Source organism: Mustela lutreola, chromosome 7 (assembly GCF_030435805.1).
Source record: "Mustela lutreola isolate mMusLut2 chromosome 7, mMusLut2.pri, whole genome shotgun sequence".
Classification (NCBI taxonomy): domain Eukaryota; kingdom Metazoa; phylum Chordata; class Mammalia; order Carnivora; family Mustelidae; genus Mustela; species Mustela lutreola.
In genome coordinates, this window is record NC_081296.1 from 121717662 (window position 1) to 121839557 (window position 121896).

Sequence of the window (121896 nt, forward strand, 5' to 3'; positions counted from 1 at the left end):
CCTTTGCTATCCAGACTCTCAGAACAGGCGTCATGTTGAGCTCCAACAGCAGCTCACTGCTGGGTGGTCCATTCAAAGGGTAATACACAGTCCTTTATACCAGCTGCACAACCCCGGTATCTAGGTTGGTCAATTGCAGGGATTACCGGGCAATATTCCAGTGACTATTCACCTATGGGCACATAGGCCTCAAATATTCTATTAAGTAGAGCTCATTAGCCTCTTACATGAAGGAAAGGTATAATTTTTCAATCCAACTACTTGAACAGATCCAGAGAGGACCTGGCTCAGAGATGCCACCAAATGCTGGAGATTCAAGACTTCCTACCTTGAGAGATCCTTGAGAGCTGCATCACAGCTTCATATTAATGAGCACTGGCCCTCAGTTGCCTTTCGGTACCTGTACCTTCAGATCCTTTCATAACACTCCTCTGAAGGGAGTTTGAGGCTAATTGCCCTCCCTCATAACTGCAGCCTCCTATGGGGGCTTGTTTAAAAACTGGAAGGGCCTTACGGTAATCCTTCCTGGAATTGCATTACAGGTGGAAGGAAGTGGAGACCATGCTTCCAACAAGCATCTGGGCCCACTGTCAGTGTCAAGGACAAAGCAATCTCTGGAACGTCCAGGGCCATTGGGGAGAAGGGGCCCAGCACTGTTAGATGCTCCTCAAATTGTTCACCCTACAGCAGGTACTAAGACTCAAACATACTCTTTTTTCTCAAAGACTAGAGGGGCAATATCATTGGCCAAGCCTGGGGGACCCTAGAACAGAGTAGGTAATCTACAACAAATGCCAGTAAGTAAGTAGAGTTAGCATCACCATGGCAACCCATCCAACCTCGGGCTTCCAAGGAAAAAAACCATGATCTATCCCATTTCTCTTATAGTCCAAAGACCTTAAATTCAAACTTCTGTGGACAAAGACATAGGGCCTGTCTCAGTTAAGTGATATAATCAGTCCTCATTAGCCTTCTCCCCACTCTCTTGAAAAGCATAAAGAAAATTACCTTTGGCACAAAGAGGCTTTTAAGCCAAGTTCTTCACAGCATGTCTCAAATTGAATAGCTAGTTAAAGCATGTAATTGTAAAAAAAGAAAGAAGTGTGCTAGGTAAGTTGACACAGGATCTCTAAATGTAGCTGAAAGGACTACCACTGTCTTCAAAGGTAAGATATCTTTTCTTAGATCAGGCTTCCAGGTAGAGAACTATGTAGTGTGGGAGACAGGAAAGTGAATCACTAAGAAATTATCTCCTCAGATTTCTATCACTGAAATTCCCCTCAGACCATCATCTAGCCTCTCCTAACTTCTCTCCCGAATGTCTTTGTGATTTCAGTCTCTCAGCCCCTTCTGTCTTAGCCCCTCACTCACTTGCCTATGTGTGCCCCCTGGAGCTTGGCAGGTGGTTTTTGAAGTATAATGGCCATCCAATGTTACATTACTTTCAAAGTAAGCCTTTCCACATCATGCTCGTACCTATGATTATGTACATTTTATAATAAACTTTTAAAATCTTAGATCCTTCCTCTACTCACATTACTTACATACATGGACAAATTGCTTTTGCACATTAAAAAAAAAAAATCTGTCCTTCCAACTCATCATTCCATAACACCACTTCCTTCTTTCAAGTTCTCAGTTAACTCTGCCTTCCCTGCCTGTTCCTCACTATTTCCTGGGCTCTTCACGGCACATTGGTTTTTGTCTTCATGTTACACTCCTGAAAAAACTGCCTAAATTCCAAATCCAAATCCTTTACACGATTCCTCATCTTACCGGTCTCACTGAAAAATTCTCGACTTGGCTTCTGGGACATCCAGTTTTCCAATCTCGTCTACAGAGCAGTGAATTTCATCGTCCTAATGCAGATTTGACAGGTTTGCTTTAAAAATCTTGAAAGATTATTCACAGCCTACAAAGTTACGCTGTGTGTTCCAGGCGTTCCCCTACCAGCTTTCCTGGCCTTTACACCACCGCTCACCTAAATACTCACTTTACTCTGGCCAGGATGGCTTCCTTGCTGTTCCTCAAACATTACAGTGTTTACTGCCTCGTTATTTCTCCTGTCCTATTTTCCTATTTTCCAAGTTTAGCCATTTTTCAAGGTCCAGCTCGAATGTTATCTCCTGTGTGAAATTAAGCTAGATGTGCCCTCTCACACTTCTCAAATACCTTTGGATGAAGGCTTACCAAAACTTCTGCCCCATGGCCAAGTTTGACCTTGGGTTAAATTTCTAGTTCTGTTCCTAAGAAAAAAATATGGTGGACTATATTACTAGACAAGATCGCCGATGGTAAAATGACCTGTGATCATTTATACTGAGTGGATGAAAACTACAAATTCCTGGTGGGAAGGTAAAACTTTGTGCTTCCCTGAATGCAGTGACTTGTAACTGGGGCAGGTCTCTTGGTGACCTAGAAGTTAAGTCTATGGTGTTATGACAAGGGACAGTGGCTCCTGTTGTACACGAGGCTTCTAGGCCGGCTTCTAAGCTCTTGCACCTGAACTATCATTTGTGTGTGTGTGCGTTGAACACTTCTTGGATTACTGTGTGAACTGCCATGGGGACTGCACCAATGGAAGAGAAACACTCCATAATGCTGGGCTGGCAAGCTGTTTTATATCTTGTATGCTTTTGATTAAACAGGTGACAAATGAGATCTACTCAGGTCTTAGGAATCTAAAAAGCTGCCTTTGACAGGCAGGGATCCATTATTTAGCTCACAGCTATTCGTTCTGGGGAGCCCTACTCACCTCAAGATCTGAGGTTAAGACCATGTCTTTCTCAGCTAGCGAAATCTCTATGGTTATGCTGTGTGATCTGGGTGAGGGACTTGAACAATCTGAACCTATTTTCTCACCATTAATAGAGGAACAATTATTTCCAACTTCAAAGGGCTGCTGTGCGGATTAAAGATGTATGTCAATGTTTCGTAAATAGGAAATGCTATGTGTAAGGGGTAATGTTAGGAGCTTTACACCAACACACAAGTTAATCATCTTTCTTCTAAATGTATCTGTACAAACGTAATGAAATTTAACAGTTCATTTATTTTTGCCGATTCTCATTCTGATCTTTGAAAAATTAGTAAAAACAAGTTTGATAAAGGAAGGGCCAAACTGTTATGAGGCTGATGTCATACTAAAAACCGCCCCATGCTCCTTCTAACAGTCTAGTCTGCTGCTGGAAGGAAAAGAGGCCCCAGCACTCCCAATGCAAATGACAGGAGTAAGATGCATAACCTGTCCAAGCAATGCCCAAGGCATTTAGTAAGATGCTGCAAATATTTTAACTCAAGAACTGCCAGTGAAGTGAGACAGTTAAAAATCTCCCTTTTACACTCCTAAACCTTTTAGATCAAATGCTGAGAGAGGGAGCGTTGTCAAGAAGTATCTTAGAAATGCTCAGGTATATAAAATAAGATGGAGAAGAGAATCAAGGATTTTGTAATTTGTCTGTAGGTTTCACTTGTAGGTGGTAGTGTGAAATATTATTGTATGAACAGTAATCAGACCTGTATTCCTTGTGGTTAGGAAAAGGCCAATCAATACACCAACTCTTAACAAGATGGGAAGGGTGGCTAGAGCTTGGCTAAACCACTGAAGGTTTTATCAGACTTTACCTCCATGGTGAAAGTCCCCTTCTGTTCCTTTTCTGTGTGATTCTGGACATAAATGTCTACTTCCACATTTATTCCAGTCCTATTCTTCCTTAAGCCTTATAAAATATGATCTGAAATACTGCTTCCCTCCCTTTTGCTCTCATCACCCAAAATCTAGGACCCAGATGTTTTTCACTTTCCTTAGAAAATAGTATTTTCCTCTGCAAGCCCAATATTAGAAACTGTATTGTATCTGAGTATCAAGGGGTCCCATTCCCTCCAGGCATGCTCTAGAGTTTTTGTTTTTTTGTTTTTTTTCAAAAACTGAAGCCAAGATCACATCTGTTACAGAAATAAAAAACTATATTGGCAGGACAGACCAAATGAAAAGCAGGACAATCTGACTTACTGTTGGATCTATTCCTTTTTTACTGAGAGCATTTAAGCTTTAAAATCTGGCTGATTCACAGTGAAATATTAACCACAGCTATATGTAACTTAGTAAGTTATGCCCCTTAATTCAATTTTATTTTTTAGAAGACTTTGAGAGAGAGAGAGCACAAGCAGGGAGGAGGAGCAGAGGGAGAGGGAGAAGCAGACTCCCTGCTGAACAGAGAGCCCGATGTGGGGCTTGATCCCCAGACTTCAGTATCAGTGATGAAGCAAAGACAGACACAACTGACTGAACCACCCAGGCATGCCAAGCACCCTAATTTTTTTAAAAAAGATTTTATTTATTTATTTGACAGAGACTAGCAAGAGAGGGAGCACAGGCAGGGAAAGTAGGAGAGGGAGTAGCAGGGAGGCTCCTGCTCAGCAGGGAAGCTGATGCAGGGCTCGATCCCAGGACCCCTGGGATCATGACCTGAGTTGGGGGCAGATGCCTAATGACTGAGCCACCCAACTGCCCCCAAGCGCCCTAATTTTAATGATACTTTGGTACAGTGATGACATTTTTAAAAATAAGATTTTATTTATTTATTTGATAGAGAGCACAAGTAGGCAGAGCAGCAGGCAGAAGATGAGGGAGAAGCAGACTCCCTGCCAAGCAGGAGCCCAACAGGAGGTTCGATCCCAGGACCCTGGGATCACGACCTGAGTCAAAGGCAGCCGCTTAACTTACTGAGCTGCCCAGGTGCCCCAGTGATGACATTTCTTAATAGAAAAACTAATCTACAGATAAATTGAGCACATAAGACTATGAACTCAGAATTTCATTCTGCATAAAATAAGAAAAATAAAGGCTCTAACGTGGAAGTAGGGCTAGGGACATGGGGAAGGCCAATCACAAAGCCTCCAAAGAAAATGCCCATCTTAGGGAGTGTGTAAAGATACTGGCTGTTGGTGAAGTGTGAGAACAGCAGAATTGGGGAATGTTTGCACATTTGGGATGACTGGAGGTACAGTGCAGTGTATGTTCGAGTCACAATGAGAGCAACACTCTTTCCATTAAAAAAGCAAGATTATCTTGTCCTTTTCTTTGGTCTTTCCGTCACCCTCACACTTTCATACAGAAGTGGTAAACAGTGTTCAACTGCTGAAGACTAAGAGAAGGACACAAGAAGCTCCCAGAAAGAGTACATTACCAAAATGAAGAACTAACTTGGCTGCTGCTGCAGACCCACTACGTCACCAGAAAAACCCTGCATAACATTTGCATCAACAGCAAGTACAAACCTTGGAGCTACAACCAAGACTTACTTATTAGCCTGGAAAAAGGAGGGGAAAGCTTGTTAGCCTCACATAAACCACAATGAAATGTACTCAATACATACATAAAAGGTTTCTCCAAATTCTTTGTGTGGCAGCCTAATGGTTTTGAAACTAATGCTAAGGAAATTCAATGTTCAGAGACCAAGAAAAAAAAAAAAACACTCAAGGGGAAAATATAACTAAAGAACATTTATTCATTTTTTCACTAAGACTTTATCTTGAGGACATAACTAAACTGTCACCACCACCCCCACCCCAACCTGAAGAAGGGTTAGTACAGTGAATGTTATAAAGCAGATATGAACAGTTTGAAGGATTGGAACCAACATTAACTGACAAACAACCTCCATCTAAATTATCATAAAAATGTTTAAGTAAAAAAAAAAAAGGTGGGAGGGAAGGGGGCAAAGGGGGTTTCAGATTGAACAAGATTCTCACATTTCATCTAATACATTCAATCCTGGCTGGAGTATACCAAAATGGAAACAGGATTACTATAATACAAAACTTCCACTACAGCACGCTGTACACACCTGTGTTCCAAGCCCACCCCCATCCCCCTACTGCTTCCAACTCAACTATTTCCCGGCCTGCTGAGCCTGCCGACGAAGGAGCACATAGATCTTCTCTTTAATCCAGTCTTTGTTATAGGGCTGGTATGTCTGGGTATCAGCTCGGTAACTGAGGAACAGAAAGGTAGAAATAATTATAATGGTCAATTACTGTTGTGTTTTTATTTATTTATTTATTTTAAAAAGTTTATTTATTTATATATTTGACAGAGAGAGAGAGAGAGAGAGAGAGAGAACACAAGTAGGCAGAGCAGCAGACAGAGGGGGGGGGGGGGAAGCAGGCTCCCCGCTGAGCAGAGCCCGACATGGGGCTTGATCCCAGGACCCTGAGATCATGACCTGAGCCAAAGGCTGAGGCTTAACCCACTGAGCCACCCAAGCACCCTACTGTTGTTTTTAAAACCCTAAATTATAACTGCCCCATGATGGTACAGGTGGGCGTGTTTATACATGAATTTAATGAAAACATAGAAAGAGCCGCTCACATCACTGCTGAATTATAAGTGATAGGAACTTTAGACCACCAAATACAATTTTACAGCAGAAAACGAAACCAAGGTCTAGAAACCTTAAGTTAAATGCTCAATGTGTTACACATCTACTTCTTGACATAGTACGACCAGAAACTGTGAGTTCTTTCTCCTGTCTAGTTACAACTTTTATGGTTTATTATTAAAATACAAAAACTAAACACTGGTACAAACTTGAGATTTGCTAAATTTCTTTAAAATTAGCTAAAACATCTTAAAAAAACATGTTACTACTATGAAGACTTCTTCCCTAAAAAGTGTTAAGGAAATCTTTTAACCTCTATCTCAGGATTTCCCCTTTTAAAAAAGCAAGGGAAGGAGCAGAGAGGGAGAAGCAGACTCTCTCCCCTGAGCAGGGAGCCCAACTCAGGGCTCAATGCCAGGACGCCAGGATCATGACCTGAGCCGAACACAGAAGCGTAACTGACAGCCACCCAGGTGCCCCAGGATTTGCTTTTTATTTATTTATTTTTAAAAGATTTTATTTATTTATTTCACAGAGAGATCACAAGTAGACAGAAAGGCAGGCAGAGAGAGAGGAGGAAGCAGGCTCCCCACCAAGCAGAGAGCCCGATGTGGGGCTCGATCCCAAGACCCTGAGATCATGACCCGAGCTGAAGGCAGAGGCTTAACCCACTGAGCCACCCAGGTGCCCCCAGGATTTGCTTTTTAAGGTAAATCATACTACAGGCTCGTACAGAATTACTGGAAGACGTAACAAGCTTCAAAATAGTTCTAATCAGAAGAGGAGGGTCAGGAGAGCCAGGACTGGCGGCATTAGCAATGAGACTCCAGTGGACTCCAGGCATCCTGAGGCCAACGTATCAATGAATAGCCAACCACTCAGGGTATCTGTACAAGACTAAGTACAAACATTCCAGTGACCTACCACTGAAATCTCATTGGTTAAGCATTAAAATCATTTTTGGGCTAAAAAACTAAGGCTAGAGTATAAAAAAGCAGAACATAAGTAACCAGAGATCGCACAAATACAAATCACTTCAGTGTCTCAAAGGCATGTGCATCATGTGGTAGAAACACTACATGGCATCCAAGAGACAGAGATGCACTTTGCCTTTAAAAAAAAAATTAAAAACCCACCAACCTTAGGGATACTTTAGAAAAACAGAATATCTAATTTATCATTATATATAAAGTTATATATATATATATTTTTATTTTAGAAACACTAATTCAAACTCAAAGAGACATAAACCACTAAATATCCCACATAATATATTTAAAAATAAATAGAAATACAACCAGAAGTCTACAAATCATCCCAGTAGACAGACTGGTGAAGCCCTAGTTATCATGGCAGTGAAGGGCTCTGGCTAGATTTTGATAGAAATTGCTTCATTCTACACCAAAAGCAAAAATATAATAAAATAACATGATATATACTTTCTGATGTTCTTTTTCGTAGCAGCAAAGCATGCTTCACATGCACTGCCTGTGAAGGATCTTACAAGGCCCCTTCCTGCTCAAATAGAAGGTCTGCCTGGCAAGAATGCAGTACCACCAAGTGTCAGAGAATGCTGAAAATACAGGCAGCTAGCCAGTCACGGTGAGGAAAGAGCAGTGCAATTTTCAGTAAGTAAGAATGACTACCCACAGTCACCAACGTTTCACTGTAATTCCACATTGTGCGTGTGATAATTTATAACTTTATAAGTTATATATAAAGTTATAAGATAACGTATCTGAATCAACTCACTTAATCCTTATTACATCCCTATGAGTGGATACTATTTTTTAAAATTTATCTGAAAAGCAGACTCCCTGCTGAGCTTAGAGCTTGATGCAGGGCTTGATCCCAGGACCTTGGGGTCATGACTTGAGCCAAACCAGATGCTTAACCAACTGAGCGACCTAGGTGCTCTGCGAGTAGATACCATTACCTCCTCTTTCTTTTTACAAAGGAGGAAACCAAAGAACAAGCAACCAGCTCAGTGATTTGGGCAGGCAGCAGAAGCTTAAAACACTCCTTGACAGAGTCCTCATTCTTAACTACTGAGCTAGGAATCTATGCTCCAACTACTGGCATGACAGACAAACTCAAAAGAAGGAATATTTTATACCACTATCATATTCTTCCCCTGAATAATAAGGTCAGAATCTGGTTTATTAAAAATGCATACATCTTCTACTTTTACAAAATGCTTAACAAAAAAAATAAAATAAAATAAGGGCTTACTAATCTCCTTTTGTTATAATGAGAAATATTCAAAAAAGTTAAATAATTTTCTCTGAATATTCTTTTTTTGTGCTTCCTAATTAAATAAGGGTTAACTTAGTCTACTTCAGATATGGTACAAAAGACTACAATATTTATATCAATACTGGAGAACAACTAAAACAAGAACACAATTTTTTCAGAACTGTATCAGGGCGGGACAGACTTAAGATTTAATTATTTGGGGTGGAGGAAGTGCACAGTGGCGGGGGAGGAGCAGAGGGAGAGGGAGAATCAGACACCACACTAAGCACGGAGCCCAATGCAGGGCTCAATCCTGAGTCCCTGAGATCATGACCTGAGACAAAAATCAAGAGTCAGATGTTTAACTGACTAAGCCAACGAGGTGCCCCAATAAACTTTCACACTGGGGCGCCTGGGCGGTGGTTATGCATCTGACTTCAGTTCAGGTCATGTTCTCAGGGTCCTGGGACTGAGTCCTGCGTAGGACTCTGTGTTCAGCGGGGAGTCTGCTTGACCCTTTTCCTTTGCCCCTTGCCCTCAGTTGTGCTGTCACTCATGCTCTCTCTAAATAAAATCTTTAAAAACAATAAACAATAAATAAAAACCCCTTTAATAATATATTTCATTAGAGACCAGACCTGAATCACTGGAATGTTTTGAGTTAGCTAAGTAAAACTCAAATATTCCAACCAAATACAAGTTTTCAACAGGAGTCACTGGTGAAACAGCAAGTCCTGGTCTGGCCCCAGCTATAATCCAGGAGTCACATGAAGTGCCTGTGAGTAAGACATATATATTTCAAAAACATATTTGCTTCTAGGAAGTATTTGGCATGTAATATTTAAGCACCTGATGACTAAAGATCATCTCATTATAAGGTATTCTCATTTTTCCTTTGTCATGAAAACAGAGTCATCTTAGTTTTAACCTAAAGTCAACTTCTTTAGGACAAAGACTTTGAGGGAGAAAAAAATAAAAAACAAAAAACTAAAACCAAACCAAACCCAAAACAATACAAAAAACCCCAAAAACCCCACCCCCCAAAACAAATGACTTTGGTTTAAGAAACCAAGATCAGGACTTTGAACTTCTCAGCATTACCTCTGCATACCAATTGCCATCAATTAGCAAAATTCTCAAGCGCCTATAGGTTTATGTTGCCAAATTATCAGCCATATGTAGATGAAATATCACTACATAGTAGTCAAAATGCAAAGACCAGTTTCAGGCATAGAGTGACCTCACAATACCATAAATCACCTCAAACGGCTGGATGAATAACAGAAAAACACACCTTAAGAGATATGGTGGCTAATACTTACACAAGGCAGCTGAGGTCTGCCAGATCGTCAATAAAATCAAACAACTGACTGATATCATATGTGATAGAGGGGCTGTTGGGATTCATTCTCTTCAGATGTTCTTCATACATTTTACAAACACCTATGAGAGGAGAAAAAACAAGATCTTACAACTGTATAAACTTTAGATATGAACAGCATATATATAACATATATATAGCAATGCCATAGTATTTTTTTAAGGATTTAACTTTCTAAAGTAATCTCTACACCCAATGTGGGGCTTGAGCCTACAACCCTGAGATCAAGAGTCGCGTGCTCCATTGACTGAACCAATCAGGGACCTCCATAATACTTAATTTTATAAAGTTAGGCTGGGAGTGGGACGCCTGGGTGGCTCAGTTGGTTAAGCCACTGCCTTTGGCTCAGGTCATGATCCCAGGTCCCAGGATCGAGCTTCACATCGGGCTCCTTGCTTACTGCTTCTCTCTCCGCCTCCGCCTGCCTCTCTGCCTGCTAGTGCACAAGCTTGCTCTCTCTCTCTCTCTGACAAATAAGTAAGTCAATAAATAAATGAAATCTTAAAAAAGAAAAACAAAGGTAGGCTGGGAAAAGAACAGTAAGTTGGTCACTTTCATTTTAGTTTGGCACTAGCAAATTTCTTTTAATTTTATCTATTTGCCAGAATGTTCAGTATTTTATGCCTTAATAATAAAATAAAATGATTACTTCAAGCCACTAGGTCTAAAAGAACTTTAAAGGCTTGTCATATGAGAGTCAAACAAGTGATGACAGTGTGGGTCTCACCAGGTTTTTCAATAAACAAATATTCCTAAAGACTCAGAATAAATAAAGAAAAACAGCACATTTGGGAATGAAGGATGACAAAACAGCCTTTCTATCCTGCTTCTAAATTTTGATACAATGCAAAAACAAATGAACAAAAAACTGGCACCCAGGAAGAGATTATGTTAAGAGTACTTAAGAGACGGGTCTCTGGATTCAGAGACTTGAATTCTAGCTCTGTCTTTTACTAACGACTCCGTCCCCAGAACCCTACTTGTCAAATGGTGAGGATAACAATATTCTTTTTTTTTTTTTTTTTTTTTTTATTTGTCAGAGAGAGAGCAAGCAAGAGGGAGCACAGGCAGACAGAATGGCAGGCAGAGTCAGAGGGAGAAGCAGGCTCCCTGCGGAGCAAGGAGCCCGATGTGGGACTCGATCCCAGGACGCTGGGATCATGACCTGAGCCGAAGGCAGCTGCTTAACCAACTGAGCCACCCAGGCGTCCCGGATAACAATATTCTTGATGGAGCTATGGTGAAGGTTTTGCAAAATGGTGCATATAAAAGCATTATTAGCACATGTAAGTGCATGTAAGTACTCAAATATAAATCATAAAAACACAATAAAATGAATCAAGTCACTGATAGCAAACACACATTAATTATCTAAAGAGGACATTATTTAAATTTTATTCAGTGACATACTCTTGTTTCCACACAATGGAAAAATAACCTTTTCTGTCAATTCCCACTAACAAATGCTTTTAATACCCTATGATGAATGAACAAGCGAATAAATGTCATCTGGGAAAACATGTCTTATCCTTTACACTCAGGTCCTTCATGTACCTATAAACAGACTTAGTAAATTTCCCAACAGAAAGTAATATTATAAAAAAAGGTATGGTGTGCCTGGGTGGCTCAGTGCGTTGAGCCTCTGCCTTCGGCTCGGGTCATGATCCCAGGGTCCTGGGACTGAGCCCCACATCGGGCCCTCTGCTCAGCAGGGAGCCTGCTTCCCCCTCCCCCTCTGCCTACCTCTCTGCCTTCTTGTACTCTCTGTGTCAAAATAAATAAATAAAATCTTAAAAAAAAAAAGAAGTAATATTCAACTCAAGATCTATGAAGAGCTCTCGAATTAGGGTTTTTGACTAGTACTGGCACACCACACTGTGATCAGAGAGATTACTCATGAGTTACTGAACAGAAAGGTCGAAGTAGAAAGGAAATAAAAATCAGCAAAATGGGTGTCCGCCAGTGGTACGCCTCGGCCCCGAGGAGAAATTGAGGGGTCAGGGCTGAGGCCCGTTCACGTGGGAGCCGTCGCTGCTGCTGTCCTCCTGCCCTCCCAGCAGCCATCAGGTTGGCGCTCAACTCCCGCCTGCTGGACTGGTTTTGCTCACTCTTCTGGAAAGAGGAAATGGAGCTGATGATGGTGGGGCTGCAGTACTCGGGCAAGACCACCTTCGTGTGTCAATGTCATGGCGTCAGGTCAGTTCAGAGAAGATATGGTACCCACAGTGGGCTTTAATGTAAGGAAAGTAACTAAAGGTAACATCACAATAAAGATTTGGGACATAGGAGGACAACCCCGATTCTGGGGCATGTGGGAATGGTAATGCAGAGGTGTCAATGCCACTGTTTATATGACAGATGCTGACAGATGCTGCTGATCGTGAAAAGACAGAAGCCTCTAGAAATGAACTTCATAATCTTGGAAAAAACCACAGTTACAAGGAATTCCAGTGCTAGTACTTGGAAAACAAGAGAGAGCTTCCTAATGCCTTGGATGAGAAACAGCTAACTGAAAAAATGAACCTGTCTGCTAATCAGGACAGAGAAATTTGCTGCTATTCAATTTCTTGCAAAGAAAAGGACAATACAGATTCATACTTCAGTGGCTTATTCAACATTCAAAATCTAGAAGAAGCTGAAGCATCTCCTGAAGTCTTCCGGTCCTTCCTGGCTATAATCCTGGAATTGCTGTCCGTTCCTCTGAAGTACTTCCCAGAATATGGTCCTTCGAAACCCAAGAAATTGCCTTTTCCAAAGTTTATTTCTTTTGTGCATTGCTGAAGGTGTGCATCCCTAATCCCTCATAAAGAATCAGCTAAAGTTGTCATGATAAAGTCAGCACACACAGAAAAGCTGCTTATACATACTTGTCTCAAACAGTGTGTAGAGCCTTTTTAAAAACAAAAACGAAACAAAAGAACACATACAAAAAAACACTTGACCATCTTAAATCAAGAAAATGGCATATTTCTGCTCTGGTATTCCTGGGCCAGACTTTCATATTGGTTTTCAGTAAATGTCTATGGTATTTCATTGTAGAATCCATTCGCTTAATACTAATACTGACTTGATAACAACATGAAATTTCTAGTGCCACACAGTATTTAAGAAACCTTAAGCTTGACTCATGTGGGATATAAACAGAATGTTTACATATCTCACAAATGCATGTGAAATGTATAACTACACCTTGGGAATTTTAAAAAATGGTCTGCAAGGAGTGAGCTGAGGCCCCAGATCAGTGTTGTTATGGTTTTTTACACTGGTGAGATTGTGTATGAATTTTTAAAACATCTGCTTTCTGAGAATTCTTCATCAGAGATAGCAGTTGGGGATATGAGAGGAACTAAGGCATGCTGTTATGTATCTGTCCAGATCATTACTTCTCTATTTTTTCTACTTTTTCTTTTTCTCTTTTTTGGGGTTGGGAGCGGGGCGCGGAGCTCAACACACTTTTATAAAGGGTTGGGAACTGAAGATTTTCTCAAAGGCTTTCATGGATTTAAAGCATTCCAACCAATGTAATAAAATGTGTTAAGAATGTCAAACTTTGTTCAAACACCTGTTTGTTCTTTTTATCTCTAGTCATTAAATCAGTGCTGCCGCATGACACTCTAACTCTCCACTTTTTATATCCAGACTGCTTCCCTTTCTCTGCCTGCTTGTGATCTCTGTCAAATAAACAAAATCTTAAAAAAAAAAAAAAAAAAAAAAAAGGAGGAAAACAACTCCATGTACAACAGCATCAAAAAATAAAATTCTTTCGGGGGGCACCTGGGTGGCTCAGTGGGTTAAGCCTCTGCCTTCAGCCTAGGTCATGATCTCAGGATCCCAGGATCGATCCTGCATCAGGCTCCCTGCTCAGCAGGAAGCCTGCTTCTCCCCTCTCTGCCTTCTGTTCTGCCTACTTATAATCTGTCTCTCTGTGTGTCAAATAAATAAATAAAATCTTAAAATACAATTCTTTGGAATAAATTTAATTAAAAAAGCATAGAGGGGCGCCTGGGTGGCTTAGTGGGTTAAAGCCTCTGCCTTCGGCTCAGGTCATGATCCCAGGGTCCTGGGATCGAGCCCTGCATCGGGCTCTCTGCTCAGCAGGGAGCCTGCTTCCTCCTCTCTCTCTGCCTGCCTCTCTGCCTACTTGTGATCTCTGTCTGTCAAATAAACAAATAAAGTCTTAAAAAAAAAAAAAAGAAAAAGAAAAAAGCATAGAATATACAATGAAAACTACAAAATGTCACTGAAAGTAAAGATTTCAAGTATTTGAAGATCTAGTATTCATGGATCATGAGACTTAACATTAAGTCGGTAATGCTCCACAGGGACACCTGGGTGGGTCATCCAACTCTTGATTTCAGCTCAGGACACAATCTCAGGGTTGAGATCTGAGCCCCTCATCAGTCTCCTGGTTCAGCAGGGAATCTGCTCCCCACCCCCACTCATGCTCTCTAATAAATAAATAAATCTCAAAAAAAAAAAAAAAGAAGAAGAAGAAGAAGATGGTAATTCCTTCAAAATGATCTATAAATTCAATGTAATCTCTATCAAAATCCAACCTAGTTTTGCAGAAATTGACAAGCTGATCTTAAATTTGATATGAAAATACAAGAAGCCCAGGATAACCCAAAGGATCTTGAAAAAGAACAAAGCTGAAGACTCACAATTACCAATTCCAAAACTTACTATGAAACTACACTAACAGAGTGTGGTACCGCTTCCACATTAAGTACCGCTTCCACAGATCAATAGAAAAGAAAAGAGGGTCTGCAAATAAACCCTCACATTTATAGTCAATTGCCCTTTAAAAAAAAAAAGATTTTATTTATTTATTTATTTGACAGACAGAGATCACAAGTAGGCAGAGAGGCAGGCAGAGAGAGAGACAGGGGAAAGTAGGCTCCCTGCTGAGCAGAGCGCCTGATGTGGGGCTCGACCCCAGGACTCTGGGATCATGACCTGAGCAGAAGGCAGAGGCTTTAACCCACTGAACCACCCAGGTGCCCCAGTCAATTGCTTTTTGATAGGATACAAAGACAAAACTTGAAAAGAAAGAACAGTCTTTTCAACAAATGGTGCTATGACAGCTGGAGAGTCACATGCAAAAGAATAAAGTAGGGCCCACACTTCACATCATAAATGGCCCAGAGACTTAACTGTAAAAGCCCAAACTATAACACTCCTGAAAGAAAATACAGGCACAGATTTTCATGACTTTGAACATCGCAATGGATTCTCAGATATGGCACCAAAACCATCAGAAGAAAAAAAAAAATAAAATAAAAAAAAAAAAATAAAATAAAATTTAAACCTTTAAACCTTTTGTGCTTCAAAGGACACTACTGAGAAAGTGAAAAGACAAGCCACAGACTGAGAGAAAATCTCTGCAAAACATACATCTGATATAGGACTAGCATCCAAAATATACAAAGAACTCATAAAACTCAACAATCAAAAAAAAAAAAAAAACCACAAAAAAAAACCAAACACCAAAAATCAAAAAACCAAACAACCAAAAAGTGGACAAGGGATCTGAACAGACAGCTCACCAAGGAAGATAAACAGATGACAAATAAGCATGATGAAAAGATACTCAACATCATGTCATTAGAAAACTAAAAATTAAAACAAGGTATCACTATCTACCTATTAGAATGACAGAAATCTGAAACAATGACAGCACCAAATGCTGCGAAGGATGTGGAACAATGGGGATTCTCATTCATTGCTTGTGAGGATGCAACATGGTACAGCCACATCTGAAGACAGTTTGTCAGCTTTCTACCAAGTTAAATACAATCTTACCATATGTTGCAATAATCACATTCCTCAGTATTTACCCAAAGGGGTTGAAAATAGGTCCACAAAGAAACCTGCACTCAAATGTTTGTAGCAGTTTTAACTGCCAATACCAGAAGCAATTACTATGTCCTTCAGTAGGCAAATAGATAACCAAACTGTGGTATTTTCAAATGATGGATCGCTCAGCAATAAAAAGAAAAGAGCTTTAAGGCCATCAAAAGATACTGAAGATTCTTAAAAGTACACTCTCTTGGGGGCACCTGGGTGGCTCCACTGGTTAAATGTCTGACTTTGACTCAGATCATGGTCTCAGGGCCCTGGGAAGCCCTGCTCAGTGGGGAGTCTGCTTGTCTCTCTTCCTCTGCCCCTCCCCTGGCTTGTGCTCAAATAAATAAATAAATAAATAAAATCTTTAAAATCAAACAAAAAACCCCACTATTTTGAGAAAAAGCCAACTTGAAAAAGCTATACCCTGTAGAACTTCAACTACATGACATTTTGGAAAGGTGATGATGCTATGGAGACATTAAAAAGATCAGTGGCTGCCGGAAGTTTAGGGGAAGGAATAGGTGAAGCACTAGAGACTTTTAGATCAGTAAATGGTAGATACCTGTAATTATATAAGCCAAAACCCATAAAATGTCTGAAGCAAAGGCTGGACACTAATGTAAACTATGGCCTTTTAGTCAATAATAATGTATCAGTACTGCTTCTACAATTGTAATTAATGTACCACAGTGAAACAGGATGTCAGTGGTAGGGGAAACTGGAAGGACAAGGTAGAGAAGAAAGGGTGTGATGGAATTCTCTGTACTTTTCAATGTTCCTATAAACTTACAACTACTAGAAAGAAACTAAAGCTATTAATTTAAAAAGACATGGAAGAACCTCAAATGCATACTGCTGAGTGAAATAAGCCAGTCTGAAAGGGCTACATACGGTAATGATTCCAATTCTATGACATTCTGGAAAAGGCAAAACTAAGGAGGTGATAGTAAGACCAACAGTTGTCGGGGGCAAAGGGTGAACTGGGGAGGAGGGATGAACAGGTTGCGCACAGGGATTTTTAGGGTAACTGAAAATTGTTCTGTATGATACTATACCAATGGGTATAAGTTATGCATTTGGTCAAACCCAAAGAACTGTACAACATTAAGAATGAGCTTTAGTTAATAATAACAGACTTTAGGGGGCGCCTGGGTGGCTCAGTGGGTTAAGGCCTCTGCCTTCGGCTCAGGTCATGGTTCCCGGGTCCTGGGATCGAGCCCCACATCGGGCTCTCTGCTCGGCAGGGAACCTGCCTCCTTCTCTCTCTCTCTCTGCCTACCCGTGATCTCTATCTGTCAAACAAATAAATAAAAAAATCTTAAAAAAAAAAAAAATAATAACAGACTTTAGTTAATAGTAGACTTTAGTTAGTAATAATAACAGACTTTAGTTAGTCACTGTATCCATACTGGGTTCATGCGGCACCTGGGTGACTTGGTTAAGCATCTGTCTTTGGCTCAGGTCATGATCTCAGGGTCCTGGGATCAAGCCCCATGTCCGGCTCCCTGCTCAGCAGGTAATCTGCTTCTCCCTCTGCCCCACCCTCTGCTTGTGCTTGCACGCTCTCTCTCAAATAAATAATCCTTAAAAAAAAAATTTGGGTTTATCAACTGTAACAAACATCACACCAAGGTCTTATTAATGGGGGAAATTGTGGAGGTGGGGAAAGGAAGTACATGGGAACTTTATATTTTCTATTTTCTTCTGTAAATCTTAAACTGCTCTAGAAATAAAGTGCATTAATTAGAAAGAAAAAAAACAGGCTTCACTAAAATCAGCAGAGGTTGGCAGGGTACTGCAGAAGCGAAGACATGGTAATACAGTTAAGGCCCTAATGTGCCAAGGTAGCACGTGCACAAAGTCCACCATAATGGTCAGCAGAGAAAGGGTCCTGAAATGGAAGGAAGAACAAGAGCTGCTATTCTTTTAACATTAAGAGAATCTGCAATCAGGAAGGCATGGTGCCAACTACTTAGAAGATGTCTCTAATTATTATTAGTTTTTTTTTTCCCACAGATCTACCCATTGTTGGCTTTATAAGGACAGATTTTAAGGCTAACCCAGTTAGTTTTAGATAATCAACAAATTCAGAGACATGCCCAGCAGCAAAAACAGAGAATATAAAAGCTTTATAGGAAGAAATAAAGAATGGACAACTGCTAAAAAGGGTGCAGAATGTGCACAACTGGTTTACTTGATATGATGATTAAATGTAAGGATGAATCCAATTTGTGATGATCCAATCTATACCCTCTCATCTAATGGTTTACTGAGTAAAGAAACATTAAGGGCTAATAGTTCCCTTCAGGGTGGTGTCAGCTTATCAAATGCACAATAAATTATACTTATTTGTTTCCATTTGCTTTTATTCTGAGCTAATTTTTAGTTTCTAACACTCTGATGGAGTATAACAGGTTTACCTCAACAGCTTTTAAGGTTTATTTGTTCAATGACCAGACATTAGAACCTATTAAGGTTCTGAAGATATCCCTAGAGCCGGTCTTAACAACTCTATAGTGCTTGAGTTTAATCACAATACATAAGGAGTAACTGATAAGATATTTACATATCACAATAAACAATGGGATATCAACATAACAAAGGGAGGCTTCAGAAAGTCATTAATTGTTTAAAAAAAAAGTCATTCATTGTAATCAGGAGCTGGATAAAAAAATATTTGCAGCAAAAAGATAATATATATAATCAATGCTTGAACATTCAACAAATAAGGTCCTTAATATCTTCCTTCCCTGCTCAAATTAATAATTCAAGAAGTCTGGAGAAAAAACAAGCCCAGTTCCTAAATGAGACATGTTCTAATGTGAATGTCAGGAAAACAAAAATAAAAACTCTTGATTAGTGTTTAAACTCACCCTCCATGCATTCATTCACAGATTCATAGTCAGCGTAAGTTCTGCCTTCTGGCCTCTTGGTAGGCTGTACCAGCAAAATGGTGTGAGACTGCAGGGGGAAAAGTGATTTCAACATAAATTTCCAACTCATATTTGAGAAATTCATAGTATGATGTAAAATCCTCAGCCATGACACAATGACCATTGGTTATTAAAATATTATTAATTAGGGTGCTCGTCCTACATTTATGCCTTCGTGCAAGTGTGGTGTCAGAAGGTGGACTGCCAGCTTCTCCCTAAAGTCTCTTCTCTGTAAGGTCTCCCACTCCTTAAGGGCTGCTTTCTGCAACTGCTGGACCTACTGCATGTAAGCATTCAGCATAAACTACGTTGTACTCTTTTTTTTTTTCCTTTCCTATCATTCTCCCCAACCAGATCATAAACGCACTTAGTTTTCTATCTCTACTGGTCACTTTCTATCTCTAGCCTTATAAGTCTCTTAATAAAAACTCAGATGGGGGCGTCTGGGTGGCTCAGTGGGTTAAAGCCTCTGCTTTTGGCTCAGGTCATGATCTCAGGGTCCTGGGATTGAGCCCTGTTATCGGGCTCTCTGCTTGACGGGGAGCCTGCTTCCTCCCCTCTCTCTCTGCCTGCCTCTCTGCCTACTTATGATCTCTGTCAAATAAATAAATAAATAATTTTTAAAAAATAAAAATAAAAAAATAAAAACTCAGATGGAGGCTGATAAAAGTAGAAAAGGGGAAACACTATTATGACTGTAAGCACTGGATCTGATTTATGTTTTTTCCAACCTTGGCACAACAGTGGAGTCACCTCTTAGGGCTTAGACTCCAACATGAAGGCAGAAGATAAACGGGCACTATAAAATTAATAGAGTTAACATTACCCTAGAAAAACCATTAAACTATTCACCCAGTAGATGACTCACCTTCAGAGTCTCAAAATCACATTAAAAAAAAAAATTTATTCATTTATTTGACAGAGAGCACAGCAGTGGTGAGCAGCAGGCAGAGGGAGAGGAAGAAGCAGGCCCACCGAGCAGGGAGCCCAACATGGGGCTCAATCCCAGGACCCAGGGATCATGACATGAGCAGAAGGCAGAGGCTTTAACCCACTGAGCCACCCAGGCGCCCCAAATCACGTATTTTTAAACACTAGAATCACACGAAATAGATGAGCACACTGTGATGACTGTGAATATGCCTCCAACAGCAGACAGACTTCACATCTTCCACCTCATCATGCTCAGTAGGGGGCACATTTTTGTTAGTGGGTCTATTGCAGTTTCTCAATCTCTGCACTTTTACAATCTGGGCTTGAAGGGTTCTCCTTACAGAGGTAGTCCTATGCATTGTAGGATGTTTAGAAGCATCCATGGCTTATTTCCACTAAATACCAGTAGCACTTGAACCCCCTGCTCCTTCCTGAACAAAACTGTGACAACGAAAAATGTCTCCAACTACTGGTCTATTGAAATTATGGACCCTTCCAATCTTTTGCCAAGTGTGTAAGGTCAATTAATTAAATCCAAGTATGATGTAACCTCATTGTAAACACAATCCTCCAACTATTCATATTTTTCTCTTTTACTTTTTGGGGTCCCAAAAATCCTTTATGGCAGGTCCCCCAAACTGTTTTGAAGTGGCAAGAATTGTTAAGCATCAAGATATTGGAACTGGGGGCGCCTGGGTGGCTCGGGTCATGATCCCAGGGTCCTGGGATGGAGCCCCCCATCCGGCTCTCTGCTCAGCAGGGAGCCTGCTTCCTCCTCTCTTTCTCTCTGCCTGCCTCTCTGCCTACTTGTGACCTCTGTCAAATAAAATAAATAAAATCTAAAAAAAAAAAAAAGATATTGGAATAGTTGAGGCCTAGAGTTTCTGAATAAGCATCAAAAAAACCCAGTACTCTGAACACTATATAAAAAGCAAAGAAATTGTTCATATTCCTCCCTCCCCATCAAGAACCAACTCACTCTGATGAAAACCTTTTTTCCCCCCAAAGATTTTATTTATTTGACAGAAAGAAAGTGACAGCGAGAGGGACTACAAGCAGGGGGAGTGGGAGAGGGAGAAGCAGGCTTCCTGGGAACCCAATGTGGGCCTCGGTCCCAGGACGCTGGGATCATGACCTGAGCTGAAGGCAGACTCTTAACAACTGAGCCACCAGGTGCCCCTGATGAAAAGTTTGAGAGGATGTGAGATAAAAATAGACGTTGGTGACAAGAGATGAAGGGTAATTTTCACCTATAATGACCTGAGTAGTCAAGGCCTTTGTTAAATAGGCATTATAAACCAGAGAAAGCATTTTATTAGACTGTTACACAGCATATTTTCTAAGTCACCTACTCAAAAAACAGTAGTTATGATGGGTCACATGTTGAGAAGAAAATAATTTTATAGAAACCACACCAGCATTCCGGCAGTATGCCTCTCGCTCTGTACATTAGCCACACCAGTGGCTACTATATTAAAATTCTGTTCTCATTCTAATGCAAACTGAGGGACTAATTTACTTAAAAGAGTAAAGATATGGAAATGGCTATTCACTACGCTAATTTTTACAGTCTTAAAATGAACCTCTGACAAAGCTCAGTATTATCAATACTTACTACGCAAAGATGAGGATTAAAAACTACTAAGAACAAAAAGAAATGACTGAATTTACAAATCTGTAACCAAAACAAGTATTATTTTTAAGTGGCAGTGCTTTCTTATTAACATTTTAAGATCATAAAACTTCCCAAATCAATTTTGATCACTTTCTTCTGGAGCTATTTTTGAAGCCATTTGGTTTTATTAAAAAACAAATACATATACGCAATATAAGTACATACAAGCATATACATATGTATTTAAATTTCTCACAACAGAAAAATAAAATTGCAAAACCTAAATCAGGAAGAGGTATACAGAATTACCTTAGCAAAATCCTTATTCTCTCTGATTACCAGGCACAAGTGAATTACTTTAACGAATAATCTTGCATTACTAACTAAAAGTCTCACACACATGAACTCTAAGAACCATTCTACTGCTACAAAACAATACATACGATTTGCCCATAGCTTCAAATGCTTCTCCCAAACTATCAAAACAAAACAATAAAAACCAAAAAAAAACCCTGCACCCAAAGTTTTTATTTTTAATAAAGCCAAAGGTATTTAAGACCACTGAACCAGGGGTGCCTGGGTGACTCAGTGGGTTAAATCCTCTGCCTTCGGCTCAGGTCATGATCTCAGGGTCCTAGGATCGAGCCCTACATCGGGCTCTCTGCTCAGCAGGAAGCCTGCTCCCCCCCCCTCTCTGCCTGTCTGCCTACTTGTGATGTTTGTCAAATAAATAAAAAAATCTTTAAAAAAAAAAAAAAGACCATTGAACCAAAAATTATTTGTTTTATACACAAATTCTAATTTTTAATGCTACTTGGATTGAGAAGGAATTATCACTGATATTTGCACAACAAGAATGGGTTATTAATTGCTGTCACTTCCTGAGATTTTAAGCATTATAGCACAATACCAAATAATGACATTAAAGGCAGGGAAAGAAGGAAACTCAGAGATGAAAACACTTGTCCAAGTTCACATTGTTAGTTAGGACAAAAGAAGGACTGGAAACCCAGTCTCTCTTAATTCCTGGTGGTTCTCTGGGAAACCATGCTTGATCACACACTGAAACGCCCCAATTCAGAAAAGTACAACCTCAAAAAGTTCCTTGCTAACAACAGCTGTGTAACTTGTTAACAGTAACGGCAGCAATCAGAAAACGAAAGCTGAAGTGTGGAAGTAGCCATGATTCCTCATGATCCCTGTGGACCATATCTCCTTTTTGGTGGAATATAATAAAAAATGCAAACAAAATACCCACTCACTCCACTACCACCCCGATCAGATCTGAAGGAACCTGGACCCTCAGCTAAGCCTATCTTTTCCGCTTTCAGTCCCAAGAGAATGAATGCGAACAAGACTGAGGGCTGGGAGAAACGCCAGGTCAGGCATCTGGGGTCTTGGAAAAGAGAAAAATACGTTACGTGTATATTTAAAGGCAGAGCACAGAAAAGCAAAAGAGAGGAGTTGAGAAAGCGCACACAAAGCAAAGACGATTCCTCCCGGCCCACACGCTGGGTGTAGTACACTCAATCTGTCAGCTCTGGGGACAGGTTTGTCAGACATCCCTCGGCCATTGTTCCCACACTGGGCCAGGGAGTTTGGAGGGAACGAGCAGCATCCCCACGCCTGCCTCGACCAAGGAGCAACTGGGACAAAGCGCATCCTGCACACCGCAAGGCTCGCCGGAGCCAGCAGGCCGGCGCGCAAACGCAGGGCGGACCCGGGCTCCGGGGCCTAGTGCCAGGCCAAGCGTGTCCGCGGCGGGAAGGGTCCAGTCACAAACTGGGGGGCCAGGGAGGTGCACGCTCGACCTGGATGGGGTGGGGAAAAGATGAATCGGGTTGGGATCGCCCCAAAGGCCGGGGAATCGGGGAGCCGCTGAGGCCTTTCTCACCATCGCGCCAAACTCTCTCGCTGCAGCCGCTGCCGACACCACCGCCGCACACGAGCTTAGCCGCAACGCCGCCAACAGCCAATCCCCGCGAGAGGAGCCGCCGGAAGTCGTCAGAAACGCACCGCGAAAGAGCCTTATGGACCATAGAGGTGCATACATTTCCGGCAGCTAGAGCGGATACTGACTCTGTCTCAGCCATCTTGGTTAAGGGCTATGAAATACACAGGGAATTACTGCGGAACTTGAAAAACTATCATTTCTTGTGAAGACACAGTCTATCATACTCTCGTTATCAGAAATACGGATAGAGTAAACAGAGCTATGGACTCTGACACCAAACAGCTTGCATTAGCCCTACTCAAAAATGGCGGCAACATAAGAATCCCGGGCCATAGGTCGGTTGTAACCCGGAAGTACTCTTCTTAAAGGAGGGGGGCGGTGAAGCAATCCGGAAGTGGATGTAATGAAGAGGTGCCACTTGGCGGCCATGGCAGCTGTAGTATCCGTGGCTCTGGGTCAAGGCCCAGCGGAATGGAGTAATATGGGCAGCATCGGATATAGGGCAGAGACAGCTTTGTATCAGCTCCGCTGCTGAACCCCTGAGCCCATCGTTAGAGAGCTGCAGGACTCTTTCCTATTCTAGACTCGGAGGAGAGTTTCCCGGGACTGGTGGGCTGGTCCCAGCCTAAGGGGGACTGCCCCAGGGACGGAGGGGCGCCGGGAGAAAGAACAAGTTTGCTTGGGTTTTCCTCTTTTTCCACCTGGGACTTTGTCTGTGGAGGGAGTGGACTGATTTTTCCACCATCCCGAGACTGAAGAAATCTCCCGCATACCTTTAACTGCTAACCGTAGGGAATCCAAAGACTGGCCTCTGAAAACGCAGGGGCTGGGACCTGAGATTGCTGAAAGTTCTCTCTGGTGCTAAGATCAGCAAAAGGGGGCTATTTCCAGGTGCGTGCCAGAGAAAGGGGTTTCGTGAACACATCTGCTGGTGGGGAGGACGAAAGAACTGGCAAGTCCACTTGTTCTCTTGGAATCACCACACGCGTTTAAGGACCTCCGGCCCCTTTGAAGCCACTGAAAATTTGTAGTCTGGTGACTGTGGGTAAATAAAGGAGGACAGAATGGATGATTTCATCTCCATTAGTCTGCTGTCTCTGGCTATGTTGGTGGGATGTTACGTGGCTGGAATCGTTCCCTTGGCTGTTAATTTCTCGGAGGTAAGAAATTATCAAATTTCTGTCAGCTGTTGAGAAGTAGTGACAGTTGTAAAGGGAAGATGCTTTCTCAATATCAGAGAGGCACAACTTTTCTTAATAGAAACTAATCTCATTTTAAGCACTCTTCTGGTAATTAAACATTTTTTCTAGATAGATTATACTATTATAAATTGATGTAACATGAAACTAGTGAGATGATTTTGTAAAAAGTAAACTTCATTCATGGGGGCTGGGAAGCACAGTTTCTGCCTTTAGAACAGTTTCTACCCCAAGCTCCTCCATTGGCTAAACTACTGTACTTTTTAAGGAAATCTGGCTTTTCTTAGGGACTAGTGTTATTATAAAATAAAGAGACCAATCTAATTTATTTTGCAGTTCACTTTCATGTATATGAAAAGATATGCTATTTATTCATGTTCTTAATCTAGCTGCTGTTTTGTCACTCAATACCTTTTTCCCTCAGAATTTCCCAGAGGCAGGAATAAGAGTTTAAAAAACCCATTAATTATGGCAAGATTAGTATTTAGAAATGAGTTAAAATTAAGTGACCCAAAAATTGCTGTAGCAGTTCGTGCCTACCTGCTATACCTGACCCTCAAGAGGTTTACATGACATTGATCTCTCAGTGACTTTCTTCAACATTCCTTGTACCCAAAACAACTTTCTTGATGCTTTTGTAACTTCTTCCTTGTTTTTTGACCTGGTGACTTTGCCTTTATCCCTAAATGATTGCTGAAACAAAGGAAAAGAAATCTCTGATTCTTGAAAGCACTTACGAGTAACTGATAATCAAGATGCTCTCTTCTTCAGCCTATGGGAAGGAGGAAAACTGAACTTGTAAAGGAGGCCAAAGCATACCTTACACCAAGGAAGTCCCGTGTGGTGAAGGAGTTGGAACTACTAGCTTACCACTATCTTAACAATGTTAGATTCAGTTGGTAATGAGCAGTTGTCTTTGACTCTAAAGGAAAAAGCTACCTAGGTAGGTTGAGAGCCTACAACTTAACATTACCTAGAATTAACCCCACTTAGCAGGAACTCTGATTAATGAATGAAGTTAAAATGTAAACCATGGCCAAAGTGGTTGTAGATTGATTATCTAAGGATTGTTACTTACATGAGCATGTCTCCTCTTTGCCACAGAGCTGGTAACAGAGAGCAAGCTGTTTGCACCAGAGATCTAGGGCAGTGCTCCTCCAACTATCTGGTAAATGGCTAGCTCTTGTTTTTGTTTAATTTCCATTCCATTGCAGACCAATATATTTATAAAAATTAAATACTAAGAAAATGAAGTGAAAAAATACAAATTATAAACTCAAATGTAGTGTTATTATTTTTTAAGATTTTATTTATTTATTTGACAGAGATAACAATTAGGCAGGGAGGCAGGTGTGGGTGTGGGGGTGAGGTAGCAGGCTCCCTGCTGAGCAGAGAGCTCAGTGTGGGGCTCTACCCATGGATCCTGAGATCATGACCTGAGGCTAAGGCAGAGGCTTAACCCATTGAGCCACCAGTTACCCCTGTTATTATATATACTAGACATACTCTTATATGTCTGTTACTATAACCCCTGTTAACTAACTAACTAATAACTAACTAATAACTAATAACCCCTGTTATTATATTTACTAGACATACTCTTATCTATTACTCCTCTAATTGTAATATTCATATTCTATGAAATTTTTTGAAGACTTTGTCTCAGTTTCATACTTTCCTTGTTGCACACCATTTTGGATTATAATGCCACATTCTTCATGTGTTAAAATAGTATGGACCCACAGGTATGCAGATGAAAGTAGTGCTGCTCTTACTTCAATAAAGAATTCAAGATATTAGTAACGCACGAATCTTCCAGGAACTGTCTGGGACAGATAGTGTAGTTCAAAATCAGTGTCACTATTTGAGCAAGCTATTTAACATCAAAATCTCTTCTTTTAAATAACCTTATAGGATTGTTGTGAGGATGTAATTAATTAATATGCATGCAAGAATATATTCTGGAATGTGATAAGAACTTCAGAAAATCTTGAGGATTATTCTCCTTACTAATTATTAAAACTCTTTAAGATTTTCATTTTTAGAACTTTGTTCAAAATTATAATTTTTAAGCCTTTATTTTGGAACAGACTTCTAATAATGGGTAAACTCCTCCATTTCCCTCTCCAGTTACCAGAAACTTCTCAACAGGTTGGGATCTGAAACGTCTTGTTTGGCGGTTGGCATTCCTATTCACCATGAATGTTCCATTTTGAGAGACCAAGCCTTCTTCTCTAGTCTCCCTACCTTAGAGTATTTTTATTTGTATTCACCTTTCTTTTCTTCATTTATTTTCATTTTAAGGCTTGTCTTGTTTTTCATGTGTTAAAAAGTTTTGTTTTGTGTCTAACCATGATAACTGACTCATTCAGTAATAGATATCTTTAGGGCTTTGAGTTAACCAACAAATCAGACATTTGTGTCTGAAGAATAAATTTGTTCAGTTAGTATGCTCTTCTCTGACAATTGGTTCTTTTTGAAATAAATGTGACACAGTTGCATTTTTCAGGGCTTTTGCATAGTACGTTAAAAGTTTTATTCTCTTCAGGTAGTGCAACAGATGTTAATGTTGTGCCTATTGGGAATTTCATTTCTAAATTCAAGCATTTTACACTTTGCATTCTGATTTATCCATGTTTGGAAAGCAATCAGTAATTTTGCCTTTCCTCAGATTATTTTTTTTTTTAAGATTTTATTTATTTGATAGAGAGAGACACAGTGAGAGATGGAACACAAGCAGGGGGAGTAGGAGAGGGAGAAGCAGGCTTCCCGCTGAGCAAGGAGCCCCATGTGGGGCTCCATCCCAGGACCCTGGGATCGTGACCTGAGACGAATGACTGAGCCACCCAGGCGCCCCAGATTGTTGTTTTATAAGGTTATTGTTTCAATAAGTATCTTTGCTAGATAAAAGTATTTGGATCAGATAAAATCTGATTGAATATTTTCCTGAAAAACTTTCTTTTCCCTAGGATATTCTATGGATAAGTGTTACTGAAACTTACCTGTTTAATAATACTAATAATAGTTAAAGCTTATTGAGTGCCTTCTGTGTAGTGCCAGGCACTGATGTGCATTGTCTTATTTAATCTTTAGGAGATTGAGGTAGATACTGTTAAATCTCATTTTACAGATGTGCACACTCCCGCTGAGAGAGTGTGGTAGACACTGGTAGGGATGGAATTTGAAACTAAGTCAGTTTGATTACCAGTCCAAAGCACTTGACTGTTAGGTGGTATTTCTTTTTCTGGTGACTTGTGTAAAGAAGGATGAAAATACCATGAATCTAAATTGGCACCTTAGCTCCCCAAATTAGGAATGTCTTTAACACGACTAACATTATCTCCATTAGCTCCCCAAATTAGAAATATCTTTCACATCACTGACATTTGACCTTCCACAGTAAAACCTCCTATCTTGTGTTTTGTAGTGTAGCAGAATTGAAACCACAGAGATAAACCATCTTCAGATAGCACTGAAATGTTTAACAAAGAGTGGATTTTGTCTTAGATGCCCTTTAAATTGACACCTGCCAAGTTAGAATCTAAAGCAGTTCCCATTTTGAACTATTTAAAATTAATTTCATACTTGATGTCTTCATAGTCAAGTCAGTTCTAAATTGTGATGTTCAAGAATTCACATCCTTTTTGAGGGAAGAAGACCTGAAATGGATTCTGAAATGCTTTTGTATGTGACAGGCTTAACCTTTCCTTTAATTGCAGAAGTGCAACTTTGTTGAATGCTAACAAGGTTTAAGATCCTCTATAGCTCAGTTTGGAATTCGTGGTAACAAGTAGTAATACTAAGTGTAAATACAGGTATTTCTTAAAACCTTTGACAGAATTCTAGAATGTTGAATGTCTAATTTTATTAAAATAAAATAAAATAGAAATAGTATCAATTACTCTGGAAATTCTTCTGCCCCAGTTATGTGGCTTTTAAGTGATGATGTCTTATGGTTAACTAATAGATAAGTACATCATACTATCTATTGCAAGCCCTGTATTTCTCAGGGGGTCAGTTTTCTAGTAACCAAAAAACTATACCCTGGCTTTTGTACCTTGTATGTTTCTTTCATGAGTTCTTCATGCATTTGACAAGGGCAAATTGGGGAAACAAGATGGGTGCTAAAAGCAAAAAATTAAACAATGAAATGAGTTTTGTAGTGAAGCAGTTTAGCATTGCATTTAAGAGTATAGATTCTGGGATGAACCTAGAGGGTATTATGCTAAGTGAAATAAGTCTGTCAGAGGAAGACAAATACCGTATGATTTCACTCGCGGAATTTAAGAAACAACATGAATAAAAGAAAAGGAAAAGAAGGAAAAACAAAACAAGATGAAAATAGGTAGTCAAACTATAAGAGGCACTGAACTCTAGGAGACAAACTGAGGGTTGCTGGAGGGGAGGTAGGTGGGGGCAGGGGTAATTGGATGATGAACATTAAGGAGAGCACTTGATGTAATGAGTGTGATATGCAACTGATGAATCACTAAATTCTACCCCTGAAACTAGTAATACACTATATGTTAACGAAATTGAATTGAAGAAGAGTGTAGATTTTGGAGCTAAATTACATAAATTCAGATTGTGGCTCTGCCATTTGCTGCCTGTTGTTATCTTGGGTACATTACTTGAACTTTTGTAAAGTGAAGATAATAGAAGTATCTATCTTGTAGGATTGTTTTGAGGATTAAATGAATTGATATACATTCTTGGCATAGTAAATACTTAATAAATATTAGTTATTATAATAGAGATGAAGGAGAATATTGGTAGCACCTCTTTTGTGTGGAACTTGTCCATCCAGAAACTTCGTTAATCTATAGCACCAGAAAAGTGTGTGAGTAGCTAAATAGGTAGCCTGAAGAGCAAGCATTTTACTTGCTCTCTTCTGTTCTTAGGTGTCACTTGGCTTCTGTGTCTTTTTTGGGTAATTTTAGTAGGTTAGTGTGTCATTTATCAATTTATTGCCTTTCAGCTCCAAATTTACTCTTCATTGACTACTCTGCAGAAACAGATCTGGGCCCTTTAAGTATTTTTCCTTTGCCAGCTGGCACAGTTAGAGGATACTGGAGAGAAATTGTAAGAGGAAGGGTGTTTCCTTCTTGGTCCATGTTTGCTCCTGGGCAACGACTCGGGTGACGATTCTTAAAGCACAGGCAGCCAGCCTCCCCAGTGCCCAGCGTCCCCAGTGCAGCCTGCTGCACACACACATTTGGCTTCTCTGGCTGCCAGGTAGGCTTCTCCAGGGCCCAGCTCCTGCACTGCAGGCAGGTTTTCAAGCCAGAGGCTCCTGCTAAACACATACTTCTCCAGCACCCACCAGTCAGTAGTTCTCACTGGCACCACCCTGCCTTGGGTAGTTTTATAGGATAGGAGTGTCTCTCCTTGTAACACAGTTTCCCAGCAGCCAAGAGTACATATTTCTAGCAAGTTTCTCCAGTGTGGCACCACAGAAACTTCTCTGCCTCTAATATTGTACTTTATAATCAATATAGATTTGATCTTCCTATTTCCGGCACAGAGGTCCTAAAACTCTGGAATTTCCAAAGTGATGAGAGCCATAAAGATGTCTTTTGCCTTGTGAATGAAATGATTTCTAGAATGCCCCTAGCTCCTAAGGTTGGAGGCTGGTTGCCAGGAGAACCAACCATGTGATTGGAAGGTTGGAACCTTCATTCCAAACCTGGAAGGGAGAGGGCCAGGAGGTTAAATTAATTGCCAATGGCCAATGATTTATTCAGCCCTGCCTATGTAATGAAGCCTTCATAAAAACCCAGAAAGACAGGGATCAGAGAACTTCTAGGTTGATGAACACATGGAGATGCTGGGAGAATTTTATGCCTGGAAGGGGCATGGAAGCTCTGAGCCCTTTCCCCATACTTGGCCCTGTGCAGCTCTTCTATCCGGCTGTATCTGAATTATACCTTTTCATAATAAACCAATTAATTAATCTGATAAGTAAAATGTTTCTTTGAGTTCTTTGAGCCACTGTAGCAGATTAATCAAACCCAAGGAAAGGAGGTCAGAAACATAGGTGACAATCTGGACTTGCACTGGCGTCTGGACGTAGGTGGGGTGCAGGGGCGCCTGAGCACCTGGCTCCAAGGGGGAGGGGTCCCAGACACACCAGGTTTGGCCACTAGCTGCTGACAAAATCCGAAGGCAGAGAGATGAGTAATTGTGAAATGAGAAAGGAGTTTATGTCAATGAGGTCAACACCAAGATGGCAGTTGGACTAAAGTCTCAAAGAGGTTTTTCCAAAGTACTGAAAATATTTCCAGGTTTATATGAGGAAAATGTGGCGCAAAGCTCAGTGGGTGCGGGCAAGTGGGCAGTAGCCAGGTCAGTCATTGCCTTGGGGTCAGTTATACAGGGTCTTGCTGCCTCAGGGCAGCCATTACTGTTTCAGGGGGTAGTTTTGTTTCCTTTGTGGGATGCTTTGCCTCTAGGGTCTTTTGCCACAGGTAAGAGATAAGCTGGAAAGAAGAACTTGGTAAGTTAGAAAGGTCAAGGTCAAAATGGAGGCAGTTGAAGTTCTCTTTTATAAAGCTGGGGGGCAGTCTTATAGGATAGAACCCTTAACCTGTGGGGATCTAATGTCTCCGAGTAGATAGTATTAGAATTAAGTTGGATTGTGGTACACCCAGCTGATGTCCCAGCATTGCTTGGTGTGGGGACCCCCCCACCCTCACCCCACATACATCAGAATGGGTCCCAAAACCTTTTACTGCTCTTCATTGAGTCCCAGGCATGCCCTTTCAGCAGGGTTTAGATCTCCGCACACATAGGACCTCTTCTTTGACCACTCTTACCTCAGTCCTACAGCAGGCGCTCCTTTTATCTGCTATTCTTAAGAGTTTGGTCCTATTAGTTAACTTCTCATAATTCTGTCCCCTATTTTAAACTTCCCCTGTTCAAATTATGATTTTTCTTTCTTGATTGGACCCTGACTAATACAACTAGGTAATGGGTCATAAAAGTCAATAACTGCTAAGGCTGGACTGTGAATCAGGCCTGGAGTAAGATAAAACACTTCCAAGTGCTATGATACGTGGTAGCTGACCTTGAGTGTCAGTGCCTGGGAGTCAGGAGGGAGGGGCAAGAACTGTGGTCATCTGAACAACCTGTATCATTGGACGACGTAAGTCTTGGTGTGGCCAGATCATCCCACTTTTCAGAAGCTGGAAATCGGGATTTTTACATGAAATACTCTGAATTTTATATTTTGGCTCTAAATCAAATATTTTTAGATCACTGTGTGGGCCAGACAACCCATGTTTATGAATTGCCAGTCTAGAACTCTGGGCTAGACTCGTTTCTAAGCCCTTTGAAAACTAGAAACAGCCGGGTGCCTGGGTGGCTTAGTGGGTTAAGTCTGTGCCTTCAGCTCAGGTCATGATCTCAGGGTCCTGGGATCGAGCCCCATATTGGGCTCTCTGCTCAGCCAGGAGCCTGCTTCCCCTCTCTCTGCCTGCCTCTCTGCCTACTTGTGATCTCTCTCGCATGCTCTGTTAAATAAATAAACAAACAAATAAATAAATAAATAATTTTGAAGGAAGAAAGAAAGAAAAAAAGACTAGCTTACAGGCATAAAAAAGGAAAGAACAGTAGAAACTGCAAACCAGAAGGGTTGGGGGAAGTAAGTGGGGAAAATACATCACAACATGACAAGAGGGGGAGACTAGAAAACATTTCAGATTATTACAGAACATTGAAGTGCAGTTGTTAGAACCACTTAATAAAGTGGAGGACATCTCCAAGTGTACATTATTAAGGTCATTGTGCTCTCTAATCCAACCACAGTATAATAATTAATAATAATAATAGCTGCAGTATTAATTTATGTGTCAAGATCTTTGTTGATTTTAACAGTAACCTTGAGAGCGAAGAATTCTTATCCTGCTTATGGATGAGGAAACTAAGTTCAGAGTGAGTTTAGTAAATTCAAAGCCGCTATTTTTATAGCCTCTAAATACATGAACAAATAAAAAAAAAAAAAAGCTCGGCTATATAATAGGCTCTTTGTGAAAATTTAGAAAATATGTTCATCTGTAAAAGGAAAATAAAATCATCTACTCTTTCACTGTCCAGTGAGAATTGCTAGTAACATTTTTTATATCTTTCCGTTCTTTTTTTTCTATTTGCTTTTTTAATGTGGTTAATTATGTGGTTTATGTATAATTTTACGTTCTCCCTTCTTTTACCTGGTAGTATAACATAAGCATTTTCTTTTCTTTTCTTTTTTTTTTTTTTTAAGATATTTATTTATTTATTTATTTATTTGATAGAGATCACAAGTAGGCAGAGAGGCAGGCAGAGAGAGAGGAAGGTAAGCAGGCTCCCTGCTGAACAGAGAGCCCGATGCGGGGCTTGATCTCAGGACCCTGGGATCATGACCTGAGCTGAAGGCAGAGGCTTTAACCCACTGAGCCACCCAGGCGCCCCAAGCATTTTCTTTTATTACTAAAAATGTATTCTGGGCACTTTTTAATGTTTTCATTACACTCAGTTATTTTATGCATAAAAGTTCTTTTTATGTATTTAACTTGTTCTCACATTTTTGCTATGACAGTAGTTTTGAATGAATGTTTCTGTGTCTAATGCTATGAACATATTTCAGATTATGTCCTTAGGAGTCGAATAACAAGATCAAAGGAAATAAATGTTCTTAAGAAGGTTCTCAATCTGTTTTATGAAGTTTTTTTTTAAAAATGCATTTTTTCCGGGGCGCCTGGGTGGCTCAGTGGGTTAAGCCGCTGCCTTCGGCTCAGGTCATGATCTCAGGGTCCTGGGATCGAGTTCCGCATCGGGCTCTCTGCTTAGCAGGGAGCCTGCTTCCCTCTCTCTCTCTCTGCCTGCCTCTCCATCTACTTGTGATTTCTCTCTGTCAAATAAATAAATAAAATCTTTAAAAAAAAAAAATGCATTTTTTCCAACAAATGCAAATGACACAGTCTCACAAACGTTGAATACTGTTTTGTTTTTAAAGATTTTATTTATTTATCTGACAGAGAGAGAGAGAACATATAAGCAGAGGGAACAGCTGGCAGAGGGAGAGGGAGAAACAGGCTCCTGCTGAGGAGGGAGCCGAGTGTGGGACTCGATCCTAGGACCCAAGGATCATGACCTGATCCGAAGGCAGACGCTTTACTGACTGAGAACCCAGGCATTCTGAATACTAGGTTTTTAAGCTTCGCTAATTTGATAAAGGAAAAAAATTTTAGGCGGGGTGAGACAGAGGGAGGGAGAGAATCTTTTTTTTTTTTTAAATATTTTTTTAAAGATTTTATTTATTTATTTGACAGACAGAGATCACAAGTAGGCAGAGAGGCAGGCAGAGAGAAAAGGGAAGAAGCAGGCTCCCTGCCAAGCAGAGAGCTCTATGCGGGGCTGGATCCTAGAACCCTGAGATCATGGCCTAAGCCGAAGGCAGAGGCTTTAACCCACTGAGCCACCCAGGTGCCCCAGGAGGGAGAGAATCGTAAACAGGCTCCATGCATAGCATGAGCCTCACGTGGGGCTCAGACTCACAACCCTGAGATCATGACTTGAGCCAAAATCAAGAGTTGGATGCTTAACTGAGTGAGGAACCCCAGAGTCCTGGGTAAATGTATTTTTATTTTAATTTTCTCAGGTCAATTAAACATCTTATATATTAATAATACAGTATGAATTGCCAGTGTTTTCCCAGTGGGTTTTTATTTGTTTTTGTAGTCACACTGAACCACCATAAAGGGTATTTCCATTTATGCTTAGCTCTTTTATGTTTGAAAAAACGCTTTAAAAAAATCAGTCTTGTTTTCCAAAATTGGAGAAAGTGGCATTAAAAGAGTATTGCTAATTATTATCTCTAAGTCAAAAGAATTAAGAAAGTGGAAGCCTGTATGCCACTGGAAAAATGGCAAATATCAGAGCATTGTTTGCTGAATTTTTATCCAAATATCTGGGGCTTGATTTGTTATTCTTGTGAAGAAGGGGCTTAGGAAGCCCTTTCTGCATGCTGCTAATGATGTTAGAGATAATTGATAATGAGCGTTGCTCTGTGCTAAGTGTGCTGATGTCCTACTGCTGCATGATAATAGCAGTGTGGTCGTACCCCTCACAGAGGAGGACACTGAACTTACTCAGGGTCACTGCTGCAACTTAGAGGCAGGAAATTTTTAGGCATCTTGTCTCAGTTGTCGGGCCTTGAAGAGCAAGTTCGTATTTGAATTTTCTTCATTACCTGTTCCTGACAGTTAATAACAGGTAATATACCAATTAAATTGGCATAGGAAGGATCGCCTTGAAGTAGGTTTGTTTGTAAGAATATGGAGATGGCCTTTGTTGCTTGAACAAGAGTTACTGTGCACCCTAGGATATTTTATCCCTCAGTGCCTTGAGCTTTGAAGGGAGCAGTCTTTTTTTTTTTCTTCAAGATTTTGTACTTTGATTTGTCAGAGAGAGAGAGCTGAGCAGAGAGCCTGATGCGGGGCTCAATCCCAGGACCCTGAGATCATGACCTGAGCGAAAGGCAGAGGCTTAACCCACTGAGCCACCCAGGCACCCAAATACAAGTTGTTTTAATTAATATATCTGGTCAGTCCTTTGGCTCAGTCAAACTGCAGCTGTGAAACCATAGAATGAAATATTGGTTAATGGCATTGCAGAGTCCATGCTTCTTTTGAGCAAATATGTCATTTCTCTGACAGAAACTATTGCTTTGGGAACCCCATTTTCATCTTGAACCACACTTGGAATATGTAGTTCTTCATTCAGATACATCCTTATAGTGACTTATAGTGACTTACCATAAGCAAAGAAGCGAACCTGTCAGCATTTTAACTTTGACATATGCATAGTTTTGAGATTGAATCTCAAGTTGTGAAGCTGTGAAAAAAAACAGTTATGCAGATAACCAGAACCACATCTTAGTGCTTGAAATAAATCAGATTGCATCTAAAATAATTTAGGTAGTTAATATATTTTTATAAAGTAAAAATACAAACTACAACCTGTGACAGTGATGCTTATCTTTTGAAAACGGATTCTTTTTGTCATTACAAGTGGTACCTCTGTAATATTAGTCCCTCTGAGAAGGTTAGTAGACATTTACCTAGCTCATAAAAGTTACGGAGGATGAATAACCTTCATAGTGCTTTGTTGAAGATTGAAGATGTAGTAACTGAGCAATGTTCTGAGCTCCTTGGAAAGAAAAAATAGATGTCATTTAAGATATTTGCATTAATGAGACAAATGACAGCACTGCTTCATGTTTACTGTAGTGGAATCACATTGTGGTTCTTTATTATATGTACTTGAATAGACCTTGAGCTAAAGCATAAATTCCAAAGCAGCTAACCACTGAAAATTCTTGATATGATTATATTTGTAAGGAATATGTTAGGGCTATTTCCCAGGTGTAAAGTGGTTCCACTACATCTGTGTATCTGTTGATACTGCAGCCAGTGAAATGGGGGGGGGGGGTACCATGTCCCTAGTGCCTTTGTGTGGTGCTGGGCATTTAATTCATTCTTTCAGTAAATATTTAGGGAGAATTTGTTATATGCAGTTTCTGTCCTATAAACTGTTGAGCATTGAGCAGTAAATTAAAAACAAAAATCTCTTTTCCTTCATGGAACTTACAATTTTGGGGTAAGGACAAACATAGTATTCAGTGGATGTTTTGCTTCATTTGGTAAATATATGTGCTTTAATTAATTTCAGAAGGAACTAAACATAATGTAGTAATTTTAGCTCACACTGTCTTTTCTCCAAGGAGGTTTTATAAAAGTAGATGATTAACTGACGTTTACCTGGATCTCTCACAGTTTCTCAAATTCTTTGTTTCTAATTTGTTTATAGTATTATAATACAGATCTCATGTTTACACTGAAGATCAGGAGTTTCCAGGCTTTTGGGTCTCCCAGACCGGTAGTATTTTTGAAATTAGGGGAAATTGACACAGGATTGCCTGCTTTTAATTTTGCCAAGTAAGGATGCTAAAAATAAAAACCAATGTCACCATCATTTTTTTTAAAAGAAAGGATATTTTAAGGGGCGCCTGAGTGGTTCAGTGGGTTAAGCCTCTGCCTTCGGCTCAGGTCATGATCCCAGGGTCTTGGGATCGAGCCCCGCATTGGGCTCTCTGCTCAGTGAGAAGCCTGCTTCCTCCTCTCTCTTTGCCTGCCTCTCTGCCTACTTGTGATCTCTCTCTGTCAAATAAATAAATAAAATCTTTAAAAAAAAAAAAAAAAGAAAGGATATTTTAAGATGAAAAAGCAGATAGGACGTAATCTCAGAATAAAGAATAGTCTTCTACATTGAAGAAATAACGCTAGGAAAGCTTGGTACCTTGTCCTCCTCGTACTTTGCCTTGAAGCTTTAGAATTTTGGTTTTCCTCTTGATGTTGTTTAGGGGTTTTCCCAGCTCATAATATTTAAAGAGGTGGTGTGATTGAATGTTACCTTTCTTCAGAGATAAATTTTGTATAACGAATTGTATATATTGTGCTATGTGTTGAAACATTGTCTTGGAATGTGTAGGGCAACAGAGTGCATTGTCAAATCTAATCATGTCCCTACCATTACCTATCTAAGCCATGGGATCTTTTTTTTTTTTTTAAGATTTTTATTTCTTTATTTAACAGAGAGATCACAAGTAGGCAGAGAGGCAGGCAGAGAGAGAGGGGGAAACAGGCTCCCTGCTGAGCAGAGGGCCTGATGTGGGGCTTGATCCCAGGACCCTGAGACTATGACCTGAGCCAAAGGCAGAGGCCCAACCCGCTGAGCCAACCAGGCACCCCTAAGCCATGGGATCTTAAGCAAATTATTTCTCACCTTTGACCTTTGATTCTTCATCTATATATCGAGAGAGGATCATTCTTTACATTTTCTTCCAGTTCTTAAATATGCATTCTGTCTTGGTAACTTTGGTAGCTAATGTATCCCTCTTTTTAAAGTATGTGTCTAAAGATTAACAAAATGAAAATAATTTTCATTGTGTCTTTTTAAAAATTTGGATAAGGCAGCATTTTAGGAGAATTTTTTTTACTTTATGGATTTGAAAGTTTTTTCTTTTATTTTTTCTTTTATTTTTATTTTTATTCTATTTTTTAAAAATATTTATTTATTTATTTCACAGAGAGATCACAAGCAGGCAGAGAGGCGGGGAGGGGGGGAGCAGGCACCCTGCTGAGCAGAGAGCCCAATGTGGGGTTCGATTCCAGGACCCTGAGATCATGACCTGAGCTGAAGACAGAGGCTTAACCCACTGAGCCACCCAGGTGCCCCTTTATTTTATTTTTTAAAGATTTTATTTATTTATTTGACAGAGATCACAAGTAAGCAGAGAGGCAGGCAGAGAGAGAGGAAGGGAAGCAGGCTCCCTGCCAAGTAGAGAGCCCGATGCGGGGCTCAATCCCAGGATCCTGAGATCATGACCTGAGCCAAAGGCAGAGGCTGTAACCCACTGAGCCACGCAGGCTCCCCGAAAGTTTTTTTCTTAATGCCCGTAGATGTCTTAAGTTATTCTGGATGGCATGTATCCCTTAGTTATCTTACATGGTACTACTTCACTTGCAACTTCATGTTGTAGTACACAAGCCTCAAAAACTCACCTCTGTTCCTGCCTTTTTTTTTTTTTTTTTAAGATTTTATTTATTTATTTGACAGAGATCACAAGCAGGCAGAGAGAGAGAAGGAAGCAGGCTCCCCGCTGAGCAGAGAGCCCGATATAGGGCTCGATCCCAGGATCCTGAGATCATGACCTGAGCCAAAGGCAGTGGCTTAACCCTCTGAGCCACCCAGGCGCCCCTGTTCCTGCTTTTTAAATCTTGACTCTATAGAACTTCACATGACACCAGTGTAGAATATTCTTTTTTTTTTTTTTTTAAAGATTTTATTTATTTATTTGACAGAGAGCGAGAGTTCACAAGTGGGCAAAGAGAGAAAGGGAAGCAGGCTCCCTGCTGTGCAGGGCTCAATCCCAGGACCCTGAGGTCAATCATGACCCTAGCCAAAGGCAGAGGCTTAACCCACTGAGCCACCCAGGTGCCCTGCCAATGTAGAATATTCTAAAGCACCTGGTGCGTGCCTAGTGAATTTGTAGGTTGGTCCAGAATTGTGAATACCTCTGGTTTTTCCAGCAGTCCTTTACATAAAATTGTGAGGAATGATTTTATTTTGCCTTTTTTTTTTTTTAAAGATTTATTTATTTGAGAGAGAGAGCATGAGAAGGGGGAGGGTCAGAGGGAGAAGCGGACTCCCTGCTGAGCAGGGATCCTGATGTGGGATTCGATCCAGGACTCCAGATCATGACTTGTGCTGAAAGCAGTTGCTTAACTAACTGAGCCATACAGACACCCCTCGTGAGGAATTATTTTATTTTATTTTATTAAGGATTTTATTTATTTATTTGACAGAGAGAGAGACATCCCAAGTAGGCAGAGAGGCAGGCGGTGGCGGGGGAAGGGGGGAAGCAGGGGCCCTGCTGAGCAGAGAGCCAGATGCGGGGCTTTATGCCAGGACCCTGAGATCGTGACCTGAGCCAAAGGCAGAGGTTTAACCCACTGAGCCACCCAGGTGCCCCATGAGGAATGATTTTAAAGGAATGTCTGAATGACAGGTGAGTTGTTTAAGAAAAAATTTTCCGGGCGCCTGGGTGGCTCAGTGGGTTAAGCCGCTGCCTTCGGCTCAGGTCATGATCTCAGGGTCCTGGGATCGAGTCGGGTCCTGGGATCGAGTCCCGCATCAGGCTCTCTGCTCAGCGGGGAGCCTGCTTCCTCCTCTCTCTCTCTGCCTGCCTCTCTGCCTACTTGTGATTTCTCTCTGTCAAATAAATAAATAAAATCTTTAAAAAAAAAAAAAAATTTTCCAAGTATCTTTAGTATTCTACATAGACTCTGAGCTTGTTTTCAAAGAGCTGCCATGAAGAAGCTTTGTTAAAATTGAATAGCTCTACAATGAATGCTTTCAGGGGTCGTGGCTGAATAAATCAGTACTTAGGTGGTTTTTTATACATATGCAATTTTGTAGAGTAAAAGGTACCTATCTTAATGCAGTTTGATGAATTTCAACAAATGTATAAAAATGTACCTCATGTTCCAGTCAAGATTTAGAACATTTGCATCATCCTAAAAAAAATAACTTGGTGCCATTTTCTAGTTAATGTTAATCCCTCTGGCCACTATGTTCTTACACTAACCCATTTTGCTGCAGGCAGCCACTGTTCTGATTTCTTTTGCTAAGGGTTAGTTTGGCCTGCTTTTAAACTTCATATAAATGGACTCAGACAGTAAGTAACTCTTTTGTGTAAGGCTTCTTTCATTCAAACATCAGGATAATGTTTTTGAACTTCATCAGGTTGCGGTCTAGCAACTTTTTTTTTTTTTAAGATTTTTAAAAAGATTTTTTTATTTATTGTCAGAGAGAGCACAAGCAGGCAGAGTAGCAGGCAGAGGCAGAGAGGGAAAGCAGGCTCCCTGCTGGACAAGGAGCCTGATGCGGGACTTGATCCCAGCACCCTGGGATCATGACCTGAGCAGAAGGCAGCAGCTTAACCTACTGAGCCACCCAGGCATCCCATGTAGCAGCTTTTTGTTACTGAGTAGTATTCTGTTGTATGAGTGTACCACAGTTTGTGTATCTATTCTCCTGTTGATGGACAGCTGATCGAATTGTGCCTATTATTGATAAACCTCTGTGAACATTCTTGTACAAGTGTTTTTGTGAACATACATTTTTATTTCTCTTGGAAAATACCAAAAGTGGAATTGCTGGTTTAACTTGATAAGAGACTAATAGTTGCCAGAGTGATTGTATCATTTTATGGTCCTGGCAGCAATGCACGGAGAGTTCCAGTTGTTCTGTATCTTTGCTCTCATTTAGTGTCATCAGTCGTTAATCTGAGCCATTCTAGTGGGGGTAAGGAGGTATTTTGTAGTTTAGATTTGCATTTTCCTGGTGAGTAACGATGCTGAGCATCTTTTCATGGGTATATCATACATTCATATATCTTTGGTGACGTATCTATTCAATATTTTATTCATTTTTTGTTGTGTGGGTTTTTTGTTTGTTTGTGTTTACCTTTTACTGAGTTGAGAAAGTTGTGGAAGTTCTTTATATTTCACAAGCCCTTATCAGTTTCTTAGTCCATAGAAAATAGACTCTGAGAAGGAGATTTGCACATCGGAAGTTTATTGGTGAGTGCTCTTGGGAATAACACGTGGGAAAGAGTATGTAGGGATAAGCAGATGGAGAAGTTGAACTGTAATTTGGTTACAATAGAGGCCTCGGGCTCACCTGGCTCTTGAGAGATACCCATAATTGAGGCAAGGGGACCTGGCTTTGTACCTCCTTCCATACAATGCAAGGGACTAGTCTTGGGATGTAGACTACCCTGTCAGAGGGAATATAGCCTTAGGTTAGTTGGTACCCTTGGGCCCAAGGTCAGGTCCTCAGAGGGACTCAGCTGTGAGCCAGCAGTAGGCAACACTCCCAGCAGCTCGGGGAGCAGGTGTCTCCAGCCTGGAGGAGATGGATGTGGACAGTGTCACCGCAGCATCCACAACAGATAGATGTGTTGTGGGTATTTTCTTCCACTATGTAGCTGGTCTGTTCATTTTCTTAGTGGATCAGCAAATGTTTTAAATTCTTTTTGTGTATGTCCTTGCTAAGAAATTTTACGAACACTAAGATTGCAAAAATACTCTTCCCTTCTAGAAGTTTTGCGTTCTAGATTTTATATTAAAGTATAATCCATCAGGAATTAATTTATGCTAATGATGTGAGCTGCCACCTAAGCGATTGTTGAGGGTGCTCAGCTCTTTCTCTTTTAAATACATCCCTTTCATCACTTCTCATCTTCCCTTAATTTGCAAGGTAGGGGCATCTTTCATTTCCATTTCCCAGAGTAGAGCATAGTCGTAGTCAAAATGCTGAAAGGACAGCTTTCTTCCCCAGCAATTTATTCATTAGTTTGAATTTTGGAGTTCTGACACCAAGTCCCTACAGTGAAATGGTATGCTTAGTCCAGTTCAGTTTACCATTATTTTTGTCCTTCCTCAGGAGTAAAACTTTACATTTAAAACAAAGGTGGGATGCCTGGGTGGCACAGTTGGTTAAGCGGCTGCCTTCGGCTCAGGTCATGATCCCAGCGTCCTGGGATCGAGTCCCACATCGGGCTCCTTGCTTGGCGGGGAGCCTATTTCTCCCTCTGCCTCTGCTGCCACTCTGCCTGCCTGTGCTCACTCTCTCTCTCTCTCTGGCAAATAAATAAATAAAATCTTTTTAAAAATTTTTTAAATTAATAAATAAATAAATAAAACAAAGGTGACTTTTATGACTTCGTTAGAGAAAGTGATGAGAAGACTAAGTCATATACCATGTCCCCTTTTACACAGAACAGAGCTGCTTTTCTGTCTTGTGTTCTCCATGCTCTGACAGTTGGTCTCAAATGAATGCCGTGATTAACAGTGCTTTGATGAGTTTAGTAACTTGTAAAAGACAAAAGCTCTTAGAATAGCTCAGTATTAAATATTAAAATAGTAACGCCAGTTGTTTGGTGTCATGCTTCAATCACTTTCAATCACTTTGTCCTGTTGCCTCCCATATAAGACATGTAAAAAAATATTTATTTAACAGAAGTAAAGCTAAAGTACTGAATTATTAACCGTGAAGTCAGTTCTGCCTCCCGAGCCAGTGCCCCCAACTGCGGGATGCATTCAGAATGCTCTGTTTACAAGTAGCTAATATTGGCCATCCTGAATGTAGGAAGGACCGACCTGGCCTTTGTGCTAGGGAGCAAGGAATCCCCCTCTTGCTGTATGGCAAGTGTGAGTTGGTGCTGACATTGCAGCTGTAGTCTCTCCATTTTCACTAGACACACAATGAGATACAGATTCCTTTCTTCTCCCAAATGAGGGGGTGGTAATGCTTCACCTAGCCTGTCAGCTAAGAAACCATTTTCCCATAGAGACAGCATATATGTATGTATGTGTATATTATATACTTATCCCCTAGCCTCAGAGTCACAAGTTCAGTAGTATGTCAGAGATAATACAGCCATTGTTATTTTTGCTAACCTCTTAATACTAAAACAGAAATGTGAAGTACATGATACTCCATTAGTTACGGAAACTTTTTCTTAAAGTACAAAATTTCCCCCTTTTAGTTTTTAGGATCATTTTTCATACCGCTAAGACTCCAGGAAGCCATATAGGGTACACCACTACTTCAAGAAACTTTGAAATGTAATCTTTTATATCTCATATGTCAGGAGGCAGTCTCTCAAAGAAATTTGGGTAGTAAGAAAAAAATTGAGATTAGCTCAGATCAAAACTATAAATCACTAATGGCATTGATTGTAATGATAGTTTCACAGATATATACTTATCTCTGTACACATCAAGTTGTATACATTAAATATTTACAGCTTTTGGATTCCAGTCACACCTCAGTAAAGCAGTTTTTGAAAGACATCCATAAAACATTTTAGTACTGTATTAATTAAGCATATTTTTTATTATATGAGTAATACATATTCATTGTCGTTCACTTACAAATATTTTTGTAAGTTGTGTATTACATATTATGCTTATGTTTTATAAAGTCAAAACATTTGTTAATGTTTGATTTACACTTGTTTTACCTATGTGTATACTTTTTATTACAAATATGAGATTTTCAATGCATATTGTTTGCCACCAGCTTTTTCCTCATAGCAGTGCATCATGACTTTGTGTATCTGTGAAGAGACCTGAATCATAATGTTTAATCGCTGGGTGTTGTTATACTGTGACGAAGTATTATGGTTTAGTCACGCAATCTCCTTTTTTGACGATTAGGATATTTTTAGGTTTGCACTCTTAGTGCAGTGATCATCTTTGCATAGTTCTTTCTTAGGATAAATTTCTAGAAGTGAAATTGCTGGATGAAAGAATTCACATTTTTGAGGCTTTAAATTGAAATTGCCAAATAGCGGTCACCATACATTGTAGTAATTGACATTTCTCGCTGCCTCAGATAAATGTGCTTGTTTCTCCCATCATGGACGATAGACAGATTTTCCCACATCGTTGCCAATCTGGTAAATTTATAAGTGGCATCTCCTTGTTTTAATTGGCATTAATTCTTTATGAAGCTGACCCTGTTTCATGTTCACTAGCCATTGTAGATTTTGGTCTCACAAATGAGCAGCTCACGGTCTTGATTACAGATCCTTCAGAAACTTTTTCTCATTCGATCATCAATCTTTTCAACAGTTTCTGGTATTTTCTTTCCAGGAGCGGCTAAAGCTGGTGACAGTTTTGGGAGCTGGCCTTCTCTGTGGAACTGCACTGGCGGTCATCGTGCCCGAAGGAGTACATGCACTTTATGAAGATATTCTTGCGGGTGAGAGACAAAGAACAGGGTCTTCTTTGAGATACGTTGTTGACATGGAGGACTGAAAGGAGAAGCCTCATGGGTTTTTTCCTGAACATAGTTCATATTGTCATAGAATTCTGTCTTGGGAAAAGTTCTTAAAACATACCTTTTGACGTCTTTGACATTGAACACATCCTTAGCAGTTTGTGAATTGAATTCCCTGTTCATGAATGCCACTTAAGATTCATTTACTATAATGCATGAATTCCAGACTTTCTAAGTATGACAATCTTTTTTAAAGCCCACTTAAATTCTAAATGATAGTAATTGTATTTTTAATGTTCTTTAATTGAGAAAAGGAACAGGTGATAGACACTTGGATTTACGGAGTCTTTTCAGTAATTGGTACAGGTAATTTACAGGTAATTGGTGAGGATCTCTGCAGTAAAGGAGAACTAAAAAAATGAAAGAAGTCTTTCCTGACCCTAAGAACAACAAGCAGAGAATGCACAGTATAGGTGTGTGAGAGTAAATATTGGGCAGGCAGCTTGCATCGCTCACCTGCTAGACAGTTTGGTCCTCACACCTGGAAACATGCTTGATTTAGATTTGTGACTCAGCAAAATCAGATTACTGCTTGTCACAAGACTTTAGGCACCTGTGAAAGATTGAAATCACAACTGTTACATTGGTGAGTGGAATCTTCAAGTGTCAGGACTCTACTGGACTCTAAGAGTAGTATAGAAAAGTAGGCACTTTCCAAACTTCATACTAGATACAAAATAATAAGCAGCTTTTCAGATCTCAGTCAAGGAAAAAAACTGTCCTTTATCTAGAGTGATTATACTCTCCTCCCTGGGATGTGCACATAGGCATAATGAATGGTGTTAGAGGGTGGTGGCCAATGTTATGTATGAGTATTGTGGGGTCTTATTGCAAAATAGGAGAGATAAATTTTTTAAAAGATTTTATTTATTTATTTGACAGAGATCATAAGTAGGCAGAGAGAGAGAGGAGAAACCAGGCTCCCTGCTGAGCAGAGGACCTGATATGGGGCTCCATCCCACGACCCTGGGATCATGACCTGAGCTGAAGGCAGAAGCTTTAACCCACTGAGCCACCCAGACGCCCTGGTTTCTTCTCTTTTTTGATGACCCATCCTCTTGGCGGGGGAAGATAAGCATGTACTATTGCACTGATTTACTGTATACATTTTTTTTTTTTTAAAGATTTTATTTATTTATTTGACAGAGAGAGATCACAAGTAGGCAGAGAGGCAGTCAGAGTGAGAGGGGAGAAGCAGGCTCGCCGCTGAGCAGAGAGAGCCTGATGTGGGGCTCGATCCCAGGACCCTGGGATCATGACCTGAGCTGAAGGCAGAGGCTTTAATCCACTGAGCCACCCAGGTGCCCCTACTGTATACATTTTAAAACGCAAACCTAAAATGGAAAATTTTGAAGTATGAGATTTAAAGTAAGTGTGCATAGAAGACCAGTATGGTTGACTCTCGAACAGCACAGGTTTGAACTCTGCGGGTCCACTTATATGTGGGTTTTTAAAAATACAGTACCGTAAATGTGTTTCCCCTTCTTTAATCTTTTCTCTGGCTTACTTAATTGTAAGAATACAGTATATAGTACGTAAAACATACAAAATATTTGTTAAAAGACTTTATGTTATCAGTAAGGCTTCTGATTAATGGTAGGCTATTCGTAGTTAAGTTTTGGAGGAGCCAAAAGTTATATGCGGGTTTTCAACTGCACAGGGGGTCAGCACCCTAACCCCCATGTTTTTCAAGCATCATGTGTATTTTCTTTCCTATCTCAGTAGTTCACCTTGAATTTTTCTGACATGTGATTTTTTTCAGAATGTCATATAAAAAAAAATTGTGTATCCTTTTGGTCTGACTTCTTTTGCTTAGCCTAATGCATGTGAGAGCTATCATGTTATTCTGTGTATCTATTGCTGGTATGTGGTGCCTTTTTATTTCTGAGTAGTATTCCATTGTTTGGGTGAACTTTTTTCCTTCACCTTTTCCTTTCCTTTTTCCTTCCTTCCTTTAAAGCCATATTGGTTATTTTCAGTTTGTGTGGAAATATGAATAAAAACACTGTAAACATTTATATACAGGTTTTTGTGTGAACCTGAGTTGTTTTTTTTTTTCCCCTTGTGTAATTACTTGCAAGTGGGGTGGTTGGATCATATGGCAAGTGTATGTTTAACTTAAGAAATAACCAAACTCTTTTTCAAAGTAGCTGTACCTTTTTGCATTCCCAAAAATAATGGGTGAGAGTTCAGTTGCTTCCCTTCCTTGTCAACTCTTGACGCTGTTTATTTTGTTTCGGTTTTGTTTTGTTTTTTTTAAGATTTTATTTATTTATTTGACACAGAGAGAGATCACAAGTAGGCAGAGAGGCAGGCGGAGGGAGAGGGGAAAGCAGCCTCCCCGCCGAGCAGAGAGCCCAATGCGGGGCTTGATCCCAGCACCTTGAGATCACTACTTGAGCCGAAGGCAGAGGCTTAACCCACTGAGCCACCCAAGTGCCCCTTGTTTCAGTTTTTTATTTTAACTGTTCTAATAAGTAGGTAATGCTATCCCTATGTGGTTTTAATTTGCAATTCCCTCATGGCTGATGATGTTAAACATCTTTTCATATACTTGTTTGCCATTATTATGTGTTCTCTGATGATTCAAATTTTTGCCTATTTTTTAAGTTGAGTTTTCTTATTATTGAATTTTGAGGGTTCTTTACATGTTCTGGATTCAAGTTACTGTTTTTTTATTTTTTGTTTTTAAATAAGCTCTAGGCCCAACTAGAGATTGGGGCTCAAACTCATGACCCCAACATCAAGAGTTACTTACTCTACCAACTGAGCCAGACAGGGGCCCCCGGATACAAGTCCTTCTTTTTTTTTTTTTTTAAAAAAGATTGTATTTATCAGGGGGCCCCTGGGTGGCTCAGTGGGTTAAAGTCTCTGCCTTCAGCTCAGGTCATGATCCCAGGGTGGTGGAATCGAGCCCCACATTGGGCTCTCTGCTCAGCAGGGAGCCTGCTTCCTCCTTTCTCTCTCTGCCTGCTTCTCTGCCTGTCAAATAAATAAATAAAATCTTAAAAAAAAAAAAAAGATTGTATTTATCTATTTGATAGGCAGAGATCACAAGTAGGCAGAGAGGCAGGCAGAAGGGAGGGGGGAAACAGGCTCCCCGCTGAGCAGGGAGCCCGATGTGGGGCTCGATCCCAAGACCCAGGGATCATGACCTGAGCTGAAGGCAGAGACTTTAACCCACTGAGCCACCCAGGCACCCCTGGATACAAGTCTTTTATCAGATAGATGATCTGCAAATATTTTCTCCTAGTCTTTGGCTTATCTTTTCAGTCTCTTAACATTATCATTACAGAGTAGTTTTTAATTTTAATGAAGTCCAGTTTGTCAATTCTTTCATGAATTTCTAAAATCCCTTTGCTGAACCCAAGTTCACAGGTGTTTTCTCTTTTGTCCTCCTCTATAAGTTTTATAATTTTCAGTTTTACACTTAGGTCTGTGATCCATTTTGAGTTAATTTTATATCTAATGTAAAGGTTCAGTTTTGGGGGGGATATGGATGGATGTCCAGTAGTTCCAACACCATTTGTTGAAGATAATAATTACCTTTGCACCTTTGTAAAAAATCAATTGACCACATTTGTGTTGGTCTGTTTCTAGACTCTCTATTCTGTCCAGTTGATCTACATTTCCAATCTGTCCTTTGCTAATATAACCTTTTTTTTTCCCTAAGATTTTATTTATTTGAAAGAGTGAGCAAGAAAGAGCATGAGCAGGAACAAAGGGATGAGAAGCAGACTCCTTACTGAGCAGAGAGCCTGACAAAGGGCTCAATCCCGGGACCCTGGGATCATGACCTAAGCTGAAAGCAGATGCTTAACCGACTGAGCCACCCAGGTGCCCCCAATACAACCTTGTCTTGATGACTATATCTTTACAGCAAATCTTGACATCAGATGGTGAAGTCCTTCTAAGTTTGTTCTAATTTTTCAAATGTGTCTTGGTTAAACTAGTTCCTTTGCTTTTCTATAAAAACTTTAGAATCAGAATGTCAATGTCTGCACAAAAAATCATGCTGAGACTCTGATTGAGTTGAATCTATAGATTAATTTGGGGAGAATTGACATCTTAAAAACATTGTATTTTCTAATCCATGAGTATAACATATCTCCCATTTTTTTCCGGTCTTTGATTTCTTTTATCAGTGTGGTAGTTTTTTAATTTTTAAATTAAATTAAATTTTTTTATTTTTATTTTTATTTATTTATTTATTTTTAAGATTTTGTTTATTTGACAGAGAGAGAGGGAGCAAATGAAGGGGAGCGGCAGAGAGAGAGAGAGAAGCAGGCTCCCTAATGAGCAGGGAGCCCGATGTGGGGCTCGATCTCAGGACCCTGAGATCATTACCTGAGCTGAAGGCAGAGGCTTAACCCACTGAGCCACCCAGGTGCCCCTAATTTTTAAATTTAATTAATTACTTTTTTTTTTTTTTTTTTTTTTTTTGAGTAACTTCCATACCCATCATGGGGCTCAAACTCAGGCCCAAGAGCAAGACTCAATTGTTCCACTGACTGAGCCAGCTAGGCGCCCCCAGTGTTATAGTTTTTAGCATACAGATCTGCAGTTATTCTGTCAGACTTATACCTAAATATTTTCCTGTTTATAGTGTGATTGTAAATGATACTTAAAAAGTATTTCAATTTCCAGTATTCTAGGATATAGAAATTTGCTAAACTCACTTGTTACAGGAGCTTTTCTGTGGATTCCTTGTGAATTGGTGCACAATCATATCATCTATGAATATAGACAGTTTAATGCTTTCCTTTCCAGAGACACTTTAATGATTTTTTTCCCCAATATGCTTAAAATTTTTTTTTCTTTTCCGTATTGCTCTGGCTAGACCATTTAGTATGAGGTTGATTAGGAATGAAAGTAGTCAGCCCTGCCCTATTCTCACTCAGTCTTTCACCATTAAGTATAATGAATGATAGCTGTAGATTTTTCAAAGATTCTCTCTTCAGGTTAAGGAAGTTTCCGTTTATTATTACTAATTTGTTGAGAGTTTTTTTTTTTTTTTTTTTTTTTAAAGATTTTATTTATTTATTTGACAGACAGAGATCACAAGTAGGCAGAGAGGCAGGCAGAGAGAGAGAAGGAAGCAGGCTCCCCGCTGAGCAGAGAGCCCGATGTGGGACTCGATCCCAGGACCCTGAGATCATGACCTGAGCCGAAGGCAGCGGCCTAACCCACTGAGCCACCCAGGCGCCCCTTGTTGAGAGTTTTTATCGAGTTTGTTAATGTGGTGAAGTACGATGATATTCAAATATGCATATGCCACCCCCCTTATGGGCAGGGATTATCATGACTGGATTCCATGTGCTAAGATCCTGTTGAGGAGGGTTGCCTGGGTGGGTTAGAGCCTCTGCCTTTGGCAGGGTCATGATCCAGCCCCATGTCCGTCTCTAGCTCAGCGGGGAGCCTGCTCCTCCCTCTCTCTGCCTGCTGCTCTACTTGTGATCTCTGTCCATCAAAAAAAAAAAAAAGATCCTGTTGAGGATATTTGTATCTCTGTTCGTCAGGAGTATTGGTCTGTGGTTTTCTTTTCTTTTCTTACAATGTCTCTATGGTTTTGCTGTCAGAGTGCTGGCTTCTTAGGGATGGAAAGTGTTCCCTTCTCTACATTCTGGAAGAGACTGTATAGAATCAAAAATATTTCTTCCTTAAATATTTGTGAGAATTTACCAGTGAAACCATCTGGGCCTGGAGTTTCCTATGTTGGAAGGTTTTTAGCTATGAATTCAATTTCCTTAATAAATATAAAATTATTCAAGTTACCTGTTTCTTCTAAGTTGAAGAATTATTCATAGTAAGAGTTGTTCATGGAAATCTTTTATTATCCTTTTAATGTCTGCAGTAATATCTTCTTCTAAATTTTTTTCCCAAAGAACCATGTTTGATTTCATTTTTTCTGCTTTGTATTTTATTGATTTCTGCTTTGCTTTATCTACATTAAAGCTTTTTGGTCAGGTGTTTACACATTTAGGGTTGCTATGTCTTGTTGGTGAATTGACCTTTTTCATTATTATGTAATGTCCCTATTTATTCCTGGTAATATTTCTTATTGTCAGGTCTGCTTTATTTGATATTAACATAGCCACTCCAGTTTCCTTTTGATCAGTGTTTACATGATATATCTTTTTTTCATCCTTTTACTTTTATTTATTTTCATTTTTTATTTTTAAAGATTTTATTTAAAATCTTCAAGATTTTTATTTAAAATCTTTCAAAATCCTCTAGAGAATATTTATTTCTTTTGTTTTAGCGGTCCTTTAGCCTGGTGGGTTTCAGGCTGCCAATTCTGTGGTGCCTTTTTGTGTGATGGTTTTAATTTTAGTTCAGTTTTCAAAGCCTTTGTAATGCTGCTTTGGGTATGTTCTATCCCCGCAGAGTTCAGGGGTAAGTCTGGGACTTGTGCCATTTGTATGAACTGTTAGGGGAGCCCTCCTTAGCTGTTTCCTCTCCAGTATTCATCTCACAGTCCCTGGCTCCCAGGGCACCCTTTACCTAGTCCTCTGGCCACAAAGATGGGTTTTTTCTAGGAGTTGTAGCTGCCTGAGCTGTCACTGCACAGTTCTGTGTAACTTGGGGTGCCCTCAGGCCAAAGTGGCAGGAGAAAAGAGAGAACAGAATAACCAGATCCACCCCCCACCCCCGCAACTCCATCCCGGCCCCTGTGCTTTTCCGACCACTCTGGCCAAAAGTATGGTGTTTTTCTGGAGGTTTTCACTGCCTTTGTTGCTGCCATGCCGTTCTCCAACTGGGATTGTCTTCAAGCCTGGACTGAGAAAGAAAAAAGAGGTGGTTTCCCTCCATAGAGACATCCTCCAGCAGCCCCTTTCCCTGGTCTTCTGGCCAGAAGGACGAGGTTTGTTTTCCAGTTTTTGCTGCCCTCTCTTCTCTGGCTTTTATTTACCTATGTAGTCCTTAGGTAGTTTTTTGGGCGTTTTGTCCAGAGTTTTTATAGTAATCATTGTGTGATTGAGGTGACACTGGGTTTTCTCCATCTGAGCCAGCTCCAGAAGTCCCCATTATTTTTTTTTTTTTAAGATTTTATTTATTTGAGAGAGAGAGAGAGAGAGAGCATGAGAAGGGGGAGGATCAGAGGGAGAAGCAGACTCTGCCGAGCAGGGAGCCCGATGCAGGACTCTATCCTGGGATTCCAGGATCATGACCCAAGCCAAAGGCAGTTGCTTAGCCAACCAAGCCAACCAGGTGCCCCCCCCCCCAATCATTCTTTTTAAAAAGTAAAATATTGATACCCCACTCTGTGAAAAGTTCTTTAAGGTAGCTTAACCGTCACAGTAACTGTAAGCTGTCGCCACATTTTCCACATCTGTCTGCACACTGGTGAGATTAGTCACATCGCTTTTGTTTCTACTGCTTTATCTTTTTCTCCCCCCCCCTTCCCTCTTTTTCTTTATTATAGATCCAACCAGCTTTTCTCCCAGCTTCAAGAAAGGAGTTTGTGTACATGTTTACTACAACCTATAGTTTAGTTCTTCTGTGGACCTTATAATTATGATAATTAACATATTTTTTCAGAGCTCAATAGATCATGTTAACTGAGTGCTCTGGCACTTTAATAAGCATTAGTAAATACCAATTAATGTAAAAAGGAACCTCTCACATATTTTTCTATAATTATAGCTCTAGAATCACTGGAATTAGACCAGCATTCCTGTGACAAGACTGTCTACAGAAATAAGTTTTTATAAAAATATGATCTATTGAGGACTGTGGTGCTTGTTTACCATGGGGCTACATTTGAAACCACCATAATTCTTTGGAACATGAGAATTGGTATATTGAGAAAGGCCAAGCTATGGGGTCAAAGACCTAAACAGAGGGGCGCCTAGGTGGCTCAGTGGGTTGAAGCCTCTGCCTTCGGCTCAGGTCATGGTCCCAGGGTCCCCGCATGGTGGGGGGGGTGTCTCTGCTTAGCAGGGAGCCTGCTTCCTCTTCTCTCTGCCTGCCTCTCTGCCTGCTTGTGATGTCTGTCAAATAAATAAAATCTTTAAAAAAAAAAAAAAAAAGACCTAAATAGAAACCTGAAACCTGTATTATTCATAATTGTTAGGATAGTTACTGGAACTGTTATCTGGAATGGTTCAATATAGATTATTTCACTAAATTTGTCCACGAATGCCACATATCATATTTTTTAGAGAAGTACAGTTATCTTATGGTTTTGTCATTTTGCTCTACATTTAAATAAAGGGAGAGGGTTAAATCTGTTTTATTTAACTAACTCTTGGCCTGTCATTCATTAATAAAAATGGAGCTCTTTAAAACTCTTACACTTAAAAAAAATAATAATAGGGGCGCCTGGGTGGCTCAGTGGGTTAAAGCCTCTGCCTTCAGCTCAGGTCATGATCCCAGTGTCCTGGGATCGAGCCCCGCATCAGGCTCTCTGCTCAGTGGGGAGCCTGCTTCCTCCTCTCTCACTGCCTGCCTCTCTGCCTACTTGTGATCTGTCAAATAAATAAAATCTTTAATAATAATAATAATAATAATTAATAAATAAATAAACATCAAAAAAATTCTTATACTTTATCCTCAGGATTCTGAAACATGGATGATGGGGGACTGATCTCTATCTCTTCTACTTCTTATTTTGTCTATTAAAATGTCTGATCTCTGCTTTTCTCCCTGATCCCTCCTCTCCCTTCCCCCAACATTGTTTTATTACTCACTGTTGTTTCTGACTGATACTCAGATAAATTGTATGATGTAAGTTGTTTAAAAATGAATCTTCCAAATCCCATTTATTATATAACCATGTTCCTGAACATTTAGCGAGCCCTTAGCATATACCAGGTATCGCGTGGAGCCCTTCACATTAACTGTCTCATCATCACAACAGCCATCTGAGGTGGGTGCTGTTTTACAGATGAGGACATGAAGCCACAAAGAGATTGAATGACGTGTCCAGGGTAGTCAGCTAGTAAGTGTCACCATCAGCATTTAAACCCAGACAGTCTTACTCTAAAGCCTACACTTTTTTTTTTTTAACCTTAAATTTCACCACAAGGAAAATTTTATTGATGGTGCTAGTTTATTTTCCTCTTAAAAGGCCAATTGTAACCAAACGAAGTGAACATACTTCAGGATTTTACTGTCTTCATACTATAATAAAATACGAAGCTCAGACCTGGATCGCTTGGCCTTTTCTCTTCGTGTCTCCTCCCAGTTCATATTGTTTGCATTGCTTAATGGCCAGCGTTCTCTCAGATCTGCAGTTGGGCTCAACACATTTAACCCTCAGCACAGTCGTCTTTGGAGTTTTAGCTTTTTTCCAGAAAATCCACTTAGTCTGCCCACCATAGCCACTCTTCCTGTCATGATGTTGTTTTCCCTGGGTGTAAAGAGAATCTTTGCCTTTCTTATACTGTGTCACTTTGTGGGGTTGGTACTTACAGAAACTTTCTTGCAGAAAGTCTGGTAGGTTTTAGGAACACTCACCATGTTTGTGAGTGCTGTCAGCATGGAAAAAAAAATGAAGCCTACATTCTTAATGATAGTCTGCTAGATGGTGTGCTTCATAAGGAATTTAAAATCACTATTGTAGTGTCTATCTGCTGAAGAAAAATTTTTTTGAGTCCTGGAGCCCAACACAAGGCTTAAACTCAGGACCCTGAGAGCAAGACCTGAGCTGAGATCAAGAGTTAGGCACTTGGGGCACCTGGGTGACTCAGTGGGTTAAGCCTCTGCCTTCGGCTCAGGTCATGATCTCAAGGTCCTGGGATCGAGCCCCATATTGGGCTCTCTGCTCAGCGGGGAGCCTGCTTCCCCTTCTCTCTCTGCCTGCCTCTCTGCCTACTTGTGATCTCTGCTAAATAAATAAATAAAATCTTTTTTTTTTTTAAAAAAGAGGCACTTAACTGAATGAACCATTCAAGTGTTCCTGAAGAAATCTTACAATAGATTTTCTTCTTTTTAGGGGTGCTTGGGTGTATCTGTCCGTTAAGGGTTGGACTCTTGATTTTGGCTAAGGTCATGATCTCAGGGTTGTGGGATCGAGCCTGCTTCAGACTCTGCACCCAGTGGGGAATCTGCTTGAGACTCTCTGCCTCTCTCTGCCCCTTCTCCCCCGGCCCCATGCATATGCCCATGTGTGCGTTCTATCTCTCTCTCTCGAGCAAATAAGTCTTAAAAAATTAAATATGAGGCATTTGGGTGCTCACTTAATGTCTGACTCTTGGTTTTGGCTCAGGTCATCATCTTATGGGTTGAGGCATCAAAGCCCAGAGTTGAGCTGGAGTACGCCTTCACTGGGCTCAGGGGGAGTCTGCTTGAAGATTCTCTCCCTCTGTCCCTCCCCCTGCTCACATGCATGTGCACGTTCTCTCTGTCTCAAGTAAATAAATGAATCTTTAAAAAATAAATTTTAAAAAATTAAAACAGTAATATTTTGATCAAAGATTCATTAATTAACATCCCTTTAAAAATGTCAACTTTAGGGGCCCCTGGGTGGCCCAGTCAGTTAAGCATCTGCCTTCAGCTCTGGTTATGATCAGAGGGTCCTGGGATGGAACTCCACGTTGGGCTCCCTGCTCAGTGGGGAGTCTGCTTGTCCCTCTGCCCCTCTGCCTGCTTGTGGCCCCCCCCATAAATAAATAATAGCTTAAAAAAATAAAATATCAGCTTTATACAATTGACTGTGATCAGGTTTTCTCTTTTACATGAGAAATAATATGTCATCATTAAGCAGAAGCTATTCTGCCTTTATTACTAAAAATACATGTCATGTGTGATGAACTATTTGTCTTTGTTAGAAAAAAATACATATTAGAGATCTGTAACAAGTTGTAAGTTATGAGTAGAAGTTAAGAAATTAAAAAACAATCAACAAAGGCCAAAAATATAAAAACAAAACTGGAGATCACTTTTTTAAAAAGCCAGACTACCTGAAAATGTGTTTCTTTTATAGAAGCATATGTTAATCTGAAGGAGAAGCTTCAACAAATGTATTCAAAGGGTAAATTGATTCTGTTACCTTTGATGTTAATGTATGTCTGTGACAAAGGACAGCTACATACCATACTGATGGAACTTACTGGAAAGATTTCTATGTAAACATCTAGGCAAAGAAGTAAGCCCATAATGATTTGCTGAATACTCTCTCAGTGGCAGGAGAAAGATAAGTCTGATGTACAGGGTCTAGTCATAAAACCGTTGGTTTGTGTACTTTGCAGCAGGGAGTATGACGTGGAACATGTCTTGGCTAATGAATTACCAGCCAGTGTCTTGAGTAATCAGACATAATAACCTTAAAGCTTATTCATGAATGAGTAACATATATATACAACTTAATATATTTAAATTTATAGCTGGGTTTTCAGATTCCAGTTTTTGCTAGTTTCAGTTCCTTGTCCAGAGTAGAAGGAAGAATGGGTAAATTAATATTCAATACCCAGATTCCATTACTAATTTGTGTATGTATCATTAAGGTGATCATCACTCACTTTAAAAAGGGTTTATGTTTGGTTTTTTGCTTAATGTTAGCAAACAAAATCAAGGCTTACCATTGTGTATATTCTAGTAAGTATTTCATGTTTTTATATAAAGTTAAATTCCACTTAATGATAAGCATTCAGATCTTTTAGGAGAAACCTCAATCAACAGCACACTTATTTCAAGCAATATTTATAATATGTTGCTGACATATTACTTCTTTGCCAAAATTTTACATCAAAATAAGTATTAACCCCTTCAGAATTATAATTCATGAAATTAAGTACTTATAGAAGTGATTGCTCAAAAAATGTTGGAAATTATTCTTTGATTTACCTCCAGAATGTGCAGTACATTTAGATATCATCAGTAGCAGCAGCATTTTCCTCAAAAGTAGTTTTGGTTTGGGACGCCTGGGTGGCTCAGTTGGTTAAGCAGCTGCCTTTGGCTCAGGTCATGATCCCAGAGTCCTGGGATTGAGTCCCGCATCAGGCTCCTTGCTCGGCAGGGAGCCTGCTTCTCCCAATGCCTCTGCCTGCCATTCTGTCTGCCTGTGCTTGCTCTCTCGCCCTCTCTCTCTGATAAATAAATCAAATCTTAAAAAAAAAAAAAGTAGTTTTGGTTTTGGGGAATACAAAATTTGTTCAATGTCAGTCTGCATAATGAGATAGCTGATCAGTTCATTCAATACTATTTTATATCAAAAGCAGGTATGACTATGAAGTAATGTTAATTTTATTATGATTCATAAACTTGACCCTTAAGCAGTAAAAAGAAAAGTTCCAAAATTATTTAAAGAAAGCATTGCTAGTACCTTAACTCCTGTCAGAATGGCTAGAAGCAAAAAGACAATCAGAAGACAGTGTTGGCGAGGTTGCAGAGAAAGGGGAGCCCTCATGCACTGTTGGTAGAAATGTGAATTGGTGTAGCCACTGGAAAACGGTATAGAGTTTCCTCGAAAAAATAAAAATAGAAATTCTGTATGAACTCGTAATTCCACTATTGATATTGACCTAAAGAAAACAAAATGCGGGGCGCCTGGGTGGCTCAGTGGTTTGGGCTGCTGCCTTCGGCTCGGGTCATGATCTCAGGGTCCTGGGATCGAGCCCCGCATCGGGCTCTCTGCTTTCCTGCTTCCCTCTCTCTCTCTCTCTCTCTGCCTGCCTCTCTGCCTGCCTGTGATCTCTGTCTGTCAAATAAATAAATAAAATCTTTTAAAAAAAAAAGAAAGAAAACAAAATGCTAATTCAAAAAGATATATGCACCCCTGTGTTTATTGCAGCATTATTTACAATAGCCAAGATATGGAAGCAACCCAAGTGTCTACTGATAGATGAATGGATAAAGATGTGATTGACATATATATACATATATATATATACATATATATAAAACATTTTTTTTCTTTTTTTCTATATTTACTATATATATATGTAGATATATATAAAACATTTTTTTCTTTTTTTCTATATTTACTATTGAAAAGAATGAGTCTTACCATTTGCAACAACATGGATGGATCTGGAGGGTATTATACTAAGTGAAATACATCAGACAGAGAAAGACATACAGAGTGATTTCACTTATATGTAGAATCTAAAAAACAAACAAAAAACCCAGACTCTTGGGGCATTTGGGTGGCTCAGTCAGTTAAGCATTAGACTCTTGGTTTTGGCTCAGGTCGTGATCTGAGGGTCATGAGGTAGAGCCCCGCATTGGCTCCGTGCTCAGTGCAGAGTCTGCTTGAGAGCCTTTCCTTCTCTCTGCCCCTCCCCCTGCTCTCTCTCTCTCTCTCTCAAATAAATAAATCTTAAGGGGGAAAAAAATTAAAAAACAAAAAACCAGACTCTTAAATGCAGAGAACAAACTGATGTTTACCAGAGGGATGATGAGTGAAATAGGTGAAGGGGATTTAGAGGTACATGCTTCCAGTTATAAAATAAGTCATTGAGATGGAAAGTGTGGCATAGGGAGTTTAGTCAATAATATTATAATAATGTTGTGTGATGACAGTAACTATACTTACTGTGGTCAACACTAATATAAAAAATTGTTGGATCAGTATGTTGGATCAGTATGATATCTGAAACTAATACAACATTGTATGTTAATTATATTCAGTCTTTTTAAAAAGGCATTGTTGGAATAAGATATGGAAGGATCTTATACTCATGTACATTTTAAAATTCTGATACAGGAGCACTTGGATGGCTCAGTCGATTAAGAGTCTGCCTTCAGCTCAGGTCAGGATCCCAGGGTCCTGCATCAAGCCCCGTGTTAGGCTCTCTGCTCGGCAGAGAGCCTGCTTCTTCCACTCCTTCTGCCAATCCCTCTGCTTGAGCTCTCTCTGTCTCGTCTCTGTCTCTGTCAAATAAATAAATAAAATCTTTTGAAAAAATAAAATTCTGATACAGTTATATCTCATAAAGTAAAATGATGTTGGGCGCCTGGGTGGCTCAGTGGGTTAAGCTGCTGCCTTCGGCTCAGGTCATGATCTCAGGGTCCTGGAATCGAGTCCCGCATCGGGCTCTCTGCTCAGCAGGGAGCCTGCTTCCTTCTCTCTCTCTCTCTCTGCCTGCCTCACAGTGTACTTGTAATTTCTCTCTGCCAAATAAATAAATAAAATCTTTAAAAAAAAAAAAAAAGTAAAATGATGTTGACCATCCTTTGAAAGTTGTAATTAGGGGGCGCCTGGATGGCTCAGTGGCTTAAAGCCTCTGCCTGCGGCTCAGGTCATGATCTCAGGGTCCTGGGATCAAGCCCCACATCAGACTCTCTGCACAGTGGGGAGCCTGCTCCCTCCTCTCTCTCTACCTGCCTCTCTGCCTGCTTGTGATCTCTCTCAAATAAATAAATAAAATCTTAAAAAAAAAAAAAAGTTGTAATTAGGCTTACTGTTTAGTTTCAGTGCTATAGACATCCAAAAAGTAATTGCCTTTAAAAATTATGATGCCATGGTTCACAAATAATAGCATGCCTAACACCCGCCCTTTTTTTTTTAAAAAGATTTTATTTATTTATTTGACAGAGATCACAAGTAGGCAGAGAGGCAGGCAGAGAGAGAGAAGGAAGCAGACTCCCTGCCGAGCAGAGAGCCTGATGCGGGACCCGATCCCAGGACCCTGAGATCATGACCTGAGCCAAAGGCAGAGGCTTTAACCCACTGAGACACCCAGGCACCCTGCCTAACACCCTTCAATAACATGTTAACCCATGCTTTTATCTAAACTCTTAGCATAACCTGTCACCTGATTTAATATAAATATCTGTTACCTATTGAATTTATAAAAAAGCATGTGCACAATTATTCTTAAAAGAAGACTAAAGGATTATAATTTATTTCCATTAAAAAAAATCTTTTTCTTAGGGTGCCTGGGTAGCTCAGTTGGTTAGGTGTCTGACTCTTGATTTTGGCTCAGGTCATGGTCTCAGGGTCCTGAGATTGAGCGCTACGTTGGGCTCTGCACTGGATGTGAAGCCTGCTTGAGATTCTCTCTCCCTCTCTCTCTACCCCTCCCCCCACTCACATGCACTCTCTCAAAAAAGAAAAACAAAACACTTTTTATCTAGAAAATAATTTGTTATGCTCCACAAATCAGTGAAAACATATAATTGACTCTCTGCTTAACTTTCACTCAGCATAATCTCTTCCAGTCCCATCCATGTTGCTACAAAAGTTGGGTATTCATCCTTTCTGATGGAGGCATAATACTCCATAGTGTATATGGACCCCATCTTCCTTATCCATTCGTCCGTTGAAGGGCATCTTGGTTTTTTCCACAGTTTGGTGACCGTGGCCATTGCTGCTATAAACATTGGGGTACAGATAGCCCTTCTTTTCATGACATCTGTATCTTTGGGGTAAATACCCAGTAGTGCAATTGCAGGGTCATAGGGAAGCTCTATTTTTAATTTCTTGAGGAATCTCCACACTGCTCTCCAAAGTGGCTGCACCAACTTGAATTCCCACCAACAGTGTAAGAAGGTTCCCCTTTCTCCATATCCCCTCCAACACATATTGTTTCCTGTCTTGCTAATTTTGGCCATTCTAACTGGTGTAAGGTGATATCTCAATGTGGCTTTAATTTGAATCTCCCTGATGTCTGATAGCCATTTGTATGTCTTCATTGGAGAAGTGTCTGTTCATATCTTCTGCCCATTTTTTGATATGATTATCTGTTTTGTGTGTGTTGAGTTTGAGGAGTTCTTTATAGATCCTGGATATCAACCTTTTGTCTGTACTGTCATTTGCAAATATCTTCTCCCATTCCGTGGGTTGCCTCTTTGTTTTCTTGACTATTTCCTTTGCTGTGCAGAAGCTTTTGATTTTGATGAAGTCCCAAAAGTTTATTTTCGCTTTTGTTTCCTTTGCCTTTGGAGACATATCTTGAAAGAAGTTGCTGTGGCTGATATCCAAGAGATTACTGCCTATGTTCTCCTCTAGGGTTCTGATAGATTCCTGTCTCACATTGAGGTCTTTTATCCACTTTGAGTTCATCTTTGTGTATGGTGTAAGAGAATGGTCGAGTTTCATTCTTCTACATCTAGCTGTCCAGTTTTCCCAGCACCGTTTATTGAAGAGACTGTCTTTTTTCCACTGTATATTTTTTCCTGTTTTGTCGAAGATTAGGCACGCTCTCTCTGTGTCTGATAGATAGATAGATAGATAGATAGATGATAAATGGAAACATTGCATTTTAAAGACCTGACAGTACTCTGAAGTGAACTGTATTTTCTCTAAAATTGACAGATTTTAAGGGGAAAAAATGTCATCGAGGTACTTCAGAGTTATATATATATATTTGATAGTGAAGCCATAGCCAAATCTCTGCCTCAGAAATGACTCACAGTGGAAAAGTTGCTTGAGGAAAGTAACACAAAAGGAAATGACCTGAATTAGTCTCTAGAAATCTGTCAGTCCAAATGATTTTCTGAATTAATAATCTGGAAACAAATGTGAACACTGGTAGGATCTCAGGCTTGCAGAAAGATGCTGACTGGAATTGGGACCAAAATTAATGTTAACAAAAGAAAAGGAAATGGGGAATGGGTTTGTCTAGAAAATTGTGGATCTGTATATATAAACAAAGAATGGAAGTATGACTAATAGGGTTGGTTTAATGGAAGAATCACAGAGAAATATTTTTAGTCTCAGATTCCTTCAAATAAACAAAAATAAAAACATTGCTCTTTTGGAAAACTGATTTCATGTGCCAAGTGAAAAAATATAGACATACTATTAAAATAAGTGTTTTAACACTGGTGCCGTAGAAAGGAACTTTTTTTTTCCGGATTACTACAAAATATTTTTAAGCAAGTATGTTACATAAATACTTAAACAAATACATTACTGTCTTGCATTCTGTATAACAGTTGACTTGTGATTATCCTGGCTACTAAAAAATCAAGTCATTTTCATTGGGAAAAAAATAGAAAATAATTAATTGCTGGAACTTTTGAAATGAAATGCCACATTAAAAAATTATACAAGTAAAGGCCATTTTTTGCCGTCAGCATTTATTTGTTGAGTATTTGCTAGATTTCTGGCTTTCTATTGATTTGATTTTTAGCAGTTCAGAGATCTAAGATATAGCCCCAGCCTTCAAGAATTCACAGCCAGTGGAAAATGAATAAGCATCAATAACAGCAGGGGTTGGCTTACATTTTCTGTGAAAGGCCAGATAGCAAATATTTTAGGCTTTGTGGGCCATATGGTTTCTGTTGCAGTTATTCAACCCTGGTGTCATAGTGTGAAAGCAGCCATAGATAATCTGTGAACAAATGAGCGTGGCTGTGTTCCAATGCAATTTCTATTTACAAAAATAGGCACCAGCCCTGTACTGTAATTTGCTGATGTCTGAATTATAGTATAGTGAGGTATAAGACCTATGGTAGAAAGATGCCCAGTGAGCTGTGTATGATGAGGAGAAGAGGACACAGAAATCTCAAGGAAGAGGGGACTTCCAAGCTGAGTCTCGAGAGGCAAGTTGTGCAGGAGAAGCAGCATGGAGGGCCCATGGATTCATTAACTCACGCATATAGTATAGGCAAAGGGAGAGGTGGGAACCCAGGTTAGGTGTTAAGTGGGTACCTTATGAAAATGTAATCATTCAGATCCCCTCCAATAGCATATTTCTAAATTGTATCAAAAATTGTAGCTACCAAAATTCTGTGATTTACTTCTGATGGGTAGCTTCTTTTTTTTTTTTTTTTCAAGATTTATTTTTTTTAATTTTTTAAAAAAGATTTTATTTATTTATTTGACAGAGAGAAAGAAATCCCAAGTAGGCAGAGAGGCAGGCAGGGGGGTAGGGCCGGGAGCAGGCTCCCTGCTGAGCAGAGAGCCCAGTGCAGGGCTCTATTCCAGGACCCCGAGGTCATGCTCTGAGCTAAAGGCAGAGGCTCAACCCACTGAGCCACCCAGGCACCCCTAAAGATTTTATTTTTAAGTAGATTTTAGTTTAAAGTAATCACATCCAACGTGGGGCTCGAACGTAGAGCCCTAGATCAAGAGTCGCACGCTTCACTGACTGAGCCAGCCAGATGCCCCACATGGCAGTTTCTTAACATCTATAAATATGAAGAATTAAATCATTGTTATCTATATTAAAATGGAAGTATACCTGGGGCGCCTGGGTGGCTCAGTGGCTTAAAGCCTCTGCCTTGGGCTCAGGTCATGATCTCAGGGTCCTGGGATCAAGCCCTGCATCGAGCTCTCTGCTCCACGGGGAGCCTGCTTCCTCCTCTCTCTCTGCCTGCCTCTCTGCCTGCTTGTGATCTCTGTCTGTCAAATAAATAAATAAAATCTTAAAAATAAAAAAATGGAATTATACCCAAAGTTGCCTTGTCTTTAGCAAAAACAAGATGTTTTAGTTCATTTATTTCACATTTTTGAGACCGTGCTAAACTAGTCCCCAGCTAACAAAGAAGACCCTAGTTGAAGAATGATGGGTGCAGCCATCTCAGTATTGGGCACCAGAGTACTACATTTTGAATTTATTAATTTTTATCAAAATATTACATACAAAAATATACAAATGGGAAAATACGCATATTGGCAGGGTACAGCTCAATGATTTTCACAAACTAAATACAGTCATGTTACCACAAGGATACATTTTAATTGTTCAGCATTACTAATTCAAGATTCTTGGCCTCCTTTTGAAACTTAATAATTTTTCATCTCTGAGCTTTCAGTCAGTTCTTTGGCTTAACATCCTTACTGCTAAAAATTTATTTTGTGTAAGGAACCAAGTGGGCACCTACAACCTGCCCACTCTTTTCTCTTAGGCTTGTTTAATGTTCAGCTCTCTTTAGTTGACCACTGCAGCCCAGGCTTCTAATTTCCAGAAAGTGCCCCTTATTCTAAAATCATTCATTTCTCCTCTGAGTCCAATAACCCTTTCAAACTGAAGGTAGCAACTCAGTGGGTCTTCAGATAAATTTAGTGAGTTGGACTTGTGACCAGCATTTAAAAAGAGCCTGGTAGAGGGACAAAAAAAGAGGGAAAGAAAAAGAAATGGAAGACTGATTTGTAACCATTATAAGCTTCACTGTTTGGTGAAACTTTGTATTTAGTTTTTCATGTATATAAAATTTATTTTTTACTATATAGGTCACGGTCTTGAAAGTTTAAAAAACATCATAAATCTCATTTCAGTAATTTAAAAATACTACTTAACATCAGAATAACTGTTGATAGTCATAGACCTTTTTTAAATCAATAAAATGGAAATGTATTGGCTGAAGAAGTCCTTTCTGTCTGTCTCTTGGAGGAACACCCCAACTCATTTTTTTATCCTTTTTTTTAAAAGATTTATTTATTTACTTATTTGACAGAGAGAGATCACAAGTAGGCAGAGAGGCAGGCAGCAGGGGTGGGGGGAAGCAGGCTCCCTGCTGATTAGAGAGCCCGATGTGGGGCTCCATCCCAGGACCCTGGGATCATGACCTGAGCTGAAGGCAGAAGCTTAACCCACTGAACCACTCAGGTGCCCCTACCCCAACTCATTTTAAGATACCAGTGTGATTCAGAGATGTTACTGGAAAAGAGTTACAGGCAGATACTGCTCATCAATGTACACACAGCACTCCTTTACCAAATGTAGCAAACTGAATCCAGCAGTATAAGAAAAGGATAACACGTCTTGATCAATAGGAGTTTATGCCAGGAATATAAAGTAGGGGTTGGAATAATATTCAAAAAACAGTTTAATTCATTATGTTAATTGAATAATGTAGAAATACTATTTGATCATCTTTTTTTAAAAAAAGATTTTATTTATTTATTTGACAGAAAGAGATCACAAGTAGGCAGAGAGGCAGGCAGAGAGAGAGAGAGGGAGCAGGCTCCCTACCAAGCAAAGAGCCCGATGGGGGACTTGATCCCAGGACCCTGAGATCATGACCTGAGCCGAAGGCAGAGGCTTAACCCACTGAGCCACCCAGGTGCCCTGTTTGATCATCCTTAACAAGTACAGAAAAGAGTTTGACAAAATTAAACTCTCCTTCATTAAAATAAAGTACAGCAAACTAGGAAAGAACTTCCTTACTGAGAAAGGGTGTATTTGAATACCCATGGTTAAGACACCTGTAAGATTCAGAACAAAGCTAGGCCATCTCCTCTCAGCCACTGGTATTTAACATTGTATTTGGGGTCCTGGCCAGAAAAAGAAAGAAAAGGCATAAAGATTGGAAAGAAGTAAAACTGCAGATAATGTGATTGAGTTTGTTAAGTGGTTAAAATTTTAAAGCCTCATATTATCAAATGTTGACAATGGTATAGAGCAACTAGTACTGTCACACACTGCTGTTAGGTGTGTAAGATTGTACAATCACTGTGGAAGACAGTTTTTTTATAGCTAACCCTTCTGCAGAAAGACTTGTACCTGAGTGCTCATAGAAGCTTTATTTAAAATAGACGATAACTGGAAATAACCCCAAAGTCCATCAGTGGGTGAATGGGTAAACACATTGTGATATGTCCATGCAGTGGAACATTATTCAGCAAAAAAAGAGGAAAAAACAAACTGATACATGCAAAGCATAGATAAATCCCAAAACATTGCTATAAGCAAAAGAATCCTTACATAAAAGTTATGCATTATATGATTCCAATTATATAAAATCCTAGAACGGGGGGGGTAGTGTTTCTGGGGACAGGAAGCACATCAGTCCTTGCTTGGGACCAGGAGCGATATATTGATGTCAGAGGAGCAGAAGAGAACTTTTCTGGGATTTTAAAATCTTTGGTGTCTTGGTGGTAGTTACTAGAATTTTTTCATTGTGAAAGCGCATTGTGTCTTATTGTATGTAAATTATACCTCAATAAAGTTGATTTTTTACAAAAATAATAGATTTAGGGGTGTCGGGGTGGCTCAGTCAGTTAAGTGTCTGCCTTCAGCTCAGGTCATGATCCCGGGGTCCTGGGATTGAGCCCTGTATCTGGCTCCCTGCTCAGTGGAGAGCCTGCTTCTCCCTCTCCCCACTCTTCCTGCTTGTACGCTCTTTCTCTCTCTGTCAAATAAATAAAATCTTTAAAAATAAATAAATTAATTTTTAAAAAATTAAAAAATAAAAAAGAGAGATTTGGGCATTCAATTTAAAAACAAGTAGATAAAATCACTGTTAGGAAAAACAAACAAACAAACAAAACTGACCAGATTAAAAAATTCCATTGGGCTGATGAAGAAGTTCTAGAGCTAGATGATAGTGATGGTTGCAGAGCAGTGTGAATGTACTTAATGCTATAGAGCTGTACACTTAAAAATGGTTAAAATGGTAAGTAAATTTTATGTATATTTTATCACATTTTTAAAAAGATTAAAAAATGGCTATGAAAACAAAATCAGGAATTAGGAGAATATATAGTTGTTTTTTTGTTTGTTTGTTTTTTAATTTCAGATGGCATGTGCTTTGTGTCCCTCAAAAATATCTTTTAAAGGATTAAGGGAGGGTCTAAAATATTACAAGCTTGTGTAATTTCTTTGATCAAAGGTAAAAATGCTTAATTTGATTGTAAATGAGAAATACCCATCATGTTAGCCTCTCTTCATTAAATACAGCGAAGATCAGGATTCTGGCATTGAGGTATTTATGCTTTGAGTGTCATATGTGAGTATAATAAACCAGAAGTGTTATTTGGCCAAGTGTCACTTCTATAATTCAGAGTATCCCAGCAATTATATTTCTAGAACTGAATTTAGATGGAAAGCTGTGTCTCTTAAACTGCTCTGCCCTTTTGGTTTCTAGTTAGTGATTGCCTACTGGTATATGTTTTTAAGATTTTATTTATTCATTTGAGAGAGAGAGCACGAGCAGGGGAGAGACACAGAGGGAGAGGGAGAAGCAGGATTCCCCGCTGAGCTGGGAGCCAAACTCAGGATTGATTCCAGGACCTAGAGATCATGACCGAAGCTGAAGGCAGACACTTAACTGAGCCACCCAGATGGCTCCCCTCCTGATATTTTTTAAAGCTAGAAGTTTTATACTCAGTTTTCTCTTTATTTGCAATTTCTAAATCAATTGAGGTCTAAAACTACATGAATTTGGTTGAAACTATTTTCATTACTACTGCTCTTCATTTGCCTGTCTTCATCAGAACAAAATTTACTGTAGTTTCTTGATGATATTGGCACAAATTTCTTAGCCAAAAAGAAGGAACTGAGGATGATATCACTTGGGAATATGACTGCTTTCTTGTTCGGTGATTTGCTTCCACTGCCAGGTGTTGAGAGTAATAGGCAGTTAAAACATCTACATGCCAGATACCTGGGTGGCCCAGTTGAAGCATCTTCCTTCAGCTCAGGTCATGTTCCAGGGTCCTGGGATCGAGCCCCACATTGGGCTCCCTGCCCAGTGGGAACCTGCTTCCCATCCCCTGTCCTTCTCCCTCTGCCTGTTGCTCCCCCTGCATGTGCTGTCTCTCTTTCTGTGTCAAATAAATAAGTAAAATCTTGAAAAGAAAAAAAAAATCTGTATGTCAAAAAGTTTATGATTGGCTGGTTTGTAATATAGGAAGTAGATGTCTTTGCAGTAAAGTAAGTAGAGCTTGAAATACAGAAGAATGGGAGCATCTATAAAAATGTTCCGAGGAGGAGGGGCACCTGGGTGGCTCAGTGGGTTGGGCCTCTGCCTTCAGCTCGGGTCATGATCTCAGGGTCCTGGGATCAAGCCCCACATTGGGCTCTCTGCTTAGTGGGGAGCCTGCTTCCCCCTCTCTCTCTGCCTGCCTCTCTGCCTACTTATGATCACTCTCTCTCTGTCAAATAAATAAATAAAATATTTTAAAAAAAATGTTCCGAGGAGGAAAAGTTTTTCTCTTCATGGTTCATTCTGTTCTAGGTAAACACCACCAAGTGAGTGAAACACAGAATGTGATTGCGTCAGACAAAGCAGCAGAAATACCAGTTGCCCATGAACATGAGCACAACCATGACCACACACAGCTGCATGCCTACATTGGTGTTTCCCTTGTGCTGGGCTTCGTTTTCATGTTGCTGGTGGACCAGATTGGCAGCTCCCATGTGCATTCTACTGACGGTAAGTGGTCCCAAGACTTTCTGGGCAGTACAATAAATTTACAGTTTAGAAAGTCACAGATGATTGAATAATTCAATATGTATCAATGGCCTTCTTTAGTGCCAAAAACTCTTGTCTTTCTTGGGTACTAGTGAACATTTTATTCAGTTGGGGGAGTTGGTGAGTTGTGACATGTGGCACAAGAGAGTGCTCGTTGGGTTATTACCATGCTTATCTCAAAGCTGTCTCATTTTGTTGAGTCTAGGGCAGAAATTCTTTTATTTGGAGGGGGGGTGCAGAAATTCTTAACCTTTTTTGTGCCGTGGAGCCCTTAGGCATTCTGAAGCCTGTGGACCTTTTATTGGAATCATGTTTTTAAACATGTAAACCATAATGTGTTGGATTACAGAGAAAACCCGATTATGTTGAAATATAGTTCCAAAACATTAAAAACAAATTTATGATACAGTAATGTATATCTTCTTTATTGATGCATTAATTAATCAAGTAATATATTTAAATCATATGCAAGGTGGAGTTAAATTTTATTTTTTTAGGACAGCAGCATGACAGATAGCTTTTATTGCTTAGCTTGGCTAAAAACAAAATTGTGAGAGGGAATTCAACAAGGCAACAGAGTGTCAAGTTGAACATCCAGTTGATCTGGTTTTTCGTTTTGATGGTTACTAGTATAAAAATTCTTGCTTCAGGAAGATATTTTCTTACAAATACACTTAAACACATTCATACCTTGCTTTCCAAGGAAAGATACACTTCCTCAACTACAACTACTATTCTCCAAGACTTAAAATTTAACTCCAGGCATAGTAGCTTTAGAAAAAAATTTTTTTAATTAATTACTTATTTATTTATTTTTAAAGTAAACTCTAGGGGCACCTGAGTGGCTCAGTTGTTAAGCATCTGCCTTCGGCTCAGGTCATGATCCCAAGGTCCTGGGATTGAGCCCTTCATCGGGCTCCTGGTTGGCGGGAAGCCTGCTTCTCCCTCTCCCACTCCCCCTGCTTGTGTTCCCTCTCTTGCTGTGTCTCTTTCTGTCAAATAAATAAATAAAAATCTTAAATAAATAAATAAATAAATAAAGTAAACTCTACACCCATCATGGGGCTCGAACCCATGATCCCAAGAAATCACATGTTCCACCAACTGAACCAGCAAGGCACCCCCAGATATAGTAACTTTTTTGTATTAAGATCAATGAATTCATTAGGAAACAAGACAGGTGAACATAGGGGAAGGGAAGGAAAAATAAGACAAAAACAGAGAGGGAGGCAAACCATAAAAAACTCTTTATAGGAAACAAAGTGAGGTTTGCTAGAGGGGCAGTGGGTGGGGGCATGGGGTAATTGGTGGTGGGCATTAAGGAAGGCATGTGATATAATGAGCACTGGGTGTTTTATACAACTGATGAATCACTAAGTTCTACCCCTGCCACTAATAATAAACTATATGTTAACTAAATTGAATTTAAATTAAAAAAAATTTTAAAAAGATCAATGACTCCATCTTTGGCTGGGTCAGCATCTTTAATATGGCTTATATTATTTAAAAAATAAAGATTCTAATCCTTGATACAACATTAATGCCACCATGATAGAATAAATGTGGAAGAGTTGCATCAAACTTCCCTAGAGTTTATAGAGGGGTTTATAGATAATCTCTTTTCAAATACACTGACAGAACTTTGCGGACAGGCACTGCTGGAGAGCAGCATAGAGGTGTCGGTCCAGTGAGAGATCCCCTGACTCCTGCTGTTTAGTAGCTGAATGACTGCGTGCAGAGTTGCCTGAGAGGTGCCCAGCTTCGTCACGTGAGCATCTGCAAACACAGAGACTGTCATCGTGCAGTGTGGTGGCACTTTATATGCCTTTAAAGTAGTGATGAGTGGAAGCAATGATAGGAAGATATCCACGGCTGTAAAATAACATGAAGTTATCAGAGTACTCCTGGCAGTGAAGTATAGGTGGTGCCAGTATTTGCAGTTTTATGGTCTGTACCCATAATCCAAGGAAGTGGTGAGTTTCACTTAGAGGTTAGTAAAAATTAAAATGCACTTTTTTTCTGAGTCAGGGTCTCAAGCACCCCCTGCATTGCACCTGTGTTCTTCTGTGTGGACCCTAGGTTAAGAATGCATGGTCTACAAAAAAAAAAAAATCTGAAAAAGCAGGCAAAAGACATGAACAGATAATTCATAAAAAGGTAATTAAAGTGGTCCTTAAACATATGAAAAGATGTGCAATTTCACTTAAGAATGTACATCAAGGGACGCCTGGGTGGCTCAGTTAGTTGGACGACTGCCTTCGGCTTGGGTCATGATCCTGGAGTCCCGGGATCGAGTCCCGCATCGGGCTCCCAGCTCCATGGGGAGTCTGCTTCTCCCTCTGACCTTCTCCTTGCTCATGCTCTCTCTCACCACCTCTCTTTCTCAAATAAATAAATAAAATCTTAAAAAAAAAAAAAAGAATGTACATCAAAACTCTGCCGAAATGCCACTTCGAACCTGTAAGGCAAAAATTCAAAAGCTTGAGAATATACTCTGTTATCAAAGCTACAGTGAAACATACCTTCACCTATTGCTATGAGAGTACAAAATTGTACGGCCGCTGCAGAGGGGAATTTGGCCATATCAAACAAGACTATGTTTGTATCTATCCTTCAACGCCAAAAATGCCACTTCTGAGAATTTATTCTGATAATGCAGCTCCAGTAGGAAAATACACATGCATGAGGTGATTCCGTACAGCATTATTTATCATTGTAAAACCACTTAAATGTCCAGTCATGGACATTGGTTGAATGAAGTGTGATGTGTGCATAGAATGGAGTTTTACAGGTCGCCCTGAAAAAGGATGAAGAATCAGTTCTTTGTGAATTGATAGGGAGAGATTTCTAGGAGATATTTTTAAGGGGGGAGGGAGCCAAAATGTAAATTAGTATCTATCATATACTACATTTTGTGTAAGAAAGAGGGGGACTAAAACACATACATCTGCTTATTTTTACAGAAAGGATACCAAAAGCTCAGCTAGACAACAGAGTTACCTGTAAGAGGTGGGTAGGATGGAGTAGAAGAGTTTCAGGAGGGCATGGCACTTCCCTGGGCATGCCTCTTTGATGTCCAGTCAAATGACTGGATGACTTTTGGAAACATGCTGCAATTTCCCATATTCAAAAAATAAAATGAAATCAACAAGGTTAGGGGAAGCTAACTGAAGCAGGTGAACTGTAATTCAAATGAATAACACAATCACACTGAAGGGGATTTAAGAAAAAACTCAGATGACATATGAATATAGTATTTGACTATATATTTTTAGTTTTGAATGGAGTTGGAGGAGAAGCATAAAAAATTACTGAACTCTTTTTAGTAGGCTTTGCTTTTTGTGAAAGTACAGGTAAAAACAATTCTGAAGCTGTTTTAGGTATATTCTAGGATTAAGCAAGTGTTACTCTCACTTGAGTAAGTGTGCTGCTGTTGGTGGAAGCAGAGTTCTTACTGTGGAAGAGGGGACGTGCAAATACGGAATGGGGGAAGGCGAGAAAGAACCCCTATAGGGATGGACTGGAGTTGGAGCTATTGGACTCATGATTTCTAAAATGTATGTGTGTATATGTGTACATATATATGTGTGTGTTTATGTATACATGTATGTATGTCCTAGCTCTGTCTGCAGAGAGGGCCTAGAAGTAAAGACACCCCAGTAGCAATGAGCATACCAGTGCTCTTCAGAGAAATGGCTGATTCCAGGAGAGGGGCAGGGTAAGTACAAAATGAGCTTGGAACATCTAGTGCTCAAAAAAAAAAGTAGGAAGGAAGGGGAAAAATGGAAGCTTGTCACAGAGTTTAGAACCAGCTTGAAGGGGTTCCTGCTGGCCAGATCTAAGACAGTTTGAGCACCAAAAATAATTACGAACAGTAATGAAACAAAAACCATTGAGAAAATGGGAAGCACTGAGCACATTCATGTAAGAGAGAAGAGGAGGAGGGAGAGCACTTGCTTCCAGTGGGTTGCTAAATGCCAACTTGTAAGTATAGAAAGAGTGCTGGCAGGAGAAAATCCTTTTTGCAAGCTTCGTGGTAAAAATTGGCACGTGCCAGAGTCAACAAATGTTAAACCTAGGGAGTAAATTTTGATTTTTTTATTAGTTGCAAGGGAAAAAGGAATAATGAAATAAATCCGGTAGTATACTTGACCAGATGATCAAGGTTAAAGTCTTCGGTGTCTGTTTGCAATGTGAGCAAATAAGTGCCTATCAGACCAGCCTCCCCACAAATAACTGGGAAAATTTTTGAAAAACCTCTATGAAAAGACACTAGGGAGTGGCCTAAAGCAGGAAAATTCTGAAGGGGCGTCAACCCTTAGAATAGGGTAAATTTCTGTTTTTACTGCTTTTAAGCAGTCAGCTCCCAGTTAGGGTAGCTAAAACTGATAGAAAACTCGGTCTCTCTGGCCTAAGGAACTAGAGGTCAGGTAGCTACAGCCACTGGAAATTGAGGGGAGAATCTTAGAAAGGAGAAATACAGAGAAACACAGCCCCAGATTTCATATATAAACTCAACCAACATCTGGCTGAGCCTCGAACCATTCTTTTGCAGGCAGACTCAGCTAAAGAGGAAAGAACTGACCTGGGATTCGGGCAGCTGCCGGAAAGACAGACTTGGCAGTTTAAGCCAAACCAAGTGACTTCAGGCAAAACACAAAGTGGACACTCTTTGGAGGCATATAATTGAATCCGGAGTATCCACAAAATGACATTCACAATTTCCAGGATATAATCCAAAATACACTGTACTAGCAAGCAGCAGATAGACATAGATTCTGTGCCTATAGACATCCTGAGAAGCAACACCTGTGTGGTATTCCATCTGAGGATGCATAATCTCAGGCCGCATCAGACAAACCTAAAAGGAAAGGATCATTCTTTTCTTTCTTTCTTTTTTTTTTTTTTTTTAAGATTTTATTTATTTATTTGACAGAGAGAGGTCACAAGTAGGCAGAGAGGCAGGCAGAGAGAGAGAGGAGGAAGCAGGCTCCCTGCTGAGCAGAGAGCCCGATGCAGGACTCGATCCCAGGACCCTGAGATCATGACCTGAGTCGAAGGCAGCGGCTTAACCCACTGAGCCACCCAGGCGCCCCCCCCCTTTTTTTTTTTAAGATTTTATGTATTTGACAGAGAAAGAGCACAAACAGGGGGTGCAGGAGAGGGAGAATCAGGCTCCTTACTGAGGAGGGAGCCTGACGTGGGACTCCATCCCAGAATCCTGGGATCATAACCTGAGCCACCCACGCGCCCTGGAAGGGATCATTCTATTAAAAAACAAGAAGGGCTCAGAAAGGGACATGTATTCTTCAGAGATACCAGTGTTACAAAATCGAAGGCAAAGAAAATGCTCCAGATTAAAGGAGACTAAAGAGATACAACTAAGTGCATATATGACCCCAGACTGGATCCTTCCTGGGAAGGAAAAATGCTCTGAAAGACATTCCTGGACAGTTAACAAAATTAAAATATCCAAGAGAAATGAGAAAAAAAGTATCAATGTTAAATTTACTGAAGTTGATCATTGTGATTATGTAAGATAATATCCTTTCTCTTAGGAAATATACTTTGAAATATCTGGGGGTAAGGAGTTTTCATGTATGCAACTTACTTTGAAAAATGTGTGTGTGTGTGTGTGTGTGTGGTTTGGATACAGAAAGAACATGAGCACAAATAATGAAGCAAATGGGGCAAAATGTTAGATAGTAGGTCATTCTGAGAAATGAATAATGAATGTTTTTTGAACATTCTTGAAACTTTTCTGAAGATTTGAGAGATTATTTCAAACTTTTATTTGAAAGATTACTTGAAAGATTTGAAATTATTTCCAAATAAATTGTTTTATTTGTTTTTGTTTTTTTTTTCCCAAATTCATTGAACTTAATTAGCCTTTTTAGTCCAAGGGTACTTTTTGTTAATCTCCTTGCACATATTATTTCTTTTCAGTATTTTTCCATACACTTTTTCTTTTTCAACAGTCTTACATGTATTGGGAAATTGATTTAGCGATAAATGATTTTATTTGCGTGCTTTTTAAATAGCAAATGAGAAGCACCCTCTGGTGGGATGGTGTTTGATTCCAACTGGATTGCATAGTTGCTCCCAGTGGCATTTATGACATTTTCGTGATTCTCATCAGTTTCAATTTTAAATGCATTTAAAGGCCCACTGGTGCCCTATAATCCTATACAAAGAATTAAAAATAGCTTGTGTTCCTTTATTCTTCCTCCTGTTTCATCTCTTAAGTCACTGTTTTTGCTTGCTTTTATGTATCCAACAATTTGGTTTTACCTATTATCTACAGGGTTTTATATATTGTTAAATATTAGTAAAAATTCATTTATTAAATTTATGCTGCAGTATAATCTTTTCCTATAGATTTGTAAAAACTGTGTTTTAATTTTAAATCCTCTAATATTTATTAAGATGCTATTTATAACCAGACATCAAGACTGTATAAAGGAAAGTCAAAACAAGCTTAGCATACAGTATAATATGATACTCTTCACAGTTTGGGGCTACATTGAAATATTTGGTGTCTCCAACCAATTAGGGACCTTACTGTCCCTTCCTTGTAGTGTTTAACCAGAAGGTAATTTTATTTTTACTAAAAAGATAACATGTTACTTCACTTACATATGTTTTTTTCCACTATAAACCATTCCTTCTGTGTTCTGGTTTTTTCCAGAAGATTAAATCCTTTGGAATTTATTTGGGTAATGTCCATCTGTCATTTCATCTGGCTTTTTGATGTCCCCATTTTTAAATTTTATGTTGTTTGGACATTATTTACTCGCTTGTGTATTTCCTGCTATAGCAGAAACATTAATGTGACACAGAGAAATATTTTTCCTCTCTCCAATAAGGATTTTTTAAGCAGCTGTTGGGTTTCCAGTGCTGTGCTACATTCTATAAGATGTAAAAAAGAAATGGAAAGAAGTGGAAAACTCACTTCTGTGTAGTCTACAGTCAGTCTGGGGATATAAGACCTATTTGAGTGAAAATAGCTGTATATATCTCAGTTGTGATCTAGGAACAGATCTGAAGTAGCATGCAGAGTCTGTGCACATAGAGCTCTTGGTTTCTAGGCAAGGGGAACCTTTTGACCTGGAAATAATCTTTGATTCTTTCTTGAGGGAAGTGGTCCTAGAATTAGACTTTGAACAGTGGCTAGGTTTCAGATTGATGAACTGAGAAGTTTAAGTTCATGCCCAGAATTAAGGAAGAGAGATTTGGGGGGAAGGACAATGAGAAGGTTTTGTTAGAAGGTGTTAAAGAAACTGGTGTAACTGGACTGAGTAGTGAGGAATCTGATGATACCAGCTAATAAAGAGATTAGGCACCCAGTGTGGACTGAATCTGAAAAGCAGCAGATAACTGGCATTTCAGAAGAGTGGGGTGATTCAGAGTCGAATCCAACAAGGATGTGGAAGATGAGTTAGATGAGGGAGAAACGAGAACAGGGGGAGACCAGCTGGGAACCTGTTGCTCATTGACGTTCAGGTGGCTGCAGATTCAGGTTAGGACAGTGGCAATAAAATAGAGAAGGGCAAACATGACAGACATTTTGGTACTGGAATGAAGATAAAGTTGCAGGCGGCTGGGGGAGAGGGGTAGGTAGGCAATGACGAGATAGTCTATGGAGACACACCAAGAGGCCACCGAACACTTTCCAGGGAGAGCTGGAGGGTTAAGAGGTGTGAGGCAGTTGAGGCAGTTGGGGGTCCCATATTGTCTGTTCAGGGAAGGTTGGGACTAATGAAGTGTCCCTTCCTGCCCCGCCTCTTTCAGGACAGGGGAAGCTTCCAAGTGTTTGAAGCCAAAGAGAAAAGACAGTCATAGGGAAAATACAATCAAAACTTGAAAAGCTTTCAAAGAATTCTACCTCCAGGTCATTTGTTCTGACACTTTCTGTTTCACATTGCTTCGTGGCTGACTTGTTTATTTGTACTTCAGATCCAGAAACAGCAAGGCCCAGCAATTCCAAAATCACCACCACCCTCGGTCTGGTTGTCCATGCTGCAGGTAGGTAGGGTTGGGTGGCGGTGAGACCCTTTCTCTTATGTCCTGGCCTGGGAGGCTTAGTGTGTACATCGCAGGGACCATCCACATGAACTGCCCTTGGGCTGGCCTTTGGGGGGAGGGTTACTTCATGGAGTCCTCCCACACAAGCACTGGGCCAGGAGGACTCAGTGTCGGGGATTTGCAAGCCAAGAACAGTTTTTATATTTTTTTAATGGAGGAAAATATTTTGTGGCACATGAGAATTACACACAATTCAAATTCTAGTGCCTATAAATAAAGTTTTTTGGAACACAGTGATGCCCACTTGTTTACATATTATCTGTGACTGCCTTTGCAAAGTGATGGCAGAATGGGTAGTGACTGCAAGGGAGCAGATGGCTTGCAAAGCCTGAAATATTTTGTCTCTGGCCCTTTAAGAAAAAATGTGCTGACTTCTGCGCTAGAGCCTCATCTGGAAAAGAGCCTTGACATTTTGGTACTGAGGAGCCCTGTTTCTCAGTATAAACCCGAAGTGCCTGTTGAGGCAGGGGTGGGCTGTAGAGTGCAGATGGTGCGGGATCGCTGACTGGGCATGCCTTAGAGTCATAACTGAAGACCAGTCCCAGCAGTAGGTATCTATGACCGACAAGGCGTGTGGAAGAGGACACACTGTCACCTGGACCTTTCTAGTGTAACATGCTTATCTGACAGAAGTTCACCCATTCAGCCAATATTTACTTCTTGAGCATAAGTCACCTATGTGGAGTTGGAGTATTTTGTTTTTTGTTTTTTTCATCTACAAGATGCAGAGATGCTTACTTTGCAATCTCTGCAATTTCTGTTTTAACAGCTGACATATTGCATACTTGGGGCCAGGTACTATGCTGTTTACGTATGTTATCTCATTTAACCCTCATGGAAATCCCAAGAATACATACTTCCTTGAGCCCATTTTAGAGATGAGAAGGCTAAGGTTCAGAAAAGTTAAGGAACCTTCCCAGAGTCACACAGCTCTACCTGACTCTAAAGCCCACACATGATACTACTATACTGTTGTTGTTTTTATACTGTTTTACATTTTATTTTTTTCCAAATTTAGCGGATGGAGTGGCCTTAGGAGCAGCAGCCTCTACTTCACAGACTAGCGTCCAATTAATTGTGTTTGTGGCAATAATGCTACATAAGGTAAGCGGAATTTTAGTGGAAGATTTGATATTGAATATATTCATAATTAAAATTTCTCTTGGTCATTGGTATTTTTTTGGAACGGGAAGGTTTTTTAGTTGTTTTCATAATTGCCATTCATTTGAGATAATTGACGGGCTCTGTTCATAGCTAGGGTTTTTTGTTACTCTTAAACTCACTTGAAGGGACTTTTTTTATGGTCATGTACACAAACTTTTTTTTTTAAACAGATTTTAATTTTATTTTGTTAAATTATCAGTGGTAAATCAGTTAGTCTACCAATTTTAACACTTATATGGATCTGTGTAACCACAGTCAGGACATAGAACAGCTACATTACCCCAAAACCTCCTCCCACCACCCCCAACCTATGGAAACCACCCCTCGGCTCTTTTTGAGAATGTCATATGATTGGAATCATCTAGTACATACTCTTTTGAGACTGGCTTCTTTCACTCATAATATCAACCTGTTCATAGACTAAGAGGTTCTGTCCTGTGCTTTCCATCCTGTTCTGTCTTTCCTTGTTACAGTATCACGCTGTTTCCATTACTCTCTGTAACCTTACTGATGCGGCTCCAGCGTCTCTGGGGTCTGTCCGTGATATCTGAGTATCATTCGCTGATCCTTTATCACCCAGCAGTAGTCCCTGGTGCGGATGTACCACAGTTGTTCATCTAGTCACCTGCTGATGGACACTTGGGTTGTTTCCAGTTTTTTGGCAATTATAACTGTAGCAGTACAAGCATGTATAGGCTTTTGTGTGAACACAGCCGGCGTTTCTGTCATGAACACAAACTCTTAAATTCTCTATAGATCTCTACATTTTTTTTTTTTTAAGATTTTATTTATTTATATATTTGAGAGAGTGAGAGAGAGAGAGAGGGATCACAAGTAGGCAGAGAGGCAGGCAGAAGTGGGGGGAGCAGCACCGAGCAGAGAGCCGATGCAGGGCTTGATCCCAGGACCCTGAGATCATGTCCTGAGCCGAAGGCCGAGGCTTAACCCGCTGAGCCACCCAGGCATCCCGAGATTTTTATATTTTAAAGTAATTTTTTCTTCATAAATGTTTTTGTTTTCTTGTACTCTTTTCTTGCTGAAACACACACATACACACACACACACAGACGCAGGATATTTTCTTAGCTTAGAACATTAATTCCTAAAAGGCAGAACTCAGTCTTACTACCATGCCTGGTTGTTTTTTTATTTTTGTTTTTTTGGTGAGAATTCAGTCAAATGACACATGCTTTGTAATATAGAAGTGATCCATACTTTAAGAGTAATTAGGAATGCTTTTTCTTTTCTAGGCACCAGCTGCTTTTGGGCTGGTTTCCTTCTTAATGCATGCTGGCCTAGAACGGAATCGAATCAGAAAACACTTACTTGTCTTTGCACTGGCAGCACCAGTTATGTCCATGGTGACATACTTAGGACTAAGTAAGGTAAGTCTGACTCATTCCTCGCTTATCTAGACAAGTGTCTAATTCTTTTGTGATTTACCAGAACCTGTGGTCTTCTATGTTGAATTATGCAATTAAGTTACCCATTCAAACTAAAAATGAAATTAAGATAAAAGCCAGTACAAAGTAAACATCTTAATTCCATGGCATTCTCTTCGTAAATTTAGAGCATTTTTCCTATTCATTTATTTTGAAAATTTCTTCCCCATCAGTTCTGGAAACATTTGCACAGATATATGATCCTTATTTTTTTTTATCTTTATTTATTTTTTATTTTTTAAAGATTTCTTTTTTTTAAGATTTTATTTATTTATCAGAGAGAGAGAGAGCACAGGCAGACAGAATGGCAGGCAGAGGCAGAGGGAGAAGCAGGCTCCCTGCTGAGCAAGGAGCCCGATGTGGGACTCAATCCCAGGATGCCAGGATCATGACCTGAGCCGAAGGCAGCTGCTTAACCAACTGAGCCACCCAGGCGTCCCTTTTTTAAAGATTTTATTTATTTGTCAGAGAGAGAGAGAACACAAGCGGGGGATCAGCAGGCAGAGGGAGAAGCAGACTCACTGCTGAGCAAGGAGCCCAGTGTGAGACTCAGTCCCAGGACCCTGGGATCATGATCTGAGCTGAAGGCACACACTTAACTGACTGAGCCACCGAAGCGTCCCCAGATATATGATCTTTAAAATAGCTTAACTGAAGCCTAACCAAACACACTAATTTTGTTTGACAGGTATATAATAAGTCACAACAGTACAAATTTAATGTTTAAGCAGGTGCATGAAGAGTGAGGAACAAGCAAACGGCAGTTTTGAGGAGAATAGGGGATGAGCAGAGAAGTCTATATTCTCAGTCATCAAATACTAAATATCCAGTTCTTTATCATTACACTGAACATAACATCAGACCTCAAGTAACATGTGTTCTTTGTCAGTTCTGAGCCTGGGCATTCTTCCCTGTTGTTCAAGGTGGACCTTTCCCTGCCTTCCAATTCTGTCCCCTGGGGCTGTAGTCTTTTTTTTTTTTTTTTTTAAGATTCTATTTATTTATTTATTTATTTGGCAGAGAGAGACAGTGAGAGAGGGAACACAAGCAGGGGGAGCAGGAGAGGGAGAACCAGGTCTCCTGCCGAGCAGGGAGCCCTTTTCAGGGCTCGATCCCGGGTGGGATCATGACCCAAGTTGAAGACAGACACTTAATGACTGAGCCACCCACATGTGGGGCTGCAGGTCTTAACAGCCCTCCCTGTGGTACTTCAGTGTCAACTGATCCGCCACAGGAGGAAAATTTTAGAACCAAGCTGACTCAGGGCTAGTTCATAGGAATTGCTTTCCCCCATACTCTCTCTGATGGTCATTGGCTCTGACTGTTATTCCATTCGTAGTTGATAAAGTAAAACTTGTATTAAAAATAAAAATACGAGAAATGAGGTCATTAAAACACGATTAAGTTCCCATTCATCAGGTTCATTGATTTGGATTGCTAACAAATGAGGTGTTGTAAAAACCCCCTCTGATCATTTGAAGATGCTTTTCTTCTTCTTCTTCTTTTTTTTTTTTTTTTAAGATTTTTATTTATTTATTTGACAGAGATTACAAGTAGGCAGAGAGGCAGGCAGAGAGAGAGGAGGAGGTAGGCTCCCTGCTGAGCAGGGAGCCCAATGCGGGGCTCGATCCCAGGACCCTGGGATCATGACCTGAGCTGAAGGCAGAGGCTTTAACCCACTGAGCCACCCAGGCGCCCTGATGCTTTTCTCCTTTCATTCAACAAGCAGTGTATAGTTCCTTTTTAAGTATTACCCTGTTTATCATAGAACTTCTGACAGGAAGGTATAATTCTGGAGGCATGGGGTTACATGTTAAGATATGGTGTATTCTCTTCTTAAAAATTTAATTAACTGGGGCGCCTGGATGGCTCAGTGGGTTAAGCCACTGCCTTCAGCTCGGGTCATGATCTCAGAGTCCTGGGATCGAGCCCCGCATCGGGCTCTCTGCTCAGCAGGGAGCCTGCTTCCTCCTCTCTCTGTCTGCCTCTCTGCCTGCTTGTGATCTCCGTCTGTCAAATAAATAAATTTTTAAAATCTTAAAAAAAAATTTAATTAACTGTCATAGTCCATAGGTCCACTTTTGTAATAGAAAAAATTGAAAATCATTGTGTCAGGATTAGCTTATAAGCTGTTTCCAGCCTCTGTGAGGGCAGGTACTGCATCTGCATTACCACTATATCTCAAGCACCATCCTAGAGCCTGGTGTATAGGGATGTTCGTTAACTGTTAGTAGAATAAATGAATGAATGTGTGAAATTGAAACCTGCATTAATAATGCCGTTGGTTCCATTGTAAGAATAATACACGCTAGACCTGTTCAACCAGACTTGAAATTTGTTTGAAAAAGCAGCTGTGTTTGTGGCAATAAACAGCAGTTTATAAAACTTATAAAAAGCAGTTGTGTACGTCATCAATAGTCTTAAATTTGGAAGTTTCTCATCAATAACAAAATTGCTCTCATATCTAGTTTTCCCCAGTGTTCCCATATCGCACCAGTTGTGTTACTGAGTGGTGGTGTTTTTTTAATCAGGACTTTCTTCTGACCCTGAATTTTACTGGTTTTAATTTTTCTTCTTTCTCTCTCTCTCTTAATTCACAGAGCAGTAAAGAAGCCCTTTCAGAGGTCAATGCCACTGGAGTGGCCATGCTTTTCTCTGCTGGGACATTTCTTTATGTTGCCACAGTACATGTCCTCCCTGAGGTGGGCGGAATGGGGCACAGCCACAAATCCGACCCCACTGGCGGGAGGGGCCTCAGCCGCCTGGAGGTGGCCGCCCTGGTCCTGGGTTGCCTCATCCCGCTCATCCTGTCAGTAGGGCACCAGCATTAAACGTCGGATTCCGCCTCGGCTGTTTGCCGTCCTGGGAGGACAGCCAGCACGGGACAGCTGCTCACTCCCTCGGTCTCTTGTCTCACCTTGCCCATCTCCGCCCAAATTCCTAGAGTCCAGAGGGAGGTGAGATTAAAACCTGGAGCAATGGAAAGCTTTTAGAGTAGAAACAACACGCTGCGACTGGACACAGACATTCCGTTGTGTTGTTTTTTTAAAGGGCCCTTGGCATTTTGAGTTTTGATGTTTCTCTTAACCCTATTCTCAGGGAAGATGGAATTTCATTTTAAGGAAAAGTGGACAACTTCATACTCACAATGAAACAGTAATTATGAAAGTACAGTGTTCCATAATTAAGCTAAATCTCTTTCTTCATTTAGAGGCTCTGCCACTTACTTTGTCCATTGATTTTGAACATGGTTGTCGCTGTGTGAGACCGGTGCTTTAGCATCTCTGCCACATACCTTAGTAAAGGTTATAATGCCCACTGTCTTAGATGCTAAAGAGAATTGTAGTTTATTTGGGGCAGGAGTCAGGAAAATGACAGCAAGGCACATGAAAAGCTGACTTTTTACTCAAGAGCTATCCATTGAAAAGAGGATGTCTGGAGAGACTTACCTCCTTTTGCACCTGCCTCTTTAAAGAGAGACTGCTGTCCCATCCTGGAGCCACAGAGATGAGCTAGCATTGAAGGAGGTAACAAGAATTTCCTCTCAAGGTCTCCTTTGCAGAATTCCTGCCTCCCGTGCAGAGGAGCCAAGTTCTGGTAGGTTCAGGCCCACTCAGGCCTTTCTTCCAGAACAGCCAGGTCCCAAAGTGTCTTTTGAAATGAAAGGATGTTAATTTTAAGTGAATTTGGATAGTAACTGACATCTTTATCGTAATCTTTTCAAAAGTAAGATTACCAAGACCTATGTTTTCTCTTTTTTTCTTTTTATATATTTATCTTAGCACACTAGCAGTCCCTATGGCAAAATACTTGGTGTTCCTTGGGGAGCGCTAGGTCAACATCACATAAGCACCTGTAGCAGTGAAGAAAGTCAAGACCGTATGACAAGTGGGAAATGTTTGCCTCTTGATTTAAAGCTTATTGAAATCATGTCTGTTGTCTCTTCATCTTCTCCATGCTTTTCTCTGGACTCCTCTTACACGCCCCTCCTCCCTGTCTATAATTTGCTGCTTACTGAGGGTGGCACCGTTAGTTATCTGTGTGAATTGAATTCTCATCAGGACAACCACTTCTTGAACTGTGTTGATGAAGATAACATTGTTTCTGTTCTTCATTCCCTTCAATGAAGTTACCTTTGTGTCAAATGCAACTTCGTTAAGTCCTTAAAATATCACTTCTACATATATGAGATGACACAATCACTAATATTCTGGTCATTTAAACAGTTGAGATAGTAAAAGTGTTTAACCAACTGGGATGGTTTTTCCATATTTGCCAAAATCCCTGTAAACTTTGTGTTATCAACTAAGTGTATAATACTATGTTATTAATTTATTTTGATTTTCTATACCATTTCAAAACACATTATATAAAGAGGGAACCAAGGCTATTTTCTTCAGGGCAGTGGGTTTAGGAGTTCGTAAGATATTTTATATGACGTACATGCCAGCATGCCTATAATTTCTTTATTTCCTTCCTAGATTTGTCACTGGGTCCGCAGCTATGGAAATAGAGCTTGTGAGCCCTCTGCTGGCCGTAGACCAAAGTAGCATTCATAGGATATGGTTTTGTATAGTGGCTGGCAACCATTGCATATGATATCAAAACCAACAGAAGGTACAGTCTGGAAAGTCTGAGTGACTTTCCTCATAACAACTCTTGACTTACAGGAATCATGGGGCTTCGTCTGGTCCTCTGAGATGTCATGGTTGCCTTGATTCTCCCTGCATATTTACTTTGTTAAATAAATAGTACATCTTAGTGTCTGGTTTGATTTGGGTAGCAGCACTTTCTATCATCCTGTTGCGTGCAATGATGAGAAATTCATTCTGCCGGCCAAAGCCTCTTTGAGCAGTGCCTTGCCATCATTAAAAGTTTGGCTAAAATATATTGCTGGGGGGGGTGGGTGGGCAGGGGGAGCTTGAACTCTGGCAAAGATTGAACCATCAAACCTCCAAATTTGCCTTCCCCTGTGGACCTCACGTTAACAAGCATACTTTTTAAGGCCTGTCAGCCCTCGGGAGCTGTGGGCTTTCCCAGATTTTAAAGCTGCTGCCCCCAGAGCTACCCATTTCTTTCCTGGTCAGCAGGCAGAAATGGCCATACTAACCTCAGAGGGCTCAAAGGCACCTCCAGGCAGCAGGGGACCGAGCATTGTGGCAGAGGCCTTCTTCACAGGGGTACGAACTTGCTCATGCTGGGCGGTGTCCCAGAAGGGGCCGCAGTGGTGGTCACTTACTGGCACATTTCAGTTCTGTTTTCCTCTCGTGTTTACTGCCTCCTTCGATGTAGTTGCCTTAATGCGCTCACACATTTGGAAACATTGGCAGTCTTAGGTTGCTGCCGTGATTACAGATGGAATTACTGGCTACCAAAGAGATGCAGCTGATAATGACGGGCACGGCCCTCCTTCCTCGTAACCAGACTTTGTCTTCATTGCAGTTTGTCTCCATTTCCTCGGTAGGGGCAGATTTCTTCAGATTCCGAATGTACTCTTAAATAGCAAATGAAGTTGGAAAATGCTACTGGTCCATTCCCCTCCCTTGTTTTCCAGCGGATAGCATATCAGTCCCCACTTCCCGAAGCAGCGCCCTTCCAGGGCTGGCTGCTTTCCTGTGCACGCTGCTGCCAGATTTCTTTAGGCAAAGGCTCTGCATTGGAGCGTAGAGAATTGGAAACAGTTCCATCTACAGAGGCTATGTGTTCTCTCTTCCCCCATCCCCTTTTTATCTCCCTATTCAAAACAGTTGAGTCAGTCTGGTTTCCTGTATTTTGAATCATTAGAGAAAGGACAGAGGTGGTCATTTTGAGGGGTCAGTTCTTTGTAGAGAGGAGACGATGAAATTGTGTCTTTTACCAGCCCACTTCTAAGTGTCACTGCCTGGTTTTTCTCTTTTTCAAGGATTAGAACTAGGAAGACACACCAGCATTGGAGTGTTATGCCCCTCAAACCCATGGTAGCTAGGTACTAAATAGGGGAGCTGTCTACCAACCAGAAAATGTTCTTGCCTACAGGTCCTCTGGGCTTCTTAAGAGATGAGAATAGTGACCAGATTCTCCCAGACTGCTGCAAAGGAAGGTGATCTATAAGAGAACCATCCTTCCATTAGAAAAGTTCTACTCAAAACAGAATGATCCCAGGAGCACTGTTGAAGATGCTATGACATTAAAACCAGTGATGGAGCCCACCCCCTGCCCTGTACCTGAGACATCTAGATTCACCCCAGGAGACTTGAAGGAAATTTGTGACTTATAGGAAAGGACTAGACAACCATTGGGAACTGTCTAGATGTGCTCAGCTGAACGGAAGGAAATTGGCTTTGATTTGTTTTCTGATAGCATCTTCTATCAAGTTGGAAGTCTCATGGGATAAAACTGCAGTTCCCCTGGTTCAGTAGCCTGAACAGCGATTTTTAAATGTCCCCTTTTCTGGATCCTTTGTAAACATGAATCATTCCATGGATGGCTGCCTTATAATTTTGTCTCTTTCCATGTTAATTGTGAATGGTTAAAAAAAATTTTTTTTTGCTGTTTTCTGATTTGTTTTATGATATTAAATTTTTATTAGTGGATACCTTATGTGAGTGGCTCATTACTTAATCTCTTGGCAGTTTGCTTCTCTGTTTGACGACTAGACTTGACCCCCATTTGAACACCAGAAAAGGTAATGAAAAGCTTTCAAGGACGGGGAAAGATGCACCCACTATATGCAGATCCTTTAGGGAAGGAGGGATGCAAAGGAGGAAGAGAGATGAAGGAAACAATATACCATGTGTCCCAAACGATACTAACTCATTGACTTTTACTTTGCTTTGCCAGCATTTTTAAGAAATATTTAGGGAGGTAGTATACTCAGAAAAGAGAAGCAGGCAACAGACCCCCCATCACAGTGAGTTCAGTCCAAGGACAGAGTTGCTGTAGGAATATATAGAGGCTGTGAACACCTGACCCTAGAAATAGAGATTCTAATAGAAGTTCAGTTTGTAAATTTGTTTCTAATGCCTAGAAGTTAGGGCAGCATCCTACAGTGTAGTTTTTTACAGTGTCAGAAATAAGGTACTTTGTGTCCAATCCCTAGGTCTAAAATGCCCTTCCCCAGCTCCCTCACCTCCTTCTAGCCTTGATCTAAAGTCTCCTTCAGTTAAGACCCTGTGACCACCCGATTTAAAACTAATATGTCCCCCCTTGCCCCAGTGCTCCTTAGTTTGTCCTGTTATTTCTTTTTTAGTAGCACTGGTCACCTTTTAATTTGCTTTCTAATCTATATCCTTACTTTGTCCTTCCCTACTAAAATATTAGCTCCAGGAAGCTAGGTTCTGGACAAATAGGTGTAGTTGAATGAATTGATGTTCCCTGAGGAGGCACTTTCTAAGCCGAGGCCGAGTGGCACTAATCTGTAGCAGGGCTCTAGCCAGCGGCAGAACCAGCTGCCACCCCTGCATCTGGCTCTGCCCCCGCTCACACTGAGGTACGAGTCTGCACACAGGGCTGAGTGTACAGGTGGGAAATTAACTAGGTTTGGGTTCCTAACCCACAACCAGCTAAAGTTGGTAAGGTGCTGTGTGACTGACTGAGGGACCTGAACATCTGGTTCCCATTTTGGGCTCCGCTCCTCATTTCTGTTGCAATGTTCCCCATTGCCCAGTTTCTAAAGTTGGGTAGGAATGTGAGGGAAGACCTGTCCCATTCCGACTGCCTTCTTTATGGAGGGAGCCTAACAAATACGAGAGCCATCAGAGGAGGGAGCCTAGTGGAGACAGGATGAGAAGCCAGAGCATTTGAAGAGATGTGGAAGGAACTGAGTGTTTGCCTTCATCTGGAATGTTCTTGGGGGACAGAATTTGGTAACCACCATCAGATACTTCAAGGGCTGTCAAGTATACGAGAACACAGATGCTATTTTATCCAGAAGGTGGAATGGAATATAAGCTGAGCCCTACCTCTTCTCCATTTACCTCTTCATTCGGCAGCACTAACTCAACACAGAGTCCTTCCAACAGACCGGGCACTTGAAAGTGCTGAGTGTTCAAAAGGGAGTAGGGGTCATTTCCAGTCCATAAAGACCTTGTGATTCTGAGAAGGATTCAACAAGAAGACACAGTTGCCAGTAGGACCTGGAGGCAGGCACAGGGTGCTCGGGGAACGCATGGGAGCAAGGAACCCACAGTGAGGCTTCAGGAATGACATCGAGAGGGAGAGGAGGCCTGCGTGAATCGCCGGTAGAGCAGTCGGAACGGTTCTCGGGGCAGGAGGACCTCCGTGGCAAAGGCCTGGTGGCACAGGAGAGAACACACGGACTCTGCATAGAAGGTGCCATGAACTGGCTCAAGGACAGGGGAGGTACCAACAGGTGATATGTGACGTGTCCATTCCCTAGGTGACGTCTGTGCTTCCAGATGTAAAATTGCACAGATAACGGCCTAGCCAGGGTCTCTGTGATTCCCTCCTTGCTGGCAGCCATCCCAGGTGTAGTCCCGGCTGACCTCAGGAGTTCTGTCATCACTTGGATCATTCATGGATATGGTAGTCCAGAGACCCCTGTGCTCCACAGGCTCTTCTGGCCCCTCAGGGTGGAGCTTGGTGACTTTTTTCCTTCCTCATCCCTACTTGTCTCCCCCACTTCCTGGCTGGGGCCCAGAGACACCCCTCCATCCCGCTGGCGAACATCTGTGTTAGTTACAGTTTGTACAGAGGGCCAGGTGGAAGCTCAGTCTTCCTTCCGTCCTTTGGTTCTCCCTCTCCGAAAGTCCTCTGCCACCCCGCACTCCGATTTACCCAAGGGCACGTGTCGTGGAACATGGCCCTCTGTGGTCACTGTCTGACTGGAGTCTCCACCCTCCACCTCTTCCAGCTGTCCAGGCCCTGTGTGAAGGTGGAGATAGGGGCAGGAAGGGCAGGAACGAGAGCAGATCCTCCCCCGCGCCCCCATTCTCTTCTGCCCATGACCTCGCCCTGCTTGGTATTTGGAGAAACCAGAAAAGAACGTCTGCTACTGGACCTGGAGAAAGCATTCCAAGGGTTGCACGATGCTGACAGTTGGCGGGGCCCCTTTTTGATACATTAACCTGCGAGGTCTTTGATATATGAAGCCCAAGGTCTTTAATCAAGTACAGGTGGAGCCCTTGGCACCTGATCCAATGAATTGTTAATTTTGTTCCAGATGAAAAACCAGCCCCTTGGCTCTTCCTCAGAGGTCCTGGGAGAGTGTGTGGGATTGTAACAAGAAATGGCTTTGAGCCTGCTGGCCAGACTGAACACATCCCTCTCCCCCAGTGAAATGTACTTGCTCTTAGAAGCCAAAGGAATGTATACCTTTTAATCCACACATCACCCACAAGGGGGAGCACTGGATACCTTCAGGGTTCCTAAGCAGTGTGCTCCCCACAGCAATGGCCTTGGATGCCACGGGGACCATGTTAGTGCCCCAAAGCCACTGGCAGGCGTGAAAGCAGTAAGTCCTTGGGCCCCTCCCAGAAACACTTCGACATTGGCAACCTTGGGTGTGAGCTGTCTCCAGGCGGAGAGAGGGCAGAAGCCTGGCCAGAGGTTGACCCAGCTGATGAGAACAGAACTATTTCATGTAGTGCAAGAATCTGCCAGCTCAGGCCATCTCAAACATGGGACTGCCGGGACCCAGGGCCATTGGTCTGTGCCGGTACATACTCTCCTTTGATTTCCTGAGCCCCTTCACTTGGTCTCCTGGCTTTGAACACTCCCCCTCCCTCTTGGGTTCCTTTGGGGGGCTGCCAAGCCCTGTGCAGGCAAAGGAGTCTGGGACCCATGCTTGGCCTTAGAAAATGCAGTCATGGGAATGCAAGCTGGTGCAGCCACTCTGGAAAACAGTATGGACGTTCCTCAAAAAGTCAGAAACAGAGCTACCCTACGCACCAACACTCCTGGGTATTTACCCAAAGATACAAATGTAGTGATCCAAAGGGGCACCTGCACCCCAATGTTTACAGCAGCAATGTCCACAAGAGCCAAACTATGGAAAGAGCCTAGATGTCCATCAACAGATGAATGGATAAAGAAGATGTGGTATATATATATACCATGGAATACTATGCAGCCACCAAAAAATGAAATCCTGCCATTTGCATCGACATGAATGGAACTAGAGGGTATTATGCTAAGAGAAATAAGTCAGTCAGAGAGAATATCATATGATCTCACTGATACGAGGAATTTGAGAAACAAGGCAGAGGATCATAGGGGAAAGGAGGGAAAAATGAAGATGAAGCCAAAGAGGGAGATAAGCCATAAGAGATTCTTAATCTCAGGAAACAAACAGGGTTGCTGAAGGGGAGGGAGGTAGGAGGGCTAGGGTGGCTGGTGGAGGTGGGTATGTGCTGTAGTGAGCGCTGTGACTTGCATAAGACTGAGGATTCATATAATAAACAAATAATACATTATATGTTACTAGAAAAATAATAATAAAATAAAAATTTTTTTAGAAGTTGCCACATTTCCCAAACACTCTTTCAATCCAGTTGTGACTAACATTTTGGAGAACTAATTCCTGTGATAAATTCGAAGCAGTGTACAATGTGTAAGGATTCTTAGAAAGTCAATAAATTTTTACTTAGAATATTAAAAAAATAAATTTTAAAAAGGAAAATGCAGTCAAAGTGGAATATACAATTCAATAAAAAGAGGTAGGTGGTCTTCTAAACCTCAGAAGAGGAGGTGGGTGTGGCTTCACAAAAGATGAGTCATCCGAGCTGAATCTTGCAGTTGGGATTTGGGGGAGATGAGAAGAAAAGCACTCTGGACTGAGGAGCTGTGAAGGCTTGGTGGCTTCTCAGAATATCAGACCTGGCGTGGCTGGGACAGCTTGGGGGCAAGAGTTGAGGGAGAGCCCAGACAACAGGTTGGGACGAAGGAATGCGACCCAGTGGGGCTGAGAGAACCCTGAGGCCCAGAGACGCCCGGTGATTGTCCTCAGTTCACACAACTGATGGCAGAGCTGGATTTAAACCCCTCTTAACACTAAAACCAGGCAACAAGTCTGCCATCTCCACAGATTGTTTTCTCCTACATTTCCCACCACACCAGGAACCCCCCCCCTTTTTTTATTGAGGCCCTGGGGGGTGGAGGTTGGGGGGTGTCATACTCCATTTGATGTGCAAACAAATAAGAAATTGCAGGCCCTGAATGGGGCCAAGTAACACTAATGGATTCAGTAAGTGTTTCTTGAGTATCTATTACAGGCCCTAGACTCTGTCTGTCCTCAGGGATCTCACCATCTGGAAGGGATGCAAACACAGAGAGCGCCAAAGGAGGCAGACAGACCGTACTAGAATGGGAGGAGGGGCAGAGTTCCACAGGAACCAAGCGGAGATAACCCGAGGGATGGTGGTGCGGTTCCTGCTGAATTAGTGCCATACCTTGTGGAATCCAGGACTGGAACCCCAATGATGGAATTAGGGTGGGCAGAGGGGAAAAGTTTCCAAGAGATCTAATGCTGCAGGAGGGCCTGGCCTGGAGCCCAGATCTCTTCAGCCTCTTCAGCTTCTTGGCCCCATAGGGATGCTTGGGCAGGATCTAGCTAGCAGCCTGACATCAGTGCCAGGGCAGCCTAGGGAACTCAAAATAGGCACACTCCTGGGTCCTTCACTTGGCACCAGCCTGGCCCACCTGCCTGAGACTGGGGTCGGGACAAAGAGGGCTGGGAGCTGAGGAGGCTGCCCTATGGGAAGATCTGCTCTTGTCCCAGTTGCTGAGAGCTTTTGAGGCCCGATCAGGATGTGACTGCAGAGAGACCCTTGTCACCCTTTCCTGAGAATGTCTTCCTGCCCATTCCTGACTGGAGTGGGTTAAGGAAGACTCTGGCTCACTCTAGCTGAAGTGTAAGATCAGTGACCTGCACCCCAGTCAATATTCACACATTGTCTTACCATGGGCTAGTCACGTGTTGTGGCCATGCCAATACCTGCTTCATGCAATGATGGTGACTATCAAGTGGGCGTGCAGACTCTGGATAAAGGCAACATCATGGTGATGTATGTTCTTTCATACAGCCAAGGAAATCATCAGAATGGAAAGACAACCTAAGGAATGGGGGAAAATATTTACAAACCATATCTCTGATAAGAGTTAATATCCAAAATATGCAAGGAACTCATAACTCAGTATAACCTGATCAGAAAATGGGCAGAGGTCTGGAATAGATATACGAGTACCAAGGTAGGGCTGTTGGTATAGGTGCCAACCGAGGCACTTATGTGCAATGTAAACACACCCTCTGATGATTTTAAGGGACAAAATATATGGTATCATCCACCAGGGAATATGCCTAATCCAGGGGTGGTATTGGCTCATGAGGACCAAACCACTACTGTGTTATCACTAAATGAAGATTTAACTAAAGCAAAAGCAACAAAAGCAAAAATAAACACGTGGGACTCTGCCGAACCAAAAACCTGCACAGCAAACCAGCAACAAAATGAAAAGGCAGCCTATGGAATGGGAGAAGATATTTGTAAATCAGTGATCTGATAGGAGGCTAATATCCAAAGAAGACAACTCAATATATATATTTTTAATCCAATTAAAAAGTGGGCAGAGGAACTGAATAGATATTTTTCCAAAGAAGATATACGAATGTCTAACAGGTACATGAAAAGGTGCTCAGCGTCACTAATCAGGAAAATGCAAGTCAAAACCACGGTGAGATATCCTTTCACACATAGCATAGCTGTTGTCAAAAAGGAGATAGTAAGTGTTGGCAAAGAGGTGGAGGAAAGGGAACTCTCCTGCACTGTTGGTAGGAATGTAAATTGGTACAGCCACTATGGAAAACAGCGTGGAGATTGCTTTAAAAATTAAAAATAGAACTACCCTGTGATCCAACAATATCACTTCAGGGTATAATATTCAAAGGAAGTATCCTGAAGAGATGTCCGCACTTCCATGTTCGTTGCAGTGTTATTCACAACAGCCAAGATATGGCAACACGTCAGTGTCTACAGATGGATGAATAAATGAAGAAAATGTGGTTCATATATGCACAATGGGATAGTATTCAACTGTAAAAATAAGGATTTTCGGCCATTTGCAATAACATGGATGAACTTGGAGGACCTTATGATAATGGAAATGAAACCAAACACAGAAGGACAAATGCCCTCTGTTCTCACTCATGTGTAGAATCTTAAAAAGTCAAATTCATTGAACCAGAGAATGGGGAGATGTTGGTCCAAGGGTACAAACTTTCAGTTATAAAATGAGTAAGGTCTGGAGATTGAGTGTACAGCATGAGGTCTATAGTTAATAATACTGCATTGTATACTCGAGATTTGCTGAGAGTAGGTCTGAAGTGTTCTCACCACACACAGGCACACAAACAAAATGGTAACTATGTGAGGTGATAAATACATTAACTTGATTGTGGTAAGCATTTCCCAATATGCATGTAGTAAGTCATGTTGAACAATGTAAATATTTACGTCAGTCATGCCTCACTAAAGCTGAGGAAACAAAGGCCAAAAGAAAATAAAATATATATTCCTGTCACTTCCCACATTCCGCCCGTATTTGAGGGTGTTTCATGCTCCAGAAATGACTAGGGGAGTAGTAGACAACCTTTTTGAAAAGTAATAGACAACTTTTTGAACTTCATTTTACTCCCCTGGAGAATGAAAACTAATACGGACCTCACTGAGACTGTTTCAAAAATTCAACGAAATGGATAGGATGTAAACAAGCTTCTTAGAATATCAGCTCTGGGGCTGAGCATCTGCCCTTGACTGGTCTCACCCAGTTCCTGGTTAAGATTGAGCAACACCAGCCCCTACTGGGTCCAAGGCACTGAATTGTCACCATATTGTTTGTCTTCCTCAGAAGCACCTGCTTAGCCTTCAACACTCTCACCAGCGAGGGCAGAGAACACAATTGAAGCAGAAACGGCTTCTCACAGGGCTCACTTGGTATGATCTGGGCTGCTTAGTTGAGGGAAGCATGCCTCAGCCATTATTTAAGGTCGGGTCAGGTGTCCTGTGTGTAGAGGGAACCGGCAAAGATTGGTTTCTCTTCACCCCTGAAGAAACTTGTTTGTTCCAGTAAAGACATTGAACATTTCCCAGGAGCCACTTGGGCTCATTCCGCCCAGCTCCTTGGGAACAGTTTCCTTAAGAACGCTTCCAGGTGGGGCGCCTGGGTGGCTCAGTGGGTTAAGCCGCTGCCTTCGGCTCAGGTCATGATCTCAGGGTCCTGGGATCGAGTCCCGCATCGGGCTCTCTGCTCAGCAGGGAGCCTGCTTCTTCCTCTCTCTCTCTGCCTGCCTCTCTGCCTACTTGTGATCTCTCTCTGTCAAATAAATAAATAAGAAAGAAAATGGGTTAAGAAATTTTCAAAAAAAAAAAAAAAGGAATTAATAGAGAAAAAGGACATTGGCAGGGCTAGAGAACTAGACCTGACCAGAGGTAAAGCTTCCAGGAATGCTGCCACACTGAGGAAGCCCGCTGATGACAAAGCTGCCACCACCACAGAACTCTTGCTGCTGCTGTCTGCATGTCACCTGCCCAGGACAGCCAGTGCAGCCAGTGTGGACACTACTTGTTGCCTGGGGGGACGCAATCTTGCAACCACAGCTGACCCCCAGTCATGTGCTCTGAGTACCACCTTCCCTGGAGACACCGATGCCTCTGCAGGCTTTTTTCTTCTTGTCTGTCACCAGCATCTCCAAGTCCTGTCCTAGTACCCCCAACTCATGCCCTCCACCCCAAAAGGCTTCCAGCACAAGTTTTCTAGCTTCCATCTGGGAAAAGCAGGACTCCTAAAGTGGAACATTTTCCATGCTTTGGAACCTGTGTCCAAAAGAGCCCTGAAGCGTGTGAAATGTCCACTCTGCCTTCTATCCTAGCCCTGTCTCTTCCCACCTGGTGGACCGGGGCCCTGGGCCGGACCTGACATGTTTCTGCAGGGGCATGAGGAGGCACAAGGGGATTCAGATGTGGCAGTTTGGACAATGAGCACCAACGTATGCAGCGGGGGCTTGGGAACTCCAGAGTTCATTAGGGGAAGGTGTGGGAGCCCTTGGGGAGACCCCTTCTTGACCAGACTCATGAAATGAAACGTTAGACCTGGGAAGGCTGTGGGGAGGACATAGTGAGGATGGCAAGCTCAAATCCCTACAGGGAGGAGGCAGGCAGTTAATAAATGAGCATGACAAGCTGAGCAAAGGACAATAGGGCATGGCGGGTCTGGAAGAAGGCTATTTTAGGCAGGAACATTTTAAAAATGTTTAAAGGTGTGCAAATGTTGCTAAGAGAAAGCAGTTGCTTAGGAGGGGGTGGGGGATGGCAGTAGACTGGATAGGGGCAGGTAGGAACTTTCTGGGGTGATGGAAATATTCTGTATCTTGTTTGGTGGTGGTTACTCTGTGTACATAATTAACAAAGTACACTTGGCCAGATAAATACTTAAGGTCTGTGCATTTATCCTGTAATAATTACACCTCAATTTTTTACTTGGGCAAATTAATACAGTATATCTATAAACCGATCTGGCTCTTAGGCGACCCATTTGCAAACTTCTGTTCTAATCCAACTCCTTTTTCTTACACAGGAGGAATCAGAGCTCCTGGGGGGCGTGGCGTTGGGTGGTTTTTCTCAAGGGCACAGAGGTGGCTCCTTCGCCCGGGAAGGGTGACTGCAGTGTGGTCTAGCAGGCTGCCTCTTACTGCGCAAACTCACTCCCCTGCTTTTGGCGCGGTGCCAGCGGGCCGCGGGGTAACACAGCCCTTCCGTCCAGGGTCCCCAGAGGTTGGACAGACGTCTACCTAGGCGTGGAGGCCAGCGGGTCACCCAGAGCCCAGGCGGAGAGGAGCGGAAGTGGGTGGAGCGCCGGACCCCGCAACACCGCCAGGCGCGCAGATAAATCACGGACGCAAACTGCACTGACGTTCGGCGCTGGCACCGAGTGCCAAGTGCCGACGCGGACAGCCAAGTTCTGGGAAGAGGAATCTGATCCCGGCGAGGCGGCAGCGGTGCCGACTGAAACCCACTCTAGTGGGGGGCGGGAAGGGCGGGGAGCCTGCTCTCCCTGCGGGCGCTTCGGGCACTTACGGAATTCTTACCTGGCCCGCGCCCAGCCCGAGGAGGCACTGGCATCTCCGCTTCACAGGTGAGAGAAGCAAGGCTGAGGACTCAGCTGGGGTTCCAAACCTGTCTAACACCAAACCCTTGCCCCTTGCTCTCCTCTACCTAGCTCGAGTAGGTGTCTGCAGGAGTGAACCAAGCACATTACAAAGCACACGACTTCCCAACTTCGGTGAGGCCCTGCCCGCACGCCGGAGGGTACAGGAGGTGGCGGTGCGGGGTAGAGCGGGGCGCGAGGGGTGGGGGTGGGGAAACGCAGAGACCGCATCCCGGGCCGAGCGACCCGCCGGGACCTTCCCGGCGCGCGGAGCCCGGCCCTCTAGCCGGCGCCCTCACTGATTGGCGCTTGCGGTCGGCCTCCAGCTAGCTCACCTGCCCCTCCCAGCCAATCGGGGCCACCAGAATTGGGACTGTCGCGGGGAGCTGGAGGGAGATGCTGCCGGCTGGAGGCTGAGCCGCCCTCCCAGCCGAGTTCCCACCGGGCCCGCCCCAGCCGCGAGTCCAAGGCGCAGGCTGCGCGCCCCGCGACCCTTCGGCGCCGCGCTTCACGCCCCTCGCGCTTTCGGGCAGCGGGTCCTGGCCCGGGCGGCTCGGAGCCTCTGCGGACTGGAACGCGCCCCGACGGCGCCCGAAGCCGCGCGCCGACGCCGCCTCCCCGCAGCCCTCCGTCGCGCGCCCGCCCTCGCCGGAAGCCCCCAGTCTGTGCCGGCCCCGGGCAGCCCCGCGGAGGCAGGATGTTCACGTCCAAGTCCAACTCGGTGTCGCCCTCGCCGTCCCTGGAGCAGACTGACTCGGACGCGCTGGACATCAGCACCAAAGTGCAGCTCTACGGTGTACTGTGGAAGCGGCCTTTCGGGAGGCCGTCGGCCAAGTGGTCCCGGCGGTGAGTGCGCCTCCTGCGCCGGGTGAGAACCGCCTGGGGAGGGAGCCCGGGGCCTAAGAACCTTGTACCATTCTCGCTATTACCGTCGGCCTCTGACTTCCTTGGTGACCTTGGCCTCGCCCTATTTCACTCCTGCCTTGGCTGTTCCTGGAAGATGTGGATCTCCGCTGGGACCCGGGCCATCCCTGTCGGAGTGCTGGCCCACCCAGGGTGGTACCACTGGCCCGGGGACCGGGCGGGGTGGGGGTGAGATTCCTCTATGGAATGCATCTAAGTCTGAGTGGGGAGGTAGGGCATGGTCCGAAGAGGTCATGGCCATGATAAGTGCCCATCTAGGTCAGGTTAGGTCAGACTCTGCCTGGGAGGGAAAGATATCCAGCCAAAGATATCCTCCTGGGATCCCCACGGACAATTCCATCATCTTCACAAGCCCCCCTCTCCCCCACTTGACCCTGTGCTAGCTCCACCGTGGGCTTCTGACTCAGCCAAGAGAGAGAGGAAGGGTGAGGAAAGGTCTGTGCCTGCGCTTGGTGGCAGTCATGTGGCAACCCCTCCAACTCTCCCTTGAACTGATTTTTAGAAATCTGAACCTTAGGGAAAAGAGTCTCCAGTGCTCTGGCACAGAAGCTGAAGAGGAGGAACTGAGCTGAGACAGAGATGCGTGGAGACTGAGGGGCCAGGGGAGAGGATGGATCGGTCCTGTCCCAGGGATCGATCTATAGGAAGGGGTGTTAAAGAGGGTCAGAGCAGCCCCAGCCCAGCTTCCCTGTCCACAACTCAGAGGGGACTCCCCAGATGCCAGGCAGTAGCCACTTTCCACTTACAAAGGGGCCCAGAAGGTACTGGAGGAAGGGGCTTCTTACAGGAGGAAGGTATTGGAGGGATGGCTCATAGCCCTGAACTTGAGGGAAGCTCCCCACGCTGGCTGCAGGAACAATGGGCCATCTTCTGGACAGCTTCCACCCTCAAGCCAATCTCAGTTCTGAGATTTGCTATTAGAATGGTCGCTAGAGCTCAGACCCTGATCCAGCCTCTCCCTGGAGGTGCGACCCTGCACGGAAAGGAGGAGTGTGTCCAGATGCTCTTTCCCATCCCCCTGTGAGTCTGTCCTGGAGCAGGGCCTCAGATATCCCAGAACCACAGATCACAGAGATGTTGCAGCGGTTGGTTCTGATGTTCTGTTTTGATGAATAATTTAATATTTCTATAAGACCCGTAGAACAAAAGGATCCATGGAAGATGCTTCATGATTTACGGAGCGGGTTTCACCTACCTTTGTTGGTTCTGCCAGGTTTCTCTCTGGGATTGAGTGGGAGATAGGTTTCTCGAATTCCTCCAAAATTAAACTTCTCTCTCATCCCCTAAATGGAGGCCCGGGGCAACGCGGAGGGCATCTTCTGGGGGGCTTCCAAGGTTGGGCTAAGAAGCAGTTCCTGGTCTTTGTTTTATTTTATTTTATTTTAAAAGATTTTATTTATTTATTTGACAGACAGAGATCACAAGTAGGCAGAGAGGCAGGCGGGGGGGGGGGGGGAAGCAGGCTTCCCGCCGAGCAGAGAGACCCATGCGGGACTCGATCCCAGGACCCTGAGATCATGACCCGAGCCGAAGGCAGCAGCCCAAACCACTGAGCCACCCAGGCGCCCCAGTTCCTGGTCTTTAGCAGGGCACCCTGGTGGGGAAAGGGAGTGGGAAGGTTGCTTGTAAATTCAAGTACCATCATCGCAGTGACCCCCATGCCCCTCTCTTCTGCCTTAATTGCTCCCAGCAGCTACTGGTCCCACCCCATCGGGTCTGGCTCCTGCCCTGAGTCTGGGTCTCATCCTCCAAGACCTTTCTTGCCAGCCACTTACACCTGATCACATCTTTAGTAAATACTAGGGGCCTGTGAACCCCAGGGTCTATCTCCTAGCCCCCCTCACTTACAGTGGTGGGGACCCGGGCCCTGTACCCACAGTTGTTTTCAGGATTGGGAGGTGCCAGGGGCAAATGATCCCAGCTCAAAGCCCATTGAGGGCACCAAGGGAGGCCTGGGAGGCTTTAGCTCCCCCACCCATACTCTCCATCAGCAGCCCCCACAGCCGCTCCAAAAACCATCCAGTCTCATTGAGAACAGCGTGTGCTCTGCAAATACAGCTTCAGCTCAAGTCCTCCAGCCTCCTTCTGAGGGGGTTGTCACCTCTGTTCCCTTCTTTTATAGGAATTCTAGAGCTGCCACTTAACAGAGTCCCCCTCCCCTGGGGTTCAGGGAACAACTAACAGCCCACCTGCCAGTTGGGGGTGGGGGAGGCCTGATGCTAAGCTTAGCCCCCTCTTGCTTCCTGGCAGGGCCCCCTGGGCCCCAGTTCCTCATTTGTGAAATAGAGTCTGGACTTCAGCTAATTAGTGGCCACAGGAAGGCTTGGGGAGGGGGCAGCCTAGGCCCGCCCCTGCAGAGCCTTGCCATTAAGGCGATCGATGCCCTGGCTGGGGCAGCTAAGGGGAGGGGGCCTGGAAAGGCTCCCGCCGCATCAATAACGGGCAGGATGGAACCAGCGGTGGCCAGCTGGGTTCTATAAAGCCTCTTCCGCTCAGTAGCTCGGGACCCATCTCAGGGCCTTTGCCTCCCAACCATACCCCACCCGAGCAGCCCTGCCCTTCCTGGGGTGGGAAGATTCCCTCAAGCTAAAGGATCCGCTTTCTCCCCAGGGGCTACCAAAGGGGAAAGGAATCAAAACCTTACTTAGAAGAGAGAAGAGAACCTGGGAGAAGTGACTAGAGGGTAAGGTTGATGACTCAGTGCTCCCTCGTCTGTGAGCAATGGAAATGCAGAGGCTGTTGGCAAAGACCAGGAGGAAAGGTGCCGAGAGTGTCTTAGCCTCAGCCAGTGTCAGTTGCTGCAGGTCTGGACCCACAGGCCTGCCAGCCCTCCCAGGGTTCAATCCTCTCCCCAGCCTCTAGTCCCTGTCCCAAACCCTTCTGAACAAATGCCAAGGCCTGAGCCCCTGATGAGGAGGGCCCAGTCAATTCCTGCAGCAGGGCCTTCTATACAGCCCCGGGTTCCTCCTTCCCCCATATAAGGTGGCCATTAGGGCAAGCTAGGAGTCAGTGTCCATTAAGTGCCAGGGGAACGTAGGGAACTTAGTGGACACTTAGGAGAACCCTTCTGAACAAATGCCAGGGGAACCGTGAGACGGTGGCCCCACTTCCCAGATCTCAGGGCATAACCTGCCCGGGTGTGGAAAGATCATCTGTGGTCACCGTACCAAAAAAATCTCGGGGAGACTCTATTCCCACAGGGATTTGGGTCTGGGAGTTTCATCAGTGGCCCTGAGTGCTGTTTCCTAGCGATGACATCACCACGCGGAGCCGGCTCCCAGGCTGAAGGGAAGACCTAGCATGTCAGCAGCACACGCCAGGCTCAGGCTCTCGTGGCAGTGCGACTTGGTCTCGCTTTCTGGCTGACACAGAACTCCGCACAGCTGGCTGCCTGAGGTGTCCCATGGGCACAGCTGTAGCGTTATTGCTCGTCTTCTGTGCCTGCGCACTCCTCTTCTTATCATCGACTTGGGTCCTTCAAGCTTCATCTAGTGCCACAGTGTGGTGGAAGGTGGCCAGGGGGCAGGTAAGGATCTCTCCAGATCCTTCGGTCTGTTACCCCTGCCCCTTTTGGAGGTGGTGGCTTCCAGGTTCCCCTGAGCCCTTAGGTTAGGGAGGTGGGTGCCATCTCACAGCCAAACAATGCAATACCAGCTGTTCATTCCGGCTTCACTCACACGTGATGATTCACGGGAACTTCTTTTTTTAATTTTTTTTTATAAACATATAATATATTATTAGCCCCAGGGGTACAGGTCTGTGAATCGCCATACTTCACAGCACTCACCATAGCACATACCCTCCCCAATGTCCATAACCCCACCACCCTCTCCTGACCCCCCTTCCCCCAGCAGCCCTCAGTTTGTTTTGTGAGATTAAGAGTCTCCTTTGGTTTGTCTCCCTCCTGATCCCATCTTGTTTCATTTATTCTTCTCCTTCCCCCCAAGCCCCCCACATTGCATCTCCACGTCCTCATATCAGGGAGATCATATGATATTTGTCTTTCTCCGATTGACTTATTTCACTAAGCATAATACCCTCTAGTTCCATCCACATTGTTGCAAAAGGCAAGATTTCATTTTTTGATGGCTGCATAGTTTTCCAATGTGTGTGTTTGTGTGTGTATACACCACATCTTCTTGATCCATTCATCTGTTGATGGACATCTAGGTTCTTTCCATAGTTTGGCTATTGTGGACATTGCTGCTATAAACATTCGGGTGCACGTGCCCCTTCGGATCACTACGTTTGTATCTTTGGTGTAAATGCCCAGTAGTGCAATTGCTGGGTCATAGGGTAGCTCTATTTTCAACTTTTGAGGAACCTCCACGCTGTTTTCCAGAGTGGCTGCACCAGATTGCATCCCCACCAACAGTGTAGGAGGGTTCCTCACGGGGACTTCTGAAGGGAATCGGTTACCAGTGCAAACAAGCCCCGCTTCCCTCGGCCCCCAAGCCCAGGAGCTGGGCCTCGTGGCTGCTGACAGTCTGTTTGAAAATGGGCCTCCCCGGAATAGGGGTCAGAGCTCAAGCAGGGCCCACGCAGGCAGTTCAGGACTTGGAAATATGAAAGCGACTTCCTTTGAGAGCAGCTCTGGCTGTGCCGGAAAGCAAACCTAGGCTTAGAGGCGGGCGCTCGGAGTTCGGGTCTGGGCCTGCGGGAGACCAGCTGCTGAGCCAGGCCAGGGGCCCTGCCCCATCTCACCTCACGGGGTGCTGCAGTGGAGGTGGGTCACGCTGTGGTTTTTCAGATGTGTTCTGTGGAGGACTCTAGAGATCCCTTGACCGTACCTAACCACAACGGGGTGGGGCTCCCAGCCTCTGCCCACTTCACCCAGTGCCTCTGCATTCCGATCGGTATTACATAGTAACCTTGTCTTTACTGTATTGTTTGAAGAATCGCGCTACCATTTGTGAAAACTCCCTTGGATTTGATGATGTCTGCATAAACTCCTACTTGTCATTCCTGGTGCCCTTCACAGCGAGGTTTCCTGCTGTCCTGCTGTCCACACAAGTGGCATAGGCCAGGACAAGCGTCCCCGGAGCCCACCAGGTCACTCGGCATGAATAGAAAGGGACATATGCTGGGGGCTGTGTCTTTTCTTACCTTCCTTCTGCCACTGCTGAAAAAGGACACTTCTGACGAGCTATCCTTCCCCTGCTCTAGGATTTACCTGGCCCCAAACACCACACACCTGTTCTCAGTGCCCGAGAGTCTCAGGGATAAGGGAGAGGGTGTGCCGGTCTATTCTGGAAGTTTGTGCCCAGGGAAGAAGGGGCAGCCAGGCAGCCAAGACATCCGCCTTCCGGTGAAACGTAACCCGTGTGTAGCTCACCTGTCTACTGGGCTCTCGCTGCCCTCTTGAGAGTGAGTTAACTGACCCGAGGTCTGATCCCACATCCTGAGGAAACCTACACCTGCCCCAGGGCTTCTGGCAATCCTCAGGGAGCTCCAAACGCTTATTTCCTAAGGGGTCTTCTGCAGCGGGTCCTCCCTGCAGCAGCTCAGCTCATCCCTCCGTCTCCCCACCCCCCTTCCCCACCCCCGCAGGGACAGACCCGCCTTTCACACAAGGTATTTGCGAAGAGGTTTGGCAATGAAAAACGATGGAAGAGGCATTTAAATCACAGAAGTGTGAACCCTGTCTCATTGAATGCTGGCTCCCTGTTTTCCGGAGCCTTCCAGACACCCGGTCTTGCCACCCCCAGAGATGGGATTGTTCACCACTGTCTCTTGACACTGTAGGACCCAGCCGCTCACATCTGCCCTGGGGCCTCTGTCCTCTGCACTCTCCCACCAACCCTCCTCCCCACAGCCCTCCAGGATCTCCCCTGGCTCCAACTTGCTCTCGCTCTCGCTCTGTGCTCCAAGGCCCTTTCGGGCCCTGACTCCCAAACTTGACTTTTGCCTTTTCAAAGAGTAAGGAGCTCAGCAGAGTGGATCCCTTTCTTAAACAGGACCTGCCCAACTTTGAAGATACCCGTGGGTCTAAGTGTACTGCCTGTCCTCTCACTTCCGACTGGATTGACCATGAGGCCATTGTTGGCCATGAGGCTCTAGCTGAGCCCTCGTTGCGTTCAGAGCACTGAGGAGGGGAGTAAAAGGTGGAGACAAAGCTTAGGAAATACCTCCCAGAGTCCCTTGTTCGTACTGGATGGCACTGGTGTCCACCCTGTCACCTAAGCCGGCAGCTGCCCTCATCAGCAAGAAGCAGCCCCACCCTGCTCTGGTCCCTGCTTCTCTCTTTGACCTTCACTCACCCCCTACTGTCCCTCCCCCATACCCCAGCCTACCCCTTTTCTATTCATCTGCCAGTAATACCAGACATGTTTTATTAACCTTGAACACATGGTTCTTTACATGTGCTGTCCCTTCTGTCTGGAATGCATTTCTCCCTTTGCCTTCCTCCCAGAGTCCTGACATACTCCTATTCAGCCTTCAAAACCCTGATCAGTTGTCACCTCCTCTCAGAGAATTCCCTTGGCTGGACACCTAAACCATCACTTCTCCCCAGTCTATACTCTTCTTGTACCTCATACAAACTGGTAATGTCAGCGTGTATCTGTGTGCTTTACAGTGTCCCGTGGTGTGCTGGTGCTTGGCCATGTTGCAGTGCCCTGCCGGTGCCTTACAATCATCCCAGCTCCCTCACTTACCAGCTGTGTGACCTAGGGCATATGACTTAACTCCTCTGCGCTCCTTACCTTGCCTCACTCATGTGAGGAACGAATGAGTTAACACACATAATGATGTTACCAGAACAGCGCCTGGTGCAAAGGAGAAGCTCGATAAGCATTAGCTGTTTTTTTAAAGGATTGATTTCTACCCGGTCTCTCCTGTATTCGACTCTAAGCTCCTCAAGGGCAGGGAGTCAGAAAGCCTCAGAGGCCCACTGAGGACTTGGCTCTACCCAGTGATTCATTAATGCCTCCTGACCTGAGCTGACCGGGAGCTTGCCATCTGTCCGCCGAGATGAGTTCTAGGAAAACAGCCACTGCAGGCAGGAGGGATTGGGAGGGTCAGGCTGAGCCATGAGGACCGGCCATCCCAGAGCACAACAGTCCAGAATATCAGCTGCGTCAGCAGACCGAGCCGACTTCCCAGTCTGCCCCTCCCTTGCTGCTTGATCTCCCTGTGCCTCCACTGAGTCACCAGCATCCAGAAGCACAAATACCTCCATCTCTTAGAGTCGCTGTGAGAGATAGAAAAAGATATTGCCAGTGAAATACTTGCCAAAGTGAGCGTCCTGGCACCTTGCAAATGCTCATTTAGCTGGACATGCAAATACCATCCTTTAGGGCCTGAGAGAGGAGGCCGTGGCCTTGACCAGACCCTTCCCCTCACTCACACGCTCTGGGCTGCACCCCAGGTGGAGTGGGGCGGGGCTCACTAGCGGGGCTGCCAGGGAGAGGCCTGGGACTGCCGACACTCCGGTCAGGCCTGAAGTTGTTCCTGGATGGAAGGGTGGGCCTTGGACAGGAGGGAGCTGAGATGCAGGGAGAAGCCCGGTGCTTGGAGGACAGGGGCTGGCCAGCTGGGCTGGAGGGGCTGAGGGCTGCTGCCAGTAGGAGCCAGTGGGCTGGCAGGGGAGATGGGAACAGAGGCAGGGGCAGCCTGCCGCAGACTCTAAAATATAAATAATAATAAATAATATTATAATCATATTTATTATAACCATAATAATAACAACAGCGGTAATAAAACTAAGCATTTATTTAATATTTACCATGTGTCACAATACACTACGTCTTTATATGAACAAGCTCATTTACTTATCCCCCAAACCCTAAGAGATGTAGCTGCTATGATTGTCCTCAGTCACACTTGGACCTGAGGCCTGGAGAGACCAGGTGACCTGCCCTGGCTGCACAGCTGGTACTTGACGAGCTCTGACCCGGGACTCCCCAGCCTCAGCACCTCTCGCCTCCGGCTGGTGGTTTCCTGCCCGGTGCTGCCATGAGCAGAAGCAGCTCCGCACGAGGGGAAGTAGGAGCAGGGACTGTGGTCTGCAGGCTCTTGTCCCAGCCCTATCTCTGCCCAAGCTGGGTGACTTTGCCCACGTTATTTCTGCCGTGGGCCTCAGTTTCCTCATCTGTCAAATGGGAACAAAAGTCCCGTCTTCCAGGATTGTGACCTCGATCAAACACTCAGGCACACTCAGAACACTAAGCAGGGGAGCCAGCACACGAGAACAGCTAAATAATGGGGGTTGTCTCGGCCCTGGCATCGTCCGCCAACTGCACAGGGCACAGAAGGAGATGCCTCTGGCTCACAGTCAGAATGAGAGCGTCGGGGAGCAAGGGGAATTTGAAGAAAGGGACGGGAAGAAGACGTCCTTCTGTGCCGGGCCACTCCGGTTCCTGCTGAGAGGAAGCTGGGCGTCATCAGTGGGAGCAAGGGCTGTCACTGAGACAGGTTTCTGAATGAAGGTGGCTCCTGGAACCTGGCAGTGTACTGGCCGAACGCACCCTTTGTTGGGCGGTACTCACCCCTGCCCGCTGCGGAGTCGCTCTCCTCCAGGTTCATGCTGGCCCCCCTCCCTTGACCTTCACGCCCACCCAAACCAAGCTGAGCAGAGCTGACGCGAGGCTGGCCTTGGTGTGCATAGTGTGTGGACCCTTCATGGGCGCCGTTATCGGGTCTTGCTACAGCCATGCTGTGAGCCTCACGGTTCCTTCCAGAGCCCCACTTGCTTCTCAGGGCCTTTGCACCTGGGGCTTCTCTGCCAGGAGCATCTTCTCAAATGTCACCTTCATGATCAGGCGCTCCCTGAGCACCGTGTTTAATATCGAAACCCCCACCCACCACTCACCCCGTTACTTATCCCACTTTATTTCCCCCCTGAGCATTTGTTGGTATCTGGTACGTGGACTTTCTCTCTTGCTTACTTAACCGTTGGCCTGCCCATGCACACATACTCAACTGTAAGCTCTATGTGTCTCTCTTGCCCACAGTTCGCTCCCTAGCACCGAGTACAGTGCCTGGCACACAACGGGAGCTCAGCAATGAGTCTTTACAGCAGCCCCAAGAGACAAATATTTGCACCCCTCATGTTATAGAGAAGCTTTGAAAGGGAGGCTGAGCAAAGCTGAGAGCTCGCCTGAGATCGTGGCTTGAGGGATGGGGACTGTTTGACGCCAGAGCCCCTGTTGTCTCCCTGCCCATTGTGGCCAGTGACCATCCACCTGTTGTCCCTTCTCCCCAGCTACGTCCCTGGAACAGCGCTGTACCCTCGGTGGGGAGGGAACTCCGGAAGTGTCAGGAAGGAAAGAACCTATTTGTCTTTGTTAGGCTCCCGTAACAAAACACCAGAGATGGGGCAAATAGCCACTTAAACTGTTCCAGCTCTTCTGGGGTAGGTGTTATCATCCCCATTCCACAGGTAAATAAACTGATGCTCAGAGAAGTGAGCTAACTCGCCCAGGGTCCCCCAGCTGGGACATGCCAGGTCTGTCTGGTGCCAAAGCCTGTGTTCTTAACTACCCTATGAAGTTTCTCGGAAACCAGCAGGGGGCCTCTCCCTTGGCCTGTGGATCAGAGAGGGCATGCCCCTGCCCCTCAGGAGCCCAGCATCCCCTCAGGACAAGAGGAACACCTTAGTGCATATGGGCGCTAAGGGTCCAGCGCACGGCCCAGTCAGCAAGGCCAGAGGAGCCGGGATGGCACTGTGGGCTGGGCAGGTTCCCAAGGAAGGGGGCAGCCAGATGAAAAGCAATAGGCAGGGCGTTCCGGGGAGGATGCACAATCTCCTTCGCAGGACTGTACAAAATGTAGTGAGGTGAGGGCTGGTGAGGTCAAGGTCAGTGTTGGCTTGAACAGAGAGGCTGAGGGCAGAAGTGGCGGGAAACCCACCGGGGTCAGGTGCTGGAGGGCCCAGACTGTCCCTGCATCTGGGCAGAAGGTGGTATTGGTGTCCTTTCTCCATCAGAGGTCGAGAGGCGTGGGGGAGGAGGGCACTGACAGGATGTCCACAGCTCCGTTCGGTGTTTGGCTGGGCCAAGAGGGTCGGTGTAAATAAAGAACTAGGATTGGCGATGGGCTCATACCACAGGACAAAGCTGAGCTTCTTTTTCCTGGGAGAGGCGAGGTGGCAGCTGTGGGTGCCCCGGGGACCCTCTCCCTGCAGCTGCAGCCTCAGGAAAGGTCACGGGGCTGGTGGGCCTCCATACCCACATTCCATGCCATCGCCAGCGTCATGATTACTTGTCAGAAGACGCATCTTGGGATCTTACACAATCTGTTAGCAAGGAGGGAGGCCTCCCAAAGCTCTGTGTTTCCTACAACAGAGAGGCTGAGAGGCAGAAATGGTGGGAAAGCTTTCTCCTTTCCCTCCTCCCCCCTCTCTTGGGGTAGACCCTAAGCGACTAGAGCTATGGCTCAAGGGGTTGAAGATACCGGAGGGGAAGGACTACAGGTGCCCTCCTGTGCCAAGGATGCCAGTGTGGCAGGAGGGAGGTAGCCACACATGGAGGTCCGTTGTGGGCGTCTCACTTCTGCTTCCCACTGGGGCGAGGGCCAGGCCGTTCCGGCGGTGGGTGACTGACCAGCTGAGGCCTTGGCCCAGATGGGGAACGTGAGTTGGTGATGAGTCTGAGCTGGTGTCCCCAGGGTGGCAGGACCTCCGGGGCCTTCTTACTGTCCCAAGAAACCTCACGCCTTCCCTCCTGGTTGCCTCTTCTTCCCCACCACCCACTCTAGGTTTTTCATCATCAAAGAGAGCTTTCTTCTTTACTACTCTGAGAGCGAGAAAAAGAACTTTGAAAGCAATAAATACTTCAATATACATCCTAAGGTGAGACATTCTCCCCCCCCCCCCAGGGCCACAGGGGGGAAGGTCTCGTGGGGACAATGGGGGAGTGTATCCTGTAAGGGTAGAAGACCTTCTCTCTTCTTGCTCTGGTCTAGCAGAGAGTCTGGAGAACAAATCCTTCCTGGGGCACAAGACTCCCTGCCTCTCCTGGGCTGACCCCTGTGCCCTCCTGTGCCCCAGAGCCTGCCCCAGCCCTTCCTCTTCCTTTTGGGAGTCAGTCTGGCCCCCAGCCTGGGGTGCTGGGCAGGATTTGGCTTTGGCTGAGGGTTCCCAGAGGCCTTGAGTGACCTGGGCGGGGTGGGGGCTGCCTATTCTGGTTCTTTCCCAGGGCGTCATCCCCCTAGGAGGCTGCCTGGTGGAGGCCAGGGAGGAGCCCAGCATGCCCTATGCCATGAAAATCTCCCACCAGGACTTCCATGTGAGTAAACTCTCCCCTTAGCGTGGACTTAGCGGGGCAGACCAGCCTCTCCAAGGACCTCCAGACTCCCTAGGGGCAGCCTGTCCAGTGGCCTGGCCTGGGAGGGTGTCCATGTCCTAGGGATGTGTGATGGAGGAGCAGAGCTGGGCCATTGGGGCCTTGTGGGTGGTCTCTGACATCCCAGGAGTGGCCTCCCCTCAGGGACACCTGTGCCTCCTCTTCCTGGCAGGGCAACATCTTGCTGGCTGCTGAGTCCGAGTTTGAGCAGACCCAGTGGCTGGAGATGCTACAGGAGTCCGGGAAGGTGTAAGTGCTCATAGGCAGGGGGACAGGTCCCGAAAGGGAATGGTTATGGGCTGGGTCCACCCTGATCTCCTTGCCTCTCCACTGGGATCCTGGGTGGGCACTGAGACCCCAGGAAAGGACAGGGTAGGGAGAAAAATAGTTGGGCCTCCTTGGAAACAGAGCGGTGGATGCTGGTTAGGGTGGGAAGAAAGGCCAGGCCAGGTGTAGAGCATCTGAGGGGGATCTGCTAAGTGGGCTTTGAGCACAGTGAGTTTGGCCTGTCTGGAGTCATAGGTGGCAGACGTGGACAGCACTTGTCCTGAACTCCTGGGAGCAAATCCAGCATCGCTCGGGGGGTTTGGCTGCCTCCCGACGCCCATCTCACCTCCCCAGGCCCACAGTGAATCCTGGCACAGCCTGACACTGGTGCTTTGTAAATCAGAATCCAGATCATAGAAACCTCCAGCCTAGCACGATCTATTTATCCATAAACTCCTGTCCTGGCACCTGCCTGTTCACGCTGGATCATGCTTTCAGTTCAACAAATAACACCGAGCGGGCCCCACACCAGGCCCTGTGCCCCGGGGGTGGCGTGCAAGGATGTGGAAGGAGCCTGGGAAGCAATCTCTTCCCCGCTCTGCAAGTGCTGCTGGCCCTGTCCACGGTGGCCCACTTCGCAGCCTGGGCCAGCCTCCAGGGACGGTAACCGATCGATGCTGGTGGCATGCCCAGAACCACGGGTGCCGGAGTGAATGGGGCTGGGATTCTGGAGGAGACGGGATGGGCGAGCGCAAACTATGCCCAGTCTCCTTCTCTGCCAGCCTTCCGTTGTGACGATTTTGTGTTTCTTCTTCTCTTCTCTGTCCCATCTGCCCTCCCTCCCCAGGACTTGGAAGAATGCCCAGCTGGGAGAAGCCATGATCAAAAGCCTGGAGGCCCAGGGGCTGCAGTTGGCCAAGGAGAAGCAGGAGTATTTAGGTTGGCTAGAGGGATGGCCTGGAAGCTGAGGCTCCCTAGGTAGCAAGAACTTTGGGGCCAGGGATTAGAGCGTGGGCTTGGCAGTGGAGCTGGGGGCAGGGCTTAACGAGCTCTAGGGAGACACAGATCAGCCGGAAGCCTAGAGGCTTTGACCTTGTAACCTGTGTCCTTTTGGCCAGCATGACAGGGGGCAGGAGTACCTGGTGGCCAGGAGCCTGAGCTCTGGCCACAGCTTTGCCCCTTCTCTGTCAGCTGTGTAGTCCCCACGCCGTGTAGCCCCCATGAACCTCAATGTCCTCATCCTTAAAATGGAGACGAGAATAGTCCCTAGGTTTCAGAGGTGGCGGAGGGCCAGGGCAAATGAGAACATGCCTGAAAGTCCTTATTTCTTGCCCACACGGTATGGGCCCCATAAATGGAGTTGATGTTATCCTGCCGTGGGTCCCCAGGTCCCGGCTTTGCCCCTAATCCCTCGTACCTGCCAGCTCACTTTAAACCTGACCTTGTGCTGGTGACTGGCTGGCCAACATGTTCTGTTTGGGAAAGAAGGTGAGACTGGGGGTTTGATCCTTTACCTGGGATCCTCTCCCCTGCCACCTCCTTAGACACTTGGGGCCTCAGCCCTGGTTCCTTAGACAGCCCTGTCCCCCCAGGACCTGCCCTCCCCCACCCGCCAGACACTAGTGCAGAGGGGTGGTGATCTGAGCAGCAGCACAATTAACAGCACTTCTAGGGGGGTACAGACACCCACCCACCTGAGCTTCTGAAGATGAGGCCATCCTTGCCTTGTGAATGCATGAACAGGGACAGTGAGTAGAAAGGAGGGCGGCAGCTGAGGCCAGCACGGCGGCTCCCAGCCCCAGGAGCTGGCGCGGCTCTCTGGCCGGCCTGGGCATGGCAGGACGGACCATTTCCCTGGGAGATCCTGGGAGTGAAGGAGGTTCCTAGAAGGCACCGGCCCCTTCCTCTCCGGAGCTGCAGTGAGCTTTCTGTGAGAGGGTGCGTGCTTGCTTTGCAGACAAGCTGATGGAGGAGACGGAAGAACTCTGCCTTCAGAGGGAGCAGAGAGAGGTAGGCGCGCTGGGCTGCTCGGTACGGCTGCCCCTCCCCAGCATGTCCCACTCTGGTGACTCCTTCGCAGACTGGCCTGTGTTTCTGGCATTTGGGAATCATGCCGGGGAGCAAGACCCCCAGAGAACTCGCGGGAAAGTCAGCCAGGTGGAGCAGAGAGGCCATGGGGTGACAGTGCTTGGGGCTGGCTCAGGCTTCTTGTCAGCAGTGTGTTTCTTCTTGCCGGTGCCCAGGGACAAAAGTGAAAAGCATAGGTGACCACTTTCTAGAAAGAGTCATCCCCAAATTGTATGAGCTATGTCAGTAGGTAACGAGCTGCTTGTCACTGGTGATCTTCGCGGGAGGCTGGCATGGCCTCTGTGATCTGGACAGGGGCTTCTGCATATCGGGGTGATTGCATTGGATGATTTCAGGGGTTCCTTCCTTCTCTAAGTGACACAATGGAAGTACCAAAAAAGCCAAGCTAATGGGACATTAGCCTGGGGCAGCCTGCAGAGAGAGGGAGACCCTGGCCTCATTAAGGACAGGGAGCCACTGAAGTCCCCTTCATTTGGAATCTCCATGCAGCCTTGGGCCTTGCCTGTCCCGAAGGGCCATCAGCACCCCTGAAGGTCAGAGACGGGGAGTGTTTAGCAGTACAGACTTGGAGCGAGGCTGCCTAGGTCTGTGTTTGATCTTTACCGCTTCTAGCTGTGCAACCTTGGACAAGTTACCTATCCTCTCTGAACGTCCATATTCTTACATGAAAAATGGAGATCATGGAACCCATCTTCTCAGGATGCTGTGAAGATTAAGTGAGATGTTACATATACAATACTTGGCACATAGGGCTGAGTGAATACCCATGTTTGTCAGTATCACGCTCAGATTATTATTAACTAGGGGCCCAACCCGCATGTGAGCTGCCCGAGGCCTGAGGCTGCAGAGTGGCCTGCCCACGGGGGAGCCCGATTCAGCCCACTGCTCTTTGTCCCCTTGATTTTCCTTGTCCTCATGGGGCCGGGCCCGTCAGCCCCGGCTCAGTGCCCGCCTCTGTGACTTCCCTCTCGCCAAGCATCTTTCCCGGCCACCCTTCCCTGGGCTCTGAGGCAGACCCTACAGTCAGGAAGAGTCACCTTCCTGGAGCAGCCTGAATATTCCCCAGGCCCAGACCGCAGCTGGCCTAGGATGAGAGCTTGATAAATGCAGGATGACTCCATGAGTGAGCGTTTTGGATTCTTATAATTTCGCATTACATCTTGATTTTCATCCACTGGGACGATTCATCCTCATTTCTCTCCTTCCCCCAAATGGTGTCTGATATTCTTGCCTACTCATCCTTCCAGCTGGCCTTGACACTCACTTTGTCAATGCACAGCAACAGAAAAAAAAAACCCAAACCAAACCCAAAACAAAACCCCAAAGCCAGTGGGGATTTGTATTAGGATTGCGTGGATTTGAGGATCGGCCTTGTGACAGCGCTGAGCCTCCCCCACCCCACCCGCCGCGGCGGGTATGTGGGCCTCCCCGCGTCCCTGCTGTCATCCAGGTCCTGTGTCAGACTCTTGGCATTTTCTTCACACAGTTCTGTCACTTTGAGAAGCCGGACTTCCGGTGCGTTGTCGGCAACCTAGAGACAGGTAATTGAAGCCAGAGGAAGGGATGGAATGACAGACACAGCCACCGGCAGGGAGAGAGACAGACTTATCCATCAGAGAGGCTAAATCTGGGGCAGCAGTCAGTCGGAGGAAAATTTAGACACTCTATCTAGGTCTTTAGGCAGGAATTGAGGACAGCGGAGACCCACTGCACGCCAGCCTCACTTAAAGCCATAGCACGTTGAAGGAATGAGGCCTGACAGCTGTGAACTCCCTGGTTTTGTGGCCCAAGAATGTGACTCCCTCTGGCCCGGCCGATTTCCACAGCGAAGGCCGCTGTGGACGGGCAGAAGGGAAAGGTCTGGGGCCAGGAGACTCAGATTGGAGTCTCAGCTCCATCACTGACTGCATGGCCTTGGGGGCCTCAGTTTCTCCATCTGTGATGCTTTGATAAGAGTTAACGACTGTGCCCGCCCAGCTCCTGGGTTGCCTTGAATCTCGGTGACTAGAAGTTACAGAGTACATCAGGGACGCCCAAGGCCCTCGCAGGTGTGTGCCATGCGTGGTGGGGCCACGCGATCCTCCATCGGGAAGGAAGGCCCTGGGACTCTAGACACGTGAGCAGAGAGTGTAGGTGGACCCCCCCCCCAGCCCCCTGGGGCTCATCTGCCCTGGGGCAGGAGGCCATGCCCTTCCCTGGGTGCAGGTCCCTCCAATGTCCCTGGCTCCCTGTGACCTCATCTCTCTCATCCCCTGGAGCAGGGCAGCCTGCCTACCTTTCCTTTTTTGGCTGAACTCTGAGAGCTCAGCCTTGCCTGTGAGCAGGCACACGGGAAGTTAGAAATGCCCAGGGCCCGTTAGGCAGGCATCTTGCTCCTGGTCAGAACAGACTCTGGGTGTTGGAAAGAACCTTCCACTTCAGGGTGAGGCTCTCTGCTCACCTCCCTGAGGGATGATATCCTGATTCTGTTGTGGGTAACTCACAAGCTCTGGAGCTATTCTCTGCCTTATTGCTCTGTTGTTTGAAAGCTCTTCCTTCCTTTGAGCTGAAATTTGCCTTCGGGTGACTTCTTTCCAACCCTGAGCTCCTGTACCTTAGGTCAGGCCCGGGGGATAGAGGAACAAGCCCTAGACTGCAAAGACAGGCTTCAGCTGCTGCAGGTAGGTCTTGGCTGACCTCAGCCTGTAGCAGGGCTGCTCCAAGTGCTCAGACCCTCTTGGCTGCAGGAACAGAAGGTTCTGGATGCTCCGGGTTTATAGATTCTGCTGTCATCCAGGCTTCTCAGGCTATACCCGGGTATCAGTTTTAGTTAAGACTCACACAGGTGAAGTGAAAGGTGGAAAAGAAGTGAGTGACTGGGAAGAGGTTTCTGTTTCTTTGTCCTCATTAGTCCGTAACCTTCTTGTTAACAGTAGAAATCATGCTCTCTGTAGAACAGCCTGAAAACAAGCGTTATCCTCGATCCCACAGTGAACAGACAACTGCTGCCAACATTTTGGTATTTTTCTTCAGTCTTTAAAAATACATATTATTGTAGGGGCGCCTGGGTGGCTTAGTCGGTGACGCATCCGGACTCTTAGTTTCAGCTCAGGTCATGATCTCAGAGTTGTGAGATCGAGTTCTACAGTGGGCTTCACACACAGCATGGAGTCCAGCTGACATTCTCTCCCTCTCTCTGCCTGTGCCCCTCCACCTGCTTGTGCTCTCTCTTTCTCTCTAAATAGATAAAATATTTAAATATATATATATATATTATTCTTATACCTATTTTCAACATAAGAGGATATTCAGTTTTATTTATTTATTTTTTATTTTTTTTTTATTTTTATTTATTTATTTATTTATTTTTTAAAAGATTTATTTATTTATTTATTTGACAGAGAGAGATCACAAGTAGGTAGAAAGGCAGGCAGAGAGAGAGAGGAGGAGGAAACAGGCTCCCCGCCGAGCAGAGAGCCCGATGTGGGACTCGATCCCAGGACCCTGAGATCATGACCCGAGCCGAAGGCAGCGGCTTAACCCACTGAGCCACCCAGGCGCCCTATTTATTTATATTTTAAAGATTTTATTTATTTGAGAGAGAGAGTGAGAGTGAGAGAGAGAGCATGAGAGGGAAGAAGGTCAGAGGGAGAAGCAGACTCCCCATGGAGCTGGGAGCCCGATGTAGGACTCGATCCCGGGATATTGGGATCATGACCTGAGCCAAAGGCAGTTGCTTAACCAACTGAGCCACCCAGGTGTCCAAATATTCTGTTTTATAGCCGCTTTTTCATGATACCTTCATTAACACTGTACCTTTAGCAAGTTTTCATGTCATTCAACATTCTTCAAAAACTTCATTCTTAATGACCACGTACCAGTTCATCCGATGTGGTGTTCCATTTAACTACTCTTCTATCTTTGGAAACCTAGACTGTTTTCACTATTTTTTTTAAAGATTTTATTTATTTATTTATTTGACAGAGAGAGAGAGAGAGATCACAAGTAGGCAGCGAGGCAGGCAGAGAGGTGGGGAGAAGCAGGCTCCCCGCTGAGCAGAGAGCTGGATTCTGGACTCGATCCCAGGACCCTAAGACCATGACCTGAGGCGAAGGCAGAGCCTTAACCCACTGAGCCACCCAGGTGCCCCTAGACTGTTTTCACTATTTTAAATTATGGCACAGCAAACATTTCTGTACACTTAACTCTTGGTCTGCTGTCTAATTGTTTAGGAGAGATTCCAATGGGGGAAATCACTGAGTTTGAGCAAGAAATTTTAAGACTCCTGAGGCATATTGACAAATTGCTTTCCAGAAAATTTGCACCAGCTTTCACTCTCCCCAGCAGTGCGTAGCCATTTCCTTCTTGCTCTACGCTGCTACCCGCGTTTGAGTCCTTCCTTCATCATTGACTAGCTACCGTGTGGGGAAAAGGGAACAAGTTTCCTTGATCTTTAGGTACCTCCGCTTTCCTCATCTGTAAGATGAGGATAAAAATATTATCCACTTTCAGAGCTGTTATGAGGATTAACTGAGTTAATACGTGTAAAGTACTTAGAACAGTAAGCTCACAGATAATATTATCCATCATTGTCATTATTATCACATACAAGACCTGTTTCAGAATTCCCTTTTCTGTTCCTTTGAATTGCTGTCTATCCGTGAACAGATACCACACAATTTTGGTTATAATACCATCTATCCTTTATTAAGCACGGACTATGTTGCAGACAATTTGCATAGATTAACTCATGTGATCTTCCCATTAACCCTACAAAGTAGTACTGCCCATCTCTAAGAGTAGCTCCATACCCTCTCTTCTCTCTGCACTACATCCAAAGGCAGTCGAGACCACACCACTGGCTTCATTTCCTGTGTGCGTGCAAATGACTCCCCATTGACAGGTGCAGTCCCTTTTCTCTGCTGAGCTCCAACCCCTTAATATCCAACTGTTGATGTCACATCTCCAGCCAGATGTCTGAAAAGTTCTGCAAACTCAGCATGTCCAAGGGTACTCATGATCTGTCCCAGCAGAGCTGGTGGTCCTCTAGAGCTCCCTATCTCAAGGAATTCACCACCATCCATTGTTGGTGCAGACTGGAAACCCGGGAGTCATGCCTCTCCCAAGGTCTGATAGCATTGCCCCCACAAGCTCTTGAACCCACCTGGCCACTTCTCTACATTTCACTGCCCTGTTCTGGCTCACATTACCAGGTCTTGCTGGACTAAGGCAGTGACCTCCCACCTGGGTTCCTTGTATCCCTCCAGGCCCCTCTTCATCCCTTTTCTCCATGCTGCAGCCAGAGTCACGGTTCACAATGGAAGTCGGATTCTGTTGCCCGCCTTCTTCGCCTACTCCTTGCCCAAAACCTTGCTCTTGCTCAGGAAAAAAGACCCAAATCCCCAGCATAGCCCAAGGCCCTGTGTGGCCTAGACTCCTCCCACCCACCCTCACTCTGGGCCCAGCTGTTTGAGTCTGTCTTGCTTCTTTCGGGGCAGGAGGTTTCCGAAGGGCCTTTGCACATACTGATCCTTCTTCCTGGCATATTCTTCCCTCTTATCTGCCTTCTGCTCCCCCCACTAGTCATATCCTCCTTCTTGTCCAAGGCAGCTTTCCATAGGCCTGTGTCCCTGTCCTGCACATCACGGGCCTTGGTTTGTAAACATACTCTCGTGTGTACTTATTTTATTAGTTTCTGATTCTTGCGTTGAGCCAGAAGCTCCGTGAGAACTGAGACGTGTCTGGTTTTGCTCATCTTCACATCCTCAGTGCGGAGCCTGGCAGGTGCTTGGCAATATTAAGCACCCAATAAATATGTGTGGCATGAATGAATGAAACCATTAAAAAAAAAATCTCATTGGGATTTTTACTGAAATCACATTGAGCCTGTAAATTAACTGGGAAGATCCTTTACTATAATCTTCCCAATCAGGGGCCTGCATTCTTTTCAAAAGCATAATTACTTTTTACTGGGGATTTAGAAATAATGCAATGAAGCATGGTGGGCAGGGATTATCTGGCTTGGAGGAGAGGAAACTTGGGGACAGAGGAGCCGTCCCCAACACCTGAAGGGAAAACGGATCAGTCTTGTTCTATGGATCTGAGGGGAGAAGCCGGACCTGCCGGTGGAAGTTACGAGAAGGCAGCTTTGGGCTCAGTTGGCCTACGTTGATGAAATGGGCTGCCCCTTCTCCTAGGTGTACCTGGAGGACTCAGGGTGTCCACAAGTTGGCTATGTCCTTGGCTTTGCCAGTCTTCTGTTTTGCTAAGCGCCGTTCCCCAGCTCTTCCTTTGCTGGCTGGGATCTTCAGGGTTCAAGGCTGAGGAATGGTAGCTGAGGACAGCAAGCTCCCAGTGAGGGAGGTAGATGCTGAAGGGAGAGAGTGTGGTCCAAAGACAGAGGCGGCGACAGGAGCATTGGAGGGAAGTTTTGCTCCATCAGCAAGAGTCAGCCCTCTCCTCTGAACCCCGCAAGAACTTGTGGCAAATTCTGGGCCCTTCCTCAATGCTTCTGTATTTGTAGCTTTCAGAAAGGGCCCATGCTGAGGTTGAACCCGGAAGGAAGAGCTGTGAGCAGGTTGTTCTGGAGTGAAACAGGCTGTCTGAAGGGGCGAGTTACCTGTCATGAAAGCCGCTCGAGCAGAACCCGGGCCATCTCTTGGCAGGAAAACTGATCCAGAGATTCGAGGGTCTGACGAAGACAAACACACCTTTTAAGTGCCCTTGACTGTAAAGGGCTCTGATTCATGGGTTCCCGTTTCTCTGACTGTCGCCCAGCACTCAGTGTGGGCCGGGCCCGTGGTTACAGACTCAGGTGGGAAAAGCATGTATCGCACAGACCTGGGGCCAACGCAGGGAGGAGGGGTAGGAGAAGCCCAATGACTGTTTGAGTGTGTTATCTTCAGGAGCATCGGTTTCACTCTCTGGTTCTTAGAGGCATCGCCAGGGTCTGCTGGCATCTGAAGTGCCAGAAAATTCTATCTTCCCGCAGTGTGAACTGTGGAGGAGCAAAGCAGTTGTTGCAAAACGGCTAGCAGCTAAGCTTCTCTCCAAGCGCACTCTGCAATCCCACCTGCCGGTGAGGCCTGGGAAAACAGGGCCTGTGGAGGGCACATACTTGCTGGAAAAAGATGGTGCTGGCCAGCATTCCTAACAGCACAAGTCTGGCCCTGCCTGGGGGCCTGCCCGGCGCTTTCTGGCTCTCCTGTGCCCTTTGGGCCGAGCACAGGGAAAGTTGCAGCCACTGGGCTGCTTCCTAGAAGCCCTGAGGAAAAAAGAGCCCTGAAAAATGGGGAAATGGCTTTTCTTTGCCACCCTTCACAGATGGCACTCTAGAGATCTTTGATGGGAATAGACACTCATCCCTTTTTCCTCTGGCACTTGAGAGCCGGCCAACACGCCTGAGGGTGTTAGCAACTGGAGTTGTCTGGCAGAGTAGATGTCTGGAATGATCTCCACCTCCAGTCCCAGGGAAACAACCTTGCCAGCCTTTCTAAATGCGGCAGCATGCTCAGTGTGTCTGATAAGGCCAAACCCCGCACAGACCTTGGGTTTGTTGAGATTGGGTGTCCCTGAGTGGGACCAAGCCTCCTTGGGACTTGCCCCCGAGTCTGCTACCATAGAGCCTGGCCTGGACTGCATCCCAGGGGGCTCCTGGATAAGAGCTGCGGTTCCGACCTCAGAAGTCATTCGCTGCGCATGACTCTTCTCTTCCCCTCTGGTTCTCCTCAGGAGCTTGAACGCCTGAACCAGGTGCTGGAAGCCGAGAAGCAGCAGTTTGAGGAGGTGGTGCAGGAGCTGAAAATGGAGCAGGAGCAGATCAAAAGGTGGGGGTGGTGCCCAGGAAGGGGTGGGAGGGAGGTGCGCCTTGGATAGAGGGTGAGAACCCATGTTTCCTGTCAGGCCTGGGGAGCTCTCGGCCAGCAGAGCCTCACTACGTGATGGCTTGGTTTGGGTCTCTCTTACCAGTGCTCCAGGCCTCAGGGTACCCAGAAGGAGCTGTAGAGCCCACACAGACTGGACATGAGGCACGGGCAGGTGCAGACCAGCGCTCCCTTCCCCCCAGCAAGCCTCTGTCAAGCCTTCCTTACCCAGGGGCAGACGGGAGGTGCCATTAACCAAGATCCCCAATAGCCCCTCTTCTCGTTCTGGCTAATTCTGTCCCTTGGGATCTTTAGTCCTGGGTATGATTTGCAAATTCAGTTGCCCAGCTACACATTCTGATCGTGTAGCAGAATGAGAATCTCTTGAAGGTAGGGCCCAGAGAGCTATATTTTCAAAAGCTTTCCGGGTCACTCTGATTCGGACTCTCTAGGGATTTGGAGACTAATGCTCTGGGTTCTGCTGTGGGGGTGGTTGTCACCCTCCTCATCATCATCACTACTGATAATCAGTGTTAGCTCAGAAAGACTTTTCTTGCAACAACCTTATAAAAAGAAGTCAATTAGACAATGGCTGTGGGGAGGGAAAAGTTCCAAGAATCTTAACAAGTAAACAGCCAAGCACCTGCTTATCTTCAGTATTGTGCCAGATACTGGAATAGAAGATAAGTACTCTTATCTTACAGTGCAGGAGCTTACAATTTGGTTGGGAAAACCAGACTCACACACAGGAAACATCAACACAGTAATATATAATCAGCCATTAGGAGGCACAGTGCAGACTCCCTGTGTCATCGGAATTAAGGTATACATGTGATCCTCGTGGGCAAAAGAGAGGTTTGATTGAGCTAGACCTTGAAGGATGGGTAGGTTTTCAGAAATTGGGCAGGAGAAAGGGAAACCAGGAGTAAATGCCTGAGGGGGCCTAGGCTTGCAACAAGGAGATTATCACCCCAGAGAGGGGCCTCAGCCATGTCCCAATTCAGAATGAGTAGGGGTTCTAGTAGGGTCCGTCTGCAGAAGACAGGGGGTGGGGCCAGGATCCCCATGGTTTCTCCAGTGCTTCTCTCTGTCCTGGGTTTATCCCATCTGACAGATGCCTGTGTACCTGGAGCACGTGACTTCAACCCCACTTGGCTGGCATCTCCTTCTTTCAGCCCCAAGTCCCTACAGCTGCTGTCAGGACTCCACCAGGCAGAGGGACTGGCCTTCCAAGGACCCTTCTGAGCCATATCGGGAGGTGAAGCAGAAGCATTTCTGTGTGCAGAGGGGATTGGGAGAGGTGGTGGACACAGCCATACCCAGCCCTCTGTCCCTGCAGGGAGCTCGAGCTGACAGCAAGATGCCTCAAGGGTGTGGAGCAAGAGAAGAAGGAGCTGAGGCACCTCACAGAGTCCCTGCAGCAGACGCTGGAGGTGAGGGGCCACTGGTCCGATGGTTGGCCTGGAGCCAGGCTGGTTGGTTGGGCCATATGACACTGTTTTCCCAGCAGCATTTCCCCAGAGGGTTCTCCATAAAGGGAATGGGGCATGATGGAGTTCTGATCTAAAAGATTTCTTCTCTGTGGACCAGTGAGCCCAGGAGGCCTAATGCAGGACCCAGAGGAGCAAATTCAAATTTGTCCTGCTGTGACCGTGGCCTTGGGAAATCCACCTTCTTCAGTGTTCATATATATATATATATTTTTTTTAATAAATTTCTTTTTTTCTTTTCTTTTTTTTTTTCAAGATTTTATTTATTGGACAGACAGAGATCACAAGTAGACAGAGAGGCAGGCAAAGAGAGAGAGGAGGAAGCAGGCTCCCCGCTGAGCAGAGAGCCTGATGGGGGGCTGGATCCCAGGACCCTGGGATCATGACCTGAGCCGAAGGCAGAGGCTTTAACCCACTGAGCCACCCAGGCGCCCCCAGTGTTGATATTTTTATACCAGATGAAGAATTACTTCTTGTGGCTCATTCACATAGCTGCTCCTGGGTGAAACTGATCATGAAGGACAATCAACTGTCATATTACCTCCGTTTGATACCACAGAAACTGTGAGGGGGAGGAAGGAGGTGGCATGTACCAAGGACCAAGTGCCAACTCTGTCCCCAGCTCCTCCTCCTCGACTTTTCCTTGGTTGTTCCTCCACACCTTGCACAAAGACACTCTGACTCCTCCTCCAAACCACTGAGCTCATGTGTCCTGGGGAAACCTAGCTCTTTCAGATTCTACACCCTTGCCCAAGCTGTTCCTTCTACACAGAATGTCCTTCCACCTCTTCTCCGCCTGGAGAACTCATCCATCCTTCTAAGACTCAACTCCAGCATCACCATACCCTAGCTTCCCTGACTCTTCCAGGCAAGGGTTTGTTCTGAGCTCTAGGCTCCTGCTGCACTTTGCACATCTGTTATGGGACACTAGGTTGTGTTTTCCAAACTGTGAAGTTCACTAGACTGTGTCTTAAGGTCTCTCCAAACCCAGCACCTAGCAGGAGCCTGGTACATTGCTAATGTTTACTGAATTCATGAATTACCTTAAAGGCTGCAAGGCTTCTATTTTCTCTCAGCTGACTGGGGCTTTGTTTCTGGTTCTTTTATTTGTTTATCTTTCCACTTCACATCATGATAGATGGTTCTCGTGGAGTGTTTCAACTCCAGAACTTTTGGGTAGTGTAAGACCCCAGATTGATAAATGGGGAAGACATCTACCTCTGTTCTGGGCTCACTCCTCTTGGGTGTTCTTCATGAACCCAACACACTCCATCACTTGCCCTTGGAGGAATAAAGACCCCCGAAGGTCATGGTGCCCTTGGGCCCCGGCTGTACAGGTGTCAAGTTCCCTGGAAGCTGCAGTGGGCTCCTCCCCGAGTCCCTTGGTGAAGGAGTAACCTAACCTCTTTGTTAAGGAGATCTTGCTTTACCTTTTATCACCAGGGAAGAAGTAAGATATTTTAGGTGTCTCTCCTAGAATGTCGAGTGAGGAGGGCATCACTCCCTGAAATTGAAGGGCAGATGAGGGCAGCCATGTTGGAGAGCCTAGATTAGGCTCTTTCTCTTCCCTCCCTCGCTCCATGCCAGGAACTCTCCATAGAGAAGAAGAAAACCCTGGCGATGCTGGAGGAGAATGAGAACCAGCTGCAGACACTGGCCAATCAGAGTGAGCAGCCCCCTCCCAGTGGGTGTCTCCACAGCAACCTGAGGCAGATAGAGGAGAAGATGCAGCAGCTCTTGGAAGAGAAGCTTCTGGCTGAGAAGCGGTGAGAGGCCCTTCAAGCTCTGAGTCCAGTGTGGTAACGTTCCTTGAACTGCACACCCACATTCTTGAGTTCTAGCTGGCATTGACCAGATAGATCAATTACTTCCTTTTGCCTAGGACTCACTTGCCCCATGAGGCAAAGGCAAAGAAAATTTTCACTACCCAGAGCTGACTTGATCATTATCTCTTGCAGTGGTGGGAGCCATACAGAGAGGCATTAGGTCGATCTAACAGTGCTTTGTCACAGGTTGGGGATGTCTTCATAGCTCCTTTGTACAAATGAGGAAACCAAGCCTAGGAGGGTTGATAGGACTTTCCTGAAGTTACAGAACTAGCAAGACTAGGATCCGAGACTCTGGTCTTCTGACTCTAAGCCAGGGGCTTCCCCTCACTGTCCATACCACTCCTCTCATCCCCTGGGTGACAGAACCTAGAAAGTTCTGGGGTTCAGGAAGCCTGGGTGTCAGACTTCTCCAGCCAGGTCTCCAGGAGGAGCTGCCCTCCCACTGGAAAGCCCCCTCCATGAGGAAGCACTGAGCACCCCCTCGGCTCTGCAGGATGAAGGAGAACGAGGAGCGCTCTCGGGCCCTGGAGGAAGAGCGGGAGTTCTACTCGACCCAGTCCCAGGCCCTGCAGAACTCGCTGCAGGAGCTGACCGCAGAGAAGCAGCAGGCCGAGCGGGAGCTCAAGGTGTTGGCCAGGGCCTGTGGGCAGCTGCCGGGTTTTGCACATTCCCTCTCACATCCCTTACCCCCCGCTACCTCAATTATCTCGGCCAGTCTGACCCGCTAGGGGCAGGCGATGGAGCCACCCCTTGGGGAGCAGCTAACCCGCTACTAGGATGCAGAGGCTGAGTCCGGGCCATCTGCTCAAGGGCGCCTACCCTAGTCAGGATATGGTAACTTCCATCCAAGTCCAGAGGCAAGCAAGCCCTCTTGATGGGGTTGGGGGTGGGGTGATCAGGGAGGGCTTCCACCGGAGATGGCAACTGCTCCCCAGGACCCCTTTTCGTCTGTTTTCCCTCTCCCCGCCCCAGGCCGAGGTGAAGGTCCGCATGGACCTGGAGAGGCGTCTGCGGGAGGCAGAGGGGGCCTTGCGGAGCCTGGAACAGGGGCTCAACTCCAAGGTGCGGAACAAAGAGAAGGAGGAGAGGATGCGGGCTGACGTGAGCCACCTGAAAAGTAAGGCCCAGCCCCGGGTGCCAGCCCCCAGCCCTCGGGCTCAGCCCTCACGGGAGTCCAGACCCTGCGGAGCCGGGATCCGGGCCGGGAGCGCCGCACGGGCCCCGGGGCGCATTAGGCGGTCCCGAGCTACCAAGGGAGTTTCTTCTCCAGGCTCCTGCCGCCTGCGCGTCCTGGGCTAGGCTTCCTGGGTCTCTCGCACCTGGGTGGGGGCGCGGCGGGGAGTTCCGTGCCCTGCCCGGGCGGGTGGGCGGGGGGCGCGTGTTTGCGGCGGGAGTGGGAGCCGGGAGCCGGGAGCCGGGAGCCGGGAGGGGGGGGGGGGTGTCGGGCCGGGGCCGGGCGGGAAGGACGCAGCGGCACTGCGGCCGCAGGGTTCTTCGAGGAGTGCATCCGGAACGCGGAGCTGGAGGCCAAGATGCCGGTCATCATGAAGAACTCCGTGTACATCCACAAGGCGGCCACTCGCCGCATCAAGAGCTGCCGCTTCCACCGGCGCCGCTCCAGCACCTCCTGGAATGACAGTGAGTGCGTCTGTCATCTCGCGCCTGCCAGGGTGGGAAGTGCTGGTCCAGCTTGGAGGCCGGACTAGGCAGCCTGCACCTGGCTGCCCCCACCCCGGCCTGGCCTCGGGCATCTTCCAGGATTCCGAGAGCTCCGGTGGGTGCCGAGAAGCTTGTGGGGTGGGGAGCGAGGGTGGCCGGCTGGGGTTGGGGCTCCGGGCAAGCCTCGGCGGAGGGAGACTGCTCACGGCCTCCCTCTCCCCAGTGAAGCCGTCCCAGTCTTTCATGACCTCCCAGCTGGATGCCAACAACATGGAGGAGCTAAAGGAGGTGGCCAAGCGGCTCAGCCGGGACCAGCGCTTCCGAGAATCCATCTACCACATCATGGCAAACCAACCAGGAGCGCCGTCTGTGGCTCCGCGGGGTGGGAAGTGATGAGGGGGTCTTTCCTCAGCCGCTGGGTGGGCGGGGGAGGGGGGGGGTCTGACTCTACCCTCTCTGCTCGCCTCTGGGCCGGAGCTCCACCCGCAGCAGCCTCACCCTCAAAGCACAGGGATGGCCCCTTGCTCTCCCAGACTCTACCCTACCCTCGCGTTTACATCAGGCCCAGTCAGGCCCCAGCTGGGTCCTGCCTGGTGCTCACCTCAGGCTCCCTTGGAGGTCAGGGGGGGCCTGGCTGCGCTTGGAGACCTTTTGGTTGGGGAGTGGTGTAGGCCAGGCCCACAGCCCTTTCTTGTGCCCACTGCATCTCTCTGCGATGC

The 121896-nt window shown here is 44.2% G+C and overlaps 3 protein-coding genes and 2 pseudogenes across 5 annotated transcripts; 3 read left to right on the forward strand and 2 right to left on the reverse strand.

Moving 5' to 3' along the window:
• Nucleotides 1-5490: 5490 nt before the first annotated feature.
• Nucleotides 5491-23337, reverse strand: ERH (ERH mRNA splicing and mitosis factor). The gene is made up of 4 exons (XM_059182433.1): nucleotides 23222-23337; nucleotides 18720-18807; nucleotides 9941-10061; nucleotides 5491-5997 (listed from the first exon to the last, which is right to left on the reverse strand). The coding sequence occupies exons 1-4, from the start codon at nucleotides 23222-23224 to the stop codon at nucleotides 5895-5897; spliced, it is 315 nt and encodes a 104-aa protein (XP_059038416.1). The 5' UTR covers nucleotides 23225-23337; the 3' UTR covers nucleotides 5491-5894.
• LOC131835429 (ADP-ribosylation factor-like protein 8B) lies at nucleotides 11237-12889 on the forward strand (annotated as a pseudogene).
• Nucleotides 23338-23664: 327 nt separating the features above from the next.
• SLC39A9 (solute carrier family 39 member 9) lies at nucleotides 23665-84229 on the forward strand. The gene is made up of 7 exons (XM_059182434.1): nucleotides 23665-24441; nucleotides 43746-43854; nucleotides 66730-66927; nucleotides 74923-74991; nucleotides 76070-76155; nucleotides 77466-77600; nucleotides 80258-84229. The coding sequence occupies exons 1-7, from the start codon at nucleotides 24346-24348 to the stop codon at nucleotides 80486-80488; spliced, it is 924 nt and encodes a 307-aa protein (XP_059038417.1). The 5' UTR covers nucleotides 23665-24345; the 3' UTR covers nucleotides 80489-84229.
• LOC131835430 (large ribosomal subunit protein eL42-like) lies at nucleotides 53078-53397 on the reverse strand (annotated as a pseudogene).
• A 9168-nt stretch (nucleotides 84230-93397) lies between the features above and the next one.
• PLEKHD1 (pleckstrin homology and coiled-coil domain containing D1) lies at nucleotides 93398-121580 on the forward strand. 3 transcript variants are annotated; one of them, XM_059182437.1, is made up of 16 exons: nucleotides 93404-93782; nucleotides 93867-93929; nucleotides 94121-94640; nucleotides 97329-97401; nucleotides 105417-105510; nucleotides 105857-105946; nucleotides 106176-106252; nucleotides 107118-107209; nucleotides 108228-108280; nucleotides 116069-116163; nucleotides 117539-117632; nucleotides 119277-119455; nucleotides 120012-120144; nucleotides 120491-120635; nucleotides 121007-121156; nucleotides 121401-121580. In XM_059182437.1, exons 6-16 carry the CDS (start codon nucleotides 105908-105910, stop codon nucleotides 121568-121570), a joined length of 1227 nt encoding a protein of 408 aa, XP_059038420.1. In that variant the 5' UTR covers nucleotides 93404-93782; nucleotides 93867-93929; nucleotides 94121-94640; nucleotides 97329-97401; nucleotides 105417-105510; nucleotides 105857-105907; the 3' UTR covers nucleotides 121571-121580. The 3 variants fall into 3 exon arrangements, with proteins under 3 accessions (XP_059038418.1, XP_059038420.1, XP_059038421.1); XM_059182438.1 differs by having other exon boundaries at nucleotides 94543-94640; XM_059182435.1 differs by lacking the exon at nucleotides 97329-97401 and having other exon boundaries at nucleotides 93398-93782.
• The last annotated feature ends 316 nt before the right edge of the window (nucleotides 121581-121896 follow it).

Bases quoted from the DNA above. Each gene is read 5' to 3' on its own strand.
- ERH (XM_059182433.1), bottom strand. The intron at 10,062-18,719 runs GTGAGTTTAAAC...CTCCTCTCATAG, and splicing joins TGTGAATGAATGCATGGAGG to GTGTTTGTAAAATGTATGAA. The intron at 5,998-9,940 runs GTAAGTATTAGC...TCTGTTCCTCAG, and splicing joins GCAGACCTCAGCTGCCTTGT to TTACCGAGCTGATACCCAGA.
- PLEKHD1 (XM_059182435.1), top strand. From the start codon at position 94,492: ATGTTCACGTCCAAGTCCAACTCGGTGTCGCCCTCGCCGTCCCTGGAG. The intron at 94,641-105,416 runs GTGAGTGCGCCT...CACCCACTCTAG, and splicing joins TCGGCCAAGTGGTCCCGGCG to GTTTTTCATCATCAAAGAGA. The intron at 119,456-120,011 runs GTGAGAGGCCCT...TCGGCTCTGCAG, and splicing joins AAGCTTCTGGCTGAGAAGCG to GATGAAGGAGAACGAGGAGC.
- SLC39A9 (XM_059182434.1), top strand. From the start codon at position 24,346: ATGGATGATTTCATCTCCATTAGTCTGCTGTCTCTGGCTATGTTGGTG. The intron at 24,442-43,745 runs GTAAGAAATTAT...TTTTCTTTCCAG, and splicing joins TGGCTGTTAATTTCTCGGAG to GAGCGGCTAAAGCTGGTGAC. The intron at 66,928-74,922 runs GTAAGTGGTCCC...TTTGTACTTCAG, and splicing joins CCATGTGCATTCTACTGACG to ATCCAGAAACAGCAAGGCCC.